Source organism: Caretta caretta, chromosome 10, assembly GCF_965140235.1.
Source record: "Caretta caretta isolate rCarCar2 chromosome 10, rCarCar1.hap1, whole genome shotgun sequence".
NCBI lineage: Eukaryota > Metazoa > Chordata > Testudines > Cheloniidae > Caretta > Caretta caretta.
In genome coordinates, this window is record NC_134215.1 from 45,772,201 (window position 1) to 45,894,096 (window position 121,896).

Consider the following 121,896-nt stretch of genomic DNA (forward strand, 5'->3'; position numbering starts at 1 on the left):
TCTCCCATGGGTGCCCCAGCTCCAGAGCACCCACGGAGTTGGCACCTATGCCCTGGGCCATTAAAATCCTTAGGCATGTTGGACTTGAGCCTGAATCGAATAAGTCTGTCCCCAAAGTGGAGGCTTCTCAAACAGAGCCATCCTTAAATGTTCAGAGCACAATCAGGCTGTCGCAGTGCAGGCAGCACGTGTCAGCTTTAACCATTCTTCACAGTCAGACCTGGCTTGTTTGAATCCCACGGAGCTGTAAGGACCAAGCCCGGGAGTCATAGCAGCAGCGAAGGACACAGCTGACATCAACAGCACGTGCATTTTAAAGAGACTGTCTTCTGGGTTAGAAGCTGGTGTGCTGTACCACTGCTTATCACGCTGACCAGCACTGTCTCACTGCTACCTGTGCTTCCCCCTGCCCACCTGTTGTATCTCGTCATGTACGTGGGCTGTAAACCCTTTGGGGCAGGGCTATTTTGGGGTCTGTGTGTAGATCACTGAACACAGCGGGGCCTCAATCCTGAATTGGGCCCTCTAGGCGCTGCTGTGACTCAGATGATAAATATTGAGTAGGTTGCCAGCTTTCAGCACTGCCTTGTTCCCTCCTCGCTCAAGGCAAAGCAGGGGGAAGGAAGATCAAAGTCTGTAATTAGCTTTAGAAAATTGGTCTGGCTCTTAAACAACGGGCCAGACTTCAAGCCCGGATTCCATTGGCTTCTAGCATGGAAACCCAGGTTATGGGCCTCCACGGGGCTTAAATCCTCACGTGGTATTTCCCAGAGCTCGGGGCTTCAGCCCCATGGGAGACGCCAGGGCTCCCGAGGGTCTGAAAATATTTACCTGAGCTCTGCTCCAGATGGCTCTGGCTGAGTTTAAGCCCTGGGCCGCCAGTAGTGCACAGTCTGCTAGCAGTGTGGGCAGATTGGTGCCAGCTGTCTGCACGCTCCATTCTGCCAGGGATCTGGAGCTGGAACAGCTTAGGCAGCGGGCAGGGCTGGCCAGAGAAGCCTAATGGCAGGGCTCTGACAGAGACCAGCTGCAGTTTAAAGGGGCCTTGCCCTTGGGGACAGGAGATATGCTGCTGCTTTCCCTCCTCCTGGGAGTGCAGCTTGCTCTGTGGGCTCAGCAATGAAGCCCTAGAGTGGGGGCCCCCACCCCTCTCTCCCCAGGAATGATTCACACCCAGTGCCTGGTAACAGGTTTCCTTGTCTGAAGTACAAGCCTAGCCATTAGGAGTCACTCGCCAGCCAAAGTCAATAGCAGGAACAAGGTTTCCGCATGCTCTGGGTCCGAGATGGGTTTGATTTTATAGCAGGCAAACATACCTGAGGATTAGAGAGACGCTTTGCCCTCAGACATGTCCTCACCACTCACACTTCACTGGCAACGCCTGCCTCAAGCATTTCCAAAGCCTTGCCAGGAGGGGACTGCACGCACAGCGCCCCATGCACAAAGCCTGGCTGCTCTGGAGGAAGAAAGGGGCTCGCTCGCAGAACTGCCAACCTCCAGGGATCAAAAATCACGAGTCAGACCCCCCGAAAGCAGGGGATTGGAACCACCATCAAACCATGTGCTTCAGTTGGTCGTCTGACTTTTTAACTCCCCTTCTACTCTGCTGCCTCGGGGTGAGTCAGATTGAAAACTCAGCCTTCAACACACTCAGAAATTCACCCCACTCCTTGGCAGATTGGATGGAGACCCTACTTACCCTCTCCTCACCCCTAAGATAGAGGAGCTGCGGACCTCAGACCCTCCCAACTCCCTGCCCTGGTTGCAGGGCCAGCTCTAGGTTTTTTGCCACCCCAAGCAAAAAATTTGCCACCCCAAGCTCCGAGAGCGCAACTGCCCACGCAAAAAAGAAGGAATTGTGCCGCCCCAAGCACGTGCTTGCTTTGCTGCTGCCTAGAGCTGGTCCTGCCTGGTTGAAGAGACTCCTACTCGAGGGGCTGCCTGGGCTCAGCGCCCCGTTCCAGGCATTGCAACCTGGCCCCTGGGGCACAGGGCGGCAATGCCCCTTGTTCACATTTGGCCGGGCTGCACCCTTTTCCGGGGGCCAGGCCAAACTCGAGCTGCGCTGTGACCCTGTGGGCCGGAGCTAGGTCACAACGTCCGGAATGGGGAGCCCAGTCCAGCCTGCCCCGTGGCACAGAAACAGGGATGAATGCGGGCTGGGCTCATCTGCAAATCACCCCCTCCTGCTCCAGCCTCCCACTCGATGGGGGCAGGCCCTATCTTACTTTAGCCACTGGACATGCTGGGAGGCATTTCCTAGACTGCCTGGGCTCTCTCCCCAGCTGGCTTATTTCCCCTGGTAAAGGAAGGCGTTTGAGTACCACTGACCTAATCACTGCGTCACAAATCACACTGGCACACTGGTTAGGGTTGATGAGTTACAGAGACAGACATTAAAGGCCGGTAAACTCCCGTCAGTCATGTCCCTGATAATGTTACAGCAAAACAAGTTGGTTTAGCCTTTTGCGAGAAGCAATGCTCCCCTGCCTCCTGCTGCTCTGGAACCCCTGCACACTCCCTTCCCCACCCCTCCCTCTTGCCCCCCACATTCCCCTGCAAACCCAAAATCTGCCTCTTGCTCCCCCCCACTCTCCCCATCCCCCTTCATAGGTCTCTGCTGCTCCTCACATGTCCTGTCCAGCCCCATGAACCATACAGCCGCAGCCATTATACCTGTAGGCATGGCTTCAATCTCACTGAAAACAGGGAGGTGGCAGCCAACTTGATTAGGGGCAGCCTCCCTTCCACATGCGTAGATGCTGGCGCCCACCTTCTGGCTGCAGCCCCATTGGCAGAAACAGGAGATGGCAGCCTTTTGAATGAGGGAAAATTTGCCAGTTGGTGCCTTTCATCATGTTTTCATGAGACAGGTTAAAAAAAACCCAAATGGCTAGAGCAGTGATAGACCCGTGACAGCCAGCCATCCTGGACCCTGAAAACCCCTCCATGCAGGGAGCTCCCCCGGCAACAGTTACAAAGGAAATCCAGCCTCTACAGGCAGGGAGCACCGCTCGGCCCAGCTCAGCCTGCTGGGGAGGAGCTGGGGGCAGAATTCCCAGCTACCAGAGCAGGGGGGATTGGTTTCTTTTTACACTATAGTAGTTCTTTCCCTTTCCACAGAAAAATGGGGCCGGATCATGGCTCTTCAGCCCACATCTAGACTAGGGTGACCATCTTTTCAAAAATGCAAAAATGGGACATATGCAGGAGCCCTGCCCCCTGCTTCTCCTCTTCCACCCAAAGCCCCACCCCCTGACCAGGTCATAAGCTGGAGCTGGGCAGTAGTAAGAGCTGCCCAGGGAGCCTGGGCTGCTATGGGGAGCCTCAGACCCTCCACCTGCCCTGGGTAGGGGGCCAGGGTACCTAAGAGCAGCCCCCAGCCCATGCCCCTACCCCCCAGAACACATTACCCAGGGCAGGTGGAGGGTCTGAGGTTCCCCCCTAGCAGCCCAGGCTCCCTGGGCGGCTCTTACTACTGTCCAGCTCTGGCTTCTGGCCTGGCCAGGAGCAGGGCCTCATGGGGAAGAGGAGGAGGAGGAGGAGAAGGAGAAGGGGCTAAGGCCCACCTCATCCCCCCTCACACCAGGAAGAGGCTGTTGCCACTCCCAAGCCTCGGGCAGATGTGGAGTGGCCCCACCTCCTCACCCACCTGTTAGAGTTCTACTTTGCAGGGGAGACCGAGGGAGCAGTCTCTCTGCTCCCCCAAGCCCATGGGCTTGGATCCTGACATTAACAAGCACACCATCTTGAGCCCTCCCCCAGCAACCTGGAAAAACTAAACCCTGCCCTTGGGCATCTGTCCCAGGCAGCACTTCTCCTTGCACAAGTGCTGAGTCTTTGCATAAAACCAGTAAGTTTTATTAAGGGGTGTGACAGGGCCCTGTAAGCAGTATCCTGATGATTACCGATGTTGCCACCTGAAGAGGGATTCAGGCCCAGCTGGAGGCAGTTACACACATTCTGCTGGGGGACTGTGAGCGTCTGGGTAGCAATCAGTGGGCTAATGAGGTAACTGAGAGAATGTAAGTGGAAGAAACAGGAACCCAGAGCAGCTCAGAGGGTGAGTCTGGGCTGAGGAGTGAGGGTATAGGGAAGCCTCTCCTTGATGTAAGCTTGCAGTGTGATTATGTAAGGAAAGAATAAATACAGGCCTTGGTGAAAAATAAACAGTCTAGTATGCGTTTGTGAATGTGAACTGGCCTGGCAGTGAGGTTCCCTGGGTTGCAACAGAGTTGCCCTGTGACTGGTGGGGGCTTGTCTGGGATTAGTAACTCCCTGAGCTGAGGAGATGTGATGGGGAGCTGCATGAAGGCAGGAGATCTGGGCACTGTGGACAAGGTGCTGTACTGGCTAGCGAAACAGCAAAAGGAGATGCAGCAGGCGGAGAGGCAAGTGTTTTTGGGTTGGGGAGCAGAGCAGCAGCAGACATTGCAAGAGTTCAAGGAGCAGACCTAGGTACAGCACGGCTCCTGCAGACGCTGGTGAGTGCCAGTGAGGGGACTGTGAATTGAACCGTGGGCCTGGGACTACGTAAAATGGCCCAGGTGCCTTTTTACTAACCTTTCAGAGGGTGACCACTGGTACTGGTACGGGACAAGGGCGCATTGGCACTTCGACTAGCCTCTTATCTGTCCAGCAAGGCTCATGGCCTTGAGCAAACAGTAGGACAAAGTCTATGATACACTGCAGGCTGCTATTTTGGACAGGGTCAGCTGAGGAAAAAACACCAGAAATTCAGGGCAGCCAACTGGGATGGCGGGATATGTCCCAGGGCCTTGGCACAGAAATTATTGGACTGGGCCACTCAGTGGTTGGATAGACAGGACGTCAAGGCCCTAATGGACTCCATTGTTCTGGAGCAGTTTACACAGAACTACCCCAAAGTGACAAGTGTCTGGGTTCGGAGGCACCAGCCATACTCGGAGGTAGGGTGACCACCTTTTTCAAAATGCAAAATCAGCACACATGCAGGAGCCTTGCTTCCTCCATGGCCCCACCCCTGCTCCTCCTCTTCCCCCTGAGGCCCTGTACCCTGGCCACTCTAGGCCGGAAGCTGGAGCTGGGCAGGGTAAGATCTGCCCTGCCCAGGCCACTGTGGGGAGCCCCAGACCCTCCACCTGCCCTGGGTGGGGTGCCAGGGTGCCCAAGAGCAGCCATCGGCCCATGTCCCCACCCCTGCAGGGTGCACCGTCCAGAGCAGGCAGAGGTTCCAGGGCTCCCCACAGCAGTCCGGGCTCCCTAGGTGGCTCTTACTACTGCCTGGTTCCAGCTTCTGGCCTGGATGGGGCCTCAGGTGGGGCGGGGGTGAAGAGAAGGAACAGGGATAGGACCCCAACATTGAGGCAGGCGCTGCCTCTGAGGCGCAGAGAGGTGCCTCAGGGAATCCAGGACAAAGGCTGTCCCAGAGTCATGCAGAGCGGGACTTGAAATATACATTTTGGGACTGTCATGCCCAATTCGGGATGGGTTGCCACCCTAATTAGAGGTGGCGGTAAAATTAACAGAGGAGTCTGTGGAGGCCGACTTTCCAGGGAAAGAACTCTGTACTCCTGTGACCATGGGCGGGGCGGACGATGACTGAAGAACTTCATGCAGTGAAGACCCAGGAAGTTGATGCAAGGGCAAAGCTGTGCAATAGTCTGCTGCCAGTGCGGGGGCGAAGGACACAGAGAGAGAGAGAGACTGCCCTTCCATGGGCTGTGGGTGGGCAGGCGTAAAAGGGGCACTTGGTATAAGAACAATTCTATCAAACTGGCCACAAGGGGTGTTCCTGAGCACCCTGGTGAGGCAGCAGTGGCGCCAGGAGGGACGGTAGTAATGATGTATTGTATGCATGGGGAAAGCGCTTACCCCGTGGCAGTCATTCCCTTGGAAGTAGAAGGGAAGTAAAGTCATTGCCTGACTCGGTAATGTCAGGAGCAGACTAGACCCCGTTCCCCTTATGTAAAAACAAGAGAAACCCCAATAGTCCTAAACCAGGGGCAAGGTAAGTCAGGGGAAGAGCAGGATCCCAAGGTTGTGTGGCTTTAGAGGGATAATTAGATATGAGCCCAGAGCCAAGTAAGTTAAGGTCAGTGGGATGTGATTGGTGAAATGGCCTGTGGGCCGAGGCGGAGCTGAGGGAAAACCTCCACCCTCTAAGCATACTTTTTGTAGATGGAAGGCAGGAGACCCTCCCCGGTGGTCCATGGAAGGCCACCCCCAAGGGCACAGGAACTGCCAGTGACTCCCAACCCCATAAAAAAAGGTAGGGCAAGAAAAGGCCTTCAGTGAAATATGGGGGGGAGGTGTGTGACAGGGCCTGTCAGCAGCACCCTGATCACTGCCAATGCTGGTGCCGGAAGAAGGCTGCAGGCCCAGCTGGAGGCAGTTATATATGTTCTGTTAAAGGACTGTGAGCACTAGGGTAGCAATCAGTGGGCTAACAAGGTAACAGGAAGCCAGGGGCAGCCCAGAAGGAAGCTCTCAAGGTGGTCCTTGGATGAAGAGTGAGGGCTGCAAGGAAGCTGTCCCTTGCTGTAAGCCTGCATTACATGGTGTGATTAAGGAAAGATAAACAGCCCGGTGTGTCTTTGTGAATGTGAAATCACCTGGGCTGGCCAGGCAGTGCAGTTTCCAGAGGGCAACCAAGTTGTCCTGTGACAAGGGAACCCGCCATTAATGTGGGAAAACACAACAATGAATTAACCATGTAAGTGAGTAAATCCCCATCCCCACCCCCACAGTGTGTTGGGCAGTGTCCTTGCCTCTTCCCTGACCTCTGGCTAGTGTGACTGTCCAGTGGACAGATGTCCTTTTGGCACCTCCCTCCCCCCACCCCTATCCGGGGCACCCCACTCCTCATTTGGTCATTAGTTAATGAAGTACCCTAGCCCAGGAAAGCACTTGGGCAGGCCCCTGTCCAGCCCCTAGGGCAAGTGCTGCCTGGCTTCTGTGAGGCTGTGGTGGCTTCTGCAGTGTGTCTCCCTGCCCACTCCCTCTAGCCACGAGACCATCTTGGCAGCACTGTCTCCCCCGCGCCATCCCCTCTATGCCTGTCTAGTTCAGTCCTAGGGCACCACCTCCCAACGTCGCCACGGTCACGTCAGCTCTGGGGTGCTGAGCACAGGGATCCCCCCCTCACTGGAGTCTGCTCAGCTCTATTGGACCTCTCAGCATCTTCCATGCAACCAGACCTGGCTTCTGAGGCCCCACCACCCAGTGCAGCCAGAGCGATGTCAGCTCTGTCATTATGCCGGGGAAGGGGTTCGATGGCAAGTGGGACCCTGGAACAGAGGCCATGCCTCCAACCCTTCCATTCTCCCTACAGATAGGACCCACCTCCTGCCCCCTCTGTGGTATGTCTAACGCTGCTGCCGGGGCATCCAGGACTAAGGTTTGGTTATGGTCCTTCCTCACTGAGGGCAGACCTGCTGCCCTTCTGTCAAACACAAGGACACCCAAAATGTAACTGAATACTAACCAAAATTGTACGCAGTGTTGTTGTAGCCATGTCAGCCCCACAGTACTAGCGAGACCAGCTGGGCGAAGGAACGTCTTTTACTGGTCTTTGTCACACACAGAAGTCTGTGCAATAAAAGATATTGCCTCCTGCACCTTGTCTCTCTGTTGCCCCAAATGCCTCCACTGGAAAAATGGGTAACAAGCGTGCAAAATTTCCTGTCCCTTCCTTGGGTTCACCAGTAGATGGCAGCAGAGATCTCCTTCCCCTATGATCTTCAGACCACAGAGCTACTTACTACACATGCTTAGGAACCTGGACTTTCAGCTTTAGGCACCTAAATCCCTTTGAAATTCTGGCCCTAAGGACTTGGTTCGACCAGGCCCCAAAGGCAGGGAAATGGGCTCAATGTTATGAATGTGCTGGTGATTCACAGTGTGTGTTCCTGTAAGTAGGCAACACGGGGAATGGATAAACCTCAGAAGTCGAAACAAAATGAATGATAGTATCAATAAGACTGTACTAAATGGAGGAGGCACCCAAAGGGAAGGAGAAGGACTGTGATCAGACAGCTGCTGTTGTGTTTTTCCAACCTGAGCGCACAGATCTCTTCACAAAGTGGAGCAAATGAAACAAGGCAAAAGGAAAGGAGTAATGGCAAGTCAGAGGCTCTGCTCATGGGTTTTCATAGGATTAGGTGCTTACAAGCAGTCCTATCAAGCAAAGGCTATAGATATGTCAGGCAAGAAGATTGGGAAGTTGTGGGAAGCCTGAGAAACGGGACTCTTAAGGCTCAGCAATGTTCAATAGTTGCTGGGAGCTCTGTGGGTTGGGACCCAAAATTGGGTCACCACTGCCAGAATGTTTCAAAGGGCCATGTGGCAGCTCCTGTCTCAGAGGGCTGGCTGGGCTTGCCTCTCTGGTCCAGCCACTGCAACCTCTGGGGTCCCAGCACCACTCTGGTTTGGCCCAGCTGTCATGACAACAGGAGCCTGGGTAGGCCACATTTGAGTGAGTAGCCCTGCAACCCCATGAGGCAGGTCACAACTCCACTCTCACAAATTTGGTCCAGTCAGAGGGGCAGGGCCAAACCTGAGCAGCGCTGCAATCCCGGAGCTGAGAGCCAAGCCCAGCCAGCCCCACAGCACAGCAGCTGCAGGAACCGCCACTGTGGGGGTGAGTGCTGGGCAGAACCCAGTGCCCTGTGGGGCAGGTTCCGACCAAAACCACCACAGGGCCTCCACCCCCAGACTATTTACTGGATTGCGACAGGCCATAAACATTTACAAATGGGTCCTGAGTCCAAAAAGGTTGATCTTAGATGATATACAGAGCCCTTATGTGAAACCTGCTGCAGAAAACCAACCCTTGTTTTCCCCATAAACGCTGGAAAAGTCAATGAAGCTGTGTACTACGGTGATGGGCGGCAGGATAAAACTGATAGAAAGAGAGCTAGATGACCAGGCTTGCAGAGCAAAGCTCTTGATATATCTAAATGTTATGCCTCAGGGGGGACAAATCAGATTAAGAACAGCTTCCAGGAGGGACTGAACAATTGCAGCCTTTCTGGGCATAGCGAAAGCACTGAACAAAGAATGAGGCCCAACTGGCGCCTTTCAGACTCAGTCAAGAAACAAAAACAACAGAGCGCCACGCCTGCAACAAGGATTTTCAGGAAAATAAGATTGTGATATGAACAGGGAAATTGGAGAAGAGTAAAACACCCTCAGCACACAGCTTTACATAATGCGTCTCTGTAGCAATCACAAGGGCATGGCTTGGCTGTCATGCCAGATTAGAACAGTGCCCAGTGCAGGGACGGGTTTCCATGCCACTGTGCCTGTGCGCATGTGACTCAGGGACCCCACTGCAGGACAATTACAATGGCTCCTACACCATTCACTATCTAAATGCCGTTGTGGCACAGGTTTCTCTTGAGAGTCTGGGGGAGGGGCCACCAGCTGTGGCCCCCTGAATATAGGGCTGGTTCTATGCTGACCCCAGCCTGGGGCTGAGCTAGTCTGCCTGGCTCTGTGGAGGCACTTTTCTCTCTGCTTCTCTCCAGCTAGTAACCCTTTTGCTTCTGCTCTGCCTGTCAGGGGCTGTGGGGCTCCTCTCCCCATCCTTTGGGCAGTGTTTGCTGCGGGGATGATCTGGACCAATGGCAAGGAGGCAGGCAGGCCCCTGGAACCAGCCCTCCCAGGTGAATGGAGTTCTACCATTCCCTTTTCCCCACATTAGGCCAGAAGCCACCATTTTCCAGAGGGCTCCCATTGCTGGGTGTCTCCTGCAGGAGCCGTCTCAGGGCAAAGGGCATCAGGACAGCGTGCCTCGCTGAGGAACCCATGGAGGGAAGCAGCCTAGCAAAGCTCCAAGTTGAGGGGAGTCACAGGGCAAGAGCCTCTGGGAGAAATTCCCCCTTCACAGAATCCCAGGCTCCATTCAGCGCTGAACTCCTGCACAGGCCAAAGGCCCTGTGCTCCAATAAAGACAAGTGCAAAGTACTACAGTTAGGAAGGACAAATCAAATGCCCAGCTACAAAATGGGAAATAACTGACTCTGGGGTGGTACTGCTGAACAGGATCTGGGGGTTATAGTGGACCACAAATAGAGTATGAGTCAATGGTGTGTTGCAGTTGTGAAAAGGAATAATATCATTCTGGGGCGTATTAATAGCAGTGTGGTATGTAACACATGGGAGGGAATTGTTCTGTTCTACTCAGCACTGGTGAGGCCTCAGCTGGAGTCCTGTGTCCTGTTCTGGGTGTGTTGAGCCAAGGGGTGGGGCGCGGATACACTTAATGAAGCCACACCAGGTGCATAAGTATAACTGGTTTTATTGCTAAAGTATAATAAGCTTTTTAGCCTTTATGCGTTATTAAATACATGCTTTTTAGCAAGCAAGGATTAATGCTCATGCTCCTTTTGCTACAGACAGTCCTGGACCCTCCAGCATTTCCTTGAGGGCTCATAGCAGGCACTGGTCCAGCATGGGGAATTCCTGGGCACACACAAGGCCAGGGTTCGCAGGTGAGACTGTTCGTCTAAAGCAATTTGCACAGCCATTTTTTACTTTATTTTTTTTAAGAGGGGGTGTGTGCATTTACAATCAGGCTCTGGCGGGAAACACTACTGTTTTTTATTTCCACACTTAACCCTTTTAGGCCCTTTTTTTTGTTTTGTTTAGTTGAGTGGCTGCAAGCCAGCCCGGCCGGTCAAACCCCATTCACTACTAGCGCCCCCAAAACCATTCTGTAATCGGCCAAGGTAACTTGCGGTCAGCCCCAAGAGGGTGCTGCAAGGGAGATTTAGGTTAGATGTCAGGAAAAGCTTTCTAAGTCAAAGAGTATCTAAGCTCTGGAACGGGCTTCCCAGCGAGGTTGTGGAATCCCCATCACTGGCGGTTTTTAAGACCTGGTAGGACAGCCACCTATCAGGGCTGATCTAGGTTTACTTGGTCCTGCCTCAGTGCAGGGGGCTGGACTGGATGACCTCTTGAGTTCCCTTTCAGCCCGACATTGCTATCATTCTAGGAGTCTCTGGACCTTCTCCCCCTCTCTGAAAAGAAAATGGCCCTGAGCCGAGATGACCACTGTAACAGGGCGCTGGCTGGCTAACTCTGCATTATACATAGAAAACAGCAACCATCTCCTTGATACACAATCCCCCCTCCCTTCAGCTCCCTTTATAAGCTTCCCATCATCCTCTGCGTTAAATCTGAGCTCTTCACCTTGGCATTCAAGGCCCTACTCACCTGAATCTCCCTCTGTCTCTTTGCTGTCAACCTTTCTGCCGCCTGCCCTCTGCCCAGACCCATCACTAGCTGACCTCTCATGTTTTTCTCCCATATTCATCTCCATACTCATCCCAAGATGCCCCTGATTGCTGTGACTCCCTCCGTCGGTCCTTGTCCTCTCCTCGTGTGGGATCCTCCCCCAAACCACCTCTCCTGGCAGACCCATGACTTCTTGTCTTACCTTCAGTGGACATGGAGAACAATTGAGCCCCATCCTCTTTACAACAGCTCTGAACATATTAGAAGACCATTATCTGCTTCCCCCTCAGTCTTCTTTTCTCAAAACTAAACATGTCCAGGTTTTTTTTAACCTTTCCTCATAGATCAGGCTGTTTAATGTTTTATCATTTTTGTTGCTCTCCTCTGGACTCTCTCCAGTTTGTCCACATCTTTCCTAAAGTGCAGCACCCAGAACAGGACACAGGACTCCACCCCTCCCCACTGAAACAAATCAACTCACATAAACCCCATGGAACTACGAGAAGTGCAAGTCCCCCTTTGCCACCCACTTGAACTTCACTCTCCCTGGCTCTGCCTATTTGAAATGCAAGCTCCAGAGATGATCCGTGCCTGCTGATAGGGGGCACAGCCCTGGAACAGCTTGAGTCACGCATTCACCCCCAGCAGCCCCTCCGTCCCAGAAAGCAGTGCTCCCTACCTCCCAGAAAGCAGCAGCCCTTCCCTGTAGCTCCCAGCTGTTCCTCCTGCCTCTCTCTGCACAGCTTGCTGCTCGCTGTCTTGGCTGCCCTGCAGGGATGGGGGCCAGGCGCACCATGTGACTGAGCAGTGGTGGGGGATATGTGACCCTGAATGCCCATCCTCTGGCCTGATTGTCTCCCTGCACAGTGCCCAGCCCCCTGTGGGGGCTACATAAATAATTAACAATTCCGAATTCAGAGAATTGTAGGACTGGAAGGGACCTCGAAAGGACATCTAGTCCAGTCCCCTACTCTCATGGCAGGACTAAGTATTATCTAGACCATCCCTGAGAGGTGTTTGTCCAACCTGTTCTTAAAAATCTCCAGTGATGGAGATTCCACAACCTCTCTAGGCAATTTACTTGAGTGCTTAACCACCCTGTCAGCTAGGAAGTTTTTCCTAATGACCAGCCTAAACCACCCTTGCTGCCATTTAAGCCCATTGCTTCTTGTCCTGTCTTTAGAGGCTAAGAACAATTTTTCTCCCTCCTCCTTGGAACAACCTTTTATGTACTTGAAAACTGTTATCATGTCTCCTCTCAGTCTTCTCTATTCCAGACTAAACAAACCCAGTTTTTTCAGTCTTCCCTCATAGGTCATGTTTTCTAGACCTTTAATCATTTTTGTTGCTCTTCTCTGGACTTTCTCCAATTTGTCCACGTCTTTCCTGAAATGTGGTGCCCAGAACTGGACCCAACACTCCAGTTGAGGCCTAATCAGCACGGAGTAGAGCTAAAGAATTACTTCTTGTGTCTTGTTTACAACACTCCTGCTAATACATCCCAGAATGATGTTTGCTTTTTTTGCAACAGAGTTACACTGTTGACTCATATTTAGCTTGTGGTCCACTCTGACTCCCAGATCCCTTTCCGCAGTACTCCTCCCTCATGCTCAACTAGTGATTAAACCAAACTCCTCACTGGTTCCCTTGAAAGTCTGAGTGTCTGAAGGGAATGAGTCAAAGGCAAGGCCAACTGAATGGGTGTCACTGGGTGGATGGGAATGGTCCATGCTTTGTCCTGGCTAGCTGTGGATACAAAGCTACCTGGTGCAATTCCTTTTGGGTGAGATAGGGCCCAGATGAAGTGTGTGCAGAGGAGCTGCAGGGGGTGGGCGGGGGAGAGTTCAGCACACCAGGGAGGAGGCAGCTTAACTAATTAGTGGATTAAAGCAAAGAAAAAAATCTTCTCCTCCGGTTAAAAGGAAAAGATAAAACCAAGTCCAGCCCAGTCACAAATGAAAACCCCAGTGGTAACTAGGGAGAGAAAAGTCCATTATGACCATCTTGTCTGACCTGCTGCATAACACAGGCCACAGAACCTCACTCAACAATTCTTGTATGAATCCTGTAACTTCTGATTGAGCTAAAAAGGTATCCAGTCTTGGCTTAAAGACCACAAGTGATGGAGACTCCATCATGTCCCTAGGTAAGTTTTTTCCAATAGCTAATTTACTCTCACATAACCATTTGCACCTCACTTCTAGTCTGAATTTGTCTAACTTCAAATTTCAACCACTGGATCTTGATCTGTCTTTTCTGTTAAATTAAAGAGCCGTCTAGTATCAGACATCTCTTCCCTATGTAAGTACTTGCAGACAGTGATCAAATCACCTCTTCACCTTAACAGTATAAACAGAGCTTCTGTAGTCTCTCCATGTTCTCCAGACCTTCCATCAGTCTTGTAGCTCTTTTCTGAACCCTTTCCAGCTTTTCACCATCCTTTTTGAAGTGTGGACACTTTTAGGATATAGATATTCAGGCCTGTCTGCAAAGGCCTGTACTTTAAGAATTTAGGGGTATTCTTATCACTTGGCTAGTTCTAGAGGTATAAAAGAAAGAATCAAAATCACTGTCTGCTGGTGTAAGGGCCTTCTCTTACTGTGACAGTTTGAGGCCCTGTTCTTAGGCTAAGGCCTTTGGCTAAGCAGCAGAGGCAGCCATAAGCTAGGAAGCGAACAGTCACATCCTCACATTCCAAACTAGTCACATTGAAATAAGGTGCTATTGGGCTGTCAGGCACTATCAGGACAGGATTGTATTCCTATCACCTCCAGAGAAAGGGAAGTGCCTAGAAAATGTAAAAGGAAACTTAGTTTGATAGCATCCTGTCTGGCAAGAACTCACTGTCTGGCAAGAACTCACTTATCAATAGCTGGGATGTGAAATCCTCACTTCTGTATTGTTTTGTCATTATAGTTCCCACTTTGCTATTGTTTGTCTGTATAATCTCTGTCTGGTTCTGTGATTGTTTCTGTCTGCTGTATAATTAATTTTGCTGGATGTAAACTAATTAAGGTGGTGGGATATAATTGGTTAGCTAATCATGTTACAATATGTTAGGATTGGTTAGTTAAATTTCAGTAGAATGATTGGTTAAGGTATAGCTAAGAATAATACTATATAAATTAGGGGCAAACAGGAAGTAAGTTGGGATTCGAAAATAAGGAAAAAGGAACTTGTATTTAAGCTTGCTGGAAGTTCACCCCAATAAACATCGAATTGTTTGCACCTTCGGACTTCGGGTATTGTTGCTCTCTGTTCATGCAAGAAGGACCAGGGAAGTGGGAGAGTGAAGGAATAAGCTCTCTAACAGACACCAGGGCCATTCTGTTCTAATACTGTTCTCATTAATATTGTGTGCACTACCTCCCACTCACTGTTCACCCTCTTAGCTACAGCATCGCACTGGGAGCTCATCGTCATTTGTTTATCTGCCATGACCTCTGAAGCCTTTTCAGTGTCCCTGCTTTCCAGACTACGCTCCTATATTTTGTAAGTGTGGCCTACGTTCTTTGTTCCTCGACAGCCTCCGGCTATATCAAAACACACGTCCTGCAAATGAACTCATTTTACAAAGTGATCCAAGTCACTCTGTATTACTGATCAGTCCCCATCATTATTTACCACTCCAGCAATTTTCGTGTCTTCTGCAAATTTAACCTGAGGGGAATTGCTGGGATATAAATTATGCATTTTGAGCTAAGACTCCGATACCGTGTCTCAGGAAATCTTAAAAATACAAATTGGTTTGAATCGAAGAGTGAAATGGACTGAAAACTGGCTGGAGGGTTGTGTTACAGGAGTGCTCTATGCCTGTATATAGGCAAATGGTTAATAGGTGAGGTCATGGGGCTTAAACATAGCTCCTGGGTTTTGCAGAACCTATAAAACTCATTGGCCCTGCTTCCTGGACAGCTCCTCATGGAGCTCTTAACTCAGTATCAAAAGTGAACGAGTTTTTACTGCTTTAACTCATTGTTGTGGCTCACCAGAGGCACTGGGTTACTTCAGGAATAGCTGTGAATGGCCTTACCTGGCTTGTTGTGAGGCGGATGCACGGGCTGCCTGAGCAGCACTTGGGCAAACTGTGAAATGGCTCAGACTGGACAAAGAAAGCAGGGCAATCAGAGCGGACACTGAAGGCAGCAAGGAGTTAGCGCTGCTTCCAAATCTGTCAGCACCTACAGCTAACAGGTGAAACACGGCAAGCTGTAATAAACTGCTTGGAAATACGTGGTGGCTAAAAGGCGTGTCATCTGCGAGAGCATGTTTTCAGTACAGCTGATCAGAATGAAACTAACACTCACGGCCCAGTGTTCTAAACGGCACAGTACTGAGTTGTGGGGAGGTGTAATATCTGTTAGGTAGAGTGAGCAGCATTGGTTACATTCATGGGAGATACTAAATTGGGTGATGTTGGAAATGCTTTTCAGGGCAGAGGCAGTCTGCCCCGGAACAGAATGATCAGGCCTTTGGTCAAGGAAAAAAAAGGGAAATTGAACCAAGGCCAGTGCAAACAACTCTGTAGAATGACCCAATTCATTGGCAGGGAATAGGGGTAGGGTGACCAGATGTCCCGATTTTATAAGGACAGTCCCAGTTGTTGGGTCTTTTTCTCACATAGGTACCTATTACCCCCTACCTCCTGTCCCAATTTTTGACACTTGCTATCTGGTCAGCCTAAATAGGAGAGGAGAGGAATTTGCTGAGAGGCTGATGGGGGATGCAGTGTAAATCGGGGTCACAGGATGAAATTAGGAAAAGGTAAATGTCAGGAAAATCTTCTCAGCGGTGAGCTCTGACTGACAGGACCCATCTCCCAACAGGAGGGGGAAGAGTCCCATTCCTAAGGGGAATAATCTAGGGTTGGCAGGGGAGGGGCCAGGAGGGCTAGCTCTGCCTCCCCATCCCTAACACAGTGGTAGCCCATAGGCTGCGAGCTACCAGAGATGAAGAGCGCAGAACTCAGTGACTGCATTGGGCTCAGGGTCTGCTCGTTATCAAGCTGATACCAGGTCACCAGGGTGTAAGGGCTTGTGGAGATAGGAAAGTGCCCCCAGTTATCCTGGTAAAGTTAGATGGCTATGGCCATGCTGGCATAACCCCTGTGAGGACACTCATCCTGGTGGAAGTTGGATTTTTTCTCTTGAGCTTAAACCCTTACCTACACATGACCTAAGCTAACCCATGGAAAGGTCTCTCAGACCAGAATAGCTGTGGGTTATCCTGGTATAACTAGATAGGTGTAAATTCACACCTTAGCTAATACTGGCATCAGTTTTCTGTGTAGCGAAGCTTTGAGTGCTGGGAAGCATTGAGCAAAGAAATCACTGCCCTGAAGGCCTAATCAGTGCCTTTCAGATGCTGAAACAACTGAGGTCAAAGCCTTTAGTAAAGAAACTTCTGCAGAAACGAAAGGGGAAGTTTAACCAATAACAACCCCACCAAGAGCTCTTCCCTGCCACCAGTTGGTGGGGCAATGCCCAGTGGAATAAGGAGTCTCAACTTAAATTACTCACGCATGGCAGACAAAGGGGCCACAGTGGATTGAAAAGGCATTCACATGGCAGCCAGCAGATCCGTGTACATGCCTCTCTGCTGGCAAAGTTCTAGCCGGGCTGAGTGTGGTTGGGAGGGAGACAGCCCCAGAGTTCTCCCTATCCCCCTTCCCTTGACACTGCACCATGGCACGGAGGGAAGGCTGGCTTGTGTTCCAACAAGCCTGAGAGCTGTAAGATGGGAAGGAGGTCTGATTTCTCCAGCCAGTCATGTCCCATGAAGTCTTAGTGAGCAGAAGGCAGGTGATGCAGCCAAAGGCGAGTGATACACACTTGGATCACATGCTGTAAAACTAATCGCGTGGACCGCATGACCTTCTGGTGGTGATTTATTTACATGTATGAGCATATAGACAGAGGGCACGATCCTGCCCCTTTGGATTCCAGGGGAGTTTGCTCTTGCCATCAGTGGGAGAAGGATCACACCTGGAGAGACTGGCTGTGCAGGCTTGAGTGGCCCGTCCAGGGAATTAAAAATGCCAACAATGACAAAAACAGAAGCAGCAGATCAACTGCCTTTCCCTGGTCTGTAATAGCCTGTCCAGAACCAGCCTCCCCTCCTACCCACAGTACAATTTGTGCAAAACTTTAGGAACCCAGTAAAACACCATACACATGTACCCACACCTGCGTACACAGATGCATGTACATATACACACATACACGAACATGCACATACCATGCATGCAAATACACAGACACACATACAGTAGCAAGGCAAAAGAGCTAGTTTATTAGAAATACCCACTTTCACACCTTATGGGGGACTGAAGGCTCTAAGGGCCAGATCAGGGCCTGCCCTCACCTGCACAGGCTGGCTGCCCCCATCCCAGAGAGAAGAGGAGGAAAGCAGCCTCTACAGGCTGCAATTGCCCCCTGCACAGATGGGTGGGGAGTGGTGGGGTGGTGAGGAAGAGGCAGAGTCAGTGCGGCCCCGCACAACATGCCAGCCAGGGGGCACCAATGATACTGCCAAGAATGACCTTGAGCGGATCACTGCGGACTACGTGGCTCTGGGAAGAAGGATAAAGGAGTTGGAGGCGCAAGTGGTGTTCTCGTCCATCCTCCCCGTGGAAGGAAAAGGCCTGGGTAGGGACCGTCGAATCGTGGAAGTCAACGAATGGCTACGCAGGTGGTGTCGGAGAGAAGGCTTTGGATTCTTTGACCATGGGATGGTGTTCCATGAAGGAGGAGTGCTGGGCAGAGACGGGCTCCATCTTACGAAGAGAGGGAAGAGCATCTTTGCCAGCAGGCTGGCTAACCTAGTGAGGAGGGCTTTAAACTAGGTTCACCGGGGGAAGGAGACCAAAGCCCTGAGGTAAGTGGGAAAGCGGGATACTGGGAGGAAGCACAGGCAGGAATGTCTGTGAGGGGAGGGCTCCTGCCTCATACTGGGAATGAGGGGCGATCAACAGGTTATCTCAAGTGCTTATATACGAATGCACAAAGCCTTGGAAACAAGCAGGGAGAACTGGAGGTCCTGGTGATGTCAAGGAACTATGACGTGATTGGAATAACAGAGACTTGGTGGGATAACTCACATGACTGGAGTACTGTCATGGGTGGTTATAAACTGTTCAGGAAGGACAGGCAGGGCAGAAAAGGTGGGGGAGTAGCACTGTATGTAAGGGAGCAGTATGACTGCTCAGAGCTCCGGTACGAAACTGTAGAAAAACCTGAGTGTCTCTGGATTAAGTTTAGAAGTGTGTGCAACAAGAGTGATGTAGTGGTGGGAGTCTGCTATAGACCACCGGACCAGGGGGATGAGGTGGATGAGGCTTTCTTCCGGCAGCTCACGGAAGCTACTAGATCGCATGCCCTGATTCTCATGGGTGACTTTAATTTTCCTGATATCTGCTGGGAGAGCAATACAGCGGTGCATAGACAATCCAGGAAGTTTTTGGAAAGCGTAGGGGACAATTTTCTGGCGCAAGTGCTAGAGGAGCCAACTAGGGGGGGTGCTTTTCTTGACCTGCTGCTCACAAACCGGGTAGAATTAGTGGGGGAAGCAAAAGTGGATGGGAATCTGGGAGGCAGTGACCATGAGTTGGTTGAGTTCAGGATCCTGACGCAGGGAAGAAAGGTAAGCAGCAGGATACGGACCCTGGACTTTAGGAAAGCAGACTTCGACTCCCTCAGGGAACGGATGGCCAGGATCCCCTGGGGGACTAACTTGAAGGGGAAAGGAGTCCAGGAGAGCTGGCTGTATTTCAAGGAATCCCTGTTGAGGTTACAGGGACAAACCATCCCAATGAGTCGAAAGAATAGTAAATATGGCAGGCGACCAGCTTGGCTTAATGGTGAAATCCTAGCGGATCTTAAACATAAAAAAGAAGCTTACAAGAAGTGGAAGGTTGGACATATGACCAGGGAAGAGTATAAAAATATTGCTCGGGCATGTAGGAATGATATCAGGAGGGCCAAATCGCACCTGGAGCTGCAGCTAGCAAGAGATGTCAAGAGTAACAAGAAGGGTTTCTTCAGGTATGTTGGCAACAAGAAGAAAGCCAAGGAAAGTGTGGGCCCCTTACTGAATGAGGGAGGCAACCTAATGACAGAGGATGTGGAAAAAGCTAATGTACTCAATGCTTTTTTTGCCTCTGTCTTCACTAACAAGGTCAGCTCCCAGACTGCTGCGCTGGGCATCACAAAATGGGGAAGAGATGGCCAGCCCTCTGTGGAGATAGAGGTGGTTAGGGACTATTTAGAAAAGCTGGACGTGCACAAGTCCATGGGGCCGGACGAGTTGCATCTGAGAGTGCTGAAGGAATTGGCGGCTGTGATTGCAGAGCCATTGGCCATTATCTTTGAAAACTCGTGGCGAACCGGGGAAGTCCCGGATGACTGAAAAAAGGCTAATGTAGTGCCAATCTTTAAAAAAGGGAAGAAGGAGGATCCTGGGAACTACAGGCCAGTCAGCCTCACCTCAGTCCCTGGAAAAATCATGGAGCAGGTCCTCAAAGAATCAATCCTGAAGCACTTGCATGAGAGGAAAGTGATCAGGAACAGCCAGCATGGATTCACCAAGGGAAGGTCATGCCTGACTAATCTAATCGCCTTTTATGATGAGATTACTGGTTCTGTGGATGAAGGGAAAGCAGTGGATGTCTTGTTTCTTGACTTTAGCAAAGCTTTTGACACGGTCTCCCACAGTATTCTTGTCAGCAAGTTAAGGAAGTATGGGCTGGATGAATGCACTATAAGGTGGGTAGAAAGCTGGCTAGATTGTCGGGCTCAACGGGTAGTGATCAATGGCTCCATGTCTAGTTGGCAGCCGGTATCAAGTGGAGTGCCCCAAGGGTCGGTCCTGGGGCCGGTTTTGTTCAATATCTTCATAAATGATCTGGAGGATGGCGTGGATTGCACTCTCAGCAAATTTGCGGATGATACTAAACTGGGAGGAGTGGTAGATACGCTGGAGGGGAGGGATAGGATACAGAAGGACCTAGACAAATTGGAGGATTGGGCCAAAAGAAATCTGATGAGGTTCAATAAGGATAAGTGCAGGGTCCTGCACTTAGGATGGAAGAATCCAATGCACTGCTACAGACTAGGGACCGAATGGCTAGGCAGCAGTTCTGCGGAAAAGGACCTAGGGGTGACAGTGGACGAGAAGCTGGATATGAGTCAGCAGTGTGCCCTTGTTGCCAAGAAGGCCAATGGCATTTTGGGATGTATAAGTAGGGGCATAGCGAGCAGATCGAGGGACGTGATCGTTCCCCTCTATTCGACATTGGTGAGGCCTCATCTGGAGTACTGTGTCCAGTTTTGGGCCCCACACTACAAGAAGGATGTGGATAAATTGGAGAGAGTCCAGCGAAGGGCAACAAAAATGATTAGGGGTCTAGAACACATGACTTATGAGGAGAGGCTGAGGGAGCTGGGGTTGTTTAGCCTGCAGAAGAGAAGAATGAGGGGGGATTTGATAGCTGCTTTCAACTACCTGAAAGGGGGTTCCAAAGAGGATGGCTCTAGACTGTTCTCAATGGTAGCAGATGACAGAACGAGGAGTAATGGTCTCAAGTTGCAGTGGGGAAGGTTTAGATTGGATATTAGGAAAAACTTTTTCACTAAGAGGGTGGTGAAACACTGGAATGCGTGAGGTGGTAGAATGTCCTTCCTTAGAGGTTTTTAAGGTCAGGCTTGACAAAGCCCTGGCTGGGATGATTTAACTGGGAATTGGTCGTGCTTCGAGCAGGGGGTTGGACTAGATGACCTTCTGGGGTCCCTTCCAACCCTGATATTCTATGATTCTATGATTCATACAGTGCGTCAGCTATTGGGTGCTGCAGGGTACATCCCTCCCGAGCAGGGAGGCCAGTGGTGTCTCTGAGCCAAGACCTGCTTGTGTCCAACAAGGTGCGGTCCAATCTGCAGGGCATGTAACAAACCGCAATTGCCCCCCAAGAGTGCTGAGGTCAGAAAATATAAGTCTCTAAAATGTCACTAAACTTCTCAGCTCCCCCCTGCCCCCTGGGGTCCTTGTTTCATCCAGAGCAGGGGCTATTTGCTCCACAGGTGGCTCGTTCCAATCTATGTGCTTGAGGGCGGGGGAGAGTGCTGGCCCTGGACAGAGGGTGAATTCTCCCCTGGATCCTGCTTCTTGTGCTACTGGGACTGGGGGAAAGAGGACAAGCACAGTCAGAGGAGGGCTTTCCCCTGCTTTATTTACGCTGCCCCCACCCAAGGCGTTACTGAGCTCAGACATTGCGCTGTTTCCCTAAGGGAGAGTGGAGTGTAATCACCGTAGTCACATGGGGCAGATAGCAGCCATGTAATTCTCTTATCTCCTCTGGGCATTGGGCAGGAGCTGACCTGGGCAAGAAGCAGACCTGGGCAAAGCTTCGCAGCCTCTAGTGCAAAGTCAGGCTCGTTGTTACACAAGAACGGGGGCACCATTTAGGGAGGGGAGTCCCCCTCCCCAGGATTGGTGGCTCAGGCTTCTGTCTGAACTTAGAGACAGCATGGCCACACACTCTGTCTCTGTCTCTTCCCCCGCCACCCACACATGCACATTCCCTGTCACACACTCACCCCTCATCCCCTGCACACACACACTTCAGTTGCAAAGTGGCTGGCAATCTAGTAGGATGCCCATGGAACAATGGGATTGAGAAACCTGCCTCACATGACGCTGCCCCATGAGGCAATGCAACCCCTCGCCAAAGCACCCTCCAGCCAGTTGCACAGTGAGATAGCTACCCACAGTACACTGCTCTCTGGGTCAATGCAAGAGCTGCTGGTGTGGATGTGCTCGTCCAACACAAGGAACATAGTGTGGACATGCAACAGTGGTTTAATTAAAGCAGCATAACTTTTGTTGACAAAACTCTGTAGTGTCGACAAGGCCTTAATGAGGTTCCCAAATGCCCCCTCTGGTGGCTGAGAGCCTGTGTGCCCAATTAGAAACACCCCCTGCAACCAGCAGCAGTGCTAGCAGCCCAGGGACCAGAGGGGCACTCAAAGCACTTCATGTGGGTAAATAGCTCCTTGTCACCTAGCTGATAGGATGAGAGCCAGGAGAGAGCAGTTTCTGGTGAGCTTTGGCTGAGAGAAAAAGTCTCCCCCATAAAGCTGATCAGTTTTATTTTCAGTGTAATGTTCAGTGCTTCCCTTAGACATTTCAGTTGCTCCTTGCAGCCCAGTGGGCTAGTTTGCCTTTGTTATATTCACTGCTACTGTAGCCCAGTGGGCTAGCTTGCCTTTATTACATTTACTGCTTTGCATTATATTCTGCTTTGCATTATATTCAGCAGTAATGCGAGAAACCTACAGGCCTGTATCCTGTAAAACATTAGCTTCAGCAAGTTGGCATAAGGCTTGAGGCCTATGAACTTTGAACAGATAAGTTCTGCACAGTTAAACGGCTCAACAGAACACTCCAAGTATTTGGGGAGCTGAAAATAGAGTTTAAGGGGAAGTTCTGACCACGGATACATGCGTCAACCACAGAAGTGTCCTGGCAATGAACTGACGTACATAGTAGATGCATGATATACATCTAAGGCTAGCCTGTTTGCTTGCCTGTGTCTTTTCTTATCAGTTTCTTATTTTCTTATGGGTTTGATTATTTGTTTTATTATAATAGATTTATAGATTTATATTAGAGTATATTTGGGCTGTAACACCGCTCCTGTTTGTTGAGCTCAGGCAAGGTTAGCACACATATGTTTGGGACCTTTCTCCTAGATAAACAACAAGGAGTCCGGTGGCACCTTGAAGACAAACGCTTTTATTTGGGCATAAGCTTTCGTGGGTAAAAAACCCACTTCTTCAGATGCATCAAGATAGATGGTGGTGAGCTAAAGCATAAGGTCCATGTATGGCTGTGACTTTTAACATAGAGGATGCGTTAAAGCAGGTTGGCATAGGGGCTTTCCTAAGTTCATACCTGTCATAAATATAAAGGGAAGGGTAAACCCCTTTAAAATCCCTCCTGGCCAGAGGAAAAATCCTCTCACCTGTAAAGGGTTAAGAAGCTAAAGGTAACCTCGCTGGCACCTGACCAAAATGACCAATGAGGAGACAAGATACTTTCAAAAGCTGGGAGGAGGGAGAAAAACAAAGGGTCTGTGTCTGTCTGTGTGATGCTTTTGCCGGAGACAGAACAGGAATGGAGTCTTAAAACTCAGTAAGTAATCTAGCTAGGTATGTGTTAGATTATGATTTCTTTAAATGGCTGAGAGAATAGCTGTGCTGAATAGAATAAATATTCCTGTCTGTGTGTCTTTTTTGTAACTTAAGGTTTTGCCTAGAGGGATTCTCTATGTTTTGAATCTAATTACCCTCTAAGGTATTCACCATCCTGATTTTACAGAGGTGATTCTTTTCTTTTTACTTCTATTAAAAGTCTTCTTGTAAGGAAACTGAATGCTTTTTCATTGTTCTAAGATCCAAGGGTTTGGGTCTGTGGTCACCTATGCAAATTGGTGAGGATTTTTACCAAACCTTCCCCAGGAAGTGGGGTGCAAGGGTTCGGAGGATTTTGGGGGGAAAGACGTGTCCAAACTCCGTTTTTTCAGGAACCCAGATGAAGTTTGGTGGTGGCAGTGGAAATCCAAGGACAAAGGGTAAAATTAATTTGTACCTTGGGGAAGTTTTAACCTAAGCTGGTAAAAGTAAGCTTAGGAGGTTTTCATGCAGGTCCCCACATCTGTACTGTAGAGTTCAGAAGGAACCTTGACAATACCCTTTTAAACTTAACAGGTACACCACAACTTGGAAAGAACCGAAATAACCAGTGAGGACAGAAATAACAAATGTGATACCTAAGCACAAAAGGGCCATGGTAACGAATGGACGTATATGATAATAAGTTGAGATCATTGATATACTAACCTATAGGAAAAAAACACTCCAACATTAGTAAGGTGAGGAAAGACAAATATGGAAAAGGGGAAAAGTCTCCTACTGAATATGCATCAAACATAGTGGCATCAGTGTAACATATTATAAAAGTGGCATCCCAGCCTAGGGATGAGAGATGTAGACCTCGGGAGGAGCCAGAATGATGGCCGTTGGTGATGATGGGGAAGGTGATGGTGTTGAGGAAGATGATGGCTAACATTTTATGTTGTCCTACAAGGGATGGTGTGAGTATATGGATGTGCAGATGTACATTCTGTAGTATCTTTATCTACCTTACTGAGTTGGGGTGTTTGTGACTGTGCTAAATGTATTAATAAACTATATTCGTAAACATAAAAGAGTTCCTATAGTGTGAGTGTTGCAACTGTGCACATTGGGGTTCCCAACTATATAATAATTTGAATAATACTGGGCCTGGTCTTGGGGCAAGAACCTGGCAACCCTCAAAGTGATAACTGGGGATTAGTAAGTAATCAATATAATTAATACAGAATCTAAAGATCAGGCAACATCCTGATGGAAATCAGAGGAAGTTTTATTATATATACCTCTGCTTCTCGATCAGGAAATAAAAATGTTTCCTTTCTTGAATTAGTCTATGGACCACTGGGACTTTTTTTTTTTTTTAATAATTCCTACCAGCTCTTAATCCTACCAGGTTATTACAGCCTTAGAACAGGTCTCTTTACTAACTTCCTTAATATATGATGTCATAAATAGAAAAGGAAGGGTAACGACCTTTCTGTATACAGAACTATAAAATCCCTCCTGGCCAGAGGCAAAACCCTTTCACCTGTAAAGGGTTAAGAAGCTAAGATAACCACACTGGCACCTGACCAAAATGACCAATGAGGAGACAAGATACTTTCAAAGCTGGACCGGGGCAGGAACAAAGGGTCTGTCTGTGTGTGTGATGCTTTTGCCGGGAACAGAACAGGAATGGAGTATTAGAACTTGTTAGTAAGTAATCTAGCTAGAAATGCATTAGATTTCCTTTTGTTTAAATGGCTGGTAAATAAGCTGTGCTGAATGGAATGTATATTCCTGTTTTTGTGTCTTTTTGTAACTTAAGGTTTTGCCTAGAGGGATTGTCTATATTTTGAATCTGATTACCCTGTAAGGTATTTACCATCCTGATTTTACAGAGGTGATTCTTTTACTTTTTCTTTAATTAAAATTCTTCTTTTAAGATCCTGATAGCTTTTTCATTGTTCTTAAGATCCAAGGATTTGGGTCTATGTTCACCTGTGCAAATTGGTAAGGATTTTTATCAAGCCTTCCCCAGGAAAGGGGGTGTAGGGCTTGGGGAGATATTTTGCGGGGAAGACGTCTCCAAGTGGGCTCTTTCCCTGTTCTTTGTTTAACTTGCTTGGTGGTGGCAGCATAGGGTTCAAGGACAAGGCAAAGTTTGTACCTTGAGGAAGTTTTTAACCTAAGCTGGTAAGAATAAGCTTAGGGGGTCTTTCATGCAGGTCCCCACATCTGTACCCTAGAGTTCAGAGAGGGGAAGGAACCTTGACATATGAGTATGCTCTTGAAAATGACATTATTTTAGAGGGCAAATTTTCTTAACATTTAAAACATATAGTGTCATATTACATTTTCATTAAGGTACAGTTAAGAATCATCCAGTTGGGTCACAGTAGATACACACTCAGGATTTCTATATTACATTCTAAAACTGAACAGTTTCCAGAGGCTAAAATAGGTTTTTAGATCAGTCATTTGTAAATGCAAGTTCAATTTTTACATTTGTTTTGGTGTTTTGAATCTTTACACCTTGAGTAGTTTGAACTGGCACGTGTTTTCATTTGTGCTGGAGAAATATCAAATGCATTATACAAATAGATTACAATGTTTAAGACTTTATTTCTATTTACTGAGTTGCTTAGTAAGAAAAGAAAACACGTTGCAATTGGAAAAAGTGATAACATTTTTATCTACTGTAAATACACCTTCAGGTGTCTTAGAGCTGATAGGAAAACCATGTTGGCCAATCTATTGTAATATTTTCTTTCCAGTCATCACTTCAAAAGCTTTTTCTCTTTCCTTTTTTTTGAGGCTGGTGTCACCATGCCTCAGTGGGTCACAACTGAGAATACCAAATTCAGGACAAGCTGCTGGGGAAAAGGGCAGATTCACCCTGGTTATTCTTCCATGAGATATACCAAACCAGCAACAAAAGTAAACGTCTTTCTCACCACACAGGCTAACGAGAAGTCAGAAATGCAGCCTCCTTGGGCAGTCCAGTCCTGGATTCAACACCCAGACACTAAACTTAATGATGAGTGGTTATTTAAAACCAGTTTCATCAACCAAAGGGTCCTCCTGAGCCCAAAGGAGCAGCCACATACCCAGGTCAATATATAACTCAGATCTTACCCAATAATCACATGGTTGCCAATCCTTTAGTATCTAATATCTAAAGGTTTATTTATAGAAAGAAAGAAAGGAAAGAAAGAAAGAAAGATGAGAGTTAAAATTGGTTAAAGGAATCAAATACATACAGTAATACCAAAGATCTTGGATCAGGCTTGTAGCAGCGATGGCATAAACTGCTGGCTTGTTAAGTTTCTGGGTGCTTCCAAATAATTGGAAGGTCCTCAGTCCCTTGGTTAGAATGCTCCCATTCAGCTAAGTCCATAGTCCAGAGATCAGAGCAGGAAAGAGGCAACATGGAGATGCTTCTAGGGCCTTTTATAGCTTCTGCCATGTGGAGGGAAACTCATTGTCCCAAACAAAGCCCTCAGTACAGTTTGTGGAAAAATACAGGCGCACAAGATGGAGCTCAGTACCACATGATCTAGTCACATGCCCTTGCATGCTTTGATGAGTCATGGCAGGGGCCATTACCAATATTCTAGCTAGAACGTCCACATGAAAGTTCATTAAATGTGGACAGGCTTCTTCCATGGCCCACTATGTTTGTTGATGCCATCACTTGAATACTCCATTCAGAATGCACTGGCTAGACTGGATTTAAACTGCCTTATGGGTGTTTCCACAGGAGCAAAAACATTTGAAATACAGGTACATAGTCAATATTCATAACTTCAGATACAAAAATGATGCATTCATACAAATAGGATAATCCTATGCAGTAAATCATAACTTTTCCATTGACATCTTACATGACATATTTTGTATAAGATTTGTTGCAATTATACAACAGTGGTAGCAACAATGATCTATGTGGTCATATTTTAAAATCATACAACATCACAGCTAGTGCCAAAATGAATTTATTCTCTAATTTGTTAGTTATTCTATGTTTTAGAAGAATATTTGAGGGGAAACTCAACTACTTTAGACTTTAAAGCTTTTTAATGAGAAATGAGATCTAAAAATTGAGTGTGTATATTTGCAGCTTATAATTTTCCAAAAGGTAATATAAATTAAAATAAAAATGTATGTGAGTGTTTGAGGGTGATTGGTGTGACGTTGTAAGGACAATGATATTAAGCAAATGTTATGCATGAATTTTATTTACTGGTTAAAGTTATTAGTTCTTGTATTAAGGCTCCAAAACTGATATAGGAAAGTAAATGCAAAGTAATGCACATTGGAAAACATAATCCCAGCTATACATATAAAATGATGGGGTCTAACTTAGCTGTTGCTACTCAAGAAAGATCTTGGAGTCATTGTGAATAGTTCTCCGAAAAAATCTGCTCTATGTGCAGTGACAGTCAGAAAAGCTAAATTGTTAGGAACCATTAGGAAAGAGATAGATAACAAGACAGAAAGTATCATATTGCCTCTATATAAATCCTAGTACGCCCACATCTTGAATACTGTGTGTAGATCTGGTTGCCCCATCTCAGAAAAGATATATTGGAATTGGAAACGGTACAGAAAAGGGCAACAGAAATTACTAGGAGTATGGAACGGCTTCTGTATGATGAGAGATGAAAAAGACTGGGCCTGTTCAGCTTGGAAAAGAGATGACCAAGAGGGGATACGACAGAGATCTATAAAATCATGACTGGTGCGGAGAAAGTGAATAAGGATGTGTTATTTACTCCTTCTCATAACAGAAGAACCAGGGATGAACCAATGAAATTAATAGGCAGCAGATTTAAAACAAACAAAAGGAAGGTATTTTTTCACACAATGCAGAGTCAACCTGTGGAACTCATTGCCAGGGGATGTTGTGAAGGCCCAAATTATAAGAGGCTTAAAAAAAGAACTAGATCAGTTCATGGAGGATAGGTCCATAAATGGCTATTGGTCAGGATGGGCAGAGATGCTCTGAGTGTGGCAGTGTCCCTAGCCTCTGTTTGCCAGAAGCTGGGAATGGGCGACAGGGGATGGATCACTTGATGATTACTTGTTCTGTTTGTTCTCTGTGAAGCACCTGGCATTGGCTACCGTCAGAAGACAGGATATTGGGCTAGATGGACCATTGGTCTGACCAAGTATGGCCATTCTTATGATACCTCAAGGCTTGGGATAGGGAATGTGAGGGAAAATTAACAGGACATTAAACTCAGGTCAAGGCCCTGACTTTGGTCAAGCTTGCCTGCAGGCCATAAACTGAGATCCTGCTTGCTTATGTGTGTCAAGGGGTAGGAGAAATTACAGTGGAAAGTCTCCCAAATGGAACAATGGTTTTCTGTGCATAAGGGGCATGAAGGGGCAGTATGGAAAAGTCCCCAGGCAGAATAAATTTGCAATAGTCAAGCTTATGACATATATAACCACAACAGTTGTGTTAGAAAGGTCACTGACTGCAAAAGAACAGACAGTGAATAACAGGAAGGGCCTAGTGGGAGAGACGCTTGTTTTTGCTTTTGACCAGTGTTAATTTTGCAATGTATTCCAAATAAGGTAATTAATACGGATATATGTGTAATTTGTCTGTGGTTTTAAGCTTTAAAAAGCTGTGTGTGCTTTGCATTGGGGGACAGCTACTTAGTGCTGTTACCCCCCTGCGCTTGTAATCAATAAAGGAGCCTCAGGCTTGTTCTGATCCAAACACAATGCGTGGTTAATTCTTCCACGACAATCTTGGTGCCATGACTCGGATAGACAGCTGACGCCCAGAACCGGAGGACTGTGAGCAGTTCCCTGCCAGACCCAGGGCCCATCTGAAAGGTAAGAGACCTTTTGAAATCTCTGTTGTGCATTTCTGGTGGAGGACTGCCCGTAGGTTCTGGGTTCGGGTGAGTTGCCCTCTCTAGTTGGTCTTTTTGCTGCCAGACACGCCTGACGCCCTTGGGGTGGGTTAGAGTTCCTTTCAGGTTTGGTTTCCCCGGGAAGAGCCACTGAGGGTGGCTGGGCAGGTCGTGGATAGACCTGGGCAGGTCGTGGATAGACCTGGTTCCATGTGCCAGTGTGAAAGTGAAGGTTGGTAGACCGGTGTGAATGTGAGTCACAGGAAGATGCCTAGAGCGCCCTGCGAAGCCGTGGGCTCATGACCGGTGAGGGGCTGTCTGGGTCTAGAAGTGTGTGATCCAATCCCTTCCGTCCTCAGACAGTCTGTTTCCATACCCTCTTTCCTCCCCTGTCTCTCGTTCCCGCCTGAAGGCGGTTTGAAAAGCCACTGACTGGTCTGATCACCTCGCCCAAAGCAACAGAGTATGCGGCGCCAACTGACACTGTTTGCTGACGGGGAGCTGTAAGAGAGTCATGGAGGCCCTAAACAAACCTTCCCTGTGTGAGTGGGATGAGTGAATTGAGTCGGGTACTGGGGGGGGGGCGTGGGCTGGAGGATCCAAGGGGATTCCCGCCTCGCCAAGGGGGCCGGTGAGTCAAAAAGGATCACTGTCCCGCCAAAAGGCACACCAGCATACTACATGTACACAAATTATAGTCCTCTCACTTGCAAGTTTCTAAAGAAATGGAACTGGTATACCAGGGATGATCCAAAGTTACAGTCTTCCCTAGAGAGAAAGTTTTGACCTTGACAAGATTGTGCACCTCAGAAGTGTGCTTCTGGCCAATGTCAGTGTGAGGCATATTTCTATTGGCATGAAGAAACAGAAAAAACAAAAAAACAAAAAACCGGCGCCTTGAATCTCAAATAAGGAGTCTCAAGGACTCCCAGGAGAAACTTACAACACAATTAAAAGAGATAAAAAGAAAATTGGCAAACAATTTAAATCCAATTAAGCCGGCAAGAAATTTTAAGCAACAGAAGCCCCTTACGTTCACCCCTAAGACAGTACTCAGGAAATGTTCCTCTTGCGCCAATTCCCAGGCATTGGTGCTTTGGGTCATGAGACCTCGGTGTCTACACATGCACCTTGGTCTCCTACCGAATTGTATAATTTACTTTAAAAAGTTCCAAAAATAAGAGACGACCCTGTTAAATTCAAAGAGGATTGCAAATGGTTATAAACTGTTATAACCCTACATGAGCAGATTTAAACCAGCTTCTACGAGGGGTCATGCCTAGGGAAACACTGAGTTGCGTTTGTGAAGAAGCTCAGTGGCCCAAGCAAAATCCAGGCCATGACCAGGAAAAGTTAAATAAAATCAGGGAGAAACAGTTAGATAAAATTCTCACAGTCTGCCCAAAGAAAGCTGACTGGACCAAAAATTAGCACCTGTAAACAAAGTAAAAATAAGAATTTGAATAAAACCCAAATACTCTCACCGCCACATTAAAACTATGTTAAAATTACCTTCCTGCTCCAGAACATACAGGAATCCCGTAATAGCCGCCCACTGCAGGGGGAGAAGGGGAAGGCCAAACCAAGGTCCCCACCGTCCACCTCCCTTAGGGACCCAGTGATGGCGCATGTTACTATTGCAAGCAAATGGGCCATTGGATACAGTAAATGTCCCTACCACCCTGGTCGATCCAAAAGCGGTAGGGGTGGGCAATACTCTTATTCCCACCCTGTCTCTTCACCTCTGTCCGTTTCTGTCGGTCCTTTGTTTGACCGTTATGCTTTCCTCCTAAACCCTTGTTCACCTGCTAACATTTTAGGAAAAGACTTGCTGTGTAAATTAAATTGTATAATCTGCTGTATCCCTTGTGGTGTATATCTGGACAGGCCTGATCCCACTCACAATGAGGTCCTGGCAGTTTACAGGAGAAGACTGACCCCAGCCCTTCTTCATTGCAACAGTAACTGCTGGCTAAGGTCTCTCCCTCCTTGTAAGCCTTGTGACCCGATCATGCCAACCAAGTTGGATGCATTGGGTCTGCCCAACCCATTAAGATTTGCCTAAACCCAGCAAGACCCCTTCCCGAGGTGCAGCAGTACCCTCTATCAAAACAGGCCAAGGGAAAATCCAACCTGTTCTTACCTCCTGCATTCAGCAAGGAGTCATTATTCCTACAGTTAGTGAGTGTAACTCCCCCATTTTATCGTGCTGTTAATGTTGCTGTTCTTCCTTTCCAGTTGTTCCTAGCCCTGCTACTCTCCTTTCCTGCAAAGCACAGGTGCTGAGGGGTTGTTACCGCCTCAAATAAGGGAAAGGTTGTATTAAGGTTGTATTAAGTCTGGACATAAAAAATTAAGGTTATTATTAAATAAGATGCATCTAGATGTAAAGAAATAAATGTGTGTGTATGTAAATAGGTGTGTATAAATAAATAAAAGGGGGTTAGTCAAAAAGCCCACCCTCCTTGCTAAATTGGTAGTAAAACAATGCCAGTGCCCATGGAAAGAAATACTGCAACAACAACAAAAAAAGGATTGGGCCCAGACAAGCAGGCAACCACAGTAGAGGAAAAAGAACAGGAGGACTTGGGGCACCTTAGAGACGAACCCATTTATTTGAGCATAAGCTTTCGTGAGCTACAGCTCACTTCATCGGATGCATAAAGTGGAAAGTACAGTGAGGAGATTTTATATATACACACAGACCATGAAAAAATACACATTGTAAGGAGAGTGGTCACTTAAGATGAGCTATTACCAGCAGGAGAGTGAGGTCGGGGGAGAGAAAACCTTTTGTAGTGATAATCAAGGTGGGCCATTTCCAGCACATTTCCAGGAGTTAACAAGAACGTCTGAGGAACGGGGGAATAAACAAGGGGAAATAGTTTCACTTAGTATAATGACTAAACCACTCCCAGTCTCTATTCAAGCCTAAGTTAATTGTATCCAATTTGCAAATTAATTCCAATTCAGCAGTCTCTCGTTGGAGTCTGTTTTCAAAGTTTTTTTGTTGAAGGATACTCACTTTGAGATCAGAAATTGAGTGACCAGAGAGATTGAAGTGTTCTCCCACTGTTTTATGAATGTTACAATTCTTGACTTCTGATTTGTGTCCATTTATTCTTTTACGTAGAGACTGTCCAGTTGCCCAATGTACATGACAGAGGGACATTGCTGGCACATGATGGCATATATCACATTGGTAGATGTGCAGGAGAATGAGCCTCTGATAGTGTGGCTGATGTGATTAGGCCCTATGATGGTGTCCCCTAAATAGATATGTGGGCACAGTTGGCAACGGGCTTTGTTGCAAGGATAGGTTCCCGGGTTAGTGGTTCTGTTGTGAGGAAGTTAAAAGAAAGAAAGTGAGAGGTTAACTCTGTAGTTACTGGAGGAAATTAAGCAGTGAAACTTTGTACAAATGTTAAAAAGGGTGTTATGAAAAAAAGATTTCTTTGGAGAAAGGGCACATTTCTCTGGAAGAATTTCTGTAAATAATCCAGGCAAAAGGTTATTTAAGTGAAATCATTTAACTATGAACAAGTTAGTCAAATTTGCTAAAAAAAACACTCCTGGTGTGTACAATCTTTGTTTTATAAGTTTAAGATGAATTGGTGTTGTTTTAAAATTGTAAAACCAAAAAATACTTTTGCCAGACAAAAGAATCATAGAATATCAGGGTTGGAAGGGACCTCAGGAGGTCATCTAGTCCAACCCCCTGCTCAAAGCAGGACCAATCCCCAGTTTTTGCCCCAGATCTCTAAATGGCCCCCTCAAGGATTGAACTCACAACCCTGGGTTTAGCAGGCCAATGCTCAAACCACTGAGCTATGGTATTTAATCCTTAACATGACTTAATGCTTTACAAGATTTAAAATGTTTTTAAATAAAGGCCAAAGTTGTGGCTGCAGCAGGGCAGTCAAAGCCAGGAAAATGGAAAAAGATTTTAAATCTGTTTTGGTAACAAATAGCAGATAAAAGCTGTAGTCAGTGCCCCACACTAAGTCTTGGGTGGCTTTGTGTAATCAATGGTCACTTTGCCAAAGGGAAGCCAAAATGGGTTGTATTTTCCTTTTAAATCAATGTGTGTTTAAAAGCAGAAGATAAAAGTTAATTGTGTCCTTTTGAGACAAAGTCTCTAAGCGGCTGATAACTTTGAATCCAAAAGCAAACTGAGAATGTCTGTGTTAATGCAAATCACCTACATAATAAAGATAAGGAGTACTTGTGGCACCTTAGAGACTAACAAATTTATTTGAGCATAAGCTTTCGTGAGTGAGCTACAGCTCACTTCATTGGATGCATTCCCGGTGGAAAACTGACCTGTCTATAAAACAAATACAGAAAAACATGGGAGTAATTCCTCAGTTTTGCCTGAAAACAGCAAGGGTATTTGTAAAGAAAGGAATATTTTAAGCAATACTGCCAACAGTGTGTAATCTGCCAGCAACATAGTGTTGGTAAACCTGTCAAGGTTAGGCAGGCAGCACATCCCCCTTCCTGGGGACCTTTTGTAAATATTCAGATTGATTCAAATGTTTAAATGTTGTAATTGTAAGTATGTGTTAGTTTTAGGAATGTATTTCCCTGTTTAAAAAAAAAAGGCAGATGCCAAAACTGTTGTAAAACTTTGTTTAAAAATTTCGTACCACGATTTGGCATACCGGTGAGTAGCAACAGTGATAGTGGCCATCATGTGCCAGCAATGCCCCTCTGCCATGTACATTGGTCAAACTGGACAGTCTCTACGTAAAAGAATAAATGGACACAAATCAGATGTCAAGAATTATAACATTCATAAACCAGTCGGAGAACACTTCAATCTCTCTGGTCACGCAATCACAGACATGAAGGTCGCTATCTTAAAACAAAAAAACTTCAAATCCAGACTCCAGCGAGAAACTGCTGAATTGGAATTCATTTGCAAATTGGATACTATTAATTTAGGCTTAAATAGAGACTGGGAGTGGCTAAGTCATTATGCAAGGTAGCCTGTTTCCTCTTGTTTTTTCCTACCACCCCCCCCCCCCCCCAGATGTTCTGGTTTAACTTGGATTTAAACTTGGAGAGTGGTCAGTTTAGATGAGCTATTACCAGCAGGAGAGTGAGTTTGTGTGTGTATGGGGGTGGGGGGGATGTGAGAAAACCTGGATCTATGCAGGAAATAGCCCGACTTGACTATGTAAAGAGTTGTCACTTTGGATGGGCTAGCACCAGCAGGAGAGTGAATTTGTGTGGGGGGGTGGAGGGTGAGAAAACCTGGATTTGTGCTGGAAATGGCCCACCTGTTGATCACTTTAGATAAGCTATTACCAGCAGGACAGTGGGGTGGGAGGAGGTATTGTTTCATATTCTCTGTGTGTATATAAAGTCTGCTGCAGTTTCCACGGTAAACATCTGATGAAGTGAGCTGTAGCTCACGAAAGCTCATGCTCAAATAAATTGGTTAGTCTCTAAGGTGCCACAAGTACTCCTTTTCTTTTTGCGAATACAGACTAACACGGCTGTTCCTCTGAAAAGTGGACCTAATGTTATTGGAAAAATCATAACAAGTTATGTGCAACTTTACGGATACAACACAATCTCCACTGCCCCCACCACCTGCAGTCTGCCGGGACAGTAAAACGTCAAAATGGGATTTTAAAAAATAAACTGGCCAAGATCTGTGCTAAAACAAATTTAAAGTGGCCAAATTTAAAGTGGCCGCTGGAGGGGAGGGATAGGATACAGAAGGACCTAGACAAATTGGAGGATTGGGCCAAAAGAAATCTGATGAGGTTCAATAAGGATAAGTGCAGGGTCCTGCACTTAGGACGGAAGAACCCAATGCACAGCTACAGACTAGGGACCGAATGGCTAGGCAGCAGTTCTGCGGAAAAGGACCTAGGGGTGACAGTGGACGAGAAGCTGGATATGAGTCAGCAGTGTGCCCTTGTTGCCAAGAAGGCCAATGGCATTTTGGGATGTATAAGTAGGGGCATAGCGAGCAGATCGAGGGACGTGATCGTTCCCCTCTATTCGACATTGGTGAGGCCTCATCTGGAGTACTGTGTCCAGTTTTGGGCCCCACACTTCAAGAAGGATGTGGATAAATTGGAGAGAGTCCAGCGAAGGGCAACAAAAATGATTAGGGGTCTGGAACACATGAGTTATGAGGAGAGGCTGAGGGAGCTGGGATTGTTTAGCCTGCAGAAGAGAAGAATGAGGGGGGATTTGATAGCTGTTTTCAACTACCTGAAAGGGGGTTCCAAAGAGGATGGCTCTAGACTGTTCTCAATGGTAGCAGATGACAGAACGAGGAGTAATGGTCTCAAGCTGCAGTGGGGGAGGTTTAGATTGGATATTAGGAAAAACTTTTTCACTATGAGGGTGGTGAAACACTGGAATGCGTTACCTAGGGAGGTGGTAGAATCTCCTTCCTTGGAGGTTTTTAAGGTCAGGCTTGACAAAGCCCTGGCTGGGATGATTTAACTGGGAATTGGTCCTGCTTTGAGCAGGGGGTTGGACTAGATGACCTTCTGGGGTCCCTTCCAACCCTTATATTCTATGATTCTATGATTCTATGAAATGCCCTCCCATTAGCATTAATGAATATGAGGGCCACTCCCCATCAAAAGACTGGACTCAGCCCACATGAAATTCTAACAGGGCACCCGATGCAACTATTGGCTGCACCCACACTGGCCCTGGCTCAGATGGACAGTCATTCAATGGGTGACACAATGCTTAATTATTGTCAGGCACTAACGAAGTGTGTTAGGTCTTTTTTATATACAGCAGCCCTGCCACTCGCTGAAACCAGGAGGCTGGATCTACATAGAGGTCCATCAGTGAGGAACTGCCCTGACCCCATGCTGAAAGACCCTTATCAAGTCCTGTTAATTATCAACACTGCTGTGAAGTGCTGAGAATTGACTACCTGCCCATCGGTCTATCTTTCCTTCTGACGTTTTTGCTCCTTCTGGACAGCAGGAGTGAAGGACAAGGTGAAAAGCCGGTAACCTCTCCCTTATCCACTGACAGAACTACTGTGCATTTGGACTTTGCTAGAAGAACCAAACCATTACAGGGTGATGTGCTAGTAACCTCTCCCCTGCATAATGCTAAACCACGGCTGTTCCAAGAAAGAAGAAGGAACACTCGCTCTGCTGAAACCGCCAAAGTCCAGGGATTCCTGACTACAAAAGACATTAAGAATTGGCCAAGGTGGAAAAGATGAAGTATTGTTAATTGGCAGGGAGAGAATTGTGGGGACCGCACTTGGAAATGTGGAGTTGAGTGGTGGGTGGTTTTTTTCTGGGGCTGGGCTCTGTGCTTACTGACAGGTACCATCAAAATGCACTGCCCTCCCTAATTGGCTTCCAAAGAATAAATACCAAAAACACCTTGCTGCCCCTGACATTACTCACACCATTCCCTCCACCTCGGTCACCACCCCTAAAATTTACCCGAATACAGATAATACCGTATATTCTCATGAAACCCAATGGCCCAGACCTTCACATCTTAGTGATTTACTAAAATTTTGTTCAGAAAAAAATATTTTTTTTCAGTTCAGAATAGTTCATATGAGCAAATGATTGAGTGGAAAACAAATGGGTCGGTAAAAATAGAAATATATAATATTACTACAAATGAGCCCCAGGAATAAAAAATTAAGATGAATGGGTTCTATGACGGGGTAAATATGATGGCAGCTCCTGAACTCCACAGTGTATTGGACGAAGTAGGCCCTTACTGTTATTTGATCACCCAACTGGTAAATAATCAATCAAATACCCCAAAAGTTTGTTCTGCTGCTGAAAAAAATTACCTGTACTGAAAATGTGCCGGTGACTGATCATTTGACCTGTACCCTATTGTAATATACCCCTTCTTATGCCATTCATGCCGATGCCTCTCAGCCTATCGTGAAGGTGTTTAGCCAATAGATGTGGTGTGATACTTCACAGAGGAGAGATGTGTTAGGACATTGGTGGACTGTCATTAATGCTACATTAGGGACCATTAAATTCACATTGCCCTTATCCAGTTTTTAAATTACCTCTACATATCCAAATTGCTCTGAAGGGGCTGCCATCAGGTTAGCACAGCAAAGGGCCTGGGTTTCCCCTAGAAAGAAAAGGGACTTGGCTGGACACCTATGGGATGGTGAAAATAGCATAGCGGCAATCTGGAATATCCATAAAGGTCAGCAACAAGAGGAAAAATTGGGACAGTTGGAAAAAGCCACGGGCCTTATTGCTGGAGCACAGCTAGGCCAGGTTCAGGCTGGTGTTGGTGAATTATACGTTATCTCCACCCTTAGTGCAATGACCCAGAAGCTTATAACAGATATGGTGCTTAGTATCGCTGGGGCTGGGAAGGCATTGCAGTGGGACCTGGCTTGTTCGGGAGATCCAAGATTTTCTAAATAACCAGCTAAAGGACATTCAGAAAGACCTCAGACATCAGGGGTGGCCCTCTACCCTTACAGCCACCTCGGGAGTACCATCTGATCTGTGGCCAGGGAGACATACTTGAAGATTCTCTGAGTGGAAATGCAGACGTTCGCAGTGTTCCTTCCAAGCATACAGGCCGGTCGGAGGGATGTGGCTTCCACATACTGAATCCTGCTGGGTCCATGGGGAGGATGCATGTGGGATTGGGAAATTGAGAAGACATTTGGATTGGGAAGACATTTGGGAAATTAAACCACCTGGTATGCCTAACCAATTTATAGTCAGTGCTCCTGAAATAACACCCGATATCTGGATAGGAATAGAAAATCAATGGACACTCTGGCTGCTAGAACCCCACAACTTCAGTGTGTACATAAACTGAAGCCAGGAAAAAGTTGTCACTGTTCATGATAACATTTATTGGGAGGGGATGGAACACGGGACAACCCTGACAGTTCATCTACTTTTCCAAGCTAATAATAGCTGTGTGCATGTTAAGACCACTACCTTGAATGATGTACATTTTAATCTTACCACTGCTACAGGAAGCCATATCATATATTGGCCTGCAGATAAAATTCTACAATTAGTCCTTAGGTTCCAAATACCCTTTAACTGGACTACTTTAGTACCTGATCGATTCCAAAATTTGCTTTCAATTCTACCAGAGATTCAGAAAATTTCGGACCTACAGGGACAGATTCACGTACTCCAAAATATATATCAAGTTGAAAAGAATTGCTTTCATACAGCCTATAGGGAGTCTACCTTATGTACTAAGTATGATGCTTTGTGTTTTATGACTAAGACTACTCAGCAATCTCCACCCCATTGTTTTATTGTCATAGGAATGTCGTTTTTATTACTGTTTGGTATGGGGTTATGTTATTGCTGTTGTAGTAGATGTATTTATCGTTGCCTGCCTGGTCCTAGACCAGTTAAGCTCAATGTAAAGGAACAAGTGGCACTAATGATTCTCAATAAACTCTATGATAACAGGAGGCAAGAGGCAGCAATGAATGTTTATGAGGAAATGCAGGTAGGAGGGGAAGAAGACGAGGAAATGCAGGTAGTATGTGAGGAAGAGAGAGAGGAAATTAATAAATTAATGACCATGGAGGTATGATAGAATAAAGTGAGGCCGAAGAGGCCTCAAAGGGGGAAACTGTGAGGGAAAATTAACAGGACATAAAACTCAGGTCAAGGCCCTGACTTTGGTCAAGCTTGCCCGCAGGCCGTAAACTGAGATCGTGCTTGCTTATGTGTGTCAAGGGATAGGAGAAGTCACAGTGGAAAGTCCCCAAAACGGAACAATGGTTTTCTGTGCATAAGGGGCATGAAGGGGCAGTATGGAAAAGTCCCCAGGCAGAACAAATTTGCAACAGCCAAGCTCATGACATATATAACCGCAACAGGTGTGTTAGAAAGGTCGCTGACCGCAAAAGAACAGACAGTGAATAACAGTAAGGGCCTAGTGGGAGAGATGCTTGTTTTTGCTTTTGACCAGTGTTAATTTTGCAATGTATTCCAAATAAGGTAATTAATACGGATATATGTGTAATTTGTCTGTGGTTTTAAGCTTTAAAAAGCTGTGTGTGCTTTGCATTGGGGGGCAGCTACTTAGAGCTGTTACCCCCCCTGCGCTTGTAATCAATGAAGGAGCCTTAATCTTGTTCTGATCCAAATACAACGTGTGGTTAATTTTTCCAAGACAGGAATATGTGGCTGTATTATCTCCTGATTTTTCTAAATTTACATATAAACTTAAAATATGGCTTTAACTGGTGTTTGTATATTTTTTTTCTTTCTTTAAATAGGAGTTAGATACAGTGCTCCTATTAGTAATTTCTAAATTATGTGCCAAAAAAACTAGAGTTTTCAGGTGCCTAAGTAGTTCCTGGAATCATGGTTAAAGTTTGCCCCCCGCCCCAGTCTGAAATAGTGCCCTTGTTGTGGCATCAATCTCTGAAAAAGCTTCTTACTTACTAACTACGGAAGCTGGACTTGGGATGGCCCAGAGCAGCCAAGCTCAGCCGAGACCCCTGTATGCACAGGAAAGGACTGGGAAATAAACCCTCAGAGCCAGGGCACAGGGACCTTGGCACAATCAGCCTGCAGGGAAGGCTACTGAGAGGAAATCGGACAATACCATCTATCCAGGGAGGGCAGCTTGAGAATGGGAGGAGGCAGATCACTCTCATTAATTCCCCCAACAGCAGTGGACTATACTGCAGCAGGCAGCGCTCAGGGGAATGTGATGGGAATGGGCCAGAGCAGAGCCCTGTGCATTCTGCAATGCGGCAGCGTTCCCCCAGCTGCAGGATCATGTTCCAGAATCCCAGCTGGCTTTTCAAATTATGGTTGTAGCAAAAATAATCCTGAAAACGTGACCCTGAATCACACCGTTGAGGCGGCAGTGTTTGCCAGAGTCTGCAGAGAGCCTGCATCAGTTGCTCTGAGAAGTGTAACCTGCACTGTCTGTCTCAGTCAGGGACAGAGGGCTCTGTGGCCAGGAAATCTGACATTTTCCTAATATGCCACAGAATTCAGCATTTCGGTGTGGAATCAGATATTTTGTTGCACCTGGCGTTTTGTTTTGTCTCCCCGCCCTGCTTGGACCTGTCTGCACCTGCCTCTGCATCTTCTCTCACAAGGGGGAGCTAATTTGATCCCAATGCACACTTGCTGTGCTATTTGATGGGACCAGGCAGCAGGAGATCAGGGAGCCATAGGTGGTATCTGGTTTGCAGTGAGGGAGTGGGGGAAGCCAGAAGCGCAGTCTGGCAAGCAGGGCCACTTCAACCCCACTGTCGGAGCCAAGGCCCAGGGATTGGAGCCAGGACACACAGAGAGCAGAGGGAAAACATCCATCTTCCAAAAGACTCACAGTTAGAAAGAGTTATCTAGGCATTCTACATCAGAGTGTTTTCAACAGCTTGTGTGGGCTGGAGGACAGGAGGCAGGCTAGCAGCTGGGGGTAGGGTTCCTGGCCCTTTAAGAGCAGTCCAGCTGAGTGAACCAGCTGCTCAGGAGTCAGCAGAATAGTCCCAAATGCCCAGCTCTCTAGAAATCCTATCAATCCCATTCACCCCACCACCACATAGGATCATTCCCTAAAGTGTGTTCCCTGCAGCAGCCTCCTTTGAAATGGCCCTTCCCAACTCTTATCTACAAGGACTCTATACAGCCAAATGGATCACACTTGGGGAAGATCATCGCCTCTTCCCCTCCTGTTGATCTAGCATGCTAAAGGCCCCTCCTCTCCTGCCGCTATGACCGCATCAGCCCTCCCCCCCACACACGCTGAGTTTCCCTCATAGGCACCTGCCTTTTCCCACCTCGCACTCAACATCCTCCATACCTCACCCCGCCACCATCGCTGGTCTCCACATCCCTCTTACTCTCAACATTCCCCCCAAGCCCTCTCCTTGCTGCTCCCTTCATCTCTTCCCTCTCTTGATTTCACCCCCAGGCTTGAAACAGGCTCCCAGTTCCTCCTACAAGAGTTCCGAAATCTCTCTGATCCATCCCCCACTGTCAGACATCGCTTGGGACACAAACAAGGGCCTCCATCCCCATCTATCCTGGGCCACTCTTTACATGTCCTATGATGGTAAGTTCTTCTGAGTAGTCTTCAATGGATAGATTCTTTTGGACAGCTGCTTTTGTGTGTGCCGCCAGCTGGCCGATGGCAGACACTCTGACTTCCCTCTGAAACACATGTGCCAGAGATTTCCACCTGCTTTTCTGGATAACTTTAGAGTGAGGGAATTATTGAATCTCAGAGTTTGTTAAAATGCCATTCCATTTAATACCTAGTATTTGTCGAAGGCATCAGCTTTCATGGGCATTTGGGCAGCTGTCCCTTTGATGGATTTCCGGCTTTCACATCTATATATTAAGATAGAGGTAACATTTCAGTTGAAGGTTCATTGTTTGGTTTTTAAGTTGTAGATTTTTCAAAGACCAAAACTAGTTTAAACTGGTGAATGCAGCTGGCTAATGTGTGACATTTCCTTCTGGACATACCCATTGGCATGCACATTATTGCCCAGGTATACAGATTGACTCACTCCTTGTCTTCTAATGTAATGTTTGACTAGGGAGTTGCTGGGGTTTCCATTAGATTCTTAGATTCCAAAGCCAGAAGAAACCATTATGATCATCAATTTCCCCTTTCTTCCAATTGTTACATATATATATTTTTATTTATTTTTTATAGCTGCCTTCACTTTGCCTCTAAACCAGGTTGGGTTTTTTTAAACCAGTTCAGTCTTCTTCATCAATTCTGGGACTGTGGCTCTTTAGGCACATCTAGAAAGGTGTTCTTAAATGATTCCCAATCATCAGTGACATATTTCTGATTAATTCTTCCTCCCAGCTGATTTGGCTCATAATTGTTTTCAACTTTCTTTTTCTTGAGTTTGATCTTCATCCTTGCCACACATAAATTAGGGTCACTTTTGACATCAGCTCCTCTGTCCACTCAGATGTCCTGCAGAGCTGATCTAAATTTCCTTAAATACACAGATGGTCAATCTGATTCCTGGTGACTCCATCTGAGGAATTCCAACTTTCTTTATGTATATCTTTGTGTGGGAATGGTGTTCCACTGGTTATGAGCCTTGATTCCGCTCTATCAGTCTTTCATCATTCTGAGTTTGGGAACCAAGGCTCTGCTTTCTCCACTCCGTTGTTGTCATCCCCAACCTAGGAATTGAAGTCCCCCATTATTAAGCAGGGAATTTTGTCAATCAGCATTTGAGGACAATTGTAGGAATGATCTTTGGTCTCATCATAGTAGCTATTTGTTGCTGTATAATGTAGAATTGTCATTTTCTTGTATTTGTTTGAAACCTGGCTTGGCACAATCAGCTGTAAATGGCTCCCAGCCTATGAGTGAATATTCTGCTTTGAAAGTCATAATTAATGCTATTTCCTCCCTCTGAGAGGAAACCATCTTGCCTCTTCAAATATATTATGGCTTTGTTTTCATTTTTAAATTGCTTTTTTTCGGCTCCTGGCCATCAACTTTCACTTATTCCAAGGTTTTTGAGATCAGATTTGTCCATTTATTTTGCTTCTGTGCAGCTTTTGTTGTTACAGCCATTGTTCTAATGCTCCAGAAACCTACACTCATCGTTTGTTTTACCTTCCGTAAAGACCTTCTCGGAATCGTGGCTTCCTGGTTGCTTTTACCATCACTTGCCATTTGTTCCAAGACAGAGACATTACTTTGGCATGGTGTGGGACGGAATGGCTACCTTGTGTCTGTACCCAGTGGTGAGCTGGAGCCCGTTTGCACCGGTTCGCATGAACCGGTTGTTAAATTTTGAAGCCGGTTTAGAACCGGTTGTTAAAGGGGTGGGCAAACTCCAGCCCGCGGGCCACATCTGGCCCGCGGGACCATCCTGTCCGGCCCGCCTGAGCTCTTGGCTAGGGAAGCTCCCCTGAAAATCCCTTTTTAATTTTTACTCACCTGGCGGCGCTCCGGGTCTTCAGCGGCACTTCGGCGGCAGGTCCTTCACTCACTCCGGGTCTTCCGCGGCACTTCGGCGGCGGGTCCTTCAGTGCCGCCGAAGACCCGGAGCGACTGAAGGAACCGGTTCTTCAGCTTTTGGCAGCTCATCACTGTCTGTACCTTGACATTTTTACACGGATCGGTTGGTTGGCCTATCCCCAACCCGGAAAGCCAGTGGACTGCTTTTCTTCTGGGCCCCACCCTTTGACTTGTGTGGCTTGAGTAGCTCTACCAGGAGTTAAACTCCCGTTGGCATTCTCTTCCCCCCGGTTACATCTTCCTGAAACCCAGGATTGGCAAGATTCAGCTCTTAGCCAATACCTGCTTTTCTGGCCATACAAGTGTCTGAACTCTCAGCACTGTACAGAGCTAGATTGGGGACTTTATCCCATCAGGGTGGGAAGATTCTCAGCCCCATGAATCATAGAAATTTAGGGTTGGAAGGGACGTCAGGAGGTCATCTAGTCCAACCCCCTGCTTGAATCAGGACCAATCCCCAATTTTTGCCCCAGATCCCTAAATGGCCCACTCAAGAATTGAACTCACAACCCTGGGTTTAGCAGGTCAATGCTCAAACCACTGAGCTATCCCTCCCCCCTTGAGACCCAGTGCTCACATCTAGCCCTGGAAGGCCAAAGAGGGGACTCAAAGGCCTGACATTTTTAGGTGTAGAATCGCTATTTTAAGTTACTTTGGAGGTTTATTCAATTTTTTTCTCTCCCCCCTCTGAGCTCTGGGCAGTTGGACTCTTGGTAGCTGGGCACTTGGCTTCACAAGGAATAGTGCCAATAACATTTATTAGATTTTTGCAAACTCATCTTCAATGGAGATGGGGAGCTGGTTCATTGGTTCCGCCTTGTGTTAGAACAGGGTTCTTCCCCTTGAGCTTTTTACAGCTTAGCTGCTGGTTTAATGTGTGTGATGTTTTTTGCCTCCCTGTGTTTCCCTTTTGTGATAAGGGAGCCTGATTTCTGGCTCTCTGACAGATGTTTAGGGGTTTGCCTTGCCTTTTATGGAATGTTTTTCTGTTACTGGTGTTAGATCATACCATGAAATGAACATAAACCCAACAAATTCCTCTACCCCAGGGCTGTTAATGTTAGACCCGGCCCTTCTTCAGGAAGTGTACTTAATGAAATGGCTTAGGAACCACGAGACACGCAGGTGGGAAAGGCAAGTCTTTGAATCTCTGCGTACTCTCTTGCTGCCAGAAGTAGGGTGACCATATTTCCCTGTGCTGAATACGGGACACCTGGTAAAATTACTCGTATGCAAGTGAGTTCAACAGCAATCAATTCGAACTATGCAGTGCAAACATTCAAATTAACATCAAGTTGACTGAGCCCCTGTTAAAAAGAAATATTGTGTGGCTGGATTATTTTTATTTACCTTCTTATCTTTAAGGCTTTAAGGTTCACAAGGGGAGGGGTGACACACACCCTACCCCCCCCCCACACAAACAGAGAGAGGTCACACACACACACACACCCCTCCCATACGCCTCTCTTACATGGGGGTTGACCGACCAACCCGACCCTCCCTGCCCGGCGTTCTCTGCCTTCCATGCCTGGCTGGGCCCCTGGAACGGACCCACCTCACCTGGTACCTGGTGCCGTGTCTTCATGAGGCAAGATGGGGGGCAGGGGAGCACGCAGCATCACATGCCCCTCTCCCCCTGGATTTCTGTCAGGGTTCACACCAGAATGTGGCCAGCAGCAGCCTTTTGGCACTGTGCAAGAGGGAAGGGACGGGAGCTGCTTCCAGATGCCAGGGCGGGGAGAAGGATGACCTGGCTCATGTCTTTGCAGACCTCCTCTCTTCTCTCCCACCCCGTATGGCTGGAAATAGCTTGTCCCTTCCTGCCTGGACAGTGTCAAAAGGCAGCTAACACCTCCAGGTTGCTGCTGGCCACTGACATAACCCAGCCACCTCCTGTGCCCCGGCTACAGCGTGGGCAGGGAGGGGTTAAGCCCTAAGGATGATTCTGCACCAGGGCCCAGGGAACCTGACTGCAGGGACTTCAGTGAACCCAGCCAGAGAGGTGGCTAAACAGGAGAGGGTGCCTAGGGGATGGAGCAGCCGCATGCTCCCTGGGGGCAGGAACCAGGGCTGGAGGGAGGGGGGAGAGGGGAATGAAGAGGGAGCTACGCCCTTGCCCCGGAGGCTGCTGTGGAGCCTGCAGATTTGGGGCATGAACAGGCTGGAAGTTGCTTCCTGCCCTGTCCCCCCCGCCACTCCGGAGCTTAGCTGAGGGGCGGAGAGGCTTTCCCATGCCGGCTTTGGCACATGCAGGGCTCCCGGGCGCCAGCCCAGCCAGAGGCAGTGGGGGAAGAAAGGAGCCTGCTGGCCAGGCTGCTGGTGAGCTGAGCGCTCTAACAAGGGGCTGGTTCTCCGCACAGAGCTGGGAGTGGGACACGCCCTGCTGGGGGGGATTTGGAGGAGCAGTGGGGATGCGGGGGGGTGACAGGGCAAAGCAGGGAGAGGACAGCGAGAGGGGGGGCACACATCAAGGGCCAAAGGGTGGGCAGCAGAGGTGACACATAACCGGCTGCCACCTGGTGCGTGCCCGCACTCCCCAGCCATCGCAGCGTGCAGCCGGCCAAAAATACCGGCCAAAAATGGGACAGGGGTTTGGGCCCCGATGGCTGAGAGCTGGCACGCAGCGAGGGCTGTGCTGATGGACAAGCAGGGGGAGCGGTCTCCCCATGCACTGCATGTTGCCCCGCCACCAGCCTTGCACACCCACCCCGATCGTTGGCCACTGGATCCCCCCGCCCCCAGCACTGGTGGGCTGGCGAGCAGGGATCCAGCCAGCAACAGGGCCTACCAGTACTGATGGGAAGAGAGACAGAAAATACAGGACAATTTGCCCATTTTTAAGAAAAAGTTGGGATACCTGCAGGAGGGCTCAAATACGGGACTGTCCCTTTAAAAACGGGACGTCTGGTCACCCGATAACTACCCCATCCCCCTATCCACCTGTGTCTCTTACCATGTTCCACCTGCTCTGTCTGGGATGCCAGCCTCAGTGCACCCTTCGCCTGCTTCTCTCACAGACGGCTTTGTACTTCCATGTGTCCCACCCCTCACGCAGGAAATGCTGTCCCCTAAGCAGGACTGCAAGACCGCTGTCCACTGCTCATTATATATAATCCATCCTTAAGAGCCACAGCTTCCACGACACCTATGAGAAATTAGCCGTCTAATAATGGGGCACAGACGCCGACTTTCCATTGTGCGGGGGGGTGTTCAACCCCTGGCTCTGCCCCAGACCCCGCCCCCACTACACCCCTTGCCCCATGGCCACACCCCCACCTTACCCCCACCCCACCTCTTCCCACTCTGTTCCGCCCCCTCCCCCAGTGTGCCGCATCCTCACTCCTCACACCTTCCTCCCCAGAGCCTCCTGCATGCCACGAAACAGCTGATCACGATAGGCAGGAGGTGCAGGGAGGAGAGGGAGGTGCTGATCGGTGGGGCCCACTGGTGGACAGGAGGTGCTGTGGGGAGAAAAGCACCCACCATTTTTTCCCTGTGGGTGCTCCAGCCCTGGAGCATCCACGGAGTCGGCGCCTATGGCAGTGGGAACTGGTCATGTATTTAATACAGTGTTATGCTAGCAGTTATGCTAGCAGTTAGGTGGAATCTCTGTGAGGAGTCATAGATCACCCAGATCCATTGTGATCACCCAGTCTGATCCCTTATACACCACAGGGCCTGAGACCTGCCCCACAATAATCTCCAGAGTGGATCTTTTAAAAAAAACATCTAGACTTGATTTAAAAATTGTCAGTGATGAGAATTCACCATGACCATTGGTAAGTTGGTCCAATGGTTAATTACTCACTGTTAAAAATGTACACCCTATTTCCAGTCTGAATTTGTCTCACTTCAACTGCCAGACACTGGTATACCTTTCTCTGCTAGGCTGAAGAGATCATTATTACATATTTGTTCCCCATGATGGTAATTACAGACTGTGATCAAGTCACCACTTAACCTTCTGTTTGTTAAGCTAAATAGATAGACTCGTGAAGCTCAATCCTTAAAAGGCAAGTTTTCTAATCCTTTAATTGTTCTTGTGGCTCTTTTTTTAATCCTCTCCAATTTATTGGCATCATTCTTGAACTGTGGGCACACAGTATTCCAGCAGCAGTCACACCAGTGCCAAATACAAAGGTAATATAACCTCTCTACTCCTATTCAAGATTCTCCAGTTTATGCATCCCAGGTTTGCATTAGCCATTTTGGCCACAGAGTCTCCCTCGGAGCTCATGTTCAGGTGATTATCAACCACAACCCCCAAATCCAAATGTATCATTCAGGATAAATGTAAGAAACAATTAAGTTCCTTTTATGCACTTTATAGCTGAAACAATAGAAGCTACCACCCAAAACACAGGCCAAACTAAGGCCATTTAGGAATCTAAGCTATGTGGACAGAAGAGTTTCACCAGCAGATGAATGTAAATGCAGGTGGGCTGGGTTTTGTTTTTGGTGGAGCTGTGCCGGGGGGGGGACCCAGACACAGCCAGAAACAACACAGAGGCAGCCAGAGAAGGCTGCAGAAAGTCAAGGAAACTACCAGCACAACCACTTGGAGTGTGGCCTTCAAAGAAAGCTAAGAGAAAATGTTTTGGGCAGAGAGCTAACTGGAAAAAGAGGCTTGGAATACTGAGCAAGAAAACTGTCCTCTACTGTTTGATTCCTGCTGTGTTCAGGCAAACAAGACTTTGTACATTCCTTGTAAATAAACAGGGTTGCCTCATAGAAATACCTGATTCCATCATCCATTTCTTCTTGTAAAGGAAACAATGCACAAGACCCCAAATACTGGCTAGCTGCTCAGTTCAAAGAGGTCAACAAAGGCAAAACTACTAAACGCTTTGCATTTGTGACGTATCCCTTTTCTCCCCCTATGTATGTGTATTTTTAGAGTGTGAGCTCTTTGGACAGGACCCATGACTTCCTACGTGTTTGTAGAGTACCTTGCCCAGTGCAAGTGCTGCTGTAGTAATAATGGTGGTGGTGATGATGGTGGATGATGTGGTAACAGAACAACAGGATCCCAGATGCTAAGGGCCAGATTTTCAAAAATGGTCTCCACTTTCATAGAATCATAGGACTGACGGAGACCTCAAGAGTTCTTCTTGTCCAGTCCCCTGCACTCAACGCAAGACTAAGTATTATCTAGACCATCCCTGACAGGTATTTGTCTTTAAAATTTCCAATGATAGAGATTCTACAACCTCCCTCGGCAATTTATTCCAGTGCTTAACCACCCTGACAGTTTTTCCTCATGTCCAACCTAAACCTCCCTTGTTGCAGTTTAAGCCCATTGCTTCTTGTCCTATCTTCAGCGGTTAAAGAGAACAATTTTTCTCCCTCCTGCTTGTAACAACCTTTTATGGACTTGAAAACTGTTATTGTGTCCCCCTTCAGTCTTCTCTTCTCCAGACTAAACAAACCCAATTTTTTCAATCTTCTCTCATAGGTCATGTTTTCTAGGCCTTTAATCATTTTTGTTGCTCTTCTCTGGACTTTCTCCAATTTGTCCACATCTTTCCTGAAATGTGGCTCCCAGAACTGGACACAATACTCCAGTTCAGGCTGTATCAGCACGGAGTAGAGCAGAAGAATTACTTCTTGTCTTGCTTACAACACTCCTGCTAACACATTCCAGAATGTTTGCATTTTTTTTTTTGGCAACAGTGTTACACTGTTGACGCATATTTAGCTTGTGATCCACTATGACCTCCAGATCCCTTTCCAGAGTACTCCTTCATAGGCAGTCATTTCCCATTTTGTATATGTTCAACTGATTGCTCCTTCTTAAATGGAGCACTTTGCATTCATCCTTATTGAATTTTATCCTATTCACTTCAGACCATTTCTCCAGTTTGTCTAGATCATTTTGAATTTTAATCCTATCCTCCAAAGCACTTGCAAACCACCCCAACTTGGTATCATCCGCAAACTTTAAAAGTGTACTCTTTCTGCCATTATCTAAACATTGACAAAGATATTGAACAGAGCCAGACCCAGAGCTGATCCCTGCGGGACCCCACTTGATATGCCCTTCCAACCACATATGCACCACCAGGTAGCTCCATCTAGGTTGTATTTCCCTAATTTGTTTATGAGAGGGTCATGTGACACCATATCAAAAGCCTTACTAAAGTAAAGATATACCACACCTTCTGCTTCCCCACATCCACAAGGCTTGTTATCTTATTAAAGAAAGCTATTAAGTTAGTTTGAAACAATTTGTTCTTGACAAATCCATGCTGACTGTCACTTATCACCTGATTATCTTCATGGTGCTTGCAAATTGATTGCTTAATTATTTGCTCCATTATCTTTCTGGGTACTGAAGTTAAGATGACTGGTCTGTAATTCCCCAGGTTTTCTTTATTCCCCTTTTTATAGATTGGCACTATATTTGCCCTTTTCCAGTCCCCTGGAATCTCTCCTGTCTTTCATGACTTTTTGAAGATAATTGCTAATGGCTCAGTCAGCTCCTTGAGTATTCCAGGATATATTTCATCAGGCCCTGGTGACTTGAAGACGTTTAACTTGTCTAAGTAATGTTTAACATATTCTTTTCCTATTTAGCCTCTGATCCTACCTCATTTTCATCAGCATTAAGTTGGATGTCCAATTGCTACTAAACTTTTTGGTGAAAACTGAAACAAAAATGTAATTTAGCACTTCTGCCATTTCCACATTTTCTGTTATTGTTTTTTTCCCCTCATTGAGTAACGGGTCTACCCTGTCCTTGGTCTTCCTCTTGCTTCTAATGTATTTGTAGAATGTTTTCTTGTTACCCCTTATATCTCAAGCTAGTTTAATCTCATTTTGTGTGTTGACTTTTCTAATTTTGTCTCTACATACTTATGTTATTTGTTTATATTCATCCTTTGTAATTTGACCTAGTTTTCACTTTTTGTAGGACTCTTTTTGAGTTTCAGATCATTGAAAATCTCTTGGTTAAGATTTGGTTAAGCCAGAATGGTCTCTTGCCATACTTCCGGCCTTTCCTCTTGTGCCCTTAATAACATCTCTGTGAAAAACTGCCAACTCTCTTGATCTTAGGGCTTGTCCACATTGGCAATTTACAGCACTGCAACTTTCTCACTCAGGGGTGTGAAAAAACAGCCCCTGAGCGCAGCAAGTTTCAGTGCTGTAAAGCACTGCACCAGTGCTGGGAGCTACGCCCCTCATGGAGGTGGTTTCTTTAGAGCGCTGGGAAAGCTCTCTGCCAGTGCTCTGCTGCGACCACACAAGCCACATGAAAGCGCTGTCGCGGCAGCGCTTTACCATTGCCAGTGTAGACTAGCCCTAAGACTTGCTTCCCAGGGGATCTTACCTACCAAATCCCTGAGTTTGCCAAAGTCTGCCTTCTTGAAATCCATTATCTTTATTGTGCTGTTTTCCCTCCTACCATTCCTTAGAACCATTAACTTTACAATTTCATGATCACTTTCACCCAGTTGCCTTCCACTTTCAAATTCTCAACCAATTCTTCCTTATTTATCAAAATCAAATCTAGAACAGCCTGTAGCTTTCTCCACCTTCTGAAATAAAAAATGGTCTCCAGTACAGTCCAAGAACTAGCTGGATAATCTGTGCCCTGCTGTGTTATTTTCCCAACAGATGTCTGGGTAGTAGAAGTCCCCCATCACCACAAAGTCCTGTGCTTTGGATGATTTTGTTAGTTGGTTTATAGAAAGCCTCTTCCACTTCTTCTTCCTGGTTAGGTGGTCTGTAATAGATCCTACCATGACATCACCTTTATTTTTTACCCCTTATATTCTTACTCAGAGATTTTCGACAAGTCTGTCTCCTGTTTCCATCTCAACCTCAGTCCAAGTGTATACATTTTTGATATATAAGGCAACACCTCCTTCCTTTTCCCCCGCCTGTCCTTCCTGAGCAAGCTGAACCCTTCCATTAAAACTTTCTTAATTTTGTGCCTTCAAAAAATTGAGTCAAAATTTTTGTATTCTCAATGAACTGTTGGTGCCAATGTTAGAAGTTAGACTTTGAGCTACTGCTATCTGTGCCCCCAATTTCTTATGTGCACAGAAATAATTTTAGAGCACTCCCTACTAGTGGTTAGACTGGTGTAACTACAAGCAGAGTTTGGCTCAGAGTTTCTGTTTCTGATACACACCCAGAGCAGTGTAAACATGGGAACATGGTTTTTCATAGCAGTTGCTGAAGGAGATCTAGCTGCTTCATCTTGTAGAGTAAAAAGTAAAAATAAAGCAATAAAATTAGCAAAATAGCATTTTAAACGGGTGTCATTTGGGGCAGGTTGATTCCCTCTCCTAAGAGTAGCTTGGCAGAATTCAATATTTTTTTAATAGTTTCAATGGATAATATCAATGTTCATTTTTAAGCTTTTAAATTCATTTTGCTTGATTTAAACGTCAGTTGCAGGCAGATGTGAAGGATTAGACAATAATCATGTTATCCCAGTAAACACTGAGATTCAAAAAGATAAAACTTTATAGCCAATAAAACACACATTGTCAATATAACGTCAAAATATACAAAGGAAATATCATTAAATCAAATTTAATAAATTCTCAAGAAGCATTTTTGTTACTTTGCATATCTGTACATTTCAAGTTTTAGGGATGGGTCGTTTTCTTTGTGTATGATGAAATCGATGTTTAGTGACACTTACTGTACATTGAATCACTGCTAAAGATTTAGCAGAGAGATTCTGAGTGCTTCATGTCGGTGTGACGTTCCACTTGCAGTGACATCGCTAGGGAGGGGGCACATGTTGTGTCAAGGTCACTCCCTGCAGGAAGCAGGTATGCAAATGAATCTTGATGCTTGTGTAACTTTAGTGCCCTCATGGCCAAGATAGACTCTGCTCTGCAGGCAGCTCTGGCCAAGAGACGGCGCGTGCAGGAATGCAGCAGGAAAAATTCCCTCAACCCCAGAGTACCAAACCCCCCAGAGTGAACACACACACCCACAGGAAATATACAATGAATATAAGAAAGGGAGATATTTATTTACAGAAGGATGAGAGGAGAAAAACTACAAGGGGAAGTATAGGGGGAGCAGTAGAACAGGGTTGCATCCAAACCAAGGCCCCACAGACCCAGTGGTAGCACAGTCTGAAAGGGCAGACATTGAGCAATGTGTTTGCACACAGAGTTTCGGAGTCCTGAACAAAGTTCCAGTTCAACGGTGAGTCTTGGGTGCTCCTGGTCGTCTTCAGCACCAGTGAACTTTCCCCAACAAATCCCTCCGGTGCCCTCTTCTGCTGCTCTCTGCAAAGCTACACAGAGTGACCACCTCCACACTTAAATAACTAGCAGCCTCCCTCCTTATTTCCAATGCAGAGTCACAAGCCCCAGTATTCACAGCCCCATGCAGCTCTGGGCAGCAGTGATACTAGGTCCAGCTCTGGCCTGTCCTTCTCAGGCAATTCCTCCCTGGCACAGTGCTCCTCCTGGCTCCTGTCCTGGGGTGTCCCTGATCGGCCGCCCTGTCCTTCCCAGGCTTCAGGGGGGTTCTCTCTCCTTCACTTTTTGTTCAGGGCCTCCCAGCTGCAGCCCTTCTCTCCCAGGGCTCCAGCGCCACACCCCAGGTTTCTCTCCTTTCTCTCACTGCTCCCCCTCCCCACTAGGAAAAAGATTTAAAGGGGCCATGCGCTCTAAACCCCAAGGTTACACTTGCAAAGCTGGCTTCTCACAACAGAGTGACCAGATAGCAAGTGTGAAAAACTGGGACAGGGGGTGGGGGGTAATAGGAGCCTATATAAGAAAAAGACCCAAAAATCAGGACTGTCCCTATAAAATCGGGACATCTGGTCACCCTATCTGACAATCTGCGGGTAGAGGAGCAGGTTAGTGCCACTCTAAGGGCGGTGAATTCTCTTTTAGCAAACACAGTCTTGACTTTATTGTTGGAAAGTATGTAGACAATTTATGCTGCTGATGGGGGAAGTAGATTCCACCTAGCCTGAGAAGTACTCCTTTCATAGACTAGAGACTGCAGTTTTTCTCTAAGGGCCTGATCCATTGGCCACTGAATCCAGTGGAGGACCTCCCCCTAATTTCAGTGGGAATTGGATCATGTCCAAAGAGATCAAGTCATCATAAGAAAAGGTGGGGAGGCAGAGACTGGGTTTCACAAGTGCTGTGCATCCACAATCCAAAATGGAGTAAACAGGAGAGCTGCGGATATGCAGGCCCTTATAGTCCATTATCCCCCATGGAGAAGGACTGGCCCCTGACCTGGCTGTTGTGGCTGGATCACTGGGGCTTTGTGGGATAATTGCCAAGGTTTCAACCTTTAGGCCACTTATTTGCCCTAGCATCTGCAACAGGAACCAGCAGCTATGGCTTCCTGTGCTTCCCTTGTAAACTGGACAAGGAAGAACTATCCAACAAAATCAGCGGTGTCTAGTGTTACGCTGCACAGTGATCATAGCTATCATCTAATGTATCTTTGATCACTGGACAATCACAGACGTGGTTAGAACTAATGGATGTTCTTCTAAGCACTCTTCCTTCAGGCTAAATAAAGGAGATATAAAGTCCCTTTTACAGAGTGATAGCTTAAAATGACAGAAGCCACCGCACAAAACACTGGGCCACATGGCAAGGCCTGAGCAAGAACTAATCCATGGGAATAAAAGGGGTTTCCTGGGGACTGGTTGCAAAGGCAGGGGCTAAAGAATTGTTGGGCAAGCTGTATATGTGTGTGAGGAGAAAGCCAGCAGAAAGAGAGAGAAGCAGTCATTGTGGCCCTGCGAATGAGTAGCAACAGAGCTCCGGGGGACGCCGGAAATAGTGAGCAAGGAAACTGCGCTGTTGTTTGTTTCTCCTGTCTCCTAGGAAACAGGACTTCATACAGCCTTTATAAACAGAAGGTTACACCAAAGAAATACATGACTCTCACTGTTCATCTCCCCTCCTCATGGAAGCTACCCTACAAGGCCCTGATGACTGGCAAACTGCCCAGCCCAAAGGGGAAACACTATCTATTGATGACAAGACACTGTCAGGCTGGTGTCTAAGCAATGAGTACAATCCTTTGGAATGATGATTACTTTTTAATTGAGTAGGTGAGGGCTGGGTACCATGGTGATGGATGCAAATGCATGAGATAGAGAGATGGATACATATGTGGATGGATACAAGCAGCAGTGGGGAAACTTTCTCTCATTCCTCTCAGGTTGGCTTCATCTCTCTTATGTTTCTTCTCTCCCTTGACCCTTGTCTCTGCATTGTTTCTGTGATGTACATACCAAGAACCTTTCCTACACTGAGCTGTGTTAAGGAGGAGCATTGAGCCCAATCATTGCCCGTGTTTTGTGGGGCATGCCTTCTGTGGTAGGTGTAGGCAACAGCATGGCCAGTTAGCTGAAGGGTGGGAGTTTGAGCAAATGGCCGAGATTCACAGCCTGTGATGGGGTATTCACCCCATACTAGCCTAGAAGGGGATACTGAGGCTGAGAAGAGGCCAATTAACCCGACAGGTCCCACCTGAGGGGAATTAGGTGGCCTAAGTAACCCCTGAATGAAGATGGAGCCCATCTGAGAAGGAACAGGTGGGGCTAGGACAAAGCCAGGAAGCTGGCAGCAGAAGGGGGCTACAGTGAGGGATATTGGAGAGGAAAGGAAGGAAACCTAGGGGAGAGGGTGTAGGAAAAAGCTCAGGGAAATGGCAGCAAGGTTTAAGATGGTGCAGACTGTGGCTGCAGATTAGAGGGCTCCTCACCTGGAGCTCGGAGTAGATGATGGGTCTGGGTTCCCCTACCAACCACTGGGGAAATGGCACAGTCTGGACAGTGAAGAAGAAGACTGCCAGAGACTGTGTGTATGGAGAAAGTTTGATACTGCAGAAGAGGGAAAATTTATAGTGACCTGACTAGACAGCCAAGCCACAAAGAGAGAGCACCCCAAGTGGCAAATAGAGAGGGAGGCGGCAGGCTGCACAATGAGCAGCAGAATGGAGTGTTGGACCTGGAAGGAGCTAATCCCCAGAGCAGCCAGGAGGAGGCACCCTGAGTGGACCCTGTAACACAGGTGTCAAAGAGTTCTTGGCCTGTATGTACTCTGCCCATCACTCCCATAGCACTAGCCAAATGACCCTCGTCTGTACCCCTGCAGATGCTCCAGGCAAAAGTAACTTTGATGCAAATTATATTGTAAACTATGCTGTCCTGAGAAGAACATGCAGCACTGAGCCCTAGACTCACCTCTCCCCTACCACGCATTCCCCATGCCCACGTGGAGCTGAGCTTCAGCATGCACAGGAGAGAGAGAGGAGGGGCAACCCTACTGCATAGCCACCTTTCCCCTCTGTGCAACCTCCCCACCCTATTATTGTTCAGTGGAAGGCAGCACATGCCCTCAGATTCTTTTAAAAACTGCGGGATTGATTGAAGGTCAAATCCAAGCCCTATAAATAAAGAAGTCAATAAGAGTCACTGCTGGGAGTGGTCTCCAACTCAATGGAAAACATGGAATTGCTTTGGTATTACTCATAAGACCGTGATGCAGTAAAATGAAGCAAAACTTCCTTAAGGAAGTTTAAAATTATTTATGCTAGTCCATTATTGTTCCAAGGAAAAATATCTTACAGGCTGAATAGATTGCAATATTAAGTCATCCAAAGTGTAAAACCTTTAAAAATGTACAGTCACAAACAAGGAAATGAAACTATGTCAATCGTGAAATCTTGGATTCTGAGTAACACATCACTTCAATGATTCTGGTACAGAATTTGTTTGCATGACCTTTAATTGCTCAGATAACCGAGTTCTTCTGAATTTAAGATCAGATTTTTATCATGTTGATGATTCTGGCTGCTGGGAGTGTGCAGACCCCAAAATGCCTCACGTGGATGTGTTGGTGGGCTTGACCCACTCAAACCATTTCTGGTCATGTCCTGTGGGATGGACACACAAGTTCTCCCATAGTCCACTGTGAACCAAGTCCTAGAGCACCTACAGCTGGTGAGGGGCCTAGGGGAACCCTGGGGTATGCTGGGATAAGTTCCCAGAAGTGGAAGGTCTGAGTCAGGTCTGAGTAGTGCAGTATGTATCTATCAGCATGGTTGGGAGGCCCAGGTTTACAATGCAGTGTGGAGGCTCAAGCATTGGCTTGGAAACACTGAGTCTGCAGGCACGGGGCCCACAGACTCAGGATTACTATACAGTATAGACATACCCAAGGCCACACTGCAAAGCTGTGCAGTATAGACATAGCCTAGACCACTTTTTTACCCAGGCTTTTGGGAGGAAGGACTGTGATAAAGGTGTGTCTTCATGGATTAGCTGGTACAACTGGGCTTTCTGGTTTGGGGGCAAGAGATGCTGCTATTGTATTTGTTATGTTACTCCCTTTTTAATTCATGTCAAAGGCACTGATGAGCACTTCAGCATTTTTGTTATAAATTGGGAACAAATCTCAATTTTTGCTCCAGTCTAAGCAGATATAGACTCCGATGCTGGGGTGGGGTGAAACCTCACTGAAGCTGGTGGGCATAACAGCTGCCCTTCATTCAGGTTAAATATAAGAAGCAGATAAGCTCTGTCATAAATATAAAGGGAAGGGTAAACACCTTTAAATCCCTCCTGGCCAGAGGAAAAACTCTTTCATCTGTAAAGGGTTAAGAAGCTAAGATAACCTCGCTGGCACCTGACCAAAATGACCAATGGGGAGACAAGCTACTTTCAAAGCTGGGGGTGGATGGGTGAAGAAACAAAGGTTCTCTCTGTCTGTGTGATGCTTTTGCCGGGACCAGAGCAAGAATGCAGGTCAGAACTCCTGTAAAGAGTTACTAAGCAATCTAGTTAGATATGCAATAGATTCTGTTTTGTTTAAATGGCTGATAAAATAAGTTGTGCTGAATGGGATGTATGTTCCTGTTTTTGTATCTTTTTGTAACTTAAGGTTTTGCCTAGAGGGATTGTCTATGTTTTGAATCTGATTACTCTGTAAGGTATTTGCCATCCTGATTTTACAGAAGTGATTCTTTTACTTTTTCTGTAATTAAAATTATTCTTTTAAGAACCTGATTGCTTTTTCATTGTTCTTAAGATCCAAGGGTTTGGGTCTGTGTTCACCTATGCAAATTGGTGAGGATTTTTATCAAGCCTTCCCCAGGAAAGGGGGTGTAGGGCTTGGGGGGATATTTTGGGGGGGCGATGTTTCCAAGTGGGCACTTCCCCTGTTCTTTGTGTAACACTTTGGTGGTGGCAGCATTTACCCTACGCTGGTAAGAATAAGCTTAGGGGGTCTTTCATGCAGGTCCCCACATCTGTACCGTAGAGTTCAGAGTGGGGAAGGAACGTTGACAAGCTTCATTTGGAGTAAAATAGCAGAAACAATAGGAACCACCACCCAAGGCCAGTTAGATACTGAGCTGTGTGTTTGGAGGGATTTCACAGGAGTTGACTACAATTGCAGAGGGCTGGGGCTGTGAGGGTAGGGGATGGGCAGATGCAGCCAAAATCAACACAGAGGCAGGCAGAGAAAACAGAAAACCAAGAACAGCCGGAGAAGTACTCATAGTACTGAGAGAAAGAGGGAGCTTTTTGGTAGAGTGCTGGCTGTAAAAAGTGGCTTGGAATATTGAGCAAGGAAATGATTTCCTGTTTGATTCAGGATTTTCTGTACATTCTTTGTAAGCAAACAGGATTGTATCAAAGAAATACCTTACCCCTTCACTAATTTCTCCTGCTAACAGAAACAACCCAGGTACTGGTAAACTGCTTGGGTCAAAAGGGGTAGCAGTACATCAGCTATAGATGGGGGTGGGGAGGAAGGCTTTAAAAATGAGATGACTCATTTTCAAAAGCCACAAAGTTTACTAATCCCTTGTTTGATTAACCTGAAAGTTTCTAATAAAATTAATCTTGAGCTAGAGGCCACACATGCCAGTCTACACATGGAAAGGGATTTCCTTTATGTGTGTGCAAAAACTGATTTTATAATGGAAAGCAAATTACAGCGTTAAGTCCTTTTCCTCTGATGAGATCTATGCGGGCAGCACCCTGCGCTTGTGTGAATCTCACTTCAGGACTGACAACTTCATTATGACGTGGTTTTTGGGCTGGCATGATTCTGAAAATGATGAATTACATGAGCAGATGAGGAAGAGATGAAACTACCTCCCCTTGTTGGGAAGGAGATGGTCCATCTGCAAAGCAAACACGAGGTGCGAGACACCAGCTCTGATAGTCTGGGTATCTGCCAAAGTAGGGAGGGAGACTGCCTGGCCTTGCAAACAAGTTTGGTTTATATCTAGCTGCAGTTGCTTTCCCTGGTAGTGCAGTATTGGTTTCATCTCCCCTTCGTATGCTAATAACCATAGAAATGTAGGATTGGAAGGAGACTCAAGAGGTCTTCTAGTCCAGCCCATTGTGCTGTTGCAGGACCAAGTAAACCTAGATCATCCCTGACAGGTGTTTCCCCAACTTGTTCTTAAAAACTGTCAGCAATGCGGATTCCATAATCTCCCTCGGTAACCTGTTCCAGAGCCTAACTATCCTTATAGTTAGAAAGTTCTTCCTAATATCTAATTAAATCTCCCTTTGTTGTCCATTAAGCCAATTATGTTTGTCCTACCTTTGATGGAGAACAATTGATCACTGTCTGCTTTATAGCAGCCCTTAGCATATTTGAAGACCATAATCAGGACCTCCCTCAGTCTTCTTTTCTCAAGGCTAAACATATCCATTTTTTTTAACCTTTCCTCATAGATCAGGTTTTTAAACCTTTTATCATTTTTGTTGCTCTCTGGACTCTTTCCAATTTGTTCACATCACCCCAGAATGATATTAGCCTTTTTCGCAGCTGCCTCACATTGTTGGCTCATAGTCAATTTGTCATGCACTATCACCCCTAGATCCTGTTCAGAAGCACTATCCCCTAGCCAGTTATTCCCCATTGTGAAGTTGTGCATTTGAATTTTCCTTCTTAAGTGTGGTACTTTGCACTTGTCTTTATTGGAGTACAGGGCCTTTGGCCCCCGCAGGAGTTCAGAGCTGAATGGAACCTGGGACAGGGGAATTTCTCCCAAAGGCCCTTTACCTGTGACCCCCACAGGCTTTCCCTCAATTTGCTGAGCAAGTTATCAATGGTTTCTTGGAAGGGCTGCTTTGTCTCTTCCCCTGGTGTAGGAAACTTTCCCGCACTGCTCTGCAACAAGCTTCAGTGGCACCATCACTGAGAAGAGGCCAGCAGCATATGGCCTGAACACCTTCAAGCCAACTTGAGCAGTTCTCTCTCCTGAAGACTGGAAAAGGGGCTACATCGTCAGTTTTTTCAAAAAAGGAGAGCGATCAGCTTGCTCAAATGATAGGGGAATAATGCTGCTGTCTGTCCCAGGGAAGGTGTTTGCAATCATATCACTGAAGTTGGTCCAATACAAGATATTACCTCACCCACCTCTCTCTCTAATATTGGGGCAATAACATTTTCTGATTGCTGAGAGGCAGAGCTCGCCCGCTCCACCCTGTCCATAGCATCCCTGCTTTGTTTCCCAATGATTATGTAAAACACAACATGCAGCAATAACAACGGGAATATTTAGCTCACTGAGATCCAGCCTAGTTGTTACACATCTGCAATCTACCAAACGCACATTTAACAGCCATCTTGCACCTAGAATATCATAGAATATCAGGGTTGGAAGGGACCTCAGGAGGTCATCTAGTCCAACCCTCTGCTCAAAAGCAGGACCAATCCCCAATTAAATCATCCACCTGCTCAGACAATAGTTACATCTTGCCTTGCTGCTGTCCAGGTGCCCGGTGCAGGCTTCATTAGACAGGGAAGCAATGGATAGGCCTGGTCCCCAAGAATCATAATTTGCATTGCAACCCTGTCAACGTGGATATGCTGGTTTGGGGAAAATATTCCTGCATGAATCTTTTGAAAAAGTTCTGGGTTCCTAAAAATGCAAGCCTCACACATGGTGCCAGACTAGCTAACATTAATGTCAGTGAAATGTCCCCAGTGATCCACCAATACTTGCATAACTATGGAGAAGTATCCTCTTCTGTTATTTACTTAGAAGCAAGATGGGAGTGGGGCAGATTCAGGATCTGCATCTTCCCTATTGCCCCAGCACAGCTCAGTGCTTGTTTCCCGAGCCCAGAAGCAGCGTTCCACTGTGGTCAGCACCTCCGTGAATACCACAAGCAATCTTGTATCGTAGCTACTATGTGTGGCGAGATCAATGTCGCACTCCTCTTGCCTTTGTATTTTAAGGACGTGATGTGTTGGTCAGAGCAAGCAGCATACTGGTCAGCAGTTCAGGATCCATTCCTGCAGACCGAAGAGGCAGAGCATGCGGTACACAAACCGTTGAAAGATGGCGCCAAATGCAGATGGAAGCACAGGGATTGCTGGGATGTGAAGCAATGCATCATGGTGCATTGGGACAGGACCCAGGATGCCCTGTGACTCCCTCCGCCTTCCAACAGCTCTTAGAGGCAGAAGAGGAAGAGATGCTCTGTCGTATAGCTGCCGTAGGTGCACCGCTCCAAATAGCGCTGCAAGTGCCACAAGTGTGAACATGCTATTGTGCAGGCAGCTGTCAGTGTGAACACACAACAGCGATTTTCCTTCTGCGCGCTCTGAGCGGCGCTGCAACTGCTGGCGCTGTAACTTTGCCAGTGTAGACATGCCCTAATATTGGGGCAATAACTTTTTCTGATTGCTGAGAGGGAGAGCTCACTCTCTCCCTCCTTTATAACTGGAATTGTCTCCTTATGTTTTTATGAATTAGCACATTCTGGTAATGATGCTGCAGTTAAGGTGAAAGACCCATTTCAGTGTGAACACTGTTTTTCTTGTAAATCGATTTCACAGACGCTCCTTTGGAGCTGAAATGTCTCATGCTTGGGGGAAACTTTTGGTTACTTTGAACGTGTTAACACTTTTGTTTAATGTAGGAAAGGAACATTTTGAATTTTTGAAGAACTATTCGGTCTATTTGCATTGGGCTAACTTCAGACTTTTCTCAGGAACACAGGAATCGTCAGACTGGATCAGACCCATGGTCCATCTAGTCCAGTATCCTCCATCTGACATTGGCCAGAGGAAGGTGTAAAACCTCTCTCGTAGGCAGTGATGGAATAACCTTCCCCCAAGGAAAGTTTCTTCCTGTTCCCATTAATTAGTGGTTGGCTTATGCCCTGAAACAGAAAGATTCCTTTTAAGAGTTCCTTTTAAAACTCTTGCTTTGTCTGTTTTGTTTTTTCCTTGTTAGTTTAATAGGTTAGGAATATTTACTCTCATAGGTGCCGACTTCTGCTGGTGCCGGTGGGTGCTCGACCCCACTCTGCCCCTGGCACCGCCCTGACTCCGCCCCTGCCCCGCACGCATTCCCATCCCTTCCCCAAAGTCCCCGCCTCAACTCTGCCCTCTCTCTGACCCCATTCCAACCCCTTCCCCAAAGTCCCCACCCCGGTCCCACCTCTTCCCCGCCTCCTGATTGCGGAGTTGAGGTGCAGGGTTTCCCAGAAGCCCCGCCCGGGTGGACTTGCTGTGGGAAGCACACGGTGTGGAAGGGGCTGCTGAATGCTCCGAGGTCAGACCCAGGAAGGTCGAAAGTGTGTAAGCGTCTTGCCCTGGAGATAGTATGCTCAGACAGAGGAGGCATGCTTCGCCAGAGTCCGGACTGGCTTCGTATGGAGTAGTTCCAGAGCATTGCCCTGATGACTCCGTGATAACTGATGGCAGGAGTGAGATAAACTGCACCCCATGAACAGAGTATCCTGCATAAGTGACTGGGAAGCAGTAAAATGAAAGGGGATTAGCGAGACATGGGTATGCTGAAGGTTCCGAGAGATGAGATTCCAGGAGGCGGAGGAACCTACAGCTTAACCCCGGAAGAGAGTGGACCCCCGAGAAGGGCTGTCGCACTGAAGGGGTTCCTCCCAGGGATCATGGGGACCTGAGAGAGCACAGGCCTGTGAGTCCGTGCCCACTTGGGAACAGCATAGAGATGGCCTATAACCATCTCCTTAAGAAGGACATTGTAGAGCTGTGCAGAGAGAGAGGGCTGCACATTGGAAAGCTCTCTAAGGCAAAGCTGATTGCTCAGTTGGAGGAGGAGGATCACGCTAAGGAGCTGGTTCCTGACCCCGCTGGGGCTGCGAGAGATGCTGGGAGCAGCCAGGTGTCCCGGAGACCCATGTCCCTGACCAGTTGGGGGTCTCCACCAAGTTTCCCGTCGGTGGATCTGGGATGGATGGAATTGGAGCTGAGATTGAAGGAGTAAGATGACCATGAGAGACAGGGAAGGCATGAAGCAGAACAGCAGGAGAGACAGAGGCAGTAGGAACTGGTGATGGCTGAGCTGAGAGGCAGAGGGACCCATCCAGGGGTGAGTGGGGATGGACCCTGGGGTGCCAATTCCGCAGGGAGCCTCAACACTAAATTGCTGCCTCAGGTTAAGGAGCGGGGAGATAGAGATGCCTGTCTCGTGCCCTTTGGGAAGGCTGGCAATTGGAACCACGCTGGCCCTGCTGAAAGGCTCCAGTGACTAGCCCCCTTCCTGGGTCCCAAGACCACAGAGCTGTTTAGCCAGATGGGAGGGGTGGCAGACTGGCTCTCACTCCTGGCCCCAGCATATATATCTGCATGGACTCTCCTGGGCTCAGGCCCCTCGAACCCCCAGTAGGAGCAGAAGGTGATGGTCAATGGGGAGACATTTCTGGGGTGGCGAGACCCTGGGACAGAGAGAACTGTTGTCAGGCCCCGGGTGGTGCCGCCTCACTAGATGCTGCAGGGGTGTGTGACCTCGGTGAAGGTCCCAGGTATGAAGCCCCTCACCCTGCCTATGGCCCGGATCCCTGTGCTGTCACAGAAGGGGTTGGGCTGCCTGGTAGTTGGGGTTCTCCAAGGTATCGGCTGTGAAGTCCTATTGGGTAATGACTGTGTCTATTTGGGATAGCAGCCAGGCCCTGCTCCTGTAACGGCTGAGGATTTTAATTTGAATCCAGGGAACCAATCGGCTGAGACTGAAGTGGTCAGTGAAAATGCAAATGACCTGGCTGGCAGGGAGGAGGAGCTGCTAAGCTCAGGATACCTGCCTGTCTGTAACCAGAGCCCTGGAGCTGAGTGGGACAGAGAGATGTTCCCAGCCCCCCTGCACACCTGGGAGGTGGCTCATGCTGGCTCTGATACTGTGAGCAAATACAGTGGGCTCAATGCCTGCCTCTGATACAGCGGGCTCAATGCCTGCCCTCACTTGGACAGCAGGGGCAAAGCTGAGCCCAGGGGGATCAGAGACCCCAGCTGAGTGTGGGGAACCACAGCCAGTGCAGGACAGCTGCCAACCAGGGCTGCCTTATCCAGAGGTGAAAATGGCCTGGGACAAGGGTAAAGCAGCCTTGGGACACCTGCCTGTCATAGAGGAGCCTTTTCAGAAGGTGGCCATGGACTTGGTGAGGGACGAATGGGAGGGGAAGGCCTCCCTGATGGAGAACCAGTGGTGGAGTATGTACTGACTTTCCAGGAAAAGCTCACTAAGCTCATGCGTCTGGCCAGGGAGAACCTAGCCAGGGCCCAAGGGAGGCAGAAAGTCTAGTACAACCACTCAGCCTATGGCACCAGGGACCAGGTGAGGGGTCTCATCCCAGTGAGGAAGAATAAGCTGCAAGGTCATCAAACAGCTGAATGAGGAGAACGATGTTGTGGAACTGCCCAACTGGTCTCTCAGCCACCCAGGGGACCAGGTCAACATGATGAAGCTGTACTGTGACAGGGAGTGGCTGGCACTGGCTGTGTGTGGCCAGTGGGAGAAGGGGGAAGATCCCCTGGTGGGTCTCTTCCCTGAGACTGGAATTGGCCCCTTGCTGGAATCAGTTCCCCTCTCTGACCAGCAGGCAGAGATCAGAGAGATGCTGCATTTGTACCAACAGCTGTTTTCCAACTGGCCTGGGCTCACTAACCGAGCTGTTCACTGTGTGGAGACGGGAGCCGGCCCTCCCATCAGGTGTTCGCCATTCAGAGTAACAGGGAACGCAGCACAGGCCCTGGAGAGAGAGGTCAGATACATGCTAGCTTTAGGGGTGATCCAGCCACCCACCAGCCCTGGGGGCCTCTTCCGTGGTGCTGGTCCCCATGAAAGATGGGTTGATCTGATTCTGTGTGGCCTATCGTAAGCTCAGTGCCATCACTATGTCTGGTGTCTGCCCATACCTAGGCCTGATGAGATCCTAGACAAGTTGTGTGGGACTCGGTACCCCATAACCAGGGATCTCACCAAAGGCAGGTGCCTTTGGATCCAGATGCCAGGTTTCAACCTGCTTTTGTCAGCCCTTTGGGGCTGTACAAGTCCCAGAAACCTGGTGGAGTGAGGACAATCAATGGGACACAATCATTCTGGGGTACAAAATATATCGGAAGGACAGAACAGGTCATGCAGGGGGAGGGTGGGTGTGTGTGTGTGTGGAGTGGCACTGTATGTGAAAGAAAACATAGAATCAAATGAAATAAAAATCTTAAATGAATCCACATGTTCCATAAAATCTCTATGGATAGTAATTCCATGCTCTAATAAGAATATAACAGTAGGGATCTATTATCGACCACCTGACCAGAACAGTGATAGTGACGATGAAATGCTAAGGGAGATTAGAGAGGCTATCAAAATAAAAAACTCAATAATAGAGGAGGATTTCAATTATCCCCATATTGACTGAGTACATGTCACCTCAGGACAAAATGCAGAGACAAAATTTCTCGATACTTTAAATGACTGCTTCTTGGAGCAGCTGGTACAGGAACCCAAAAGTGGAAAGGCAACTCTTGATCTAGTCCTGAGTGGAGCGCAGGATCTGGTCCAAGAGGTAACTATAACAGGACCGCTTGGAAATAGTGACCATAATATAATAACATTTAACATTCCTGTGGTGAGAACAACACCTCAACAGCCCAACACTGTGGCATTTAATTTCAGAAAGGGGAACTATGCAAAAATGAGGAGGTTAGTTAAACAGAAATTAAAAGGTACAGTGACTAGAGTACTTGTGGCACCTTAGAGACTAACCAATTTATTTGAGCATGAGCTTTCGTGAGCTACAGCTCACTTCATCAGATGTTTACCGTGGAAACTGCAGCAGACTTTATATACACACAGAAATCATGAAACAATACCTCCTCCCACCCCACTGTCCTGCTGGTAATAGCTTATCTAAAGTGATCAACAGGTGGGCCATTTCCAGCACAAATCCAGGTTTTCTCACCCTCCACCCCCGCACACAAATTCACTCTCCTGCTGGTGCTAGCCCATCCAAAGTGACAACTCTTTACATAATCAAGTCGGGCTATTTCCTGCATAGATCAAGGTTTTCTCACATCCCCCCCACCCCCATACACACACAAACTCACTCTCCTGCTGGTAATAGCTCATCTAAACTGACCATTCTCCAGGTTTAAATCCAAGTTAAACCAGAACATCTGGGGGGGGGGGGGTAGGAAAAAACAAGAGGAAACAGGCTACCTTGCATAATGACTTAGCCACTCCCAGTCTCTATTTAAGTCTAAATTAATAGTATCCAATTTGCAAATGAATTCCAATTCAGCAGTTTCTCGCTGGAGTCTGGATTTGAAGTTTTTTTGTTTTAAGATAGCGACCTTCATGTCTGTGATTGCGTGACCAGAGAGATTGAAGTGTTCTCCGACTGGTTTATGAATGTTATAATTCTTGACATCTGATTTGTGTCCATTTATTCTTTTACGTAGAGACTGTCCAGTTTGACCAATGTACATGGCAGAGGGGCACTGCTGGCACATGATGGCATATATCACATTGGTGGATGTGCAGGTGAACGAGCCTCTGATAGTGTGGCTGATGTTATTAGGCCCTGTGATGGTGTCCCCTGAATAGATATGTGGGCACAATTGGCAACGGGCTTTGTTGCAAGGATAAGTTCCTGGGTGACTAGAGTGAAATCCCTGCAAGCTGCATGGACACTTTTCAAAGACACCATAATAGAGGCTCAACTTAAATGTATACCCCAAATTTAAAAACAGAGTAAAAGAACTAAAAAAGAGACACCGTGGCTTAACCACCTTGTAAAAGAAGCAGTGAGAGATAAAAAGGCATCCTTTAAAAAGTGGAAGTCAAATCCTAGTGAGGTAAATAGAAAGGAGCATAAACACTGCCAAATTAAATGTAAAAATGTAATAAGAAAAGCCAAAAAGGAGTTTGAAGAACAGCTAGCCAAAAACTCAAAAGGTAATAACAAAATGTTCAAAATGTTTTTTAAGTACATCAGAAGCAGGAAGCCTACTAAACAATCAGTGGGGCCCCTGGACGATCGAGATACAAAAGGAGCACTTAAAGATGATAAAGTCATCGCAGAGAAACTAAATGAATTCTTTGCTTCAGTCTTAACGGCTGAAGATGTTAGGGAGATTCCCAAACCTGAGCCGTCTTTTGTAAGTGACAAATCTGAGGAATTGTCACAGATTGAAATATCATTAGAGGAGGTTTTGGAATTAATTGAGAAACTTAACAGTAACAAGTCACTGGGATCAGATGGCATTCACCCAAGAGTTCTGAAAGAACTCAAATGTGAAATTGCAGAACTATTAACTATGCTTTGTAACCTATCCTTTAAATCAGCTACTGTACCCAATGACTGGAAGATAGCTAATGTAACGCCAATGTTTAAGAAGGGCTCTAGAGGTGATCCTGACAATTACAGACCGGTAAGTCTAACGTCAGTACTGGACAAATTAGCTGAAACAATAGTAAAGAATAAAATTGTCAGACACATAGAAGAACATAAGTTGTTGCGCAAAAGTCAACATGGTTTCTGTAAAGGAAGATCATGTTTTACTAATCTATTAGAGTTCTTTTAGGGGGGTCAGCAAACATGTGGACAAGAGGGATCCAGTAGACATGGTGTACTTAGATTTCCAGAAAGCCTTTGACAAGGCTCTTACGTAAATTAAGTTGTCATGGGAAGAGGGAAGATCCTTTAATGGATTGAGAACTGGTTAAAAGACAGGGAACAAAGGATAGGAATAAATGCTAAATTTTCAGAATGGAGAGGGGTAACTAGTGGTGTTCCCCAAGGATCAGTCCTAGGACCAATCGTATTCAACCTATTCATAAATGATCTGGAGAAGTGGGTAAACAGCGAGGTGGCAAAGTTTGCAGATGATACTAAACTGCTCAAGATAGTTAAGACCAAAGCAGTCTGTGAAGAACTTCAAAAAGATTTCACAAAACGAAGTGATTGGGCAACAAAATGGCAAATGAAATGTAATGTGGATAAATGTAAAGTAATGCACATTGGAAAAAATAACCCCAACTATACATACAATATGATGGGGGCTAATTTAGCTACAACTAATCAGGAGAAAGATCTTGGAGTCATTGTGGATAGTTCTCTGACGACATCCATGTAGTGTGCAGCGGCAGTCAAAAAAGCAAACAGGATGTTAGGAATCATTACAAAAGGGATAGAGAATAAGATGGAGAATATCTTATTGCCCTTATATAAATCCATGGTACGCCCACATCTTGAATACTGCGTACAGATGTGGTCCCCTCATTTCAAAAAAGATTCATGGAGGTTAAGTCCATTAATGGCTATTAGCCAGGATGGGTAAGGAATGGTGTCCCTAGCCTCTGTTTGTCAGAGTGTGGAGATGGATGGCGGGAGAGAGATCACTAGATCATTACCTGTTAGGTTCACTCCCTCTGGGGCACCTGGCATTGGCCACTGTCGGTAGACAGGATACTGTGCTGGATGGACCTTTGGTCTGACCCAGCATGGCCATTCTTATGTTCTACCTTTCGGCCCCAAGGAGGTGCCGGTCACCTACCAGCGCCAGGTGGATTAGTTACTGAGGGGGATGGAGAATTTTACCTTCGTGTATATTGATGATACTTGTGCCATTAGCCAGACGTGGGAGGACCATGTGTCCCAGGTGAAGAAGGGGTTGAGTCGCCCCCAGGATGCAAGGCTAACTGTAAAAGCTGGGACATGCAAGGTGGGGATGGCAGAGGTGTCGCACCTGGGCCACAAGGTGGGGAGCGGTTGCCTAAAGCCAGAGCCAGCCAAGGTGGGGGTGATCAGAGACTGGCCTGCTCCCCAGACCAAGAAAGAGGCTCAGGCCTTTACTGGGATGGCGGAGCACTACTGGAGGTTTGTGTCCCAGTTTAGCTCTGTGTCAGTTCCCATCATTGAGCTATGCAAGAAGGGTAAGCCAGACAAGCTGTTCTGGACCAGGCAGTGCTAGAGGGCTTTCTGCCTGCTGAAGGAGAATCTGGTAAAGGGCCCAGTGCTAGGAAACCCAGACTTTGACAAGACCTTTATGGTGTTCACCAATGCCCCACACACAGGGCTGGGCATGGTGCCGAGGCAAGCTAATGCAGAGGAGAAGAAACACCACATGATGTACCTGAGTGGCTTTCATGGGAGCAGGGCTATGCAGTCATAGAGAAGGAGTTCCTGGCCATGGAGTGGGCTTTTAAAAGGCTGCAGCCGGATCTATTTGGGCGGCACTTCACTGTGTACCCAGACTACGCACCCTGCCATGGCTGCACCATGATGAGAGGGGCCAATGCCAAGTTTCAGGTGGAGTCTGTCCTTCCAGGATTATGTGATGGAGGTGGTCCATGTTAAGGGGAGTGCAAATGTTAGAGCTGATGCTTTGTCCTGGAGAGGGAGTTCTGAACTTCCACAGGCCACTGGCTAAAGTGATCCTGCTCAGTTTGGTCTTGAAGGGGGGGGAGAGATGTGATGAAATGGGGATTTTCCCTTGTTATGTTGTATGTGAGCCTATGTGAATCTTACTGTTTTGCACGAATGCTCTGTGTGCCTCAGTTTCCCTGTGTATTGCACCAATGTCTAGGTGGTGGGAATAAAGTGTGTGTGACTTTTGCAGAGGCTGCACCAGCTGCCTGCACTGATGCTATGGCCACCCCTTCGTAATCTGAGACCCAGCAGGGGGATGCGACCAGGTGACTCTTGACCCAGGATGCAAGACAAAGGCTGGAGGAGTAGCAATGGGCAGGGTGGGGACCAGGCAGCTGGAAGCGAGTCAGTCTCGGCTGGCTTGAGGTGCAGAGGGAGGGCCAAAGCCCTGGCTCTGTGACAGTGTTTTCCCCATGAATTGAAATTTGAGGGGGTGTTGGAATATTTCGGGGGGTGGCGGGGAGGGCTGACGAGGGTGGAGACCGTGAGGGCAAAGGTGGGCTGTATGGCACCATAGTGAAAACTGAAAAATGTTTCATGACCATTTTATTAGACTTAACTCATGTTTTAAAATCATCACAAAAATTAAAGTTGGCCACTCAAGCCTACTATGAAGCATGACATCTACAGTCTTCTTGGTTTCTTGTTGTAATTTTGCACTCTTTGGTGTCTTCTTGTGTGTCCGTTACTTCCAGTCCTTCATGATATGCTCATGATCAGGCCGAAGGTGACTTCTTTCAGATGTCCCAGGTGAACACAATTCTATTCAATGAGAAAAAGAACGCTCAACTGTAGCTGTTATGACTGGGAGTAGCAAGAGATGAATTTCTACTTCTTTCATCCCAGGAAACATAGCACAAAGGTTGGGTCAAACCACTAGCGATGATAAAGAAGTTGAAGTTAAATCGTCATTTGCTTGTCATCTGATATTCCACTCTGTGGTCAAAATTCTCTATTCTGTCCTGAGCACATGGCAGCCCCATTGCTGGTAGTGCCTCACTCCACTCAACTGTAGGTGTTTTATAAGACAGGCATCTGTAAAAGCTATGTAGAGGTTGAGTAGAATCCAGAAATCGCTATTGTAGATTTGTAAGAATCAAGTCTGTGTACTTTTTCAGCTGGATTAACAAGCACTTCTTGTCCTCTTCACTTAAGGAGTCAAAAAAAAGTACCTTCATTAGTCAACTTCTGGACTGAAGTCTTTGCTTCTTCCAGTACATTTTCAATGGATAACTCTCTGATTGATCCAAGGGTAGCTTCTACTGCTGGACAAAGATCTACTACTGTTTTAGCAGACACCTGGATGACATTGTTTAATGAGTTTCAACAGTAGATTTATAAGACAGAGAATGGCTATAGTCTTCTCTGAACCTAGTAACAAAAGTAGTCCACCAGCCTCACTACTTAGATCCGTCCTATCTTGGTGGATACTTTCCAAAGCCAGTAATAACGGCTGTAGTAATTTTAAGACAACAGCCAAGAATCGTTCATGAGAAAGCCAGCAGGTTTTCCCAGGTTGGTCTAATCTGAACTTCAATCCCAGTGTATCTTCTGTTTGTTTCCAAGACGTTCAGTCCTTTTGGACTCTTGCTGAAAAAGAGAGTATAAAAAAGCCATTAAATGTATGGCTTTTTAATGACTTTTGAAGATTCTGCAGCTTGTACTAGCGCTAGCTGGAGTAGATGGCCTCTGCAGTGTGTATAGGAGAAATTAGGGTTATACTTTTCTCTGTGCAAAGCTTGTATCCACTATGTCTTCCAGAGAAGTTTGCATCTCCATCAAATGCACAAGCAGCCATCTGTTTAGGGTTCATTTTACAAGTATTTAACTCTTATAAGATGTCACAGATGCAGCTGATGTGTCTTCTATAACCTGAACATCTAGAATGCATCTACTGGCCTACCACAGACATCAAGATAACATATACAATGACTTAATACTTAATGCCTATTTGCATTGGTGCATTCATTAGCCATGTATGCACATATTTTGAATGTGGTGAGAGAGTTCTTCACTTTTTCAACTGTTGAGTCTTTCATGGTTGCACTGCATGCTTCTAGAGAGTCAGCTGAGTTTTTTCAGAAAGATAGTGAGCATTTGCCAGTCTTGTTTGAAACCAGTGTCCAACTTCAGGATGAACAAATGCCAATGCACTTAACATTGGCCTCCAGTTTGTAGTGTGTGGCATAGGTGCCGACTCCGTGGGTGCTCCGGGGCTGGAGCACCCACGGGGAAAAATTGGTGGGTGCTCTGCACCTACTGGCGGCTCCCTGCCCCGCCCCGCCCCCCCGCCCTAGCTCGCCTCCGCCTCTGCCCCTGAGTGCGCTGCTGTATCCTGCTTCTTCCCCCTCACTCCCAGCGCTTGCACCATGAAACAGCTGTTTCAGACGGCAAGCCGGGGAGGGAGGGGGGAGGAGGGGGAATGCCGCCCACTTGGGGGAGGAGGCGGGGCTGGGGTGGGGATTTGGGGAGGGGTCCAATAGGGGCAGGGAGGGGCGGCGTTACGGCAGGGACTTTGGGGCAGGGGTGGAGTAGGGGCGGGGGGGGGGGCACGAACACCCACCAGCGCAGGAAAAAGTTGGCGTCTGTGGTGTGTGGTATCTTGTGCTTAAATAGGAAGTATGATGCCACAGCCATGCTGGGTCCCATAAGCTGAGTTGTGTCTCCAGCATTCTTAACAGCCTCATTAAGTTCTTCTAACATTGGTGTTGACAGTTACGGGCTTATAAGGCTTTCTGCATGTTGATGCAGTCCAGAGGCATGGTGTTTTGCAGACTTTTCGTATAGGTTGTCAGTGTGGGCTTAGCTGATCAGTCTGGCAAACCAAGCTCCTCCACTTTTACTATATAAATCCATGATATGCCCACATCTTGAATACTGCATGCAGTTCTGGTCGCCCCATCTCAAAAAAGATATATTGGAATTGGAAAAGGTACAGAGAAGGGCAATAAAAATGATTAGGGGTATTTTTAATCTCTCGTCAGATTCCATATGAGGAGAGATTTAAAAGACTGGGACTTTTCAGCTTGGAAAAGAGACGACTAAGAGGGGATATGATAGAGGCCTATAAAATCTTGACTGGTGTGGAGAAAATAAATAAGGAAGTGTTATTTACCTTCTCCACTTAACACAAGAACCAGGGGTCACCCAATGAAATTATTAGGCAGCAAGTTTAAAACAAACAAAAGGAAGTACTTCTTCACACAACGTACTGTCACCCGTGGAACTTTTTGCCAGGGATGTTGTGAAGGCCAAAATTATAACACGGAGGTTAGGTCCATCAATGACTATTAGCTAGGATGGGCAGGGATGCAACACCATGCTGAGTGTCCCTAGCCTCTGTTTGCCAGAAGCTGGGAGTGGACGACAGGGGATGGATCACTCAGTGATTCCTTGTTCTGTTCATTCCCTCTGAAACACCTGTAATAGTTATGGTTGGAAGACAGGATACTGGGCTAGATGGACCATTGGTCTGACCCAATATGGCCATTCTTACATAAAAAATAATTATAATAATAAAAAAGTTAGTACAGAAACTCCCCAAGATAGTGATCTCTTCAGATAGTGATGATATGGGATAATGACCTTGACAAATAATGCATTTTTAAAATCTTGGCCTACTAGGAAATGTATATTTATATAAGTTTCCCAATCACAAATCTAGCATTCTGGAGCAAAGTCCCTAAAACATAGTCCAATGCTCTGGCCACTTTGTTTGTTGTGCCAACGTTCACTCTACTGCTCCGTCCCTAATGGCCCTGTGCTGTCACCTTCTGCTGCCACCTGCCACTGTGATCTCTGCGAGTCGGTCTCTCAAAGGTCCACCCAGCTCTCAGTGGGGGAACCTTGCTGCTAGTGCAGGCTGGGGTGTCTCTTCCACAGAAACACTGTCCTGCAGCAGGTCTAAGCACTTAAACCTGATTATCAGTGATTTCAGCTCTAGTGGTCACTTATGAAGCCTAATCAACTCTCTCTCTAAACAGGAGAGAGGGGCAGGTCAACTAGTGCCTGTGACTCCTAGGCAGAGCCCATACCACCAAGCAAAACCCCTGTGCCCCACCCTCTCTCTCTTCACTGGTGTATGGCATCCAAACCTCCTGCTTAGGGAGTGCAGTTCAGTTGAGTGTGACCAGTGCTTAATTTGTAATGAAAGAGGTGCCGGGGCTCAAGCAAGTTTGTTACTTTCATAACTGATGTGAGAAGCCCAGAGGTCCCAGGGCTGCAAACTGTCAAGCCTAGAGGTGCTGGGGCTCAGCTCTGCCAAGCCTTAGCACAAATTAAGCACGGAGGGAGACTCCCTCATTCAACCAGGCTAAGTACAGTTCTGCTGCCCTTTCCTCATACAATATGGAGAACAACATTTCAAGACTCCCCATGTTTAATACTTAAGTGATTTGTAACCCAACACCGGCCAAAATTGTTCACTTGGGCAGCACAGTTCTGTCTGCTGGATACTTAGGCCGAGTAGGTGAGTTCATGTAAATACAGTCTGGTCCTGAAGCCTTTCACTAGCTGTCAGGGGAGAGCTCATTCAGACCTTGCTTATATATAACAATTTGAAATTATTAGGTAGGCCAAAATAGCCAAAACAAATGTGCTGACATTGTCATAAATAACAGCTGTGTGAGGAGGCTAGTCTTTATTCATACTTTTCAAACCCATTTATATTTCATTTTCTCATATACTGTATATGCTTTTAAAGTGTGTATTTATGTTTCAATTTCAATTCAGATTTCCAACCAATGACTAAACTGGCAACACTGCATGTAACTGTGTGTGTGTTGTTGGGGAAATTTTTGGGGGGGGGGGAGGTCTAGGGAAATCCCTGCTCTGCGCTACCCTTCCCCCAAGATGTACTTGGCTGAAAGTCACTGATTTCTGTGCTAACAAGTTCTATCCTACACTATATTCCTATCGACTAATAAACCTTCTGTTTTACTGTCTGGCTGAGAGTCACATCTGACTGCAGAGTTGGGGTGCAGGGCCCTCTGGCTTCCCCAGGAGCCCCACCCGGGTGGACTTGCTGCGGGGAGCACACTGTGTGGAAGGGGATGATGAATGCTCCAAGGTCAGACCCAGGAAGGTCGAAGCTGTGTAAACTTCTTGCCCTGGAAACAGTATGCTCAGCGAGAGGAGACATGCTCCACCAGAGTCCTGCCTGGCTTCATAGGGAGTAGTTCCGGAGCATCACCCCAGTGACATCCTGTTTTACAGACAGCATAGCCATGTACTTAGATTTGGTAGATGTTTTCTGAGAGACAATAGGGCTAGGTGGCTGAGAGCTTGGGTTGCCATATTAGAAGCCAAGGCTCTGTATCTTGTGTAATTGCTTTATGGGGTATGAACACTTGCTCAGTGATAAAGGTGATATTAAGACCAATTGTAGGAGTGAAACTTGAATGTATGATCTTCTGAGATGGAAGATCTATTTTGTCTCTGTGTTGCATACTAACAAGACGTGCCTGCACAAGGCTAATAAACGTTTGCTCAGGGAGCAAGCAAACTGTAGTGAGCACAATGCAAATGAGAAATGATGTGATTCATAATTCAGCCAAATCTACAGGAATTTACATGGGACCTGTAAACCACACACCTCTATGATCTAAGTACTAGCCCACCCTAGCAAATGACACAGTCCTGCTTCAAATCATGGTGGTGCTAGAGATCTTCAAATAAAGGCCTGAAGTATGTTTACAAAGAAAAGTGTTAGGCAACCTATATATAGGGGTTACTGCTGCTCCCCCACGGCTCTCCCTAATGACTCTCAGCTCCCCTCCACTCAATCAGTGCTACCCATGGCCCCCCTCCCTCAGGGACCCTCACCCTCCTGCTCCCCCAGCAGTGAGCGGGACAGTGAGCGTTCCATGGGATGAATACTTGCTTTCTTGCTAAACTAAATCTTTTCACCTCAATTCCCCTCAGTGCAGAACCCTGACATTCCCCCCTGCACACAGCTCTCAACTGATGTTGAGAAGGAGTGGAGCTGCTTACAAGGTGTAGAAATTTCCTGCGCATACAATTATATATTATAGAATCATAGAAGATTAGGGTTGGAAGAGACCTCAGGAGGTCATCGAGTCCAACCCCCTGCTCAAAGCAGGACCAACACCAACTAAATCATCCCAGCCAGGGCTTTGTCAAGCCGGGCCTTGAAAACCTCTAAGGATGGAGATTCCACCACCTCCCTAGGTATCGCATTCCAGTGCTTCACCACTCTCCTAGTGAAATAGTTTTTCCTAATATCCAACCTAGACCTCCCCCACTGCAACTTGAGACCGTTGCCAGGGCCGTCCTTACCCATATGCAAAGTACGCAGCTGCGTAGGGCACCAGGAAATTTGGGGCACTAAATTTCCTGGTGCCCTGCACAGGCCCTGCTCTGGCTCTTCCCTAGGGCCCCCGTCCCTGCTCTGCCCCAGCCCTGCCGCCACTCCCCATAGCTCTGCAGTAGGGCCAGGGCTGCACTCGCAGGCAGAGGGAAGTGCAGTGACCCGGCCCCAGCCTGCTCCGAGCCGCCAGTGAGTGCTGGGTGGTGGTTCCCTCCTGCCCCCCAAGCCATCCCTCCCAACAGAGGCTTGGGGTCAGCCCCCCCCGCTCCCTCCCACAGAGGCCTGGGTCTCCTCCCCCCCAGGGGGGGGCGCTGTGAAGGGCCCCAGAATAACTAGGGATGGCCCTGACCATTGCTTCTTGTTCTGTCATCTGCCACCACTGAGAACAGCCAAGTGCCAGCCTCTTTGGAACTCCCCTTCAGGTAGTTGAAGGCTGCTATCAAATCCCCCCTCACTCTTCTCTTCTGCAGACTAAACAAGTCCAGGTCCGTCAGCCTCTCCTTGTAAGTCATGTGCCCAGCCCCCTGATCATTGTTGTTGCCCTCTGCTGGACTTTCTCCAATTTGTCCACATCATTTCTGTAATGAGGGGGCCCAAAACTGATACAATAGTCCAGATGTGGCCTCACCAGTGCCAAACAGAGGGGATAATCACTTCCCTCAATCTGCTGGCAATGGTCCTACTAACGCAGCCCAATATGACATTAGCCTTCTTGGCAACAAGGGCACACTGCTGACTCTTATCCAGTTTCTCATCCACTGCAATCGTCAGGTCCTTTTCTGCAGAACCGTTGCTTAGCCAGTCGGTCCACAGGCTGCAGGGGTGCATGGGATTCTTCCATCCTAAGTGCAGGACTCTGCACTTGTCCTTGTTGAACCTCATCAGATTTCTTTTGGCCCAATCCTCCAATTTGTCTAGGTCACTCTGGACCCTATCCGTAGCCTCCAGCATATCTACCTCTCCCTCCAGCTTAGTGTCATTTGTGAACTTGCTGGGGGTGCAATCCATCCCATCATCCAGATCATTAATAAAGATGTTGAACAAAACCCCTGGGGCACTCTGCTTGATACCGGCTGCTAATTAGACATCGAGCCATTGATCACTACTTGTTGAGCCTGACAAACTAGCCAGCTTTCTATCCACCTTATAGTCCATTCATCCAATCCATACTTTTTTAACTTGCTCCCAAAATACTGTGGGAGACCGTATCAAAAGCTTTGCTAAAATCAAGATATATCATGTCCACTGCTTTCCCCATATCCACAGAGCCAATTATCTCATCATAGAAGGCAATCAGGTTGGTCAGGCATGATTTCCACTTGTTGAATCCATGTTGACTGTTTCTGATCACCTTCCTCTCCTCCAAGTGCTTCAAAATGGTTTCCTTGAGGACCTGCTCCATGATTTTTCCAGGGACTGAGGTGAGGCTGACCTGTCTGTAGTTCCACGGGTTCTCCTTCCCATTTTTAAAGATGGGCACTATATTTGCCTTTTTCCAATCATCCGGGACCTCCCCTGATTGCCAAGAGTTTTCAAAGCTAATGGCCAATAGCTCTGCAATCACATGAGCCAATTTCCTATGTACCCTTGGATGCATTAGATCTGGACCCATGGAATTGTGCATGTCCAACTTTTCTAAACAGTCCTTAACCTGTTCTTTCACCACTGAGGGCTGCTCACCTCCTCTCCATACTGTGTTGCCCAGGACAGGAGTGTGGGAGCTGCCCTTGTCTGTGAAGACTGAGGCAAAAAAAGCATTGAGTACTTCAGCTTTTTCCACATCATCTGTCACTAGGTTGCCTCCCCCATTCATTAAGGGTCCCACACTTTCCCTGACCTTTTTCTTGTTGCTAACATACCTGTAGAACCCTTATTGTTACCCTTCACATCCCTTGCTAGCTACAACTCCAGTTGTGTTTTGGCCTTACTGATTACACCCCTGCATGCTTGAGCAATATTTTTATATTCCTCCCTATTGTGTAAGTAGGTTGAGAATAGGCCCCTAAATTTCTAGCTATTGTTGCCAGTTGTTGAACTGGAACTGAGTGTTGCTTAAATGCAAGAAATTATTCTACTTCAGTCTTCCTACTCTGGTCACATGCCTCTTGAAAACTGTAAAGCATGATTTGTGCAAAGTTTGAGGAAGGCTTCAAGAATATAATAGATTGTTCAGTCTTTTATTTTCTCCACTAAGTGTAGTTTAGTTTACAGGGGTGCTCAACAGTGGTACCCTAGAGTACACAGATGTCTTTCAACTCATCTAGGTATTTGCCTAGTTTTACAACAGGCTACATAAAAAGCACTAGCAACGTCAGTACAAAGTAAAATTTCATACAATGACTTGTTTATACTGTTCTATATACTATACACTGAAAGGGGTACAGTAGTCTGGAAAGGCTGAGAACTACAGGCTTATTTATGTGAATAAATTGGGACCACTTTCACCATAAGCAGCACTGGATATTTTAAGAAATCCTATAAAAGAAAAAATATCAACTCTCCCAGTTTCTAAACCAAAAAATGTACAGCTGTTCAGAGACGTTGATGAAGGACAAAGAATAAAACAGATGACTGGAGGTGCAATCAATACAAATGGATCCACAAAGGGAATTATCTCTTGCCAAGTGTGGGGATCCTCTGGTACAGAAGACATATTTTTAAAGACTGATCAATACAGATGAAGTTATGTTTCGCCAATATTGATATGAAATTCTTGATGGAAGTATGGAAACACAAAGTGTGCATGCCCCATGGGTATATGAGAAAATATTCCTTGAGATATTATGCTTGTACAATGCCTCTGTACTGTTGATAGCTAGAGTAGAAACATGCCTGTCTAATTTACCAGTGACAAATAACACAAGCTGATGCTTCATCTGCCCATATGACAGTGACGCTGCCCAAAAATACACAACAAAAGTCAGTCCCAAATGATTTACATGGTGTGTATGAGACTTGAGCTTCATGATAGCCAGGAAGGATGTGTGTGTCAGTACTCGCTGGTTCCTGCAATCTCTATAACTTTGGCTCTTCCAGGAATTATAGGGCTTTTTGAGGAGGTTGAAGCCAACTATGCTTCTTTCACGAGACAAAATTTCAGATAAGGGACTTTTATGTCTCCCCCTCAACATTTCAACATGCCTTTTTTGAAGAACATCCAGCAATTCCTATGACTGCACTGATTCATGACAAGCTGACAACACAAGTGCATGAGAAGTTCTTTTCATTTCTAGCAAAATGCATATCCCATGTCAGCAACAGGTAATGGTAAGAGACAGAGAAGCAGCTACTGTATAAGCTCTAGGGAATGCTGTGTGGAGTTATACACACACAATTTACTGGAATCATATAATCAAAGATGTGAAATTCTGGGTTTAGCTCACCAAGGAGGGAAAGTTGACAGGAAAGTTTATGACAACAGTGTTCTTCAGCTATTAAACTATGAGAATGAAGAGGAACTTGGGGAGATGTTGGGAAAACTAAAGGTAAAATGGCGTGCATCCTCTCTCGATCATTTTGATCAGAAACTCAGAAAGGTCATTGTGTCAAAGACTGGCAGATGGCTATTGGAAGAAAGAGACAGGTAAACCAGTGGAATTACAAAAAACAATCAAAGTCTGAATTCTGTGCTGAATAGGCTAACTAAGCGGAAGGAAGCGAACACAGGCAAAATGGTGTTGGCTTTCTACTTCCTGCAAACATTCTATCTACAAAATTTTAAGAGGATGGTGTGGCACGGGAAATTATCTTCTTACCCAAGCACGCAAACAGTTAAATCCAGATTATATTGAATTCTCAGTTGATTACATGCCCATAGACAAGATTGTGTCCTTTATAAAGCAGTAGTGTAACAGAACATGTGTTTGGCTCAGAAGAGATGGTCACAAATCAAAGACCATGGAAGGTCTAGCTCAGTGGGTCTCAAACTTCTTTTGCCCCACAGACCACTTGAAAATTGCTGAGGGTCTTGGCAGACCACTTAATGATCTTTCCAAATGTTGTTAGTACCATCAGCTCACTACTGTAAAGTGCTTTGGATAAAAGTGCTATATAAAAAAAACTGAATTAACTTTTTTAGTTTTATAAATAAAAGCACAGAACTCATTTTAATATCAGTAGTCTTACCTTTCTAATGCGATGGATGTGCCCTCTCCCCCGCACCGCAGCAGCCCTTGAGCTGGGGCTGGGAAGGAGGGCTGTCTTTCCCTGGCCACTGCAGCTCTGCACTTCCCAAATTCCCCCCACCACCTCTACTCACCCCCCTGCTCCCTCCCCGCTATTCCCCCCAAGGCCACCATCTCACCTTACATGTGTGTCTTCTTCAGGGTCCAGTCACCTAATTGGAGCCATGCCTGCGTGACTCCACTAATTAGGTGGGTGGCCCTTCATTCTCTTGTGTGCAGCCGCCCAGGTGCACACCTAAGAGGGAACTATCCATGGACCACCTGAATGGAGCTCGTGGACCACTGGTGGTCCACGGACCAGTTTGAGAACCTCTGGTCTACCTGACTTGATAGCGAAGCAAAACTGTGTATTTCTACAATCACAGTCCAGCTGCTTTTGAATCAGAGGATTATGCACAAAGGAGTATGTGGTGAAATTATTCCCAGTTGAAACATGTTCCTGCAACACTTCTCAAACATGTTGCCACATATCGGCAGCACAAAAGTCCAAAGGTACAAGTCTAAATGCAAAAAAGGCAGAGTATGCTCTGAAAAAACTCATGATGAATGCAAGAAAAAGCTAACCTGGAAGGAAAAAAACATGACAAAAGGATGAACTCCACGCACTGGCAGCACTGGATTCCCCTCTGATGAGTGAAATCAGAATTGATGCTGCAAAGAAAAACATCAAAGCAGGGGGAAAACATGAAAAGGGGACAAGTTGAGGTAAACCTGTTCCCAAGGGGAAAAGGTGAGTCTTCCTTTGTACTGGACAAGTTTAATTCTGGAGCACCGCCGTCTTCATGGTCTCCCGAAAGCTATATAACTTCTGTGAAAATCCTCAACAGGTTATCCATCTATGAAGAGTGTTCATGTACAGAACATTTACAGTAATGTTGAAGACATGAAGTATCTCTTAGAATCATAGAATATAAGGGTTGGAAGGGACCCCAGAAGGTCATCTAGTCCAACCCCCTGCTCGAAGCAGGACCAATTCCCAGTTAAATCATCCCAGCCAGGGCTTTGTCAAGCCTGACCTTAAAAACCTCTAAGGAAGGAGATTCTACCACCTCCCTAGGTAACGCATTCCAGTGTTTCACCACCCTCTTAGTGAAAAAGTTTTTCCTAATATCCAATCGAAACCTCCCCCACTGCAACTTGAGACCATTACTCCTCGTTCTGTCATCTGCTACCATTGAGAACAGTCTAGAGCCATCCTCTTTGGAACCCCCTTTCAGGTAGTTGAAAGCAGCTATCAAATCCCCCCTCATTCTTCTCTTCTGCAGGCTAAACAATCCCAGCTCCCTCAGCCTCTCCTCATAAGTCATGTGTTCTAGACCCCTAATCATTTTTGTTGCCCTTCGCTGGACTCTCTCCAATTTATCCACATCCTTCTTGTAGGGTGGGGCCCAAAACTGGACACAGTACTCCAGATGAGGCCTCACCAATGTCGAATAGAGGGGAACGATCACGTCCCTCGATCTGCTCGCTATGCCCCTACTTATACATCCCAAAATGCCATTGGCCTTCTTGGCAACAAGGGCACACTGCTGACTCATATCCAGCTTCTCGTCCACTGTCACCCCTAGGTCCTTTTCTGCAGAACTGCTGCCTAGCCATTCGGTCCCTAGTCTGTAGCTGTGCATTGGGTTCTTCCGTCCTAAGTGCAGGACCCTGCACTTATCCTTATTGAACCTCATCAGATTTCTTTTGGCCCAATCCTCCAATTTGTCTAGATCCTTCTGTATCCTATCCCTCCCCTCCAGCGTATCTACCACTCCTCCCAGTTTAGTATCATCCGCAAATTTGCTGAGAGTGCAATCCACACCATCCTCCAGATCATTTATGAAGATATTGAACAAAACCGGCCCCAGGACCGACCCTTGGGGCACTTGAACAACTAGCTAGCTGATACTATAATCGAGGGCTTCCTGCTTACTAGTTTCCCTAGAGAATGTTACTGAAACTGATAAAAAGAAAAGGAGTACTTGTGGCACCTTAGAGACTAACCAATTTATTTGAGCATGAGCTTTCGTGAGCCACAGCTCACTTCATCAACTGAAACTGATGTTAACAGTTTTCAGCCCATTTATCATTCACTCATTTGTTACCTGGATACACTTTAAATGTGCACAAGTTTGGCATAAAGCCAGACGTTATGGTGAAGGATCCCACAAATGTATACAGTTTTCACTGCATCTTAGTACTTGTTTTTCTGAAATGGGAAATTATTTTGTACCTAGATTCCAATCAAGGCCTCTCCACCAACTACATTCACATGCTACAAACAATTATAGAACCACAGATGGCTTCTAAGATCGACTGATCTGTGTGGATCATTCATGTACTGCTTGATGTTCCAGTTTGGCATGATTCACTGGCAAATGAATTTCCATTTTCATAGCAGAATATTTACTGTTTTGCTTACCTTTGCACTTTTATTGTATTTTGTTTCAGAAATGTGTAAATATCTGAATATATTAAATAGATTTAAAAAACCTACTATACAGGTGTGCTTTAGATGTGTCTTATTATCAGAGTTACTGGTTCAGGTTTTTGCACACTGATGGTGTCAAGGCCGATTCCACACTCTGGCACTTTGAGTGCAGGAGGTGGGGGCCTGCAAGGATTCTAAAAGTTAATACTGACCACTCCAGGCTTGTATTAAACTCCCAAGGTTACAGCTTCTCTCTGACCTTGGATGGGTAGATACTGCCAGCACCCAAGTGCAAAACCCCCTTTTGGAACCTAGGAAGGCGCACTTGGGAATTCCTTCCTGTGGAGTACCCTTAAGCCCTTTCACGCCCCCCCCCCTTTCCAGGGAAGAGCTGAGAAAGAAAACAAAGAAAATCAGCTGTTGCCACCAGCTAATTAAACATCATGTGCACAAACCTTTTAGGACACAAAAATCTAATTCTGTTCTTAAAAAAAGGTAAATTTTATTAAAAACAAAAAAGAAAGAAAATACATTTGGAATTTAGGCTTTTTGCTCGATTTAAAAAAAAAATTACAAGGATTAAACATCAAGATAGCTCTCTTGAGGTCCAGCTTAAAGGTTACAAGCAAAACAAAAGCACCTGGGGTTAGCACAGAGGAGTCCACAAGCCATAAAGAAATAAAAGAGATAAACCTAATTGTGTCTTCCTAGACATTTCCTGATCTACTTACATATCTGGGGTTTCAAATGAGTAGATTCTAAGTATGATTTGATGATTTTTCATAACTGGCACAAAGCTTTTTACAGCATAGCTGCTCTGTTCCCCCTCTCCGGAGAACAACAACAGACAGATAAAGGGGAAGTTCCCCCCCCCCATTTTAAAAAGTTCTGGCCTTCCCATTGGCTCTTTTGGTCAGGTGCCCACTCCCCTCGTTTTTACCCAACGACTTTGTAATCTTTTACAGATAAAGCATGTAGAGAACAGCTACTAACAGGGATTTTATAGCTAACTGCCTGGCTAGGAGTCTATATAAGGTAGCTACCCCTCCCCCTGCCCCACCTTCATTTATCACAGATGGTTTAACAGATGTCAACATAAACGCTGTAAGAAACTCACCATGAATGATCTTATGTGTTTGTTCCACATGCAGACCTACTTACTTAACCCATTTCAACTTGAAAACATACTCTTCTCAGACATGCAACCCAATATCCAGCTCTCCACTGGCAGCTGCTAACACCCGTTATTTAAATTAACTAAGAAAAAATAGTTCTTGATAGCATGCATGAGGTTCTTCATGGTTCTTTGTTAAGCCATTGAGATTTCAATAGTTCTTTATAGCCATTTACCATTTCAGCTGGTTCATTGCTAGTTCTGGACAGCAATTTTTGGGATTGCAAGGGAAAAAATCTGTTATTAAACTAAACGAGGAAGTAAGCATGTGCCAACAAATATGTTGTTCAACTTTTGTAGCTCTACATTTGTGTTAATGATATGGTGTTTAAAAAACAGCAACTGTTTGATCTTAACAGGCAATAAAGATCCAATAAAAATTCCAGGCCTGTGCAATAAAGATGTACGTGTGGTGATGAAGCTCCTTTATCACTTCCTTTTGTAACAAGTAGAAATAGGGCCTTGCTATATGTTTCTTGGTAAAGAAAAGGGGAAATGATGTTAAAAATCCATTCTGATTTTTAAAAAATTAGATTGCAACACAGAACCTATGAAATAAGGTTCCCTATCAAAACAAAACAAAAACCGATTTGAACTGTTTCCCGCACTAAAATATTTCATCTCTCTACCATGACACAAGACAGACATTTTTAGTCTCATTTTTTTTAGACTATATGGAAATACTATATAAAGATACTCCTACTACAATAACAACAACAACAATACGCTAATAATAATACATAACATTTTACTGCACAGTTGGCACAGTATTAAAAGTTGGTTTGGATTATGTTTTTACAACTATTACATTTTTCTGACATGGCTTCATATTATATAGGCCGATGCACTATCCTGGAAGAGGCTGTTACAGCTCAGTTCGGCCAGGTTTTTCAGTAGCCTTGTGTAGCTCTCACCTATTTGCATTACACGTATAATTTCCATCGTCTGTGCAACTTTGGAATGGATGGTGGTTCCGGAGCCTTCCTGGTGTTCAGGGTGGGGGGAACGTATGACATCGTGCTGTTACCTGGTGGCCTCCTTACCAGGCTACTGCCCTCCACCTGGTGCTACTCGTTTTCACCCAGTTTTGGTTATTAAAATGTATTCCCATCCACGTGTCGGGGCACTCAGATTCTTCCTCCATAGTAAGAATAGGAGTACGTGTGGCACCTTAGAGACTAACAAATTTATTAGAGCATAAATTTTCGTGAGCTACAGCTCACTTGAAGTGAGCTGTAGCTCACGAAAGCTTAAGCTTAAATAAAGCTCAGTGGTTTGAGCATTGGCCTGCTAAACCCAGGGTTGTGAGTTCAATCCCTGAGGGGGCCATTTGGGGTCTTGGGCAAAAATTGGGGATTGGTCCTGGTTTGAGCAGGGGGTTGGACTAGATGGCCTCCTGAGGTCCCTTCCAACCCTATGATTCTATGTATTCTAAATGTGTTAGTCTCTAAGGTGCCACAAGCCCTCCTGTTCCTTTTGCGGATACAGACGAACACAACTGCGACTCTGATTCCTCCACAATGTGGCCGGGGTGTGTCACGCTGTGGTACAAGGAAGAAAAGCTTCACTAGCTGCCTTCTCCCCAAGAGACCCCAGGCCTGCCCGCCCTTCAGGGCCCTGCGCTGGGTCCCAGCCACCGCCAGGCCTGCCCCGCCCCCCTTCAAAGCCCTGCGCTGAGGCTCAGGCACCCTCAGGCCTGCCCCCCTCCCCCCTTCAACGGCTCAGTCACCCTCTGGCCTTGCGCGGCTCCCTGGGGGCGGGGCAGGGGTCCTCTCTCGTGCCCCCCCGGCAGTGCTGGCTCCCACCAGGCTGCCTGCGGTTTGGACTATGAGACCCGGCCGCTCCCCACCCCCCACCGGGTCCTGCCAGCCGCCGGCCCTTGGACCCAGCTAAAGTCCCTTGTGCCGCGGCTGCAGCGGCCGAGGCGCCGACTGTCGCTCACCCCCCGGACCCTGGGCCGCCGGGCGGCTCGTGCACCTGCGCGCGGGGAGCGGCCGTTGCTGAGGGCGGAAGCGCCGCGAGCGGCCCCGGCCCGGCTGGCTGAGGGAGGATGGCGGAGCAACGCGCCGAGAACCTGTCGGTGGTGGTGCATCGCGCCGGGGACCTGCGCCTGGTACCGCCGACCCGCCCCGCCCCGCTGGGGGAGGGGGTCACAGCCCTGAGGGGATTTTGGGGGGATCACAGCCCTCAGGGGTCAAGGGATTGTGGGGGGGGGTCACAGCTCTTGGGGTTCAGGGGATTGTGCGGGGGGTTACAGCTCTTGGGGGTATTCCACCCCTTGGGGTTCAGGGGAGCCTTTGGGGTTCAGGGGATTTGTGGGGGGATCACAGCTCTGGGGTTCAGGGAGTTTCTGTGAGTTTGCAGCCCCCGGTTCAGGCAGCCCAGGGCACTGCCTGGATCATAGACGTTTCAGGTGTAAAACCTAAAATTGGGTATCCCCAGTCCATCCTCTCAGGGCCAGGGCAGGGTTATACCCTACAGGGCATTTCTGGGTTTTTGCCAGTCTGGATTTCTATGTTCCACGTGGTGAGGCTCCCAACTCTTACCTATGGAAATGTTTTCACATCTAATACATCTTTCTGGCAAGAAGCTTCTGGTATTTGGCTTAAATTCATCTTTAGTTAATTTTGTCCCATTCTTCCTACTTAGACCCCCCTGTGGCACACTAAATAATTCCTTTCCCTCAAATGTCAGCATACTCTTAGCATGTCTCACTTACCCCTCTTCCCAGTCATTGCTTAGCTAAGCAGTTAACTCTTTTTATTTTTCCTCCAGCTCCCCGATTGTTTATATTGCTTTCTTCAGGGTTTCTGCATATTTCACCTAATGAAGTGTCAGCTCATTGATGATGCTGTTTAATAAGATTCAGCCTAACGCAGATCTACTCCAGCTATGTCCATTGCTATTAATTATTGCCTGTTGTTACTGTCCTTCAACCTGTTTTCAATGCACATGACTATTCCTGTCCAGGCCAGTTGGCATTAATACATGCAGTGAATTCATGTGACACAATATCAAATGACCTACTAGAATTAAATGGAGGAAGATTTGAAATCTTTCTGGTCCTTGGCAAGGCTGTTTTGTACCTCCTCAGAAGTCAGAGGACTCAGGGCCCGCCCAGGCCAGGAGTGGAATGGAAGCTCCTTTTGCCCCCGAGTTTGGCAGGGAGTGAGGATCGAAGGGCTCAGTGGGTTAGCTGGGGAGACAGGGGTTGGCACCGCTGAAGCTCTATTTGGCAGGGTAAGGGCACTCCCAAAGGAGGGCAAGAGATCGGAGAAGAGATGGCAGGGAAATGATGCTGGAGAAGTTTCACCACACTAGACTACAGAGTGACAAACTAACCCTGCAGTCTTCTCTGTTTTATCCAGATTCTGCACATTTCTCATGATCCAGCAAATTGCTAGCATGAGCCTCCGCTGGCAAAGTGTGGGCATCCCTGTTGTACAGGTTCTGGGAAAGAAGAGCATTGCTAACATTCTGTTTGTATTGCATTTGATGGTGTGTGGTGGGGAGGGCTTTGGAAGCCATACAATTCAGTACATATTCCTGCACCAGAAGGTGCTGCTGGGACACAAGAGAAAAGATAAACAAATTTCATGGTGTACATTGAACATAGCTAACAGGTTGGAATGACAGAGTGCCAAAAATGACCCAATGAGGAATTGCATTGTGTTAAACTTGCACACTATGGGCCTGATTTTCATAAGTGCTTCAATTTGGAATCGAACTTTCTGGCTCCAGTCAGGTAAATAGACATCTGTTGTGTGTACAGGTATTTGCATTTGCAAATTTGGAAGATGTCAAATAAAGAGGCCACTTCTGAAAATCAAGGCCTATGTCTTAATGAACTTTGATAAGCAGTGAGGTAGTCACAGAAAATAGTTTTGATCTGGCAGGTGCTTGATATTAAATACAGACTTTGGTCACCTGTTGTGGCTCAGTTTATTTTTATTGCTCCTGTGCAGCTCAAACAAAGTGAGCAGTGTTATATACAATGTGTGGCTCACAGCCATATTTGAGACAGCGGTAACATCTGCCAAAACAGTATTAAGAAGCAACACTTATAATAATGTGCATCTCATACACATATAATGTACAGTTTTCTAAATAGAAACATAGGAATTGCAGTACTAGATCACACCCAAGGTCCATCTAGTCCAGTATCCTGACTCTGACAAAGGCAGAGGAGGTGCCCACTTTGGATCACCTCATGATTTCTAATAGTTAGAGATTGGCTTAAGCCCTGAAACATGGGGTTTAATATTCCTTTCTAAATATTTGTTAGCATTAACTGCATATTCTTATTATTCATATAAATGTCCAATCACTTTTTGAATCTCATTACATTCTTGACTTTAATGACTTCCTGTGGCAGTGAGTTCCAGAGTCTATTTTTATTTTCTTTATACAATCTCTTGCACAATGGGGTCCTGATCCACAACTGGGGCTCCTAGGTGCTATGGTAATACAAATAAATAATATTTATATGTTGTATTTGTATAGTATTTACATGCTTTTATCAATTTTACATTGCCGGTTTTTAATTTAATTGAAAATCCCCTCTATCACAATCATTATCATGTCCCCTCTTATTTGTCTCCTATCTGAGGTAACAGTCCCAATCTCTTCAGTCTTTCTCCATATGAGAGTTTTTCCAGGCCCATGGCCATTCTCTTTGTTCTTCTTTGAGCTCCCTAGTGAACAAATGGGTGCATGTTTTTTAGGATGCTCTTAGATACTCCACTTTCAGTATTGTGAGCTTCATTATCTTTCATACATATTGCAAACTCCTATTTTCACACACAACTTTTAAAAAAAAATAGCTGAGGTTGTAAAAATTGTGTTTCACCAGTTCACACGTTTGTTAGATGCTCTCTATACTTGTGAATAACTCAAAAAAGGCTTTCTTTAAAAACTTCTGATTCACTTTGGCTGTGTCCTGAGTGGGACAAAGTGCCTTGGACTGAAGAAATCTGGGTCAGAAATAAAGTTCTGGGCACTAAAAATTACATAGAGCAGGTTGTGCCCAGATGCATACCCCATTGAGCTTCATTAATATCAACAGGCAGAATTTGGCCACATACTGTCCATATGCAGTGTTGATCATTTACTGCTTATTTTAACAATGAATGTCAGTGCAATGCTTGTGAGATATGCACAGGCAAGCAAGCATTTTAGTCTGGGAACACTGATATAGTAAAATCCAATTCCATGGGCAAGTTAGTGATAGAAAGGTAAGTGAGGCATCATTTAATTCATAAAAATCTGACAGAATCATAATTTCAATGTTGTCACGTTGTGCAGTGTAGCAGGGAGGGCTCACTGCCCCGTCCCCTGGCTCCCAGCTTCAGGTCCTCTGATTGGTGGAAATTTTGATAATGCAGGGCTGTCAGAAAAGGATTCAGTTGGGTTTCATTTGAAAGCCCTTTTTCCCCCAAACACAATGGTACCAAATGTGACAAACCTAGAACACTTATGAAGATATATATTCAAAAAATGTTTAAAAATCAATTTTTTTTAAATTACACTGTAACACAAGGATGCATTGCTTGCATAAAAAAAGACCCAGATTTTTGGAAATCGTATGGAAGTTAGTCTTGACATATAGGATTGAAAAAAATTATTCATTAAAGTCATCATCAGTGTCTTCTCTGTCTAGGGCACCACTCTGCTAGACACATTGTCATACTGATCCTCCCCTGCACCACACTCACACATCACCATACAAGGCAGGCTACTGGCCAACCATTTGCATGGTGGTGAGCATCTGGCTTTTGCACATGACCATTTGATTAGGATTGATTTAAGAATGCATTGTATTTCATGTGTAACTGGAAAAACCCATTCATGCTTGAAAGGAGAGGGTAGTTTGGGATGTGCTCAGTAATACTGGAGCCATTCCTTTGCTTGGTGAGTTTATGTTCTCGATAGCAGGTAAAAAATGCACCCCTTCGTGGCAATTTTTCTCCATTTGTCTGATCCTTGGAAAACAGCCACCAATGTAGCTCTGCAAGTGTTGTAATGTTGATCTCAAATAGTAAACTTGACATATGAACGCCTCCAGGGCATTTATGATCTCATCAATGACTGTCTCAGCCATTCCAAGCACCTTCAGTCTAAGGAGAGAGTCTTCGGAGGCTGCATCAAATGTCTTCCAGAAAGAAAATTTTGTCTTCCATCCTGAAAGGGTGTGAAAACCTGGAAGTGTGGCAGCTTTTAATGGTCTGGGAGATAGGAACACATCTCTGAGGGGATTCTGTTCTCCAGCAGCAGGCACAGAAACAGAATTTGCAGAAGTCTTGGGAGTTACAAAGAAACCACTGAAAAGTGAGAGGCAGAAGTTTCATTACGCCATGTGACAATGAAATTCTTCGAGCAATTCTTTGCATGCTGTACTGTTTTTCCTGCAATGTGTAGTTACTCATGCTTTGTGCAAGTATGAGACAGTAGCTTCTTCACTGTGAGATTGGAAATGTTTATGGAGTCAATGATTTTGTATTGGACAGGTGCAATACCAACCATAACTCCGCCCCACCCACTTCTCTGTCCCCTCGCACACTGGATCTGATTCACATTTACACTTATTCACTTTAAATCACTCTGACTGTGTTAAGGGATCTCGGTGTAAATGAGCATCAGGCCCACCATGTTTATTTGACTTTACAGTCATTAAATCACACTAATCAAATCTCATCCTTCCCCAAGCTTTATGCCCTACACTACTAAAGAGCCAAGGAAAGCAAAAACAGCAGGGTGGGTTCAAAAGCACTGCTGGGATTGAGAATCTATATTGAAGTGTAGTGCAGTGGCTCCACTAAAAAGTCAGCATTTGCCTCAGAGATATCAGAGATACTACAATATTTCCCTAAAACGGGTGGTAAGTCTGGTGTCTCTGGTGCCCTGTTGTGGTAATCTGTACATGACTGTTGGAGCAGATGCTTTGTGGACAATCATAACAAGACCATCCACTTCTTCAATCCAAAGTAATATTTGCTTATCGACTAAAAATTTAAATCATCTTTGCAGAAAGGTACAGCAAAAAATAAACATAGTGAGGTGAAATCAAACCAAACACAACACAATTCTCTTCACTTTAACTTTGCTTTCGTATTGTGATAGTGATGTCAAATATTGAGTTTAGTGTTTATGGAGTTTTTAAATTGGAAATTCTTTTAGGAAAGAATATCTGCTTTCAAAGGTCCAATGCCCGGGCTTGTGTGTGGGAGTAACTGGGTGTAGGACACAATGTATGCCTTTGATAATGAAATAACTTCTAAGCAAACAGATTATACAGCTCTTATGCTAGTCCCAGTGAAGGACCAATTCAGTTTCCATTGCAGTCAATGGAAGTCTTTCATCTGGGAGTTGGGCTGGTTCCAGTCAACTTGAAAAGACAATGGCAACCACCCCACTTTCATTTTTAAAGTTAAGAAGAAACTTTGCAGCAAATCTACCGAGAACTCAGAAATCCACTTTTCCTCCCCATTGTACACTAGCTTCCCAATCCTGTGAACAGAGTCAGTTATAGGGGTTTGAAAGCACCGTGTTTATTTTTGTACTTGGGCATTTTGTTTAACCTCCTTGTGTAGTGAAATCTTAAGGACTTATTCTTTTTTCTTTGAATACTTGGGAGGAGCTCAGATACCACAACGTTCTGGAACCAGGTAAGTATGTAAATATAGAGAGAAGAGGTAAAAGTCCTGCAAACATATAGGTTACCTTTTATTGTTGTGAAAAGTGACCCAGGGTTGTAGCTGAGCCCTTCTATATATGACAAAGTAGCTGTGTAATGCTCATTTTCCTGGGATCCTCAGGCTCCACACTGTTAAATAGCCACTGTATCCTGCTTCTTTCATGCTCCCATTAGTTCCACTTGTGGGGGAAAAGATGGTGTTTTGTCCTCAGCCACATGGAATTTTTGTTTTGTTTTCCCTGTGATTGGTCAATGATTCAGGTTTTATAATGCCTCATTCATATAACAATCTCAAGGGACAGCTATTTCAGCAATAATAGCATTACAAGAGAAGGGCGTGAGAATAGGCATTTAGAAAGGAACATTTAATCCTGACGGTCTTTAAAAGTTGTTGGTTTACTGTGAATATCTGAAGCCACTCTGATTTCAGAAGATGAGTTTTGTGGATCATGGGATAAGTTGCTCAACTGAAACCACAAGTCCTATTCCGTTGTAGGGAAGTTTGGTATATAAGACGTGATCCTGTTACTGTAATTACTTATATACTGGAGAAAATTCTAGGGATTTCTCAGAAAGCAGCCCCAAATTTTCATGCAAACTGAATGCTTTTTGTTTGTTTCCCTATAGGAAAATCGTCCGGTCCCAGAACCAGGTCCCAATGGTAGGTCTCTAGAGTGACTGCCTGCCTTCTACCTTGTGGTTTTCTTTGAGTGTAATTTCTTCCTAAATTTTCTATTTGCCCTTCTCTGATCTCCCCCTGTAAACCAACTATAGCATCTATGATAACATATAACATTGTCCAAAAACGGAGCATATAGGTGGAGCAGGTCAAATCTTGCATCCATCTGAGAGGGGATGGTGGTGAAATCTGAAATGTATGTGGAGTTAGCTAAATCCCTCTCCCCATGTTTTCGGTTGACAAGATCTGGGAACAATAACAATTTATGAAAGACACAGTCCTGAGGGTCCTATTGAGAAATGATGCATAAGATTTGGAAAATTAGTTTTCTTCCTTTAGACCTACCTGAATCCACTCTGCTGAAGTGTAAGTGGATGGGACTTGCACTGGGAAGGAAGAAGGTGTAAATAAAGTTGGGCAAGAGACTAGGTCATTTTAATAATATCTGAATAACCAGCAGTGTTTGTGTGCTTCATATTACCTTCCTCTGAAAGAGAACGATATCAAAAAGGGGTGCAGAGCATTGACTTTGATGGGAGTTGGAAACGATCTGCACTTCTCAGGATTGGGCCCATAGAAACTAGAGAAGGAAAATATAGCTAGAAACTCCATTCTGGCCTCATTCAGATAACAACCTTGTAAAATGGAAATTGCATTGGGATTTTGATGACTCAGGCTACTTATCATGTGATCAGAAACACTAAACATAGTTTCCTTTTGATAATCTGATTGTTTGTCTATTACCCTAACCGTGAAGTATATGTGCTTTATTGCTGCGTTCAAATGCATAGTACCCCATTCTATCTGAATATTAGTCAAGTAGGTCGAAGCAGGGCAACAAAAATGATTAGGGGTCTGGAACACATGACTTATGAGGAGAGGCTGAGGGAGCTGGGATTGTTTAGCCTGCAGAAGAGAAGAATGAGGGGGGATTTGATAGCTGCTTTCAACTACCTGAAAGGGGGTTCCAAAGAGGATGGCTCTAGACTGTTCTCAATGGTAGCAGATGACAGAACGAGGAGTAATGGTCTCAAGTTGCAGTGGGGGAGGTTTAGATTGGATATTAGGAAAAACTTTTTCACTAAGAGGGTGGTGAAACACTGGAATGCGTTACCTAGGGAGGTGGTAGAATCTCCTTCCTTAGAGGTTTTTAAGGTCAGGCTTGACAAAGCCCTGGCTGGGATGATTTAACTGGGAATTGGTCCTGCTTCGAGCAGGGGGTTGGACTAGATGACCTTCTGGGGTCCCTTTCAACCCTTATATTCTATGATTCTATGATTCTAAGTCCTGTGAATCATATTTAATCAAAGATCTCATTTGGCACCCAGACTAGAGCTCTCCTCTTAGATTACATTTGCCTTCATTTACAAGAGATGTCTTTTATTTTAAGCTCTTGGAAGTTTTAGATCCTTATCTAGAATGTTCAGATTTCAGTAAGTATCTCATAAATGTCGACTGTCCTATAGGATGTAACTGCAAATGTGTAACTTTTATGAAACATGTTAGTAAATGATGGTGAACGGATTAGGAAGGTAAAGAAATAGAGGGAGGAAGAAGATGGAAAACCTATTGAAACCTGTCTAGTCCACTCCTGGGCTAGTGCAGGATTGTTCACTAGTGTCTTTTCTAGTTATAAACATTAGAATGAGATTTTCAAAAGCGTCTCAGCATTGGCTTAATTCTGTTCTCATTGAAATCAGTGGTAAAGATGCCGTTTACTGCACTGGGAGGAGAGTTAAGCCAATGCTGAGTGCTTTTCACAATCCTACCTTAGTAGTTTTTTTTCCTCTGTTAAATATTTTGGCAGTGTTTTTATTAAACTTTTTTCTACAAATTATTGAAGAAAATGTTTCCTTGTCATGATTATTCTAAACTAAGCTCTACAAATCACCACGTAACCCTGAGCAACAGTGACTCCCAAGAGAGAGCAGAATTGTGACTGAAAATGTTACTTGGAGTGACATTGAGGGACTGCAGAATTGTAAGAGAGACAAAGGAAAGGTTTAGCAGCACAGTTCTTAAGGGTGACCTGCTAAGATTTAAAAGAAATCAGGCTTGTGCTGTTTTATGCCTTTTTAATGGCATATAAAGAAAGTCTGAAAGTTGTTGTGGTTTATTTTCCTTAAAGGTTCTGTGGCAAGGGGGTTCTGTTTATTTTTTGCATTAGAAGTTCAGCATGTGTGTGTGCGCTGGAAGACTCTGTGGGTAACTAGAGAGCTGATAGAATTATGGAGTATAAAAATAAATGCGTTTTGGAAGCCCTGCTTCAGGGCTAAAGCCAACCTCTCACTGTTAAGGTTTCCCTAAAAACAGATTATCACATTACTTCCTGCTGCAGGTTTTCTGACACCTTCCTCTTAAGCGTCAAGGGGTTGGCTGCATATCAGAGATACACTTGATAGATCATGGGTCTGATTTGGTTTGGCAATTCCTGTGATATCACAAATGCCAGGGAAATGAAATTTGATTAATTGATAGGGGAAGGAATTTTTATTCAGATTGTTTAAATTCTGATTTTTCCTAACACAGCTTTAATTCAAACCCTTGCAAGTAAAGCTCTCAGTCCATATCCTGAGTCAGCCCAGGAGTCCTCCAACATAAAAGGGAATCAAAGACTTAACATGTTGCAGCTTTCTAATGAAAAATAAGTAGGGAGAAAAAAACATTTTATTGAAAGAACTGAGCTCCTTTCCAGGCCTCCTGTACATATAAAGAGGCAAAAAAGGATATAGGCCCCCTTTAGTGTTCCTCTGTAGGAAATAGAGTAACAGCCGTGTTAGTCTGTATTCGCAAAAAGAAAAGGAGTACTTGTGGCACCTTAGAGACTAACCAATTTATTTGAGCTTAAGCTTTTGTGAGCTACAGCTCACTTCATCGGATGCATACTGTGTGTATAAAAACATCTTCTGTATTTTCCACAGTATGCATCCGATGAAGTGAGCTGTAGCTCACAAAAGCTTATGCTCAAATAAGTTGGTTAGTCTCTAAGGTGCCACAGGTACTCCTTTTCTCTCTGTAGGAAAGTTCCTTGTCAGTCTTTAAAGCATTTGCCAAGCAGATGCCTCACCTTGCTGCAGAGGTCTTTCATGCAGTTGGTCTCTGGTTTATGACTCTTTCTTTCTTTGCCAGAGGTGCTGCTGAGAATGCATTCGGTCGGGATCTGTGGATCTGATGTCCACTACTGGCAGAACGGTAGAATTGGGGACTTTATTGTAAAGAAGCCCATGGTGCTAGGGCATGAGGCATCGGGAACCATCATCAAAGTGGGGACATCAGTAACCCATCTGAAGCCAGGTGAGCAGTTTCCTTGAATCTTGTGGACGGTTGCCTGATATGTACTTTCTCTGTTGTGATGAGGTTGAGAGGCTGGCCTGCTAGGAAATATTAAATGTGCACTGATGAAACATTAGGAATCCTGCAAACCAGAGAAGGCTGAGCCAAAGCCTTCAGTTTGGAAGTGATAAAAAGAGGAGGAAGATGGTCCAGTGGTGTGAGTGCTAGCCTGGAACTCAGCACTCCTGGGCTCAGTCCCCTGCTATGCTAGCTTCTTGGGCAACCTTGGGCAAGTCACTTAATCTCCCTCTGCCTCCGTTCCCCTTTTTATACAGTGGGGATAAGAGCACCCACCTATCTCACAGGGGTGTTGGGAAGGTTAGTACGTTAAAGATTGTGAGATGCTGGGGTACTATGGTAATGGGGGCCAGATAAGGGCTTTAGATGAAAATCTTAACTTGGATTTGAATTTCATAAATGACTCTGCCTTTATATTGGGTTAAAACTGGTGTGCAGATCCCAGCACCACTGGACTCAGGGTTCAGGAGCCAGAGCTGGGTCCCAGTGTTATGGTTTGCACCTATATCTACCTAAAATACAGCTGTTGTCCTTATCTGTTTGTTCACTGCCCTCCTCACCCCTTGCACAAATCCTCCTAACCAACCACCAGCCCTTTCAAGCCAAGTCTAGCTCTCTTTTATTTAAAATCAAACCTAGAGTAAGATGTTACAATAAAAGGAGCTCCTCTTGGGTTTTGTCTCCTGTCCCTGCTTTACTGCACAGTACATTGGGCAGATTGAGATCTGTTGTGATTCGGCCAACACTGTCTCCTCACAAATGACAAGGCTCACTGCCATCCATCGCTCGTGTTGGACAGCTGACTTCATGGCACTTCTTAGGAATCACTTGCTTTGACCTTTTGAAGAGTGCTGATATGATCTGAATATTGCATATATCCTGTTGTGTATTTAATGGACACGTATTGAACATGCAATCCAAGCAAGAACATAAAGCCTTTGTAGACCATGCATGTGAGTCACTCTTGCTGCTAGTGAGCCCTTTTATTAAGCCAGTTAACTCAATATTGTAACTTCCTTTTGCTGTGTGTACGTGCTCCAGAAGTTGGGGACACCTGGCATTGATGTTTAGGTGCTGGCCTAGTAAGAAACGTGGTACATTATTTCTCATTTACATCATGATAAATCTGGGGTGACTGTTGGCTTCAGTAGAGTGACTCTAGATTTAAATAGGTGTAACTCAGAGCAGAGTTTGGCCCCAGAGTTAGATCTATGGGGCAGGGACTAAACCTTTCTCTGTGTTCTGTGCAGTGCTGAATGCTCTGCAGTTAATAAACAATAGTAATGACCATCTGCCTGGACATCCTGAGCGGGACCCCTGAGCTAGAGAGATGACCACAGCCTCACTGAGGGATTTGCCCAGTGATTAGATTTCTGGTGCTGAATGAAAAGGGCTGGAAGCATTTTGGATGTTTTACGAGTCTCTTATACTCCCTTGTGGAGCTCCAGAAAACCTGACTGTGGAGCAGGTGAACAACTGCTCTTTTTCCACTCTGAGCTGTCCAAGGATTGGGTCAGGCAATGTGGAGCTCTCCCACATGGGGGAAAAGGGATTTTGTGCTCTTTGGATTTTGGAGTCTGATCTCCTGACTCCTACATGCACTTCCAGGTCTTTACCAAAAGCCCAGCCTACCTCCCCATCATAACTGTCAGTCTGGAGAGCAAGTACAGTGATTGCCATTAAAATCCAATGTTTGCCAACAGATCCTGCATGGTGTTTCCGTTTAGTTCCTAATTGCAGGAGATCTCAGATACCATTCAGTGGTACTCCGTGACAAATGCTGGCTTTTTGATGGGAATAGGAAATCAGCCAATTTACAGTGATTAGACGGAGGGGAAGATATAGGTAGCTCTGCATGTGACTGAGCCTGCATTCTCTTAGTGTTTGTCTGCCTCTTACATATTATATTTTCTTCTGTAATGCTGAACACTGTGTGTGGCTGGGTCCCTGGGGCTGGGTGATGAGTCTTCCATAGCATGGCATTAAGGAAAGAGATTGAAGTGTATCAAAGGAAGTCTTTGTCTTTCAGTGGGTGTTTACAGAACAGGGTAGATCTCTCCCTTCCTTGGCATCCCTCTTGATCATTCAGATCTCCACATGGTGCAGTGCCCACACACTCCTTGTCTCACCCCACCCTCCTTTCACTCACTCAGGCGATCGAGTGGCCATTGAGCCTGGTGCTCCGCGAGACATCGATGAATTCTGCAAAATCGGACGCTACAACCTGTCTCCGACTATCTTCTTCTGTGCGACACCTCCCGATGATGGAAACCTGTGCCGATATTATGCACACAATGCCAGCTTTTGCTACAAGTCAGTCACACACGCCCCCTGCCTACAAATAACCACTCCCTGTGTGGGGTTAGCCATATTGTTCCTCCCTCTCTCCCTCAGCCATCTGCACAATGGGGATAGTAATCTAGTTACATGAAGTGCTTTTTGTTATTTCCCTAGATGCCCCTGGCATAGGTAGGGTTCAGAGGCCTAGTTGCGAAATGTTTGGGAATGTGATCTAGACCTTAATCTGATCTCCTTTGTACTGACCTTCTGTGTAATGCACTTTGAGAGCTACAGATGCTAAGTACTGTAGAAGAGCTAGGGATTATTTATTTATTTGTTTGTTTGTCTTTGTTTTTATCTCCACTCTTGACCGTGGTATCTGAGAACTTTATGACAGGAACTTGTTAGACCTTTCTCTCCTGCAGATTTCCTATGACTTTATCACTGCTTTAACCCCAAAGGGTGACCTTTTCTTAAACCCTCTCTCTTTTTGCTCTCATTTCTATAAGGCAAGGTAAGGCCTGATGTTTTTTTGGGTTCTGCTGTTGGAAACTCCAGGAAGGGCTTTCCCTCATTCATCAAGGAGAGCCAGCCCCTTGCTGCCCTGTAGAAAGCACTGCAAGAACTGCTAAACCTGCAATATGATTTGCTCGGTTATTAACTGAGAAGACCTAGACTGGTTCTGATTGTCCCAGGCTGCCAGTACCCCCGCTAATCCAGCCTTTGTGCAACACTGAAGACAATTTTGACCCCACTGGTGCCAAAGGTGACATCCTGGTTGTCAGAGAAACTCATTTGGGCTCCGATTCAGCAAAACATTTAAGCATATGAGCATCCATATTGCTTGATTGTACTGGGACTTAAGCACAAGCTTAATGTTAAGAATGTGCTGAAGTACTTTGCTGAATTGGAGCATTAGAAAACCTAGCAGTCCAAATTCATCCCTGCATAACTGCTCTGACTTCAGTAGAGTCATGCCAGGAATGAACTGGGTCCAGCATATCCACCCCATCAAAATACTCTGTTGGCAGTGCCATGTAGATATTTAATCTATGGAGTTTGCTCCCGTTTGGAGGCTTGTGTGGAACACGGAGTTCCATGTACACTGAAGAAAGAACAAATCTGTAAATCCAGAAATTCACTAACGCTAGGGACTAACATTCTTCTTTCATTTGTGCCTGTGCATGCTCTAGAAATAGCATCCCTGATGTTTGCTGGGTTGTCAAAAATGGACCTCTGCATTGGGATCATTGTCTCATAGTGACAGAACTTTGTGCTCTTACTGGAGGGCCTTGGAGCATTTTGCAAACATTAATGAATGAAGCTTCTTTGCAAGGTAGCTAAGTATGATGATCCCTCTTTTTAGATGGATTAATTGAAGCACACATTCACCCTGTGGACCGGCGACAGAGCCCCAACAGACTCTCAGTACCCTGCTCTGCTCAGGGAGGGGACTAGTATCTGGCTTGGTTCCTTTTTTCAGGTTATAATAAAAATCACACTTTGCCTTTCACTAGCACCTTCCATGTGAGTATATCCAGGCACTTTGAAAGCATTTATTAATGTAACTACATGGCTCATGGCAGGTGAGCAGGAATCATTCACCTAGGAAGTTATGGGCTTGGTTTTCAAAATGTGAGACTGGATGATGGACTGATTGTGTGTGTACACATGTAACTGGTTGTCACTCTGGCAGCAGGCACACAGATACCCATGTGGTGCTAACTCTCCACAGAGCTATAATAACTAGGTAGTTCTTCATGTGTCACTATCATCACTTCATACCCCAAGCACAGCTCCCCCTGGAAAGGGCTGAAGACTCCAGGAAGGCCACTTGGGACCTTGTTTCATCAATCAGATTTTTCTGGGAGTTGATTAAATACCCTGGTAATGAGCAGCAATATAGAATCCTTAAAAAGATAGATTAGTGAATCCCTCCCCCACTAGTAACTGCTCAGACAAATTACTGACATGTACACCCTTGTGCACAGTCCTGGCCTGCTTCTGTTCTGAAACCTGGCCCACAAAGTATCACTTCAGTATGCAGCATAGCACCAGTGATTGCACTGATAAAGCCCTGGGGTAGTTTTATCAGAGACCCAAATCCTTACTCAGGCAAAATTACCCCAAAAATCAGTTGCTCAAGGATCCTGCAGGATTAGGTCCATAAAGCAATAGAGTGTAGTCTGCTTTAGCACAGTGTGACGGGTTCGGTCACAGAGACCCCCGTTGGGACTGTCACCTTATGTGCTGAGGCTACCTCTGAGCCCGTCTTCCCTGCCAGGTTGGGACTTCAGAACTCTGCCTTGTTGAGCCAGTTATGCTAATCTGCTGCAACACAGACCAACACCCCCAAAGCTGCAGACTTAACTGAAAATGGCTTAGCAAGTGCTCCTGTCCCTAGCACCCAGACACCCAGCTCCCAATTGGATCCAAACCCCAATTAAATCCGTTTTACTCTGTATAAAGCTTGTACAGGGTAAACTCGTAAGTTGTCTGCCCTCTATAACACTGATAGAGAGATATGCACAGCTGTTTGCTCCCCCAGGTATTAATTACTTACTCTGGGTTAATTAATAAGCAAAACGGTATTTTACTAAGTGTAAAAAGTAGGATTTAAATGGTTCCAAGCAATAACAGACAGAACAAAGTAAGTTATCAAGCAAAATAAAACAAAACATGCAAGTCTAAGCCTAATACAGTATGAAACTGAATACAGGTAAATCTCACCCTCAGAGATGTCCCAATAAGCTTCTTTCACAGACTAGACTCCTTCCTAGTCTGGACCCAATCCTTTTCAGACCAATGTTGTGGTTTATGGCCTGGGTCCAGCAATCACTCACACCCCCGTAGTTACAGTCCTTTGTCCCAGTTTCTTTCAGGCAACTCTTTGGGGAGGAGAGGCCATCTCTTGAGCCAGCTGAAGACAAAATGGAGAGGCTTCCAGGGCCTTTTATATTCTCTCTCTTGTGGGCGGAAACTCCTTTGTTCTTCTGTACAAAATCACAGCAACAAGATGGAGTTTGTAGCCATCTGGGCAAGTCACATGTCCATGAATGATTCAGCTTTTTGCAGGCCAATGCCATTGTTTACATGTTAGTTTGAATGTTCCCAGGAAAGCTTAGATGTGGATTGTCGTCTCCCAAAGTCCATTATCAGTTAAGTATTTCTTGATTAGGCACTTACTGAGAATAGTCCTTTCTCAAGAAGCTGACCAAATGCTTCACTGAGGTTACTTAGAATAAAACACATTGAGATACAAGTACATAGCCAATATTCATAACTTCAAATACAAAAATGATACACAGATACAGACAGCATAATCATGACCAGCAAATTACGACCTTTCCATAGGCACCTTACTTGACCTCCTTTGTACAAGATTTGGTGCAACTATAGGACCTTGGTTGCAACAATGATCTATACAGTCACAGTTCCTGTCAATAACATCACACACAGGTTTATTGATTTTCTTCAGAAATCTCTCCTGCAATAAACTAGACATTTTCCTGTTTACAAACAAACAGGCCATTTCTCATCTGGGTTTGTATTTGGTACATAATTAAATGTCAGCATTGGAATATGAAATACAATTAATCTGAAAAGGTTTGTCCCTCCTCCTGACTCTGTCCACTAGAGTGCACTGCTGCTGTCTGGCAGAGGAGGGCTTCTTCAAACTGGGGTCCTAAACAGCTTTTGGAGACACTGTGGTGGCTAGGACTAGACCGTGCTGTTTAGGGCCTATTCTTCACTGTCAGACGAGTGTAGCTGATTGTGACAGTATTTCTGCTCTGTTAGGAGAATTTCCTTTTATTTGATGTCAGTGTTTCCTGGAAAGTCACTGTTTTGATTCATGGGGCAGCTCTCCTCTTGCAGGGGAAGGGAACTTTCATTCGTACCTGAAGGGGGGATTTGATAGCTGGAGGGGAGGGATAGGATACAGAAGGACCTAGACAAATTGGAGGATTGGGCCAAAAGAAATCTGATGAGGTTCAATAAGGATAAGTGCAGGGTCCTGCACTTAGGATGGAAGAATCCAATGCACCGCTACAGACTAGGGACCGAATGGCTAGGCAGCAGTTCAGCGGAAAAGGACCTAGGGGTGACAGTGGACGAGAAGCTGGATATGAGTCAGCAGTGTGCCCTTGTTGCCAAGAAGGCCAATGGCATTTTGGGATGTATAAGTAGGGGCATAGCGAGCAGATCGAGGGACATGATCGTTCCCCTCTATTCGACATTGGTGAGGCCTCATCTGGAGTACTGTGTCCAGTTTTGGGCCCCACACTACAAGAAGGATGTGGATAAATTGGAGAGAGTCCAGCGAAGGGCAACAAAAATGATTAGGGGTCTAGAACACATGAGTTATGAGGAGAGGCTGAGGGAGCTGGGATTGTTTAGCCTGCAGAAGAGAAGAATGAGGGGGGATTTGATAGCTGCTTTCAACTACCTGAAAGGGGGTTCCAAAGAGGATGGCTCTAGACTGTTCTCAATGGTAGCAGATGACAGAACGAGGAGTAATGGTCTCAAGTTGCAGTGGGGAAGGTTTAGATTGGATATTAGGAAAAACTTTTTCACTAAGAGGGTGGTGAAACACTGGAATGCGTTACCTAGGGAGGTGGTAGAATCTCCTTCCTTAGAGGTTTTTAAGGTCAGGCTTGACAAAGCCCTGGCTGGGATGATTTAACTGGGAATTGGTCCTGCTTCGAGCAGGGGGTTGGACTAGATGACCTTCAGGGGTCCCTTCCAACCTTGATATTCTATGATTCTATGATTCTATGAAAGATACTTTGGCTAAAACTTTCAAGCTTAGGTGCCGAGAATTACCCCTCAGAATCTATATTTAGGTCTCCTAAGTAAAAGTGCCCTGATTTACAGAGCTGCTGTGGGAGTCAGCAGTTTCTCTGGCTTTACGCTGACCCAGCTGAGATCAGAATCTGGCCCTCTGACTTCAGGCTGCCCCTCTGCTGTCTCAAAGGAGAGGCCTTGTCAGCTGTCTCTGCGCTCCACTACCCCATTTTATGGAACACTTCCTTTCAAATACAGTTTCCAGTGCCTGTTTTGTGAGAGGTTCGGTTTGCCTACTGATTTTCTGGATGGCTGCATTGAGCAGCAGGGGGCTGGGGCTCATCTCTCTTGCAGCAGCTCAGAAGTATCTGTCTTATAGCAGAATCATTGGGTTTGTCTCCCTCTGGCCATGTGCCTTTTGTCATCATTTACTCCTGTTCCAACTGCATACAAGACACTACCACTGTGGTTTGGGGGCATTTGACTCCCTCTTTGGACCAGGTGTTAGTTACTCCGCTAACTATGGAGAGTCAGTGCCTTCGATTCTTCTTGGGAGAGTGAGTGCTAGGACCTAGTTACCAAATGTTAAACTCTTTGTATATACCAAATATTTGTATGAATCTCAAGCCAACCCACTGGTTGAAACACTTCCCACATGTCAGTGGCCAGCAATAGGGTATGATGGGGTAGTGAATAAGGGGATGTCTGATCATATGTCCCTTTGCTTTGTGAGATGAAGTGGCCAGCTCTGCAAGCTATAGCATTTCATGGGTCTGACAGGAGTCACTTAGGGAACACTTCCCTTATTAACCTGAAGAGAGGATGATCTGCAGCACATTCCCCCTCTCCTCCAGGAATAGAACAATGATAGAAGTTGAAGGTGCAGAAGCCTTCTCCCCCATACCCATCTACAAAGGCAGGGCAGACCTCATCCCCACAGCACATTGCTGAACATCCTCACGACTCATTGCAGCAAACACCAAGCATTATGTTTTCTAGGGTGGGTGCCTAAATTGTGCCTGCCGAAAGAGAGATTGTAGAGGCTGATGGGTACTTTGCTGCATAGTAGCCTCTTATGCAGTGCACAGGTGTGTGTTTTATTCCAATTATAAGGGCATTTTGCCAGCACAGTTTAGACATTAACCGTTGCAGACGTGGTTAGCTTCACCCCACCACCATTAAAAGCCCCTATTGTGGCGGTTGCTTGTGTCTCTGGTTCTTGCAGGCTTCCAGATAACGTCACCTTTGAAGAAGGGGCCCTCATTGAACCTCTTTCTGTGGGAATCCATGCCTGCCGAAGAGGCGGAGTCACTCTGGGATCCAAAGTCTTAATCTGTGGGGCTGGTATGGAATAACCCACCTTGTGCTTCCCACCTGTCGTGAGTGCTCTGTCACAGAGAAATGCAGTAGTAGCAGTGGTTTCTAGGTTCAGGATGGACCACTGTGTGCTGACAACTCGGTCTCCATGGCCCGCATCTCTGTATTGAGGCTGAGGGTGGTCTGGGTCAGCAGTGCACTCCTTGGCCACATTTTGGCCAGCCCTGCTCCAAAATGGATTTGAAGCGCGTGTTGTGGCTAAACAGGCAGTTTGGGTGGTAGCAAGATACCTAGGAATCTGACAGTATTCTCTTCACTGCCAGCTCCAAACCTGGAACAATAACAGTCATGCCCGCTGCCATTCTCAGTGCACTGCAGCGGATCATGACATCTGCCGTAATCCCAGTACCAGTCCTCCGTGGAGCACTGCTATAACCCCAACGCAGTGAGATTTACTCTCACTTCACAGTGATCATGATTTTCCTGTATTCTGACATCTTATTTTCCTTCCTTATTGCTCAAGGACCCATTGGGCTAGTTTGCTTGCTCGTTGCCAAGATGATGGGTGCCGCCCAGGTAGTAATCACTGGTAAGATCTTCTTTTAACCCTTAAAATGCTGCCTCATTCTCACATGTCCAAAAAAGGCTGCTCTTTCGGTGTGGCAGGTCACTGTACAAATTAGCAGCAGAACTGCCTGGTGGTAAGACAAAGCTATGCTAGGTACCTATGTGAAGATCATCACCTGGTGTATGTATGTAGGTGTCTTTAGCAGACCTGTTCTTCGTCCAGTTTTTCTTTCTGCATCTTAATGACCGGTAAAGGGAGATATAAATAGGACTGTGCTGAATTAGCACAGGTTTACTGAAATGTTCCCCAGGCCAGAGCCCCCAAATGGAAACTACTAGGAGGATACAACTGCACCCTTCACAACTAGGAGTATGGATGTTAATCAGCATTGCAATTATTGTTTCAGTCTTCAGACTGAGGCATAAACTGATGTTCAACCTGCTCATTAAAGACACATTCTTCAAGAGTAGTGGTGCTAACCTTGGAATTTGTGCCGAATTCCAAGCCAGGTACTTGCATTCTCCTCTCTAAATCCTCCTGCATTTCATTTGGTATAGTATTCTTTCTGATCTGAATTATTATATTATTTTGCTGTGCTCTGCTGATCAGCTGCTGCATTCCCCCGCCCTCCAGAGGTGACTGTGTTTGGGTGATGTGCTGTTTGCTCTGTATATAATTCACAGAGTGCTTTGGCACCCTTGAGGTGCTATAGAAATAAAATCTGTGCGTAGTGTGACAAATTTTGATTAGTCATCCACTGAGTTCCTTCAGATTGTGAAGCTATCACTGAGGCCTCTGTAATTGTCCGTGACATTTGGTCCTTCCCAAGCCACCTGCGTCACAGATGCTGTTACTCAGACAGCAAGAGGCTCAGAAATGCCCACTATGGGGCAGTCTTGTTCAAATGTTTCCCGTATTATATGTGGCAAGGAGCGAGATTACCCTTCTTTGAACTTTAGGAGGCGGGCTGCCTTCAGGAAAATATTTTCCATGTTGGCGTTAGGAGGAACGCCTCTCCAACCCATTATTTGCCTAGACATGTTTTACTGCACTTCCCAGAGAAATATTTTATTTTACTTATACTTGTAAAATATTTGCCTATAAAACTCTTTATCTGCACAGCACATTTCAAATTGATCTGTTTGTGGAGATATTTGCCTATTGCGTCTATAGCAGGACATAAATAGCTGAGAGGTAGAATAAAGGACGCAGACCCACGCAATGCAGTTCTGCTTGCCCCATCTCAAAAAAGATGTATAAGAATTGGAAAAAGTACAGAGAAGGTAACAAAAATGACTAGGAGTATGGAACGGCTTCTGTATGAGGAGAGATGAAAAAGACTGGGACTGTTTGGCTTAGAAAAGAGACGGCTAAGGGGGAGTATGACAGAGGTCTATACAATCATGACTGGTGCAGAGAAAGTGACTAAGGAATTGTTATTTACCCCTTCACGTAACACAACAATCAAGGCTCACACAATGAGATGAATAGCAGGTTTAAAACAAACAAAAGGAAGTGCTTCTTCAAACAATGCACAGTCAACCTGTTGAACTCATTGCCAGGGGTTGTTGTGAATGCCAAAGATATAGCTGGGTCCAAAAAATAATTAGATAAGTTCATGGAGGATAGGTCCATCAGTGTCTGTTAGCCAGTTTGGTCAGGAATTCAACCCTACACTCTGGGTGTCCCTAGCCTGGGTGTCCCTAGCAGACTGCCAGAAGCTGCAGCTGGATGACTGGGAATGGATCACTCAATAATTGCCCTGTTCTGTTCATTCCCTCTTAAGCCTCTGGCACTGGCCACTATTGGAAGACAGGATACTGGAGTAAATGGGTCATAGGTCTGACCCAGTATGGCCGTTCTTATGACTGGTACTTGCAGGTGGAGGGAGCCAGACACCCAAGCTTACTATGGAGGCAAGTCTCCTAGCTGCTCCCCATCAATAAGGAATGGACCTCTAAGTGCTGCCAGATCCTGCCCTGGTTATTAAATGGGTCATTGTCCCTCTGCTTCAGAGCCTTTCCCCAGCTCTCCTGCTCTTGGGATGAGGCCAAGGATTTTGATGGGGATATCCCCCAGGCCTGTCCTCTCCTTGATGGGGATGTACACCTCCCCTTTCAAAGGGCTGTCTTTGTCCCTGAAGGGCTGAAAAGAGCAAACTTATCCTCCAGCAACTGTGCAATGGCCCAATAAAAATAATGCTAAAAAAGAGGAGGAGGCAATCTAGGGGATACAGGTGGCCTCTCCCTGATTTCCTTTCCACATCCTCATGTAGGTGGATCTTTGGAATCCAACCATGAAACTGGTGTCACAGCAAAATCAGGAAGAGGGATTTCCGTCCTTTCCTCCCCCCAGGCTTGGCTGCCTGACTTCATGTGAAGAGAGGATGTCCACGGTCATCTGCACCTTAGCAAATAGCCCGCAATGATTTATTACACAAGGGAACCAAAAGGTTTCACCACTGTCCTGCATCTGGCAGCGATGCATGGATACTGTCCACCTTTTCAGAGCGGATTTCTTCCCCAAAGACCCAGAGAACATGAAGCTAAAGGAAACCCTTAGAAGAGATTTGGAAACTTTCCTAACAGTTCTGTGGACTTCCCTCCCCACCACCTGTTTCTCAACCATGTTACAGTGTGCTGGCCTCAAAGGGATAGACCCCCCTCAGGTTAAAAAGAATTCCAATATGCCTTAATGCCAGGCTCCTAGCAATGCTCTGGTCTCCATGCATTTGCTGCCAAAGTGATGGTATTGAATTCACTAGCAAGTCAAGTTATGGTTAGGCAGCTGGTAGACTGTGATCACTGCGTATTACGCTTCTTCATAATTTTCTCGCTGTTACTTTGTGCTCCTTATGTAAATAAGGAAGTGTTATTTACTCCTTCTCATAACACACGAACTAGGAGTCACCAAATGAAATTAATAGGCAGCCAGTTTAAAACAAACAAAAGGAAGTATTTCATGACACAACGCCCAGTCAACCTGTGGAACTCCTTGCTGGAGGATGTTGTGAAGCCCAAGACTATAAAAGGTTTTAAAAAAAAAATCTAGATAAATTCATGGAGGATAGGTCCATCGATGGCTGTTAGCCAGGATGAGCAGAGATGGTATCCCTAGCCTCTGTTTGCCAGAAGCTGAGAATGGGTGACAGGGAATGGATCACTTGATGATTACCTGTTCTGTTCATTCCCTCTGGGGCACCTGGCATTGGCCACTGTCAGAGGACAGGATACTGGGCTAGATGGACCCTTGATCTGACCCAGTATGGCCTTTGTTATGTTCTTACATTATCTCCCATCTACTTACCCTCTCCACCAACTGTCTCTTGTCTCATAGGTTGATTTTAAGCTCTTTGGGGCAAGGACCCCCTCTTTTATCCATAGTTGTACAGCACCCAGCACAGAGGAGCCAGGGCTTCTAGGCAGTTTGCTAATTCGGTACAAATCATGAATAACCATGGGGATAATGTTACATCTGTAGAGAACCCCATTGTTGTCAGGTGCCTGCAGCTGCACCTTTGCTACATGCCCTGGTCAGAATGACTTGTCTGTGGGCTTTAGAGTATTAAGACCTCAGCATCTTTGAAAGAGGCAACTTTATCTGTGGCCAGAGTCCCGTTGGCATCTCTTGTGCCTTTAAGTTGCTTGTCACACGTCTTTCCCCACCAGCCCAGAGAGGAGAGCTGATCTCCTACCCAATCCGTGCGCCATCAGGCTGGGGGAGTTCTGAACCAGACTTTTCCACCCAATGTGCCTGCATTGTGTGCGTGCAATGTGTCCGTGCCCCACTGGGCATGCTTGCTGCAGGGCCTCTCTGTGTGACATCTTTTCTTGCATGACATTTGTCAGCCAGCTGCAGTTCTGTGATTTATTTCTTCCTTCCCCAGATTTATCTGCCTCCCGTCTGGAAAAAGCCAAAGAGATTGGGGCAGATTTCACTATTCAGATAAAGAAAGAGACCCCAAAGGACATGGCCTGCATGGTGCAAGATTTGCTTAACTGCATGCCTGACATAACCGTGGAGTGCTCCGGGGCAGAGGCCAGCATCCAAACTGGCATTTACGTGAGTTCCTTCTTCCCCTATCTAAGATCCAGGGTGGATAAAAATCAATTATTTTAAAAAATAAATAAATAAAAAAATCGGATTTTTTAAATTTAAATTGGATTTTTTTTAGAAAATGCTTTTTGAGGAAAATCCTCTCTAAAGATAGTTTTAATTAAGATACATTATAGCTCAAAGATATCTCATCATGGTAGAGGGATTATAAATTCTAATTCTATAGCATGAGACAATATATTCATGTAATGTTTAAGAAAAATTTTGTAAATGAGTTCCAATAGTTCACCGATTAGAGACCCAATCTTATGGGGTTCCAGGGGCTTCTGTATAGATTATTTAGGTTAATCTTTCTATCTACCCAATAGGACTCAATGCTGAGTCTAGAAGATACCATCAGAGATGCTTAGTTTTACAGTTCTCAAACTGTGGATTTGTGTCTCTAGAGATAACATGCTTGTTAACAGCAAAAATGTTTTTAAATAAATAAATAATATATAGAGGTGTGAAATAACAGATCTCAACCCTGTTGTCGCTCTGCAAATTTGTGTACACGGAGTCAATCCCTTACCTCTCTCTAAAAGTGCAAAGTTTCAAAAAGTTAAATGAATAGAAGATTGTTGGGGGTGGAATAGATCTGGACAAGGAGAAGAAGTCTGGAGATAAATGTGAGAAGGGAGGGACAGGCAGTAGAAACAAAAGTGAAACTGTTTGAGCAGCATGTTCCAGAAGTCTTGAGGTCTTTCTGAGTTCATTGATTTGAGATCTACCATATCCAGTGATGAGCTGCCAAAATCTTAACAAATGGTTCCCTCCTCACCCCACGAGGGGGTTGTTGCCCACCTCCGCTCCCCGGAACTCCTGCCCCATCCAACCCCCCGCGTTCCTTGTTTCAGTCACATCATGTATGTCACATAGCCACAGTATATCACCTGTAGCAAAAAAGGAAAAAAAAAAATCTCCATCATCCAGAAACAACCAGAGATAAGTTTGTAATAAGAACCAGCACATTACAAAAAGAGGTAATTGATGAAAAAATTGCCCCATTTGTTTATGTAACAAACTCTCCTTTCCGTATGATTGAGAACCCACACTTCATTAACATGGTTCAGTCATTAAGACCAGGATACAGTCCACCCAACAGAGCAGATGCCACAGGCAAATTGCTGGATAAAGTGTATGAAAGAGAAATTGAGCAGTGTGCAAAAGGTCTAGAGGGTAAAATTGTTAACCTGAGTCTTGATGGGTGGAGCAATGTCCACAATGATCCTGTTGTATGTGCTTGTGTGACAACAGAAGAAGGGAATGTCTTCCTTACAGATACAATTGATACATCAGGAAATGCACACACAGCAGAATACTTACAAGAAGTAGCAGTAAAAGCTATAACAAACTGTGAAAAAAAATTCAAGTGTCTAGTACGCAGCTTGGTCACAGACAATGCTGTAAATGTATCCAAGATGAGAAGAAATTATTTAGAAGAGAGTGAAGAGAGCCCCAAGTTAATAACATACAGTTCCGGTGCTCATTTGGTGCACCACCTAGCCAAAGACTTCAGTGTTCCAGAAATAAAGGCTAATGTTGTTGAAATTGCAAAATACTTCCGTAACAACCACTTTACAGCCGCTGCTCTGAAAAAAGTGGGAGGAACCAAGCTAACTCTCCCCCAAGACGTTCGATGGAACTCAGGAGCTGTTTTGAGCACTATATCAAGAACTGGCCTAAACTGATGACAGTTTGTGAACAAAATCATGAAAAAATAGATGGCACTGTCACAGCCAAAGTGCTCAACATTGGGCTTAAGAGAAATGTTGAACACATGCTGAGTATCCTGAAGCCTATTTCTGTAGCCTTGAACAAAATGCAGGGAAACAGCTGTTTTATTGCTGATGCTGCTGAAATTTGAAATGGAACAGAGAGATCTTAAAAAGATGACAGAGTTAAATTACAAGCATTAAAAAAACAAATCGGACAAGCACTGTCTCCAGCTCATTTTCTTGCAAATATTCTCGATACTCAGTACCAGGGTCAAACCTTAACTGCTGAAGAGGAGGAGTTGGCTATGACACGGACATCCAGTAATCATCCCTCCATAATACCAACTATAATAAACTTCAGAGCTAAGGGTGAACCATTCAAGAAAGTTTGCTGGTGATGTTTTAAAGAAAGTCACACCAGTGAACTGGTGGAAGTCACTTAAGCACTTGGATTCGGAGACTGTAGAAGTGATAATTCCACTTTTAACAGCAGTAGCTTCTTCTGCTGGCGTAGAAAGAATATTTTCTTCCTTTGGACTAACTTATTCCAAATTGAGAAATCATTTGGGACCTGAAAAAGCAGGAAAGTTTGTTTTTCTTTTCCAGATTATGAACAAACAGGAAAACTAAGGTGAAGAGGACAGAGTTAGCTGCAGAAGCCAATATTTTAAGTTTCTCATGTTGACCTGGCTGACGTAGTCGATTTACTTTTGGGATTTTTTTAAAAAATATATTTCATTTAACTATTTTAGTTAACAAAAACAAACCTGATTTAAAAACTTAATGTTTAACTACATTCAAAAATTCATATGCTTGTTTTGTTAAAATATTATATGTTTGCTGTTGAAGAAAAAATCCAGAATATACAACGTTGTTGTTTTAGTTAAATAAAACAATTTAAATGTCTGTCCGGTGACGTTCTCCTCCTAATACAGCGTGGCAAGAAAATCCTCCAAATATTAATGATTAACCTGTTGAATTGGAGATAGTTCACTTCCCAATGACTTCATAAATATCTGCTTCAATTACCTTTGGTAAATGAAATAACCAAACAATCATTCATCTTATGATATAGCTGTAAAACGAATCTGAAAAGTTTTCAAAATAAATCACTTTAAAAATGTATAGTGTGTACCTTCTAAAAACGAAACCTGCATCTATCTCTGAGTTGTGAAGAATATGTATTAAGGTTATAACAACCAACAAGAATGCACTTTTATGTAGAAATCCATGATTAAATCGAGTCTTCCTGATGTGATTTAAATCAATTTGATTTAAATCAAATCCACCCTGCCAAGATCAATGCCAGCATTTGCTTCTCTCCTTTCAGGTTGATCATTGGAGTGACTAAAAATAAAATGAGAGGTGAAACTGTGTGAGAGACCCACTTTACTGGCCAGACTCCTCTACCAGCAGGGCAGAGTCAATGGATGACAATGGAGATTTCAGTCTTTTGCTGCCACACAGCCGCTTGTTCAGGCTGACAGCGGGCTGCACCCACCATAGTCTCCCTGAGGCCACATGGATAAATTTACCTTGTGGTGGATCTGTGTCAGAGCCAAGGCTTGCCAAGGAGCTGTCAGTCCTCTGTGCCACCTTAAGCAGAGTTAGTGGTAGATAGCATATGTGCATTTACTTTTCTCTAACTTCAGTGGGACTTGTGTGTGTGTGTATCTCAGAGCAGAACTTAGTTGAATGTGCATATGCAGTAATAATAATATTGCTCTGCTCCCCTGCAGGGGAAATGAATTCTATGCTATGGGGTAGCCATGCCCTCCCCATGCTATCAGGGATTGGGAATGTTCTTCTCCTCTGTGCAGGAGAGATTGGCCTAAATATTCCAAACCCGCTATGATTTTTGAGTGCCTAACTTTAAAGAAGCCTGAATTTCACAGGGCAGGTGCTCAATAATTTCTGCAAATTGGGTCCTTTTAGAACTATACTTTCCCTAGACTATACTTTCTCTGACTACAGAGGACCTGAGTTGTATTTCCAGGGGTGGTCTCTGGCTTACTGTGCAGTACTCTGCTCTGAGGCGTGGCGTAGAGAGGCCGCTGAGTTCTTTATGCATTGTGTCTTCTCCTTGCTCCTTCACCTCTCCTGTTTGTAGATGTCAATGTTGGCCATTGATTGAGGCAAGCAGCTCCCCTTCCCTTGCAGCCTCACCTTTGGAGAAGGCAAGCAATGAGTCAGCAGCATACAGCGTGCAAGAGAGAGAGGGTTGTGTAAGCCCAAGGGAATGTGTTGTGTTGCTCCTAATTGGCCGTAGTCTCCTGTGGGTAATGGTGATTGGCAGAACTGTATGATGTTGTGTTTTCCCATCCTCCTCCTGCCTTGCTGACTTCTACAGTATTTCCTTCAATGGCTCTTCATCTCCCCACTCCCTTATCTGTTAGCATCCCCCAATTTGTCATGTGTCCCCTCTTCATCTTTCATATACTCTCCTCACTGCTTCCTGTGTTTCCTCCCACTCATGACTTGCCCCCACTTCTCCCAGGCCTGGAACTGTCTCCCAGATTTTGTCCACTGAGCACCTTCTCTCTTACCCCAGATCTCACCTTCAGACCCACCTTTCCCAGGACTGTCCTGCTATCCAGTGTGCACACTGTCCCTTGGCTTGTGTATGTATGCATTGTTTGCCTTGTGAGCTTTTCTGGGCAACTTGCTTCATGATTTGTACCCTAGCTGTGCTGTTGGAAGAACTAGGAGCACTGAAATGAAACCAAGTAAGTGAAAATGCAGGCTGAATCACAGGGCCATATCCCCTACTGTGCATTCTGCTAGGATGTAGAATGGTTCAGACAGACCACAGGGTAATTTATTCTAGGGAACAGCTCTGACTTGATGGGCCTTTTCCATCTCTAGCTTCTCAATCACTGGTCCCATCTTCCCCTCAGTCTTTGTGCAGAATTCTCATTGCTATCCATGAGATTGCCATAGCAAGGCTAGTATTTGTGTCTATGATTATGGGACTGATCATTGACCAGATGTCTTCTGGTTATAAGGAATAGTCAGCATGGATTTGACAAGAACTAATCAAGCCAAACCAACCTAATTTCCTTCTTTGACAGGGTTACTCGCCTAATGCCACGGGGAAACAGTAGATATGATATATCTTGATTTTAGTAATGCTTTTGACTAGTTTTGTCAATTAATTGCAGTTAACTCACACAATTAACTAAAAAAAATTAATTGTGATTAATCGCATTTTTAATCGCACCGTTAAACAGTAGAATATCAATTGAAATTTACTAAATATTTTGGTTGTTTTTCTACATTTTCATATCTGTTGTATTCTGTGTTGTGATTGAAATCAAAGTGTATATTATTTTTTATTACAAATATTTGCCCTGTAAAAACGATAAACAAAAGAAATAGTATTTTTCGATTCACCTCATACAAGTGCAGTAGCGCAGCGGTTCTCAAACTGTTGGTTGGGACTCCAAAGTGCGTTGCAACCCCATTTTACTGGGGTCACCAGGGCTGGCTTAGACTTTCTGAGGCCCGGGGCTGAATCCGAAGCCCGGGGCTGAATCCGAAGCCCGAGGACTTCAGCCCTGAGTGCTGGGGCTTAGATTACAGGCCCCCTCCCTGGGGCTGGAGGCTTTGGCTTTGGCCCCCCACCTGGGGTGGTGGGGCTTGGGTGGGCTCAAGCTTTGGTCCCTCCTCCTGGGGTCATGTAGTAGTTGATTTGCAGATCTGACAAAACGCAAAGAAGGTACCAAAGTGAGATTTCTAAAAATAGGTACTGCACGCGACCCAAGGTTTAAGAATCTGAAGTGCCTTCCAAAATCTGAGAGGGACGAGGTGTGGAGCATGCTTTTAGAAGTCTTAAAAGAGCAACACTCTGATGCACAAACTACAGAACCTGAACCACCAAAATCTTCTGCTGGGGGCATCTGACTCAGATAATGAAAATGAACATGCGTCAATCTGCACTGCTTTGGATTGTTAACGAGCGGAACCCGTCATCAGCATGGACGCATGTCTCCGGGAATGGTGGTTGAAGCATGAAGGTACATATGAGTCTTTAGCACATCTAGCAAGGAAATATCTTGCGACGCCAGCTACAGCAGTGCCATGAGAACACCTGTTCTCACTTTTGGGTGACGTGAACAAGAACCGGGCAGCATTATCTCCTGCAAATGTAAACAAATGTGTTTGTCTGAGCGATTGGCTGAACAAGAAGTAGGACTGAGTGGATTTGCAGGCTCTAAAATTTTACATTGTTTTATTTTTGAATGCAGGTTTTTTTGTACATAATTCTACATTTGCAAGTTCAACTTTCATGATAAAGAGATTGCCCTACAGTACTTGTATCAGGTGAATTGAAAAATACTATTTCTTTTGTTTTTTTACAGTGCAAGTACTTGTAATCAAAAATAAATATAAAGTGAGCACTGTACACTTTGTATTCTGTGTTATAATTGAAATGAATATTTTTGAAAATGTAGAAAACATTCAAAAATATTTAAATAAATGGTATTCTATTATTGTTTAATCTTGCGATTAATAATGATGTTTTTAATTGTGCGATTAATAATGATAATGTTTTTAATTGCGCAATTAATCACAATTAATTTTTTAATCACTTGACGGCCCTACTTTTGACACAGTCCCACTTCACATTCTCATAGCCAAACTACAGAAATTTGGTCTAGATGAAATGACTATAAAGATGGGTGTACAAATGGTTGAAAGACTGTGCTCAAAAAGTAGTTAACAATGGTTTGCTGTCAGACTGGGAGGCCTATCTAGAGTGGTTCTGCAGAGGATAGCCCTGGGTTCGGTACTCGTCAATATTTTCATTAATGACTTGAATAATGGAGCAGAGAGCATGCTTATAAAATTTGTGGATGACTCCAAGCTGGGATGGGTTGCAAGTAATTTGAAGGACAGGCTTAGAATTTAAAACAATCTTGACAAATAGGAGAATTGGTCTGAAATCAACAAGATGAAATTCAGTAAAGGCAAGTGCAAAGTACTAAACTTAGAAAGGAAAAATCAAACGCACCATTACAACATGGGGAATAATTGGTTAGGTGGTAGCACTGATGAAAAGGAGATGGGGGTTGGAGTGAATCATAAATCATGAGCCAGCAATGTGATGAAGTTGTGCTGCAAGAGAACCCAGCCAAACCTCTGCTGGCATGACTGCAACGCCAGCCCCCAGGAAACAACAGACGCACAGGTGGCCTTGTGGGGAATTTCACAGTGAGGGAGATATTGAGGCCTGTCCTATGCAGCGTCATTAACAACCTCAGGGCTGAACTGTGTCATATAGTATAGCTCAGTGTTGGGGCACTGCAGAGCAGCTGTGCCCCATTCACAGCTCAGGGAGGCAGAATTACCCTGCTGCAGCTGCTGCTGTGCCAGTCCTGCCCTGGGGTCTTGTTGTGTCAGGCACTGCAGCGGTCTGGTGTTTGTATGGGCTATAAAGGGGGAGCAGGCTCCTTGACCCATTCCCCTCACTGTTCAGTGGCCTTGTGAGAATAGCAGATGACAGGGGTCATTTGGCAGAGCCCCAGTATCTCCAACTCTGCAGCCTAGTAACAACTGAGTCACATCTGCAAGCAGTGGGATTTTGGCGTCTCTTGCACTTTGTGTCATGGGGGATTCCCCTGCCAGGTTCCTCAGGACCCCTACATGGAGCTCAGCAGAAAAAACAATTCAGCTCCACACAGTATATTGTCTTTTCCTGGTAAGCTCTGCAGGGCTTGAGGGGGAGCAATGTGCTCCTCCACAGCCCACTCACTGCTCCCTCTGTCCTACCCACTCTCTGCCCCCTCCTTGTGTGTGGACAAAGAGCTGTGGAGTTCCCCCTTGGGACTTAAGGGTAGGAACTTAGAATGGGACACCTCCATGCACAGGATGATGGGGAAGAGGATCTGGGTGGTTTTGCTGGAAACTGGCTGAAACATCAAAAGCACCTATGGGTATGTCTACACTTGGAGCTAGGAGTGTGCTTCCCATCTGAAGGAGGCATACTCGTGCGAGCTGTCATCAAGCTAGTGTGCTAAAGATAGAATGTAGCTGTGGCAGTGTGAGCTGCAGGATGGGCCAGCTGCCCCAAGGACAAGCCTGTAAATGCTTTAGGGCAGCGGTTCTCAAACTGTGGGGTAGGCCTTCCAAGGGAGGTGCGGGAATGTGTCAAGGGAGACGCGAACTGTTTGCTTTTTTTTTTAAGAGCGCTGGCTGTCATCCCTGGTGGGTGGGCTTATGCAGAAAGGCTGTGCACACCAGGGAAGCAAGGAGAAAGGGGACAGCCAGAGTCCCACCACTTAGGTTTAGGTTCTCCTCCCTGGCCCAACCCTCACCGGGAGGCAGCCCAGTCTCAGGTTCTCCTTCCCCCCACTTCCCCAATCCCTCACTTGGAGGCAGCGGGGTTCTGCGTGTCAACCCCAGGGTGGCAGAAGCAGTGCAGAAGTAGGGGGGTGGTAATGGGGCACTAAGTCTGCTGTGAAAAGGATATTGACAAATACCACTTTTCACATTGCCACCCTTACTTCTGTCCTGCTGCTAGCATGGCGGTGCCTTCAGAGCTGGGCACCCAGCAAGCAACCGCTGCTCTCCACTCTGCCTGGGTATATGCACTGGGGGGAGCGGGGTGGCGTAAATGACTACAGACACACAGAAGGGGGAACCCGATCAAAAAAGTTTGAGAACCACTGCTTTAGACTATCAGCTCCTTTTATAGCCTGCTGAGAAGACTGGCAGCAGTGACCATTTTTGCTATATACACAGGAACTTGTCACCTTCCACAGGCAGGCAGCATTTGCATTTATTTTGTTTCTGTTATTCCTCCTCAGGCCACTCGCTCGGGCGGGACCCTAGTTCTGGTGGGGCTGGGGCCAGAGATGGTCCACGTCCCCATCGTGAATGCTGCGGTGCGTGAGGTGGATATCAAGGGGATATTTCGCTATTGCAATACGTGAGTATTGATCAGGGTGCACTGGCATGCCAACAGACTACTCCATTGTCCATGAAGGAATTAATTCCTCCACAAGGAAGGAGGAAATGGAAGACCCTGTAATGTTCCCACTCTAATCACTCCTTCTCAGGACAATGTAAATGTCCCTGTTGCAGAGCGGGGTCCCTGTCAGACCATCAGCCGCACTCCTCCTGCATCATGCATCTTGGAGACTGGCTGGCTTTCCAAGTGACACTGCAACATTTTAGGAAAACTGGCAAATGTGTGCAGTGCAAACCTGCTCCCACTTCAACACAGGAATGGTGGGGATGTGTGAGGAGGTGGGAGCCAGGCAATGGGTGAGGTGGGGGAATAGGCAATGGGGGTTGGGTGGGAAGATGGGGGCCAGGAGATGGGTAAGGAGTTGGAGGATGGGTAGGGAGGTGGGGCTGGAGGCTAGGTGGGGGCCAGCAGATGGGGGATGAGGTGGGAGCTGGATGATAGGGAATCAGTGAGGGATGGGTGAGGAGGGGGTTGTGTGGAGAGGTCGGGGCTGGGAGATGTATGGGGAAGTGGCCAGTCCATGAGCAGTGGGAGCTGGGCGATAGAGAATCAGTGAGGAGGTGGTGGCCAAGGGATTGGTGAGGAGGTGGGCAATATGGGATAGACAGAGATGGGTGGGGAGCTGGGCACTGGGAGATAGGGGATGAATGGGCATGTGGGGGTGGGTAGATGAGGGCCAGAAGTTGGGTGAATAGGTGGGGAGATGGTGTCGTGGTGAGGAAATGGGGGATGGGCAATGGAGGATTGGTGGCAGGTGTCCGTGAGGCAATCTCTGTAATAAGATATGGTGTGTGTTGGGAAGAAGTTTGAGAGCTCTGCCTTAACGCAGATAGACACAAGTCTCATTATTGGCTACAAAATTATCGAACCCTCTGAAAATCCTGTCGTGTGTGTTTTGATCTCTTGTGGCAGTGGGATATGAACCTGGATTTAACAGCCAAACCTGCAGATCCAGAGGGTAAAAATAAGATCCTACTTGTTTGTGTCCTATAACTAGGGCCCTACCAAATTCATGGTCCATTTTGGTCAATTTCACAGTCATGGGATTTTAAAAATAATAAATTTCATGGTTTCAGATATTTAAATCGGAAATTTCACGGTATTATAATCCTGGGGGTCCTAACCCAACAAGGGGTGGTGGGAAGGGGGGTTGCAAGACTACTGCCAGGAGATCATGGTATTGCCACCTTTACTTCTGTGCTGCTGCCTTCAGAGCTGGGCAGCTGGAGGCAGCTGCTGGCCAGGTGCCCAGCTCTGAAGGCAGCACCACCGCCAGCAGCAATGCAGAAGTAAGGGTGGTGATATCAAACATGCCACCTTCACTTCTGCGCTGCTGCTGGCAGCAGTGCAGCCTTCAGAGCTGGACTACCAGACAGCAGACGTGGAGCTTCCTGCAGCCAGGGGACGTTCCCAGAGATGGGTCTGACATGGCCTCAGGAGTGGCCCGTGCAGAGGAAAAGGAAGTCCTGTCCATCCCCAGCCTGTCTAGGACTAGCAGCTGGAGCCCAGTGCACAGTAGGAGCCCCCAGCTGGGGTGCCCTGAGCCTTGACCCTTCCTGGCTCCACACCCAGCACTTGGGAGTTAAAGGGGCCTTGGGCTGACACCGTGTGTGGAGGGGAGGCGGGGGTGGATCACGGCACCCCCTTTGACCACAAGGCCTTGGGTGGTTGTCCACTCGCCCACCTATAAGGCCAGTCCTGACCCCACCAAAAATTGATGATCCCCCTAACATGCTACCCTCACTTCTGTGCTGCTGCTGATGGTGACACTGCCGTCAAAGCTCAGCTCCCGGTCAGCAGCTGCTGCTCTCTGGCCACCCAACTGTGTGAAATCTGATCTCCCCCACAATAGCCAGATTTCACGGGGTAGATCAGATTTCATGGTCCATGATGCATTTTTCATGGCTGTGAATTTGGTAGGCCCTTATCTATAACAAGCTTGATCCAGTCTTGCTAGTTTGGTGTTTTTTCCCTTAGTCTAGGCTGTGGTTTCCCAGCTCTGATCTCTGAGGGTTTGTTTGTGGAATTGTCATGTGATTTATGGCAATTTAATTCTGAAAGAATGGCTGAATAAAGAAGACACAGATTTGGACCTCATCTATGCAGTGTTAGGTGCTGTCTATGCTGTAGAAACAGCCATGTTGATGGATGTAGGTCAGTCTCGCAGTGTAGATGGGACTGAGCTGTGCTTTACCCTGACCCTGGAGCAGGCGAAAACCTTGGTCTTGCTGGTGTGGCAGAGCTGGGTTTAATTTAGATTTAGGTTTGTGTAGATCTTTGGTCTCCAAGTCCATCCTTTTCTTTAGTAGGGACTGATCTCCAGAGATGGTTTCCTATTCTTTATTCTTAGCTACAGCCAGGCTTCCCTGGTAAGCCTGGGGATCTGTTTAATGAGAAGGTTTGTTTCTGTGCTGGTTTTATTAGATCCCTTCATATCTCTGTCAAATTCTAGCTTTTGCCCAGGCGGAGTTTGAGCTGTAAGCCAATACAAGTGCAATACAACCTGTGGAAGCTACTCTGTGAATTTCCATACTCCTCTTACCACCAAAGGGGTCAGTAGTGGCCCGCACAAGTAGCTATCTGTGGATACACACCGCTGGCTCCTTAAGTGCATTGAACTCTAAGTGAACCATTTGAGCTAAAAACACAATGGAGATGCCAGAGGTCTCGATTTTACCTAGTAACCAACATGCATAACCAAGGAGGCAGAGCGATAAAGGACCAGCAAGCAGCACAGATTTTTTTTTTCAGACTTCATTTTGCTGTGATTTGAATATACAGTAAAAAAGAAAAGGAGTACTAGTGGCACCTTAGAGACTAACCAATTTATTTGAGCATAAGCTTTCGTGAGCTACAGCTCACTTCATCGGATGCACTCAGTGGAAAATACAGTGAGGAGATTTATATACACACAGAACATGAAAAAATGGGTGTTATCATACACATTGTAAGGAGAGTGATCACTTAAGATGAGCTATTACCAGCAGGAGAGCGGGGGGGGGGGGGGGGAAACCTTTTGTAGTGATAATCAAGGTGGGCCATTGCCAGCAGTTAACAGGAATGTCTGAGGAACAGTGGGGGGTGGGGGGAAATAAACATGGGGAAATAGTTTCACTTTGTGTAATGACCCATCCACTCCCAGTCTCTATTCAAGCCTAAGTTAATTGTATCCAGCTTGCAAATTAATTCCAATTCAGCAGACTCTCGTTGGAGTCTGTTTTTGAAGTCTTTTTATAGTAATATTGCCACCTTTAGGTCTGTAATCGAGTGACCAGAGAGATTGAAGTGTTCTCCGACTGGTTTATGAATGTTATAATTCTTGACATCTGATTTGTGTCCATTTATTCTTTTACGTAGAGACTGTCCAGTTTGACCAATGTACATGGCAGAGGGGCATTGCTGGCATATGATGGCATATATCACATTGGTAGATGTGCAGGTGAACGAGCCTCTGATAGTGTGGCTGATGTGATTAGGCCCTATGATGGTGTCCCCTGAATAGATATGTGGACACAGTTGGCAACGGGCTTTGTTGCAAGGATAGGTTCCTGGGTTAGTGGTTCTGTTGTGTGGTTGCTGGTGAGTATTTGCTTCAGGTTGGGGGGCTGTCTGTAGGCAAGGACTGGCCTGTCTCCCAAGGTTTGTGAGAGTGATGGGTCGTCCTTCAGGATAGGTTGTAGATCCTTGATGGTGCGTTGGAGAGGTTTTAGTTGGGGGCTGAAGGTGATGGCTAGTGGCTGTTATTATCTTTGTTGGGCGTGTCCTGTAGTAGGTGACTTCTGGGTACTCTTCTGGCTCTGTCTGATAATAGCTCATCTTAAGTGATCACTCTCCTTACAATGTGTATGATAACACCTATTTTTTCATGTTCTGTGTGTATATAAATCTCCTCACTGTATTTTCCACTGAATGCATCCGATGAAGTGAGCTGTAGCTCACGAAAGCTTATTCTCAAATAAATTGGTTAGTCTCTAAGGTGCCACTAGTACTCCTTTTCTTTTTGCGAATACAGACTAACACGGCTGCTACTCTGAAACTTGAATACACAGTAACTGCCAATGCTTGTCACTTATTTTGCTGGAGCAGACCACAGCTAGCTGTCCCATGCGAACAGCATGCATAACCATTGGCTCAGTATTACTATACTCACTTCGGAGTCATTGCTTTATACACAAAACCTCATAAACCCTTGGCCAGTGCAAGCTCAGTGCTTCCAAACAGACAAAGACTATGGTGGTGTTTTATAGCAAGCAGAGAATCCTAGGACGTAAACGAGCTGCACGCAGAGGGGTCAGTTGAGGCTCCTTGCTCCAATAGGAGCTCCGGGAGGCACTGTGCTTCATGGAGCTCCTGGAGTTCTCACTGCTCGACCCCTGAACAGGTGCAGTGTATGTGCTTCCTTCTGAGCCTGGCCTGCTCTGCCTGCCAGTGTGGAAGGTGGGGACAGGGACAGAGCCATGGACCTGCCCTGTCCCATACAATCCCTGCTGATCAAGAGCAGGCTTTGCACTCTGCTTGAGAGCTCAGTCCTGAAGCCTTTTGCATGACTTTATGGGAATGACATGCGGGACTGGGTTCTAAAGAAATCGCTTCTCGCCTGTTTAGCAATAACTGAGGAAGGCCCCTTCAGACCTGTCATTTCCTGTTTCTGAACATTGTAAGAATGCTGTCTCATATCTGGACAGTTCATGTGCAATTACGCAGATCTGCTGGTCAATATACAAATTCCCCAGACCTAGAGAACTACCCTTTTCTTTCGCTGTTTGTGCTCCCTTCCAGGTGGCCCATGGCGATTTCTATGCTTGCATCCAAGAGAGTGGACATCAAGCCTTTGGTTACACACCGCTTCCCTTTGGAAAAAGCCCTGGAGGCCTTTGAGACAACCAAGAAGGGCTTGGGGGTGAAAGTTATGCTGAAGTGTGACCCCAGTGACCAGAATCCCTGAAGAATGGCACTGCACTCCTCCCCCATTATACTGCCTGTCTTAAAGACAAAGAATGGGCTCTATAGCGAGATGGAAACTGTAATTATAAGTTGATAAGTAGTACGTAGTGTTTGGAGAATAAAGTTATGGTCATCTGTTGTGCAGACAGTGCATTGAAGGAGAAGAGATTATGGGTTAAGGATATTTACACCCTTATAGCTGCTTAAATGGGGAACCATTATTTGGGAACCAAATTTGGGCCAAAATCCTCCCCTCAGATCTGTACACGAGATCTTGGCTCAGTCTTCTTCCCCTATGAATGCAGCTCACTGAGGATCTGAGAGGAGAACTTTTCTCCTGGAGAGGACCTGTTAGTATTCACCTCTTCACTAATAGATTATACATTCTGAAAACCGTAGATCTCTCTATGTTGCGTATCAGATAGAGTGCTTCACCCTGCCCACTTGCA

At 46.0% G+C, this 121,896-nt stretch overlaps 1 protein-coding gene across 1 annotated transcript; it reads left to right on the top strand.

Moving 5' to 3' along the window:
* Positions 1–84,801: 84,801 nt before the first annotated feature.
* SORD (sorbitol dehydrogenase) lies at positions 84,802–121,591 on the top strand. Its single transcript, XM_048866698.2, has 9 exons — positions 84,802–85,157; positions 91,365–91,398; positions 94,546–94,710; positions 96,921–97,080; positions 103,058–103,176; positions 103,673–103,738; positions 107,604–107,779; positions 116,340–116,461; positions 121,283–121,591. Exons 1-9 carry the CDS (start codon positions 85,095–85,097, stop codon positions 121,446–121,448), a joined length of 1,071 nt encoding a protein of 356 aa, XP_048722655.1. The 5' UTR covers positions 84,802–85,094; the 3' UTR covers positions 121,449–121,591.
* The last annotated feature ends 305 nt before the right edge of the window (positions 121,592–121,896 follow it).

Bases quoted from the DNA above. Each gene is read 5' to 3' on its own strand.
- SORD (XM_048866698.2), top strand. From the start codon at position 85,095: ATGGCGGAGCAACGCGCCGAGAACCTGTCGGTGGTGGTGCATCGCGCC. The intron at 94,711-96,920 runs GTGAGCAGTTTC...TCACTCACTCAG, and splicing joins AGTAACCCATCTGAAGCCAG to GCGATCGAGTGGCCATTGAG. The intron at 97,081-103,057 runs GTCAGTCACACA...TGGTTCTTGCAG, and splicing joins AATGCCAGCTTTTGCTACAA to GCTTCCAGATAACGTCACCT.